The sequence below is a fragment of the Nerophis lumbriciformis genome, linkage group LG20 (assembly GCF_033978685.3).
Source record: "Nerophis lumbriciformis linkage group LG20, RoL_Nlum_v2.1, whole genome shotgun sequence".
Taxonomy (NCBI): Eukaryota; Metazoa; Chordata; class Actinopteri; order Syngnathiformes; family Syngnathidae; genus Nerophis; species Nerophis lumbriciformis.
Window position 1 is genome coordinate 24,023,914 of NC_084567.2, and position 125,487 is coordinate 24,149,400.

Below are 125,487 nucleotides of genomic sequence, written 5' to 3' on the forward strand. Positions count from 1 at the left end.
AGACGTGGCTGCACGACGATGTTTCGGATAGTAATGTCTCTATAAACGGGTTTCAAACGGTGCGCGCTGACCGGGAGCGAACCAACGGCAAGCGGAAAGGATGGGTTGTCGGTGCTTGCCGCTAGTCAGAAAGAATATCGTGAGTGTAGCCTAATGTGTTTTACTGAGACGTGGCTGCACGACGATGTTTCGGATAGTAATGTCTCTATAAACGGGTTTCAAACGGTGCGCGCTGACCGGGAGCGAACCAACGGCAAGCGGAAAGGATGGGGGCTTGCTTTGTTTATTAATAAGAAATATTGTCATCCCGGTCATATCGCAATAAAAGAGCGCCACTGTGACCCGAAAATAGAGATGTTAGCAGTAGGTCTCAGACCATATTATTTGCCCAGGGAGATTCCGCATGTTATCATGATGGCAGTATATATCCCCCCCTCTGCTAACGCTGCAGCTGCCAGTGACGTCATCCACAGCTCGATAGCCAGACTACAAACCAAGCACCCGAAAGCTCTCATCCTCATCTCGGGGGATTTTAACCATGTTACTATGGACAAATCACTACCCAACTTCACTCAGTATGTCAGCTGCCACACCAGAGGAAATAAGATCCTGGACCTGCTGTACGCAAACATCAAGGATGCGTATAGCTCCATACTACTACCAGAGCTGGGCCGGTCAGACCACAACCTTGTTTACCTCAACCCCTGTTATGTGCCTCTGATCAAAAGACAGCCCGTGACCAAAAAAAACAGTGAGAAGGTGGTCAGAAAGAGTCCAAGAGACACTACAGGGCTGTTTTGAGGTAACTGACTGGCAGGTGCTCATGGAGCCTCATGGAGAGGACATTGACGGGCTCACAGAGTGCATCACAGACTATATCAACTTCTGTATTGACTCAAAAGTCCCATCAAGGACGGTCACCTGCTACCCAAACAACAAGCTGTGGGTGACCAAGGACATCAAAGCCCTAATGAATGAGAAGAAGAGGGCATTCAATGCTGGTAACAGGGAGGAGGTGAAAAGAGTTCAGGAGCTGCTGAAGACCAAACTCAGGGAGGCCAAGGAGAACTACAGGAGAAAGCTGGAAGGGAAGATGAAGGACAACAACATGAAGGCGGTTTGGAGAGGTATGCAGACCATCACCGGCCTCAAACCGTCGGGAGGCAGGGGGGTGGACGGAGACAAAGAAAGAGCCAATGAACTAAACCAGTTCTTTAACAGGTTTGACACAGTGGCTCCGTGTGAGGGTCATGTTTTTTGACTTCTCCAGTGCTTTTAATACCATACGGCCTGGGCTACTGGGTGTGAAGTTAGAGACGATGCAGGTGGAGGCCCCCTTGGTGTCCTGGGTTGTTGATTACCTGACTGACAGACCACAGTACGTGCGACTGCAGGACTGTGTCTGACAGGCTGGTCAGCAACACCGGGGCCCCGCAGGGCACAGTTCTCTCCCCCTTCCTCTTCACCATCTACACCACCGATTTCCATTATCACTCAGAGTCCTGCCACCTTCAGAAGTTTTCTGATGACTCTGCGATAGTGGGGTGTATTGAGGAAGGTGATGATGAGGAATACAGGGCACTGGTGGAGGACTTTGTCACATGGTGTGGAAAGAACCACCTCCAGCTTAATGTGACAAAGACCAAGGAGCTTGTTGTGGACCTGGGAAGGAGGAGGAGTACTCCGGTGACCCCTGTTTCCATCAGGGGGGTCGATGTGGACATGGTTGAGGATTATAAATACCTCGGTGTACACATTGACAACAAGCTCAATGGGTCAAAACACGCTGAGGCACTCTATAAGAAGTCTGTACAAAGATGTTGAAGATGTTCTACGAGTCGGTGGTGGCGGGCGCCTTCTTATACGCCGTGGCCTGCCGGGGCAGCGGGCTGAGAGCGAGGGACGCAAACAGACTGGACAAGTTGGTAGAGAAGGCCAGTAACGTGGTGGGAGTGGAGCTATACTCTCTGGCGGTGGTGTCAGAGAGGAGAAGTCTCGCAAAGCTTTTAGCCATTATGGACAACACCTCCCACCCACTACACTCGGACCTTGCAGAGAGAATGAGCACGTTCAGTGGAAGGCTCAGACTCCCAAAATGCAACATGGAACGACACAGGAGGTCCTTCATACCGACAGCCATCAGACTGTATAATGCATATGTTCTTTGACTGCACTTAAATGTAGAGTATATGTAGAATATATTTATATATTATGTATTATATATATATATTATATTATATTATTTAGAATTATTATTGTCTATTGTGAGCGAACTGCGGTGCTTAATTTCCCCCAGGGATCAATAAAGTACTTTCTATTCTATTCTATTCTATTTTTGCTAGTGGTGAAGGATGCTATCTTAAAGCCTGAGATTGTTGTTCCAACAGAATGGGTGACATATCAGGAGAGCCCAGTTTCTACTCCAATGCTGAGGGCTATTGGAAGGACGTTCCGCCTACTGTGGACGGCATGCTTGGAGGCTACGGAAGCATCTCCAGCATCGATATCAATGGATCCAAGGCCTTCCTTCGCAAGTTCCTGGGTGTAAGAAAATGTCACTCGGACAACACATTGACCCTATGAGTGCGGTTGTGCATGCTAGTGTGTTTGTTTGTGCTTCTATTTCTACATGGAAACTTGTGTATCCATTCTTTTTCAGTATACAGTAGAGGCCAAAAATTTGGACACACCGTCTCATTCAATGCATTTTCTTTATTTTCATGACTATTTACATTGTAGATTGTCACTGAAGGCATCACATGTGGAGTTATGTACACAACACAAAAAGGTGAAATAACTGAAAACATGTTTTATATTCTACTTTCTTCAAAATAGCCACCCTTTGCTCTGATTACTTTTTTGCACACTCTTGGCATTCTCTCGATGAGCTTCAAGAGGTAGTCACCTGAAATGGTTTTCACTTCACAGGTGTGTCATAGTTTTAATGCTTTCAGTGACAATAGTCTTGAAAATAAAGAAAACGCATTGAAAAGAGAAGGTGTGTCCAAACTTTTGGCCTTTACTGCAGATTTGTTTATAGTCAACCATTGAGCTCACAATATCAAGAAAGTAGTCGAATGTCAGCCCTGCTAGGATGGTCCTTTGTGTTGGGGCCAGCAGTTTGTCTTGTTCCTCACCAAACCTGTTTGATGTCATTCTGTCAGCGTTTACTTTCTAGGTTTCGCTGATAAAAATCAAGAAGTAGATTAGCACTACTTGGACCTGCTCAGAAATCTTTTGAACTGGATTTATTCCATAGTACAGACCAAGTATATTTAGTCACAGAAGCTATAAAACCATATAAAGCATAAAGAAAAAATGTTTTCCTTTTTTAACTTAATTTATTGGTTTTGAAATAACTAGATTTATGAGATGGCGACTTGTCCACGGCCACTTGAATGCAGCTGAGATAGGCTCCAGCACCCCCCCGCTAACCTGAAAGGGACAAGCGGTAAAATGGATGGATGGACTTGTCCAGGGTGTACCCCGCCTTTCGCCCGAATGCAGCTAGGATAGGCTCCAGCACCCCCGTGACCCCGAACGGGACAAGCGATAGAAAATGGATGGATATATTTATATTCTGATACTGTTTAATATATAGTATTTTTGATTAATTGTATACATGTTTTACATATTAATTTGCATTAAAATTGTTGTTCTATTCTTTGATCCAGGAAAAGTATGTTTTGTGAGTCACAGAGGCTATAAAGTTAAAGTACCAATGATTGTCACACACACACTATATACAGGTATGTGTATACTGTAAATAGAAAAACTTTTTTTTTTAACCTAATTTATTAATGTTAACATATCCGTATTTATATTCTGATGCTGTATACTATATTATTTTTTTAATTAATTGCGTAACATTTTTTAACTATTGCATGTCAATTAAAAATTGTTTTTATTCTTTAGTCCAAAAAAGTATGTTCAATGATTCTGTAAAACCATGTATAGTATAAATTGTTAAATGTTTTAATTATTTTTTAACTAGAGTTTAGAATTAATTTTGTATTTACCATTACATAAACAATTACAATTGATTTATTATTTTATAAATAATGAAGTGAAGTGAACTGAATTGTATTTATATTGTGGTTTTCTCTAGTGACTCAAAGCGCTTTACATAATGAAACCCATTATTTAAGTTACATTTAAACCAGTGTGGGTGTCAGTCCGGGCAGGTGGGTAAAGTATCTTGCCCAAGGACACAACGGCAGTGACTAGGATGGCGGAAGCAGGGATCGAACCTGGAACCTCAAGTTACTGGCATGGCCGCTCTACCAACCGTGCCACGCCGCCGTATTATTTAATTCAGTAATAATTTATTATTGATAAAAACATTTTCTCTAATGTACTGTTTGTGTATCATATATCCAGACAACCTAAGGGAACCCTGTATAATATTAGGAGCCTTGACACATAGGCGCGTATGCATATGTAATTATAAAATCGAATCATTATTTAAAGATTTTTAAATTTAAATGTTTGCAATTATTTAATATAAATAAATAACAATATATAGGTAAGTCTATATTTGTTAATAGTATGATTTATAAACCGTAAAATATATTTTATAATACCGTATTCTTCCGCACTATAAGGCGCACCTTCAATGAATGGCCTATTTTAAAACTTTGGTCATATATAAGGCGCACCGCATTATAAGGCGCATAGAATAGACGCTACAGTAGAGGCCGGGGTTACGTTATGCATCCCGTAGTTGCGAGACCTGTTGTGGCTCAATATTGTCCATATATAAGGCGCACCGGATTATAAGGCGCACTGTCAGCTTATGAGAAAATTGGAGGTTTTTAGGTGCGCCTTATAGTGCGGAAAATACGGTACATATTTTTAAATAAAAAATAATGCATATTTTATTAATTAAATGAAACTTTTATAATGTCTGTATATTATTAACTCTGGAAACTTACATATATCATTTATTATAAATCAATCAATCATGTTTTGATTATATTTATTTTAATATACAGTCGTCCCTTGCCCCATAGCGCTTCAAAGTTTGAGGCTTCTCGCGCAGATGTTTTTTTTTTTAGCATATTCTTCCTATTCTTTGCCTAAATTAAGCACAACACTGGCCAATTGTAATAAAAATATCAATACTACAGTCGTATGGGCCACTGACTGAGAACAAACCAATCTTAATTGTGCAGTTCAGTATTGTAGCCACTGATTGGATCGGCCTCAGGCAGCATTACTATATTGGAGCAAGCTTAAAGGTTACTATTTGGGTGCAATTTTATGTCTCGAGGGATCTCATAACATAAAAACCTTGTTTAGTTGTGAACAATGTTTTTTATGCTGTAGCTATAAAGATACTCTTTTTTTTTTAATATGACAAACGAGGGATGACTGTATAGTAATTAAAAAAGATATATTTCATAATACAAGTAATGATGTCATGAATTTGTTTCTTTATGAATTAATTGTTGATTAAATGACACTCGGTTTTGATTTTGCTAAATGATGGTTGCTGCTGCAGGAAGGCGAGGGAAAGACGAACGCGGGCTGCGCGTTAGACTGCGGCGCCGGCATCGGGAGGATCTCCAAACGTTTGCTGCTGCCTCTCTTCAAGACGGTGGACCTTGTGGACGTGACGCAGGAGTTCCTGGACAAAGCAAAGACATACCTGGGGGAGGACGCCAAGAGAGTGGGCAACTTCTTCTGCATTGGCCTGCAGGACTTCGTACCAGAGAGTGGACGCTACGACGTCATCTGGATACAGTGGGTGATTGGTGAGTCATGTGTGGACACTTTATTAGGGACCTGTGAATGAACTCTGATTCAGTTTTGGGTAACATTGTCAGATTATTGCAACTACAGTACATACAATGTCGAGCTCACTGTGTACAAACAAAACGTGAAATGTGGGCTAATAAACATAATGTGTCACGATTGGTTAAGATTAGGACAAAACATTAGTGACAGGCCAATCAGAGGCAAGCTAGAGCGGGTCATCAAACCAGGAAGGGGAATCACAACAGACATCCCAAATGATGACGAGAGAGGGAATATTCAAGAGGGCGATTTATATATTTAAAAAACTAGTGGAAGATGGCAGAGGGATTCTCTTCCTTCGATTTTTCTCTTAGCGATGGAGACGACGTCCGGGAAACCCACAATGCGTCTACTTGGCCACATTTGGACAAATGTATGCGTCCGGATTAGGGCTGCAACTAACGATTAGTTTGATAATCGATTAATCTGTCGATTATTACTTTGATTAATCGATTAATAATCGGATAAAGGAGACAAACTACAATTCTATCCTTTCCAGTATTTTATTGGAAAAAATAGCATACTGGCACCATACTTATTTTGATTATTGTTTCTCAGCTGTTTGTACATGTTGCAGTTTATAAATAAAGGTTTATTAAAAAAAAATAATAATAAAACTAAGAAAATTTTATAAATAATTGCCTCTGCGCACTGCGATGAGGTGGCGACTTGTCCAGGGTGTACCCCGCCTTCCGCCCGATTGTAGCTGAGATAGGCTCCAGCGCCCCCCGCGACCCCAAAGGGAATAAGCGGTAGAAAATGGATGGATGGATGGATGCCTCTGCGCATGCGCATAGCATAGATCCAACGAATCGATGACTAAATTAATCGCCAACTATTTTTAAAATCGATTTTAATCGATTAGTTGTTGCAGCCCTAGTCTAGAACATGTTTTGCTTTATTTATTATTGATGTGTTTCTTGCTACTTTATGTTGTATATTTTTTACATGAGATTTCCAGTTCAACTTATCATCAATCATTATACCTAGAAATGTGGTTTTATTTACTCTTTCAATTTCTATTTTGTCTATTTGTATTTGTGTTTGACTTTCTCGTCTACTGTTACCAAATAGCATTATTTTAGTCTTACTGAGATTCAACCATAGTCTGTTTTTGTCAAACCATCTTTTTCATTTGTTCATTTCTTCTGTTATTATTTGTATTAGCTTCTGTGTGTTCTCTCCTGAACAAAACGTTGTTGTATCATCCGCAAATAATACTAACTTTAAATCTTTTGTAACTTTACAAATGTCATTTATATAGAGATTGAATAATTTAGGTCCTAGTATTGATCCCTGAGGTACGCCACAGGATATATTTAGCGTTGTAGATGTGTGTTCGCCTAGCTTCACGTATTGTTTCCTGTTTGTTAGATAACTTCTTATCCAGTTTAAGACTAACCCTCTGATGCCGTATCGTTCCAGTTTTTTGATTAAAATATTGTGATTAATTGTGTCAAATGCTTTAGTTAGATTCATAAACACACATTTTTTACTATAAGAAGTGGAGAGGAAGTCGAAGAGACAGAAATTTACTATAAAATCAAAGGCGGACCCCCGGCTTATTTTCAGTCTTTTTCTTTTTCAAAGTTCAAATCCCCTGCCTGATTGTAAAAATACGATTTTGTGACCAAATTTGAGGTGTTTTCTTTAATCGTGATTATTGAAATTCAAGAGTGTAATTATTTGATTAGAACAATTCATCATTTGACAGCCCTACTTTTAATATACTTTTATTTGTCATATATAATATAAAAACAATTGTACAATTGGATGCATTTTCGACTGCTGAAGAAAAGTCACCATTTATGGGCAGATGTTTGATTTGTTCTCACAGGCCACCTGACTGACGACCACCTGGTGGAATTCCTGCGGCGCTGCCAGAAGGCTCTGCGGCCCAATGGGCTCGTCATCATCAAGGACAACGTGTCTTACCAGGGCGTGGTCCCAGACGAGGTGGACAGCAGCGTGTGTCGAGACCTGGGAATAGTCCGCCGCCTGGTGGCCAGTGCGGGCTTGAGCGTGGTCCACGAGGAACAACAAGTGAACTTCCCCAAGGAGATCTACCACGTCCACACTCTGGCCCTCCAATAAGACTCGCTGATATTCATAAACCTTCGTCATCGGACTCCAGGTTTTATTTATTTTCATCACATTTTTTAACCGTCAACTTTATGGAAACAAACTTTTCTGTCTGGAAGTTTAAAAAGGACATTTTTAAACTTGCTGGAAAGGACTTCCTGTTTGTAGTCAAAGCTTAAATGTCACCCAAGTGTATTTTAGGCCGGCCTGAATGTGTTTCACAAGACTGCACCAAGGAGGCGCTACCAGCTCCAATAAAAAGCACACTGACAGTCTGTGCAGGTACTTTTTATCTGCTGCTTGTGTACAGTTTGAATACTACTACCTCAATAATAACATGAAAATGCAAACCCCAAAACCAGTGAAGTTGGCACGTTGTGTAATTCATAAATAAAAACAGAATAACATGATTTGCAAATCTTTTTCAACTTATATTCAATTGAATAAACTGCAAAGACAAGATATTTAATGTTAGAACTGAGAAACTTAACTTTTTTAACTTAGAATTTAATGGCAGCAACACATTGTACAAAAGTTGGCACAGGGGCATTTTTACCACTGTGTTACATGGCCTTTTCTTTTAACAACACTCAGTTAACGTTTGGCAACTGAGGAGACCAATTTTTGAAGCTTCTTCAGGTGGAATTCTTTCCCATTCTTGCTTGATGTACAGCTTAAGTTGTTCAACAGTCCGGGGTCTCCGTTGTGGTATTTTAGGCTTCATATTGCGACACATTTTCAATAGGAGACATGTCTGGACTACAGGCAGGCCAGTCTAGTACCCGCACTCTTTTGCTACGAAGCCACGCTGTTGTAACACGTGGCTTGGCATTGCCTTGCACATTGCATAAGCAGGGGCGTCCATGATAACGTTGCTTGGATGGCAACATATGTTGCTCCAAAACCTGTATGTACCTTTCAGCATTAATGGTGCCTTCACAGATGTGTAAGTTACCCATGTCTTGGGCACTAATACACCCCCATACCATCACAGATGCTGGCTTTTCAACTTTGCGCCTAGAACAGTCTGGATGGTTCTTTTCCTCTTTCTTCCGAAAGGACATGACGTGCACAGTTTCCAAAAACAATTTGAAATGTGGACTCATCAGACCACAGAACACTTTCACACCTTGCATCAGTCCATCTTAGATGAGCTCGGGCCCAGCAAAGCTGGTGGCGTTTCTGGGTGTTGTTGATATATGGCTTTCGCTTTGCATAGTAGAGTTGTAACTTGCACTTACAGATGTAGCGACATACTGTTACTGACAGTGGTTTTCTGAATTGTTCCTGAGCCCATGTGGTGATATCCTTTACACACAGATGTTGCTTTTTGATGCAGTACCGCCTGAGGGATCAAAGGTCTGTAATCTCATTACTTACGTGCAGTGATTTCTCCAGATTCTCTGAACCTTTTGATGATATTACAGACCTCATATGGTGAAATCCCTAAATTCCTTGCAATAGCTCATTGAGAAATGTTGTTCCCAATCAGCCTGTTCACCTGTGGAATGTTCCAAATAAGTGTTTGATGAGCATTCCTCAACTTTCTCAGTCTTTTTTGCCACTTGTGCCAGCTTTTTTGAAACATGTTGCTGGCATCAAATTCCAAATGAGCTAATGTTTGCAAAAACTAAAGTTTCTCAGTTTGTACATTAAGTATCTTGTCTTTATAGTCTATTCAATTAAATATAAGTTGAAAAGGATTTGCAAATCATTGTTTGTTTCATTTACGATTTACACAACGTGCCAACTTCACTGGTTTTGAATTTTGTACATGCATTGGCAATGAGTCCCGACCTGATCCCGTTGGCAAGCTGTGGCATTTAGCGCTGGCGAGGACTGTGCACAGTGGCCCAGTCGATGGTATAAGTCATCAATATAAGATTTTGGTAAAAAAAAAAATAAAGAATGAATCGCTGGCAAACGCAGTCCTGACTAGTTTTAGGCCCTGGGTGATCCCTCCCTTCCCAAGTTGAGGAATTGTCCATCATATTCTTACCAGTGACTTAGCAGGAAATGGCTAGGAAGAAGTTTGCATTAAATTTCCCTGTCGGTGACCACAGATGAGGCACGAGCTGTCCAAAGTCGGTACCCAGGGTGGACCACTCAGTTGGGGACGTCTCTGCGCTGCTGACCTGTCTCCACTCAAGATGATCTCCTGCTGGCCCCACTATGGACTGGACTCTCACTATTATGTTAGATTCACTATGGACTGGACTCTCACAATATTATGCTCGACGTCCATTGCACCGGTCGCCCTATAGGGTTGAGTTTTTTCTTGCCCTGATGTGGGATCTGAGCCAAGGATGTCGTTGTGGCTTGTGCAGCCCTTTGAGACACTAGTGATTTAGGGCTATATAAGTAAACTTTGATTGATTGATTGATCTGTGATGGTATGGGGGTGTATTAGTGCCCAAGACATGGGTAACTTACACATCTGTGAAGGCACCATTAATGCTGAAAGGTACATACAGGTTTTGGAGCAACATAAGTTGCCATTCAAGCAACAACATCATGGACGCCCCTGCTTATTTCAGCAAGACAATGCCAAGCCATATTCTGCATGTGTTATAACAGCGTGGCTTCAAAGTAAAATAATGCGGGTACTAGACTGGCCTGCCTGTAGTCTAGAGTAGACCTGTCTCCCATTGAAAATGTGTTGCGCAATATGAAGCGTAAAATACCACAATGGAGACCCCGGACTGTTGAACAACTTAAGCTGTACATCAAGCAAGAATGGGAAAGAATTCCACCTGAAAAGCTTCAAAAATTGGTCTCCTCAGTTCCCAAACGTTTACTGAGTGTTGTTAAAAGGAAAGGCCATGTAACAGTGGTAAAAATGCCCCTGTGCCAACGTTTTTGCAATGTGTTGCCATTAAATTCTAAGTTAATGATTTGCAAAAAAAAAAGAAGTTTCTCAGTTCGAACATTAAATATCAATCAATCAATCAAAGTTTATTTATATAGTCTTTGCAGTCTATTCAATTGAATATAAGTTTAAAAGGATTTGCAAATCATTGTATTCTGTTTTTATTTACAATTTACACAATGTGCCAACTTCACTGGTTTTAAAGTTCTTGAACCCAAGATCTCAGCCTAGATCCATTACATAACATCACTTATAAAAAACACATTTTTACCAATTCCTTCCACTAAGGACACAGCAAATATAACACAGCAAATAACAGAATACTTTGTAAACTTCTGAAAATTGTAATCTTTAGATTTTTTTCCAAAAGCAAAATTGATCTGTCTATGCAGAATTAAACATAACTTTCTTTTTTGGGCGGTGTACACGGAGAGCTGACCGTTGGGGTCACACGCTCAATAAGCTGACATTGCACACACACTCTGGCACTCCCTTCCTTTTCCTTCATGGCCTTACTCACACTCATCCAATCACCACACATTCGCGACTTTAAAGACAGTCTGAACTTTTTTCAAAAATGTACCCAAATTCTTTGAAGTGTGTACATGGTCCTTGTTTATTGTTGCAGTGCCAGGACTGAAATATTAGTCGATCCTTTCAAATCTTCTGTGCATAGAGTGCATGGATATGATATTGATGATGTCACCAATGTGAAGTCATGTGACCGCTGTCCTTCTTGACTCCCGTCTGATCAGGACCAGGTCTCACTTTGGAACCGACCACACCGTTCCATGACTGTCAGCATCTGTTCGGCGTCCTCGGACGACAGCCCTCCCTGCTGCTCGAACCCCGCTTTGAGTGCGTCACACACACTAGTCGGCATCTGTTTGGCATTTCTGTACAGACGTCAAAGAAATGTTAAGAAGTGTCATCAGAATCCACACCAGTTTGCTCAGAACTTACCCTGCTATGTAGAAGTAGGCGCCTTTATTGCTTATAAGGTCCCAAATGAGTGCAGCATTCTCGCTGACACGCTGTTGTACATAAATCTTCTCTTCCTGGAATGACAAAGTCGGACAAATATTCTTTAATGTATCAAATTAGTAGGCAGTGGTGGAAAATGTTAGGACGCCCCTGTTTGTACTCCTTTTCCACCAACATTATGCATAGAAATCTTTGCCGAAATGGCCCCCATTCTCACTCTGGTTACTTATGGGTTATGACTTTCTGACGTCTGACCAGCCTGACCTTATATACAATTATACAATAAAACACACACATACACATATATTTGCTGAACAAAAATATAAACGCAACACTTTTGTTTTTGCTCCCATTTTTCATGAGTTGAACTAAACGATGTAAAACTTTTTGGCATTCTCTCGATGAGCTTCAAGAGGTAAGTCACCTGAAATGGTTCTCCAGCAGTCTTGAAGGAGTTAGCTCATCGAGAGAATGCCAAGAGTGTGCAAAGCTGTAATCAGAACAAATGGTGACTATTTTGAAGAAACTGGAATATAAAACGTGTTTTCAGTCATTTCACCTTTTTTCGTTAAGTACATAACTCCACATGTGTTCATTCATAGTTTTGATTAGAGATGTCCGATAGTATCGGACTGCCGATATTATCGGCCGAGAAATGCTTTAAAATGTAATATCGGAAATTTATCGGTATCGGTTTCAAAAAGTAAAATGTATGACTTTTTAAAACGCCGCTGTACGGAGTGCTACACGGACGTAGGGAGAAGTACAGAGCAGTTGCGTCTCCCAGTCATACTTGCCAACCCTCACGATTTTCCCGGGAGACTCCCGAATTTCAGTACCCCTCCCGAAAATCTCCCGGGGCAACCATTCTCCCGAATTTCTCCCGATTTCCACCCAGACAACAATATTGGGGGCGTGCCTTATAGGCACTGCATTTGCGTGCCGGCCCAATCACATAATACCTACGGCTTTTCACACACACAAGTGAATGCCCCGCATACTTGGTCAACAGCCATACAGGTCACACTGAGGGTGGCCGTATAAACAACTTTAACACTGTTTATAGTTTATTATTCTTCGGTCAATCGTAAACAAAATAAACAAAAAGTTGTACATTCATAGATTGAAAATGAAAATGTTGCAGACCGAAAGGGTTTAGGCTGAAGTTGAACACTAATTGCGCCTAACCCTATAAACAATGTCAAGTACAAGATGAACTTCCGAAAATTATGAAATGTCCTTTGTACAACATATTATAAATACACATTATACACAACATAAACACAGTTCAATTATATACACAGCAAAGGCATGTGAAATATCCTTGTACACGTGTTAAACCTTTGTACCAATTTATATACTATATACTGTTACAAATATCGGCCACACAGTGAACCCACACCAAACAAGAATGAAAAACACATTTCGGGAGAACATCCGCACCGTGACACAACATAAACACAACAGAACAAATACCCAGAACCCCTTGCAACTTGAGTTGATTTATTTTGGAAAACCTTGTTACATTGTTTAATGCATCCAGCGGAGCATCACAACAAAATTAAGCATAATAATGTGTTAATTCCACGACTGTATATATCGGTATCAGTTGATATCGGAATCCGTAATTAAGAGTTGGACAATATCGGAATATCGGATATCGGCAAAAAAGCTATTATCGGACATCTCTAGTTTTGATGCCTTCAGTGACAATCTACAATAGTCATGAAAATAAAGAAAACGCATTGAATGAGAAGGTGTGTCCAAACTTTTGGCCTGTACTATATATATATATATATTAGAGATGCGCGGTTTGCGGACACAACCGCGGAGTCCGCGGATAATCCGCAGGTCGGGCGGGTGAAATAAAAAAAAATTCGATTTTAAATAGATGCGGGCGGGTTGCGGTTAAACCAATTCAGAAATATATATACATAGTTAAATGTTGTTACCCACATACGAAAAACGAGCAGCACTCTTTGAAACAGTCAATTATTCATCAGGCAACAAGTGGCGCAAGTGAGCGCTCCTTCAGCGCAGCAGGGCGCATTTTAGAGGCCAGGCGCTCTCGCATGAATCCTGGCACTGTAGATGCCATTTTATTCCTGCATAGTGCTAACAAAAAAAAAAGTAAGTAGACATACGGTTGGATATGTTAAACGAATTAGTCTACGTTACCTAGGCTATACCAAATAAGCCCATGTCTAACCTATATTAAGTTCGGTCAGCTGAATAATTTTGATGGTTACGTGTTGTTTGGGCGCACTACAATGCAAAGGAATTAAGGCAATTGCGTTGTTTCTGTGGTGGGCTCTCCTATTTCTGGGGCTGAGGTTGCCGAGGTAGTTAAAAAGCTCCTCGGTGGAAAGGCCCCGGGGGTGGATGAGATCCGCCCGGAGTTCCTTAAGGCTCTGGATGTTGTGGGGCTGTCTTGGTTGACAAGACTCTGCAACATCGCGTGGACATCGGGGGCGGTACCTCTGGATTGGCAGACCGGGGTGGTGGTTCCTCTCTTTAAGAAGGGGAACCGGAGGGTGTGTTCCCACTATCGTGGGATCACACTCCTCAGCCTTCCCGGTAAGGTCTATTCAGGTGTACTGGAGAGGAGGCTACGCCGGATAGTCGAACCTCGGATTCAGGAGGAACAGTGTGGTTTTCGTCCTGGTCGTGGAACTGTGGACCAGCTCTATACTCTCGGCAGGGTCCTTGAGGGTGCATGGGAGTTTGCCCAACCAGTCTACATGTGCTTTGTGGACTTGGAGAAGGCATTCGACCGTGTACCCCGGGAAGTCCTGTGGGGAGTGCTCAGAGAGTATGGGGTAACGGACTGTCTTATTGTGGCGGTTCGCTCCCTGTATAATCGGTGTCAGAGCTTGGTCCGCATTGCCGGCAGTAAGTCGGACACGTTTCCAGTGAGGGTTGGACTCCGCCAGGGCTGCCCTTTGTCACCGATTCTGTTCATAACCTTTATGGACAGAATTTCTAGGCGCAGTCAGGGCGTTGAGGGTATCTGGTTTGGTGGCTGCAGGATTAGGTCTCTGCTTTTTGCAGATGATGTGGTCCTGATGGCTTCATCTGGCCAAGATCTTCAGCTCTCACTGGATCGGTTCGCAGCCGAGTGTGAAGCGACTGGGATGAGAATCAGCACCTCCAAATCCGAGTCCATGGTTCTCGCCCGGAAAAGGGTGGAGTGCCATCTCCGGGTTGGGGAGGAGATCTTGCCCCAAGTGGAGGAGTTCAAGTACCTCGGAGTCTTGTTCACGAGTGAGGGAAGAGTGGATCGTGAGATCGACAGGCGGATCGGTGCGGCATCTTCAGTAATGCGGACGCTGTATCGATCCGTTGTGGTGAAGAAGGAGCTGAGCCAGAAGGCAAAGCTCTCGATTTACCGGTCGATCTACGTTCCCATCCTCACCTATGGTCATGAGCTTTGGGTCATGACCGAAAGGACAAGATCACGGGTACAAGCGGCCGAAATGAGTTTCCTCCGCCGGGTGGCGGGGCTCTCGCTTAGAGATAGGGTGAGAAGCTCTGCCATCCGGGGGGAGCTCAAAGTAAAGCCGCTGCTCCTCCATATCGAGAGGAGCCAGATGAGGTGGTTCGGGCATCTGGTCAGGATGCCACCCGAACGCCTCCCTCGGGAGGTGTTTCGGGCACGTCCGACCGGTAGGAGGCCACGGGGAAGACCCAGGACACGTTGGGAAGACTATGTCTCCCGGCTGGCCTGGGAACGCCTCGGGATCCACCGGGAGGAGCTGGACGAAGTGGCTGGGGAGAGGGAAGTCTGGGCTTCCCTGCTTAGGCTGCTGCCCCCGCGACCCGACCTCGGATAAGCGGAAGAAGATGGATGGATGGATGGATGGCGTTGTTTATTGTGGTTTTTTTCTATTCGAGATATACTACTATGTGTGAATAATTATTTGGCCTCGCTTTCAAGTGAAGCGCATCTTCGATTGGCGACAATGTAAGGTTATTTAGCCTGCTTTGTTTGTCGCGACCGTCTATTTTCATTATAATTCAAGTTTGATGATAAAGTGCAGTCTGATGGGTTTGATTTCCCCCTTCAGCTATTTGCCTTGGCCAATAAGTTGCAGGTAATTTATTATTATTATTTATTTAATTTATTTTTGTTTAAATACAGATGACATACATATGTTATTGTATAATTTAAGTTTGTGCGCGTGATTGACAGCCTAAGGCTTATGAGGCACATTATTTATTTCTTTTTTTATTTCAACTTAAAAACGTATGAGCCTATGCCTACACCATAGGCTATGTGTTTATCTTTATTTTCCTGCCTGTCGTTGACAATGGAGATTGTCTGATATTTTGTCATGGCTGCAGATCAATCAATAAAGGTTAATATTTGTCGCGAAATTGTTCACTGCTTCACTGTGCACCCCGCCCTCGTCCCTATTTGAGCATTATAACGTTAACAAGTTAATATTCATTGAAATAAATTCAGAACATTTTTTTTACCTAACGAAAATATAGGCCTAGTGTTTCTAAAACATTTTTTTAACTTCTTAAAAGCCTCGTTCTGCTTGCTGCAACTGCGCACACAAAGTGTGAGGAACGCACTCCTGATCTGAGGGCATTGGCAACAATAGTCAACACTTTCTTAATGGAAATGACAATAATATTATAATAATGATAAATAATATTATCACGCATTAATATCTCTTAGCCACGAATGCGTGGCCAAGAGATATTAATTTGTGTGTGATGATACTGGGTAAAAGGAGACGGCACTGAGACAGGGAGAGCGTTTGGACTGGGGTGTATTTATTCAAAAGGGAATTATATATATCTCTATATAAATATATATAATAATAATAATAATAATAAATATATATATATATATATATATATATATATGTATAATTCATACAATATACTATCCAATATATTATATGATATTATACTATATATTATATTATATATATCAATAAATATATATATATATATATATATATATATATATATATATATATATATATATATATATATATATTAGATGTGTATGTAACCAAACAGGAAATGGGTGTCAGACTATGTGTGGAATTTAACTGGAGGGTTTTACCGTAAGTGTTGGAGGTGCGTGTTGAGAGGAGCGGTACTGTCAGACAAGGGCGAGGCAGGCAGGGTTTGTCCAGGGGCGAAAGCGTGGTCGGGAGCAGGTGCGCCGAAAAGGGGGGGGGTAAAGGAGACGGATTCTAGGGGCCCATGATGGAGGGGCCCAGAGAGGCCCCTAATGATGATGAAATTATAATACAGAAAAAATAATGACACTGTGTTGGGGGCCCTGTAAAGATTCTTTTCATGGGGCCCAAAATCCCTAGCGGCGCCCCTGGTCGGGAGGTAGGAGGAGGATCTCTGGTGGCGGTTGTTTAAGTAGTCGTCCCTCTCATCAGTGCCGGGTGTGTTGATTGAAGATGGAACGCAGCTGCCAGCAGCTTGAGTGACGCGCGCGCGAGCGTGCTTGGAGGTGCACTCAGCGCGGCTCCCAGATGATTGCGCACTGGTGTGCGTCTGGGCCGTGACAGCGTGGCACGCATTGAATGTCTCTGCTGCATTGGATCAGTCTCCTTTTTTTAACAGGCAAAAGCTTTAAAACCTCAATAATGCCTTGCATCGTCTATATTAGATATATAACAACGGGCGGGTGCGGGCGGGTGCGGTTTTGATAAAATGTTGGTTCGGGTGGATGGCGGATGGTTGACGACTATTGTGATGCGGTTAAGGATGAAATAATTGCCTACCCGCGCATCTCTAATATATATATATATATATATATATATATATATATATATATATACATACGTATATATATACATACATATATATATACTATACATTGTAGCTGAGATAGGCTCCAGCGCCCCCCGCGACCCCAAAGGGAATAAGCGGTAGAAAATGGATGGATGGATGGACATACATATATCCATATATATATATATATATATATATATATATATATATATACATATATGTATACATACACACATACATATTGATTTGCTCAAAAAAGTATCTGCAATGATATAGCAAACTAGGTACAGATGTAAAGTATATTAATGGATAATGTAATAAAGACATCCATAAAAAACATCTGCATTTACTCTTCCTTGGTTTATTTAACCAGTTGTTTAACTAATGTAAGCCACTTTTCATTTTGTTGGCGCAGTTGGACTGGATGTGAGGTGTGTGTTGATGAGAGACGTCACGTGACGGGTGTCAATAAAGAACGTGCCTCAATGGTGGTAGTCTTAGGGTCTGTTGTATTTTTGTCTCTGTACCCGCACCTGTTCTCACCCTCTCTCTCCCCCCCGACAGTGTGGCGTGCAGCTGGCTCGAATCAGCAGGGCACACCTGATCGTAATTAGGGTCGCAGGTGCAGCATTTGGGTGCCAGAGCTTTGTACGGCAGCCAAGTTTTCCTTGATCTCGCTGGAGAGAATTATTGTTTTTTTCATGCCCGGTTTCCCAGGTTTGCCTAGTGTCATTAGTTTTTGTACTTTGGTTTTCTTTTGTTGTATTTTCATGGCGTGTTAGTTTTTTCCGCCATTGCCTTTTGTTTGCTGCCTTTTGTGTCTTTGTCCATGTGATGTCAGATGAAACAAAAATTTAGCTGTTTGGCCACAATACCCAGCAATATGTTTGGAGGAGAAAAGGTGAGGCCTTTAATCCCAGGAACACCATACCTACCGTCAAGCATGGTGGTGGTAGTATTATGCTCTGGGCCTGTTTTGCTGCCAATAGAACTGGTGCTTTACAGAGAGTAAATGGGACAATGAAAAAGGAGGATTACTTCTAAATTCTTCAGGACAACCTAAAATTATCAGCCCGGAGGTTGGGTTTTGGGCGCAGTTGGGTGTTCCAACAGGACAATGACCCCAAACACACATCAAAAGTGGTAAAGGAATGACTAAATCAGGCTAGAATGAAGGTTTTACAATGGCCTTCCCAAAGTCCTGACTTAAACGTGTGGACAATGCTGAAGAAACAAGTCCATGTCAGAAAACCAACAAATTTAGCTGAACTGCACCAATTTTGTCAAGAGGAGTGGTCAACAAATTCAACTAGAAGCTTGTGGATGGCTACCAGAAGCGCCTTATTGCAGTGAAACTTGCCAAGGGACATGTAACCAAATATTAACATTGCTGTATGTACACTTTTGACCCAGCAGATTTGGTCACATTTTCAGTAGACCCATAATACATTTATAAAAGAACCAAACTGGGATGTGTTTTTGTGACAAACAAGTATGTGCTCCAATCACTCTATCACAAAAAAATATGAATTGTAGAAATTATTGGAAACTCAAGACAGCCATGACATTATGTTCTTTACAAGTGTATGTAAACTTTTGACCACGACTGTATGTATATTTATATATCATCCATCATAGTGTCTTAAAAGTGTGCAGTTTTCTACTAAAATAAGAACCTTTGTCAAGGCTCGAGACAATTTTTCATGTTGACATTAATTTTTATGAGAGACTCTGCTTCACTATACAAACTTTTCAGTTTACGAACCACGTTCAAGAACCAATTAAGTTTGTAAATCGAGGTTCCACTGTATAGTGATGCTCCCAATATAAAAGTGCAATTACATTTTTTTTCTGCATTTATAATAAAAAATAAAGATGATCAGAAAAATTATTGTTTCTTCAACTATTTTTTGTAAAACACGCATTAAGGCTATTTAATGTGTTTTATTTGATTACTCGATTAATCGAACAAATTAATCAATAGATTACTCGATTACTAAAGTAACTGATAGCTGCAGGCCGAATGAAAAATAGAGATGTCCGATAATATCGGACTGCCGATATTATCGGCCGATAATGCTTCAAAATGTGATATCGGAAATTATTGGTATCGGTTTCAAAAAGTAAAATTTATGACTTTTTAAAACGGCGCTGTGTACACGGACGTAGGGAGAAGTACAGAGCGCCAATAAACCTTAAAGGCACTGCCTTTGCGTGCCGGCCCAATCACACACAAGTGAATGCAAGGCATACTTGGTCAACAGCCATACAGGTCACACTGAGGGTGTCCGTATAAACAACTTTAACACTGTTACAAATATGCGCCACACTGTGAACCCACACCAAACAAGAATGACAAACACATTTCGGGAGAACATCCGCACCGTAACACTACACAAACACAACAGAACAAATACCCAGAACCCCTTGCAGCACTAACTCTTCCGGGACGCTACAATAAACACCCCCGCTACCCCCACCCCACCTCAACTTCCTCATGCTCTCTCAGGGAGCGCGTGTCCCAAATTCCAAGCTGCTGTTTTGAGGCATGTTAAAAAAAATAATGCACTTTGTGACTTCAATAATAAATATGGCAGTGCCATGTTGGCATTTTTTTCCATAACTTGAGTTGATTTATTTTGAAAAACCTTGTTACTTGTTTAATGCATCCAGCGGGGCATCACAACAAAATTAGGCATAATATTGTGTGTATTCCACGACTGTATATATCGGTATTGGTTGATAACGGAATCGGTAATTAAGAGTTGGACAATATCGGAATATCGGATATCGGCAAAAAAGCCATTATCGGACATCTCTATGCAGGCCGAATGAAAAGTACTACAGTATAAAAATAAAATTTTAATTGAGTGAATAAAAGTTAAAGTACCACTGATAGTCACACACACACACACCAGGTGTGGCGAAATTACCCTCTGCATTTGACCCATCCCCTTGTTCCACCCTCTGCAAGGTGAGGGGAGCAGTGAGCAGCAGCGGTGGCCGCGCTCTGGAATAATTTTGGTGATTTAACCCCCCAATTCCAACCCTTGATGCTGAGTAATTGAGGTGTTTCCAGGTGAGTGCTCTGAAATATAAGTCAAAGGCATCATATTGAGTCATGGGGTGAACCTGGTCTCTGGAGAAGGCAGAAAAGAGCCTCAACTGTCCAACTGCCATCATCTCCTCCCACTCGGACCTGAAGTAGAAGTCTTTGGACTCGGATCGACAGCCAAAGAACAGGACATTGTCTGGACGGTAAATAAGTCAAAGAGGGGAGTCATCTCCATGAGGCCCCACTCAGAGACAAATCACTCTTTGGAGGGGACATACTCACCATGCCTACCCTCAGCCGTCCTCTCTTGTAAAGCTGACCTGAAGGGCGCCACTCCTGTTCCTGGTCCAACCATTATGACAGGGATGTCCTTCTCCGTGGGAAACTTTAGACTTCCCTTCTTCACCCAGAGAGGCACATAAACATCTTCTGCAGAACAAAGTCCAATCACATGAGGAGGGCTGTCTTCTTACCAAAGAAATGAGAAATAACTAAACAGAGCTGAACTGAAATATACAAAACATTTGGAAAGAAGGCGCTACTCTTGTTTTCTGAGTCATCCGTATCAAAAGGACAGATGAAAACCAAATACATCTACCGTAGTCTCTATTTCAGTGTTTTTCAACCACTGTGCTGTGCCGTGGGAAATTATGCAACTTCACCTAATTGGTCACAAAAATATATTGTTTTCAAATCAATAATTATAATCTGCAAATAATGTGCCGTTGCTTAGTATCTGTGCTGTGTAGAGCTCGGCGGGGTAACCACGTAATACTCCATGTCAGTAGGTGGCAGCAGGTAGTTAATTGCTTTGTAAAAGTCGGAATGTGTCGGGTGAGATGAGGATGGTTTGTTGTGATCACAATATGCAGGTAAAAACGTATGTAACGCTTAAACCAAAAATAAGGAAAAGGCAATGAAGCATAGGAATGGCTATGCAAAACACAAGTAAAACTGAACTGGCTACCAAGGAAACAGAAACAGAATGCTGGACGACAGCAAAAACTTACGGCGTCCACAAAGTACATCGGTACATGACATGACAATCAACAATGTCCACACAAAGAAGGATAGCAACAACTTAAATAGCCTTGCTTGCTAACACAAAGCAGGTGCGGGGAATAGCGCTCAAAGGAAGACATGAAACTGCTACAGGAAAACACCAACAAAACAGGAAGGGCCACCAAAATAACAGCGCAAGACTAAACTACACAGGAAAACACCAACAAAACTCAAAATAAGGCACGACGACCTGGTGGAGTTTCATTTTTTAACGTTTTCTGCTGGTGGTGTGCCTCCGGAATTTTTAATGAAAAAAACGTGCCTTGCCTCAAAAAAGGTTGAAAAACACTGCTCTATTTACTCTAAAAGTCACACATTAGTGGTATTTAGGCGTTCAAAGACGTGGATGACCTTTTGTGGGATGGAGGGAGGCTAACCAGGTGGAGCAGAGACCCCTTCGTGGTTTAAACATTTTGGTTTTGTACTGGACCACAGCTACCAGGACCTGCAGCCTGTTAGGGTGAGCCTGCGAGAGGGAGGGAGGGAGGGTGGGGGTTGAACTTACCAAACACTGTTGAGGAAGGTGCATATTTTTGAAGAACAAGTGAATAGCTGTGTTCAAGTGAACTACCTGAAGAGAGGAGGCGATGGAAAAGGACCTCGGTTGGATCTGAGGAAAAAGATCGAGCAAGTAGTCGGCTCTGAGTTGTGCCGTCGTGTGGGGGAAGTCGGCCAAGACCTACAGCAGCAAGAGCACATTTAATTAGCTGATATGCCTCAAAAGTACCTGCTAGTCGTTGAGAAGAGCAATATGCGTTTTTTGGCACCGACCAAATCCCGCCAGTCCTACTAGGCTCCAATTCATGTCAAATCCAACGGTGCCATGTTACGGTACCTGGGTTGCGCGTAACGTTACGTCGAGGTTGCAGACTTAGCCTGGCTCTAACCAGGTGGTAATTATAACTGCAGTGAAAGTCCTGAAGGTTAGTATTACCGTTTAAATCAAAATTAAAAACTAAAACTAAAAACTTTCTCAGTGGCCTTGTGGTTGGAGCACAGGTTTCAAACTCAAGGCCCGGGGGCCAGATCTGGCCCGCCACATCATTTCAAGTGGCCCACAAAAGCCTGGAAAAAATGTCTCAATAAAATGCTTCATTTTTTTTTTTACTAATTTTGACAGAGAAAAAAAATCCATATCTTTTAAACTGTAATAATATCTAATCATGCCAAATATGTGTTTGTTTGTTTTATGTCATTAATTTAATGTCAAAGAAAACCAATCAACATAACATTTAAAATAAATAATGAATGAGAAGGAGCTGAAAGAAATGAAACTTATAATATCCGCCCCGAGACAGTTACATTTGTTGGGGTTGAATATTATATTGTGATATACTGTGTTACAAAAATGTTTGTACAGATAAAAAATAAATAGTTAAATATCTTCTTGTCACCTTTACTTATGATCACAAAGCCAGTTATCCATCAATTTGTACATGAAAATATCTAATAATCAAATGCATCGGCAATTGTGAAATAATATAACGAGGTTTACCCCAAAAGGGACAAGCGGTAGAAAATAGATGCATGGATTATACATTTGATGTCCAATGATATTTTTTTTAAAGTCAGATGCATCACTCACTTTTAATTATTCATGATTAATCACAAGTTATTACGAGCATGCTAAATTAAAATTATTTAAAAAAACGGCCCTCTGAAGTCAGCCATTACTGCCATGTGGCCCTCAACGAAAACAAGTTTGACACCCCTGGGTTAGAGCAGTGCCCCCCAACCACCGGGCCGCACAAGAAATAAAAAAATAAAAAAACATTTATTTTTAATTTTATTAAATCAACATAAAAAACACAATATATACATTAAATGTCAATATATATCAATACAGTCTGCAGGGATACAGTCCGTAAGCACACATGATTGGGGACCACTGGGTTAGAGTGTCCACCCTGAGACTGAAAGGTTGTGAGTTCAAACCCCGGTTGAGTCATACCAAAGACTATAAAAATGGGACCCATTGCCTCCCTGCTTGGCACTCAACATCAAGGGTTGGAATTGGGGGTTGAATCACCAAATGATTCCCGAGCGCGGCCACCGTTGCTGCTCACTGCTCCCCTCACCGCCCAGGGGAACATGGGGATGGGTCAAATGCAGAGGATAATTTCACCACACCTAGTGTGTGTGTGACTATCATTGGGACTTTAACTTTAACTTAAAAAATATTAAAACTCACAGACTGACTGGTGCTATAGCTCGCTAGCTTAAATGCTGCTAACATGAAAACAAGAGACATTAACGTCTTTCCCCGTTAAGAAACAACAAACCTCAATCCAATCCCATTCAAATAAACACATTACTGTCTGAGCAACAAATATATTCAAATGTGCACATTGAACCTACAGGTCGTGCTGTCATGGCACAGAATAATCGATCCAAGATATACAAGACGGTGGTTTCACGGTGCGTTGGGACCGCTGAAAAAAGTAGGGCAACCAAAGAGTAGAACGCCCACCAGAAGTACTAAATATTGATAAGATTTTTTTTGCAACACACTTTTCATTGAAATAAATACTAAAGTCCCGAAATACAAACCAATATTTAAAATAATAAAAGTTTAGCTATAAAAACTGATAAAATACTAAGACTAAAAGTCTTAGTAAAACTAAGTATAAAAAACAAAAATTCAAAATAGTAAGTTTTCTAATAGTGTATGTATTTATTTGAGTTTTTTTGTAATTTATTTTAAACTAGGGATTTCCGTGTGTGTACAGTATAAGTACTTCTTAAGCACATTCAACAAAATTACGATTGTAATAATGGTGCTAATTTTGGTCACAATAACAATGATACACAATTTTCATATGGTTACATTCCTAACTCTAACACTTAGCCATCACACCAGCAGCACTGAGAGCAGACTCAGACTTAGAAATGTAATAATAAAGCAAGATATAACAACTGGACAGAAGTTATCATGATCAGCTCATTTTAAATGTTCCAATAAAAAATTTGACATACAAAAGTACGGAAAATTGGTACTGTTGAGTACCGGTATCGATTCCCAGGTGCCGGGAATTGGTGAAATGTGAAAGGTACACAACCCTAGTCCAAAAAGACTAGAAAGAGCCGCTAGATTGGTTACTACTTCAAAAGTGTCTGAATACTTGCAAAATATTGCGGACGACTGACACAGTATGTTCTGAGATTCTCTCACAAGCCAGATGCATATGAGGTAACAATGCCATCTACTGTACTAGAGATATTCACAGTCCCATTATAATGTGTTTATGACTTAAGACGAACAATAACAAGCCTGTGAATGTATGATGGGAAGTGAAGTGAATTATATTTATATAGCGCTATTTCTCGAGAGACTCGAAGCACTTTACATTGAGACCCATTATTAACATTTTTAAGGTAGATTTAAACAAGTGTGGGTGGTTCACAAAATATAACTATTCCAGTTACACTAAGACATTTAATAGGACATTAGTTAAGCTTTTAAGGTAAAAAAGTTTAAAGAATAAGATGCAAGGCTTGACTTGTCAAGGGTGTACCCCGCCTTCCGCCCGAATGCAGCTGAGATAGGCTCCAGCACCCCCCGCGACCCCAAAAAGGGACAAGCGGTAGAAAATGGATGGATGGATGGGCTTTACTTCCAAACGCATAAAATTAGCTATGTACATTAAGCCATCTACAATGGCTGGATATGAGGCTCTCTTTCGGGGTAATGAGAGGAGTAAAGACCACGGAGGTTGGTCAACATTACGATAGTACAGAAAAAGTAAAGTTACTACTGTCATCACTGCTTCACATGTCTAGTTTTAGATGTTTTAATTAAATAAATAGACTTATATTTACATTTTGAAGTCACGGTTTCCGCGCCGCCATGTTGCAAATATTTTTTCACAGCTGGGCGCGCCAAGGATTTTGGGATATAGAAATATGCGAAGGATATTTGACATGTACACTTGTTGCTAATGGGAGAAAAGGACACATTTGTTGGCCGCATTCGAAGAACACTTAAGAGTTTTTTGATTTGGGACAGCCACGGAATCACTGAATTTCAAATGTTACGCTTCAGCTTTAATGTGAAAAAATAACATTCTGGGAATGATCTTGCTCCTTTACATGTGTTTACCTGATACACTGCCATTTTTGGGAAGCCATATCCTGGGTGATAGTCACATGACAACCATTCCAAAATATTTTGTATATGTCACTTAGGGAATCAATGTGCATCATAACAAAAAGGGTAATACTAAATAAATGGATAGATGTTGATAGTCCAACTCATACTGACTGACTGACACAAGCTATGGTAATGATATCAGTAGAAAAAACTGTAGTTTAGATAATAATGAGTCATATATTGGAATATAGGATCCATTATTTGAATTTGTTTTAACTATTAAAGGAAGCTAAAATATGACTTATTTTATCTTTGTGGAAAATATTGGACTCAATGTGTTTATGAGATGCGATGCAAGTGTAAGCCACTGTGACACTATTGTTCATTGTTTAAATGTTGTTGTTTTGGTTTTTTTATAAATGGCTGTGATGATAATGTCAATGAGGGATTTGTAATCACTGCTATGTTGGAATTCTTATGAATATTTGAAGGTACCAATAATTGTCACACACACACTAGGTGTGGCAAAATTATTCTCTGCATTTGACCCATCACCCTTGATCACCCGCTGGGAGGTGAGGGGAGCAGTGAGCAGCAGCGGTAGCCGCGCCCGGGAATCATTTTTGGTGATTAGACTTAGGCTTCCTTTTTATTGTCATTCAAATTTGAACTTTACAGTACAGATAAGAACAAACTTCCGTTGCATTAGCTCATGGTAGTGCAGGATAAAAAAGCAATAAGGTGCAGATATAAATAAATAGATTACTGTACAGATAAATATATTGCACTTTTGCATATGCATCCACGTTTATGCATGTATGTTATATTGTCTTTATATTCCAGCGAGTGAATCCATTTTTGGGGGGAATTGAGGGGATAATTATGATGCGTTCAAGAGTCTTATGGCCTGATTGATACTGTTGTTGATATTATTCATTTTTATTTGATTTCTTCTGGAATGTTTTGTGTCATGTTTGTGTGTCCTTTCAATTGCTCTGTTGATTGCTATTCTGAATGTTGCTGGGTTGGGTTTGGTCTTGGAATAGTATTATTATGGTATTATTGTGTATAATTTTGTTTGATTGATTATTTAAAAAAAATAAATAAATAAATAAAAATATTACGCTTCAGCTTTAATGTGAAAAAATAACATTCTGGGAATGATCTTGCTCCTTCACATGTGTTTACCTCACACACTGCCATTTTGGGGAAGCCATATCCTGGGACAATTCCAATATCATTTTTCTACACGTCACTTAGGGAATCAATGAGTTCCAGTCAAGTACAAAGCTAAATAGGACTATTTGACCAGATTTGAAGTATAGTCACTGTGGGATATTCGATAAGTCAATTAACCAACGATAAATGAAAATTAAGTCGGTAAATTTTCAAGCGTCAATAAATCGCCATGTGCATGCTTCAAGAGCATTTATGCTTTTTATCACTTTCAGAAGCTGTGCAAGTTTCTGCCATAGCGAAAAGAAAAGGGGGTGAATCATCTTCTTCTTCTTCATTAGGTGTCTTTACGTCTTTGTGCGGAGACGAGGGGCCTCTGGCCCGCTATCATCACGCAATGCAACTGGTTAGTATGTAGCAGCTAACATTGATAAAACTGTCACAAAAGCAAATGCCACTGCACCAGTGTCGGAATATTTCAGTCTAAACCTTTGGAACAAGATGAACATATCAACACCGAGGAGCCAGTTTGCCTGCACTGAGGCGTTCGGTGAACAAGTTAGGTCAGTGTAAAAAAAAAAAACGAAAATGGTGTGCGCTCACAGAAAGTGTGATTAAATACATCGCCAAAGACATGCTGCCATGTAATACTGTTATAAAACTAGCATTTCTAAAAATGCTGCAAATATTTGACACCTAGTTGTCATGTCATGTTGCTTTTTTTTGCATATGACTTGTTAATACATCTGCCTTTACTGTAGTGTTTATATTGCTGCTCTGCACTTTTAAGGAGGTCCCCAGATTGATTGTCAGTGAAGTGTAACTTTGTTTGTCAATACTTTATCTAGCTATTTTATTTATTATTTTGTTTGTGTATATTTGAGGACCAACCCCATATTTTATTGCTTTTTCTTGTGATTTTTATTCAAGTGCAACATTTTGCTAACAAACAAAGTATATTTTATTATCATTTGCGTTATTTAACTTGGAGATTTAAAAGTTAACAATCCAACTACAATGTTACAATATATTAAAAATACAAGTTTATGGCATTTAAAAAGGATATACGTTAGGGATGTCCGATAATATCGGACTGCCGATATTATCGGCCGATAAATGCTTTAAAACGTAATATCGGAAAATATCGGTTTCAAAATTATCGGTATCCGTTTCAAAAAGTAAAATGTATGACTTTTTAACACGCCGCTGTGTACACGGACGTAGGGAGATGCGTGCCGGCCCAGTTACATAATATCTACGGCTTTTCACACACACAAGTGAATGCAAGCATACTTGGTCAACAGCCATACAGGTCACACTGAGGGTGGCCATATAAACAACTTTAACACTGTTACAAATATGCGCCACACTGTGAACCCACACAAAACAAGAATGACAAACACATTTCGGGAGAACATCCGCACCGTAACACAACATAAACACAACAGAACAAATACCCAGAACCCCTTGCAGCACTAACTCTTCCGGGACGCTACAATATACTCCCCCGCTACCCCCTCCCCCACCTCAACCCCGCCCACCTCAACCTCCTCATGCTCTCTCAGGGAGAGCATGTCCCAAATTCCAAGCTGCTGTTTTGAGGCATGTTAGAAAAAATAATGCACTTCTGACTTCAATAATAAATATGGCAGTACCATGTTGGCATTTTTTTCCATAACTTCAGTTGATTTATTTTGGAAAACCTTGTTACATTGTTTAATGCATCCAGCTGGGCATCAAAACAAAATTAGGCATAATAATGTGTTCATTCCACGACTGTATATATCGGTATTGGTTGATATCGGAATCGGTAATTAAGAGTTGGACAAAATCAGAATATCTGATATCGGCAAAAAAGTAATTATCGGACATCTCTAATATACATGCATTATTATTACGGTATGTTAATTTGGTCTAAAAAAAATAATGGCAATACTATCGTCAAGCAAAATGTGTTATCGGCCCAAGCCTAACTGTGGGTTATAATGGGTTAGGCTTAAAATGTAGATGTAAAATGCATTGTAATTATTATCAACCCTCCACTGACTCTGAACGCTAAGCCCCTACCTCCAGACAGGTGCGGCGTGGTCGGTTGCAGTAGCTGTGCAGCTCCTCTTGGCCTTCTGCAGAGCTAAACTCGACCAGCTTCTCAAGCTCCAGCTCGTTGGTGGAGAAGGTGGCGAGCAGCTCAAAGAAGGAGCGTCGAGGCACGGCCGCAATGTCCAAATACCTCTCCACCAGGTAACTCACAGTGCAGGGCTGAGAAAGCCTGCCAGGGACTGAGCACACACGACAGGTTTTGCCTATACCACATCAGGCAGACACAATTGTGCAACATGGTTCCAATACAACCACATTCCTGTTTTTTGTTACATAATACATTTGTTACATGGTCATAATTTGTTTTTAGCCCTACTATAAAGATGTATTTTTTTATTAGGTATTTCTCAAGTGCTGTTAAAGAGAGCAATGCATTTTTAACACAGCTTTTCCAAGCATCCTACTTTCACTTTGGATGCTTCCAATATATTTATTTGCACAGAGGAACAAAGTTATTTCAGAAAAAAACTAACATGCCCAGACTCAAAATTATTAACCCTCTTAAAAACTACCAGCAGTTTGAGAGACAGCAAGTGTTGGAAGCCATGTGGTCTGGTTAATCAAACCTATTTGAAGTCACCAGTAAACCGTGACTGTGTAAAAGGAAGCTGTAGAGCAGTGCGAAAGATTTAATTCATGCTGTATTATTCAAGCGTCACGCTTAAAGCAAAAGCAATCAGTTTAAACTTAAGAAATATAATCAATGATGCACACAAAGCAAGTGATGGATACACAAAGTTAGCACAGTGTTTCCAAGTGTCAAGAACTGGAGTGTGAAGTATGATCAAGAAATTCAAAGACAGTAAGATGGGACAGAACAAGCCGGGCAGAGGTCGGAAAAAACTATTTTTAAAGACTCTGGAAAGAAATCTGGTGAGAGATGTGTCTAAAGACCACAGAGCAACTGTCAAGGCAATACATATATATATATATATATATATATGTATATATATATATATATATATATATATATATATATATATATATATATATATATATATATATATATATATATATATATATATATATACTGTACATACAAAACCCAAAAACTAGTGAAGTTGGCATGTTGTGTAAATTGTAAATAAAAACAGAATACAATGATTTGCAAATTCTTTTCAACTTATATTCAATTGAATAGACTGCAAAGACAAGATATTTAATGTTTGAACAGGCATCAAATTCCAAATGAGCTAACATTTGCAAAAAATAACAAGGTTTTCCAGTTCGAACGTTAAGTATCTCGTCTTTGCAGTCTATTCTAGTCTATTAGGGCGGCATGGCGTAATGGGTAGAGCAACCGTGCCAGAAACCCGAGGGTTGCAGGTTCGCTCCCCGCCTCTTACCATCCAAAAAATCGCTGCCGTTGTGTCCTTGGGCAGGACACTTCACCCTTTGCCACTCACACCGGTGAATTGAATGATGAATGATAGGTGGTGGTCGGAGGGGCCGTTGGCGCAAATTGCAGCCACGCTTCTGTCAGTCTACCCCAGGGCAGCTGTGGCTATGAAAGTAGCTTACCACCACCAGGTGTGAATGATTGATGGGTTCTAGATGTAAAGCGACTTTGGGTACTTAGAAAAGCGCTATGTAAATTTCAGTTATTATTATTATTATTATTATTCAATTAAATATAGGTTGAAAAGGATTTTCACATCATTGTATTTTGTTTTCATTTACAATTTATACAACGTGCCAACTTCACTGGTTTTGGGGTTTGTTTATATATATATATATATATATATATATATATATATATATATATTTATATATGTATAAATACACACACATACATATATACTATATATATATTATTACATACATATATACATAAATATATACATATATACATAATACATATATATATATATATACACACACACATAGTATACAGAAACACATACTGTATATACAGTACAGTATATGGCATTAAAACAGCAGGATATTTCTGTCTAACAGAGGAGAGACTGACTGATGATTGTGTGACAATATTCACCGGTCTTATTCTTTTATTTCTATTTTAATATGACACTGAGTTTGTCTGTGTCTAATTTTTTTGGACAGAATATTTTAACTGTAAAAAGTGTCACGCATTCTGCTGTATGTGTGCTTGGTTCTCTTTTTTAAGGATTACTTTAGGTCTAGGTTGTTCAACATTAGTGAAAGAGATTCCTAAAATGTCGCAGATAAGGGTAAAAGCTAAAAACACAATACACTTACAATATGACTAATGAATGCCAGAAATATGACAGACGACCTCAAAAACTAAATGGAATTGTGCAGCCTTTTTGGTGAATAAAAGAATGTACATGAAAAAAATAATGTGGGATTTGTAATATTAACTATAACCGATAAAACACTGAATATTAAGAACATATGAACGTCTCGCCTCTTTACTTCCCAGACGACCGTGTTGAGATCAATCTTTTTACAATAAAGCAAAATTCAACAAATATGCAACAAACACGGCGAAACATGTACGCAAAGAACAAAAAAGCAGCAGCAGAATGGATTGCTCCTACTAACTGCTTTGATAGCCACCTGGAACGAGACGATTTTAGCAAGTTAGAATGCAAAAAAAAACTAAAACCTTTTGTCTTCTTGCCTCTCCTAAGTATTGTGAACAATAGAGAATATTTAAAAAAAGTGCAGTTCCCCTTTAACCACAGGCCATAATTTGCCCATGGCTGGGCTAAACTTAACTTTTACCATGAATACAGCTTAAACCCTTACCTGCAGAGCCATTTGTGCTTGAAAGAGAGAATCGAGTCTCCGGATCCAATCTCAACAGCTGACAGAATTGCTGAACGTCCTCTGGGGCATTGCAAGGATACATCATCACCACGTCACCTGCAGTAAAACTACCCAAAACAACAGCAGCACTGAGCTGTGGTTTGATTGGTGATGTAAGCCAATACTGTATGAAACAGTGCAGTTCACCGCAATCTGGTTATTATTACAAACAGTGTGGATGCTTGTTAACCTGTGGCTGTTTGGATTGTCATGGAGATTGACCCCATTAATAAGCACTCATAGTTGCACAGTATGTTGTACACGGTAAGCAGTGTTGACTTATATCATACCTGTATGTTATGTAATGTGTTATGTTATGTTATTTGTGGTGTTGTGAGTTATGCTTTTGTTGAATATGTTGTGTAACAACAATATAACATAACAATGTTATAAGTTGTGTTATGTTGTATTTGGTGTTTTGTTATATGCTGTGCTATGTTATATGTTGACACATGCTATATGATGTGCTATTTTACAGTATATGCTGTATTGTGTTATATTATACGCTGTGTTGTGTTAAATGTTGTTTGGCATTATGCTACATGTTGTGTTATATGTTGCGTCGTTTTAGTTTATATGTTGTGTTATGTCATATGTTGTATTGTCTAAGTACACAGACTACATCTAATGCGGCGGTCGGCATTTTCAAAAATGTAGGAAAATGAAAAAAGTTTTTAAAAAATCTATTTGTTTTAATATGGTTTCTGTAGGAGGACAAATATGACACAAACCTTCCTAATTGTTAGAAAGCCCTCTGTTTAACATGTTTGTGTTAATGCTTAACTAATGAAAGTATTTGACTAGCGCTGTTTTATCCTAATTTTGGCAGTCCTTGAACTCACCGTAGTTGTGTGGACTGTGACGCAATAGTTTATTTACATGTATAACTTTCTCAGACGCTGCCACAGAAAAGTGTTTTATTCCCCTCCTTCGTTGTCTAGTTTTCTCCACCAAACGTTTATGATGTGCGTGAATGCACTCTGCAGCATCGCATGGACATCGGGGGCGGTACCTCTGGATTGGGAGACCGGGGTGGTGGTTCCTCTCTTTAAGAAGGGGAACCCAAGGGTGTGTTCTAACTATCGTGGGATTACACTCCTCAGCCTTCCCGGCAAGGTCTATTCAGGTGTACTGGAGAGGAGGCTACGCCGGATAGTCGAACCTCGGATTCAGGAGGAACAGTGTGGTTTTTGTCCTGGTCGTGGAACTGTGGACCAGCTCTATACTCTCGGCAGGGTCCTTGAGCGTGCATGGGAGTTTGCCCAACCAGTCTACAAGTGCTTTGTGGACTTGGAGAAGGCATTCGACTGTGTCCCTCGGGAAGTCCTGTGGGGAGTGCTCAGAGAGTATGGGGTATCGGACTGTCTGATTGTGGCAGTCCGCTCCCTGTATGATCAGTGTCAGAGCTTGGTCCGCATTGCCGGCAGTAAGTCGGAAACGTTTCCAGTGAGGGTTGGACTCCGCCAAGGCTGCCCTTTGTCACCGATTCTGTTCATAACTTTTATGGACAGAATTTCTAGGCGCAGTCAAGGGGTTGAGGGGATCCGGTTTGGTGGCTGCAGGATTAGGTCTCTGCTTTTTGCAGATGATGTGGTCCTGATGGCTTCATCTGGCCAGGATCTTCAGCTCTCACTGGATCGGTTCGCAGCTGAGTGTGAAGCGACTGGGATGAGAATCAGCACCTCCAAGTCCGAGTCCATGGTTCTCGCCTGGAAAAGGGTGGAATACCATCTCCGGGTTGGGGAGGAGACCCTGCCCCAAGTGGAGGAGTTCAAGTACCTCAGAGTCTTGTTCACAAGTGAGGGAAGAGTGGATCGTGAGATCGACAGGCGGATCGGTGCGGCGTCTTCAGTAATGCGGATCCGTTGTGATGAGGAAGGAGCTGAGCCGAAAGGCAAAGCTCTCAATTTACCGGTCGATCTACGTTCCCATCCTCACCTATGGCCATGAGCTTTGGGTTATGACCGAAAGGACAAGGTCACGGGTACAAGCGGCCGAAATGAGTTTCCTCCGCCGGGTGGGGGGGCTCTCCCTTAGAGATAGGGTGAGAAGCTCTGTCATCCGGGAGGAGCTCAAAGTAAAGCCGCTGCTCCTCCACATCGAGAGGAGCCAGATGAGGTGGTTCGGGCATCTGGTCAGGATGCCACCCGAACGCCTCCCTAGGAAGGTGTTTAGGGCACGTCCGACCGGTAGGAGGCCACGGGGAAGACCCAGGACACGTTGGGAAGACTATGTCTCCCGGCTGGCCTGGGAACGCCTCGGGATCCCCCGGGAAGAGCTGGACAAAGTGGCTGGGGAGAGGGAAGTCTGGGCTTCCCTGCTTAGGCTGCTTCCCCCGCGACCCGACCTCGGATAAGCGGAAGAAGTTGGATGGATGGATGGATGAATGCACAAAGGTGAGCTTTGTTGATGTTATTGACTTGTGTGGCGTGCTAATCAGGTTTATGTGGTCAGTGAATGACCGAAAGCTAAGCGATGTAACCATGCTATTTAGGCGAGCTGTATGTACATATGGCATCATTATGCCTTGTATGTAGTAGGCCTGAGCGATATATCGATTTTATCGATATATTCAAGTTTTTTGTTGCAGACGATTAAAACGTTTTTCTCCTTTGGCTCCGTCATACTTTTTGGCCCTCAGGAGCTTGTGTAGCTTGCGCTGTCCCCTTACTTTCTTAGCGGCACACATAGCAAAACATGGCTAATACTAACGCTAATAAGAGCGAGACGTTGGTTTCTAAAAAAAAAAAAAGTGTTGTCAGTACTTTGGTTTTGCGGCAACAGGTGTGGAACAGGAGACTGCACGCTGCAAAGTTTGTTTCTAAAGGCAGCATCACAACAAACTTGTTCCAGCATCTGAAACCAAAGGCTCCAGCCGAGTGCAAGAAATTCAACTCCTTACTAGGCGAACAAGACACAACAACAAACTAACTAAGGGCTAAAAATCCCTATAGTATGGTGCAATCATTTACACATGTTATGATGATGCCATGTATGATGAAAAAGAGGCACAATAGGTAGAGCGATCACTAAAGCAGTTGCTCTGCACACCGTCAAGATGTGGGAATGAAAATTGGCTGTATTTACTTAATCTACTTACTGAAACAAACTATAGTCCCCTCAATGTTTTACTTCATTATTTATCTGGATACAATGTATAATACTACAACTTTATTTACAGAAGTATTTTATTCAAGACAGAAGTTTGAAGTTTCCACTTTATTGAGCTCAATGTTGGAGATTAAAATTGTTTATTGGCATGCAAAATGTGCAATGCTACATTTTCGTTAACAGAAGTATTCTATTTAAGCAGAAGTATTGCTTCCAAAGAGAAGCTCTTAATTCAATTATTTGAAAATGATTCCATAAAAAGTACAGTTTATATCTGGTCTAAAAAGAACCACAATATACAATTTAGAATTTTGCTAAGAGTAAAATGCAGTGTATGCAGAGTAATTTGAAACTATTAGTTTTTTAAATAAATAAATAAAAACAATATTTTGAATTATCTATGTCATTTGTATTCAATGGTTTCTTTAAAAAGTAGGGGGAAAATCCATTTACAGTTTGAATTCTGCCTGGTGACGCAAGATTCAAGTACCCCAGCTTTAATACTAAGAGGAGATTTTAACTGTTGGCTTCACCCCCAGCTTGATTGCTCATCACCCGAAACTACACGATTTCAGTTTTATGAACATGGCGATAAAGCCGGTAAACTGTTAGCTTATCAACTATGCCAGATATCAGTATCCATCCCAATCCGATTCCGGTATAGTTACGAATGATCTTGAAATCAATAATTTAGCATTAGATATATTTTAGTATTCTGTGGGTATTTCATACATTGCTGCAAACAATTGTTCATTGTTTCTGTTAAATACATAAAATATGACAAGAAAAATGTAAGTCAAATACAAGAGAAAGTGTTATTAGTTTACAAATGTTTACCAACTGGAAACAGAATTCCAAAATATGCAGCAATGTGCTGAATAGGGGCGTCCCGATACAGCTTTTTCACTTCCGATACAATACTGATATTGGAGCCTTAACTGAATGCCAATTTTTATCTGATACAATATTATCAGGATTCATACAAACAGTACTTTTATTATTTTGCAGTGGGGAATGTTAGAAAAAGCTTGATCAAGTGAAATTTGCCAAATAGAGAACACTGGTAGGCATGAAAAAGACTAACCTACTTATCTTACTATGGACTGGACTCTTACTATTATGTTGGATCCACTATGGACTGGACTCTCACAATATTATGTCAGACCCACTCGACATCCATTGCATTCGGACTCCCCTAGAGAGGGGGGGGGGGGGGGGGGTCCTCTCCAAGGTTTCTCATAGTCATTCACATCGACGTCCCACTGGGGTGAGTTTTTCCTTGCCCTTATGTGGGCTCTGTACCGAGGATGTCGTTGTGGCTTGTGCAGCCCTTTGAGACACTTGTGATTTAGGGATATTTAAATAAACATTGATTGATTGATTGATTATCATTAACAGTCTGGAATGGACTTAAGCTGTCTTTAATCAAAGGGGTCATATTATGAATTTTCAAACATTTCCTTGTGGCCTACATGACATTAAATGGTGTTGCTTTGGTCAAAATTTTACATACATTTTGCTTTACAGACCCAGTTTCAAGCTTCTGACTGTCTCTCAAAACAGAGGCTTTAGGAGGCTGTTTTTTAGATGCAAATGAATTCCTCGGAATGCCCCGCCCCCTCCTGCTGAGTGTGGCGGTTACGCTTTACTTGCAAATATCAAAGTTCGGAGGATTCTACATGCTAACATATCATTACAAATTGTCATACATCGACTGTTATTGGACTTACTGCTTCATTGTATCCACCGTTGTCATAAAATTTAGTTCCTGACTCGGCAATTAAATATAGTTTTGGTAAATCCTTTTGTATATGTATCTTGCCCTCGGACCCAATAGGGGCACTGTGCTTCGTGGGCCCGCGTTTAAGTGGGTACATTGTCTTTGTCTTGAAGTCAGTTAAGTGAGCTGAGCTGGTAATAAAACCAGTAACAGAGCACTTTAATTTATGGGCTCGCATCTAAACTGAAACTACAACAGACTTGTATCTGTAAATAATATGAACCTATAACTATTTGATACTTGTTTAGATTGACAAATGTGGTGTTTGAGACTGCAATATTGTTCAATTAAGGACACGTATTACAGTACTTGTGTGCTATTATGTGCTTAGCTGTAGCTGGTAGCTCCTAGTAGCCTGTAGACTTGACTAAAATACCAACCTTGTGTGCTTATTAGAGCACATTTAAATTTTAACTGGCTGTCCATCTTTGCGCAAGTAAACACGCTGCAGGACTGCTTGTATAAGAGCGATTGTATCAGAGATTTTAGATGCAAACCAATATAATCCGATACCTGTTTTTTTGTTAATATTGGGCCGATATCAATAATGGAAAAGCTTGAAGAAGACGTACTGTATGTTGGAGCCACTGATGTCAAAGTCAATGTGCCTGACGTCTTGAAAGTGCTGTTGGTCAGTTACCCTCACGTTGGACAGAAGTTTGGCATAGAAGGGATGAGACTGGGAAGGAGCAGCTTGTTGTGTCTGAATTTTCTGACAATCAACGGTCTTCTCTTTTACACCATCCAGGAAATGGAAAGTGTACGACGGAGGAAGTCTGGTGAGAAATTGGCCCAAGGTGAATTCAACAATTCAACATGCAAAAGAGTCAACATCAATATAGACAATTTGCTATTATGTGTTAAATTGAGAGTATACTCACGGCTCATCTTCCCTCAACGGGACCACATCTGTAAGTCTTGGGTACAAGGCAGCCATGTTTTGCCAAAATGATGTAAGCCACACATCAACTATAGCATCAGGCCTGATTTACAAAAACAATTATTATTACAACTGGCATAAAACTAAACAATATTCCATATTCTATTATAACACAGAGCCATTTGTGTCTAAAATAAAATACATGAGTGATCTTTTTTTGTAAAATACTGCCAATTCATGTCAAAAATGGTAATGCAACATACAGGTGAAACTAAACAAAATTGAATATCATGCAAAGGCTCGTTCGTTTATACCGGAGATTAGAGTTACAGGTGAAATTAATATATAAACTCATAACATGCAACTCAAGATATCTTAAAACTTATTTTGATATGATTTTGAAGATTATGGCATACAGCTCATGACAACCTCAAATTCAATTTTTCAGAAGATTTGGTACATTATTGGAAGGTTTTATGAGGGGCCGTTAGGGACATTATTCAGAATTACCTCTTACATACACTACTGAAATGCTCTCACACAAACAACTGAAATCTTTTTCTTTTATACACACTACTGAAACACTCTTATAAACACTACTGAAATGCTCTTACATACACTACTGAAATGCTCTCACATAAACAACTGAAATGTTTTTCTTTTATACACACTACTGAAACACTCTTATAAACACTACTGAAATGCTCTTACATACACTACTGAAATGCTCTTATAAATACTACTGAAACACTCTTATAAACACTACTGAAACACTCTTACATACACTACTGAAACACTCTTATAAACACTACTGAAATGCTCTTACATACACTACTGAAACACTCTTATAAACACTACTGAAATGCTCTTACATACACTACTGAAACACTGTTATAAACACTACTGAAATGCTCTTACATATACTACTGAAACACTCTTATAAACACTACTGAAACATTCTTACATACACTACTGAAACACTCTTATAAACACTACCGAAACATTCTTACATACACTACTGAAACACTCTTATAAACACTACTGAAACACTCTTACATACACTACTGAAACACTCTTATAAACACTACTGAAACATTCTTACATACACTACTGAAACACTCCTATAAACACTATTGAAATGTTTTTGTCTCACGCACACACACACACGCACACACACCTGGAATTATTTTTCACTAGTATGTATAAACGGATTTCACCTGTGTGTGTGTGTGCTTTTTACACGTGCGTGTGAGAGACAACAATTTCAGTAGTATGTGTGCAAAGATTTCAGTTATGTGTATGAGCGCTTCTTACCAGTGTGTATGCAAGCATTTTACCAGTGTGTGTAAGAGCATCTTACCAGTGTGTGTAAGAGCATTTTACCAGTGTGTGTAAGAGCATCTTACTAGTGTGTGTGAGCGATGTTGCATTCCGGTTCCGGTCACCAATAATCCCCGCCCTTTTTCAGACAAGTTTTTTTTTTTTTTTTTTTTTTTTTTTTAAAGCCAAGTTGTTGACAAAATGTCTGCCGACAAGTAGCTTAACAGAGGCGGGAGCTCCACTTCATAATTTGAGGGCTTCAGCGGAGAATATAAGAACACTTTCAATGCAACAAGGGTCAGGCTGCCGCCGTGGGTCGCCCCTGCAGGACGCGGCACCTGAGCGGCCACACAGGTGCCTTTCTCCTCCCGACAGCCAAGCAGCCTGGAGCAAATGTTACCTTGCGAGTTTACACTGCAGCATCATCAAGTGCAACGTTTCAGTTCATGGACATCAAAGCAAGAGGAGGAAAAGGTAATTAGACATTATTTATTTCTAAATGATTGTTGAATCCCTCGAAATGTAAGGCGACATGGCATTGTAGTGCGCTACAATGGTAACATGTCGAAATGTGAGTCACGTCGTGGTACGTCAGTAGCTAATCAAATACTAATGATAATGGATTACAATTATTTAGCGTTTTTCTATCGACTTGATAAGGGGTCCCCAAACTACGGCCCGCGGGCCCGTTACGGTCCACCAAAGTCCAACATCTGGTCCGCTGGAAGAAAAAAAAGTTGTATTATTATTTTCAATCTGTCTTTTCTAATCCATATTTTGGTGTCCCCTAGCCGCTCAGGCAAATCATATTGTCTAAAAATGCATTTCCCTGTATGACTTATATTGTCTTGGCTGTTTTCATGTGATCTGATTGTTACATTCTTATTCCAGAGTCACCACACAGCTGCGTGACCATTTCAACAAGGACAGAATAAACAACCTCTGGATTCATGGAACTTCTCTGCACACAAATATATTAATTGGAATATTCAATCAATTTCACATAGAAACATTGTGATTATTATTTTCAACAGTGTGTTGAAAACAACCTTTTTTGGCTCAGAAAGGTTCCTTATGTCTTATTATTCATATGCTTTCAATACTTGTCGGTGTGTAATTCCAGACATAGATGTAAACATTAATGAGACAACAATGAACATTTTTCAACAAGTGAACCCACTTGAAAATGATGGCAACTATGGAATAGACATTTTCACTTCAATTCTGCACTTTATTCAGTGAACAATATGTGATATATAAGGTTTGTTAAAATGCTTTCTTCTCTTGTGCAGTGTATTCTGCAAATTAACATTTTGTAAAAAATAAATAAAGGAACCTGTTATACAGACATATATGAAGTTGCCCACTTTATTATTGCAAATATCAAAATAACACTGCAATATGTTTGTGCTGTAAACATTTATGTTTCTACCGTTGAGGTTTTTAAGTTATTTTATGTTCTGACGAGTAATGTCATCCAGCCCCCACCATCACACACACTTTGTCAAAATCTCCCCAAACTTGTCCCAAATGTTTGTGCTACACAATTTTTTTGTCTTATGATTATTGTATTTAGGCTAGGTGTAAATATTAACACATTAACTTAAACTATAATTTTAGACAAACAATATATATTGTCTGACTACAAGAAGCATTGAAAAGTATATAAATAATTAGGCAAAACAGGGGCGTCACTAGCTTTTAAGGACAGGGGGGGCTTAGCCCCCAGGAGATGCACAGGATGCGAGCGAACGTAGCGCACGAGCAAAACACTTCACAAACGGCTAACAAAGACTTATAAATAATTCATTGTTATTGTTATTATTTCAGTCGGTTTATTTTCAATCTGTGTTCAGTACAACAACAAACATGGCTTTGCACAGTGATATTTTGTTTACAGCATCAACAAGAAACAATTACTTGCATGATCCTTCAAGATACACTGAAACACAATGAAAGTGGTGGCATTAGCCTTTATGTTATTAATTCACAACATAGAGGCTAATGCCACCACTTTAGCTCACAATACAATAATTGTTTGTTCCCAAATATTTTGAAGTTGCACAGATTACATTTTGGGCACATATGTAATATAATATATATATATATATATATATATATATATATATATATATATATATATATATATATATTATATTTAAGCCAAATTATCCCGATCCAGATATTATTTTAATTCAAGTAACTAAGTAATATTTCCAGGGCTTTAATTTACAACCATTTTAGTCACATATGTGCCCAAAATGTAATCTGTGCAACTTCAAAATATTTGGGAACAAACAATTATTGTATTGTGAGCTAAAGTGGTGGCATTAGCCTCTATGTTGTGAATTAATAACATAAAGGCTAATGCCACCACTTTCATTGTGTTTCAGTGTATCTATATATATATATATATATATATATATATATATATATATATATATATTATGGCAAGCCGTTAAGGAAATTGAATATATATGGAAGTCTGAATAGAAATGAGAAAGGTTTATATATACTGTAAATAAGAAAGACTTAGAGTCCGTCTGCTGATCTGAAAAAGAGCCAAAGCTGTCAAAGAGTTGAGGGATCATCTTCAAAGTGCAATGCTGAAACAAATAATGCAAACAATAAAATGTAACTTCCAGGGCTTGAGATTAACGTAGTCCCGGGGACGGTAAAAAAAATGCACGTGACGAAATGAAATGCTCCCCGGGACAATGGCTTTTAACCATTGTTTTTCTTTTTCTTTTTATGTATTTATTAATTTTACATTTGATATTAAATGTCTTGGTTTTTCCTCCCTCTGAAAATACAATACAATAAAACAAATATATTTAATGATGTTTTTTTCATTATTTTAACAATAGGATAATGTATATTACTTTATATAGACTCTACCAGAAACACAAAACTTAAAAACTAAATTATTTACAATTGCAGACACAAGGTTTCGTGCAGCTTCACTCATTGTAAAGGAAGAAAAGAAAAATGACTACAAAGATGGTGTCTGGGTTTTTCTTATATATATATATATATATATATATATATATATATATATATATATATATATATATATATATATATATATATATATATATATGCAAGGTCGCAAAGAAAATGCGGACTGGATTTTGAGTGATGTGGGCATTTTCTATATGAACAAGTGGAATGTATTGGATACCGACGCACTAAAGGGGCTCTCTACCTTACGCTATGAAGTGAGGGGAAACTGAGTGAATAATGACAGGTTATATAATTATTTATTTAAACTCATATTCGGGCCACTTTATAATGAATATGTCGGCATGTATTTGTAAAAAAAAAAAAAAAAATTGTCCCCAAATTATTTAGGGGGGCTTAAGAATATTTTAGGGGGGCTTGAGCCCCCCTAAAACAGGCCTAACAACGCCAATGAGGCATAAGGAACCTTTTCTGAGCAAAAAAAAAGGATATTTAATATGTTTATGTGAAATTGATTGAATATTCCAATTAATATATTTGTGTGCAGAGAAGTTCCATGAATCCAGAGGTTGTTTATTCTGTCCTTGTTGAAATGGTCACGCAGCTGTGTGGTGACTCTGGAATAAGAATGTAACAATCAGATCACATGAAAACAGCCAAGACAATATAAGTCATACAGGGAAATGCATTTTTAGACAATATGATTTGCCTGAGCGGCTAGGGGACACCAAAAAATGGATTAGAAAAGACAGATTGAAAATAATAATACAACTTTTTTTTTTTCAGCGGACCAGATGTTGGACTTTGGTGGACCGTAACCGGCCCGCGGGCCGTAGTTTGGGGACCCCTTATCAAGTCGATAGAAAAACGCTAAATAATTGTAATCCATTATCATTAGTATTTGATTAGCTACTGACGTACCACGACGTGACTCACATTTCGACATGTTACCATTGTAGCGCACTACAATGCCATGTCGCCTTACATTTCGAGGGATTCAACAATCATTTAGAAATAAATAATGTCTAATTACCTTTTCCTCCTCTTGCTTCGATGTCCATGAACTGAAACGTTGCACTTGATGATGCTGCAGTGCAAACTCGCAAGGTAACATTTGCTCCAGGCTGCTTGGCTGTCGGGAGGAGAAAGGCACCTGTGTGGCCGCTCAGGTGCCGCGTCCTGCAGGGGCGACCCACGGCGGCAGCCCGACCCTTGTTGCATTGAAAGTGTTCTTATATTCTCCGCTGAAGCCCTCAAATTATGAAGTGGAGCTCCCGCCTCTGTTAAGCTACTTGTCGGCAGACATTTTGTCAACAACTTGGCTTTAAAAAAAAAAAAAAAAAACTTGTCTGAAAAAGGGCGGGGATTATTGGTGACCGGAACCGGAATGCAACATCGCTCACACACACTAGTAAGATGCTCTTACACACACTGGTAAGATGCTCTTACACACACTGGTAAAATGCTCGCATACACACTGGTAAAATGCTCTTACACACACTGGTAAAATGCTTGCATACACACTGGTAAGATGCGCTCATACACATAACTGAAATCTTTGCACACATACTACTGAAATTGTTGTCTCTCACACGGACGTGTAAAAAGCACACACACACACAGGTGAAATCCGTTTATACATACTAGTGAAAAATAATTCCAGGTGTGTGTGCGTGTGTGTGTGTGCGTGAGACAAAAACATTTCAGTAGTGTTTATAAGAGTGTTTCAGTAGTGTATGTAAGAATGTTTCAGTAGTGTTTATAAGAGTGTTTCAGTAGTGTATGTAAGAGCATTTCAGTAGTGTTTATAAGAGTGTTTCAGTAGTGTATGTAAGAATGTTTCAGTAGTGTTTATAAGAGTGTTTCAGTAGTGTATGTAAGAGCATTTCAGTAGTGTTTATAAGAGTGTTTCAGTAGTGTATGTAAGAATGTTTCAGTAGTGTTTATAAGAGTGTTTCAGTACTGTATGTAAGAATGTTTCAGTAGTGTTTATAAGAGTGTTTCAGTAGTGTTTATAAGAGTGTTTCAGTAGTGTTTATAAGAGTGTTTCAGTAGTGTTTATAAGAGTGTTTCAGTAGTGTATGTAAGAGCATTTCAGTAGTGTTTATAAGAGTGTTTCAGTAGTGTATGTAAGAGCATTTCAGTAGTGTTTATAAGAGTGTTTCAGTAGTGTATGTAAGAGTGTTTCAGTAGTGTTTATAAGAGTGTTTCAGTAGTATTTAGAAGAGCATTTCAGTAGTGTATGTAAGAGCATTTCAGTAGTGTATGTAAGAGTGTTTCAGTAGTGTTTATAAGAGTGTTTCAGTAGTATTTAGAAGAGCATTTCAGTAGTGTATGTAAGAGCATTTCAGTAGTGTTTATAAGAGTGTTTCAGTAGTATTTAGAAGAGCATTTCAGTAGTGTATGTAAGAGCATTTCAGTAGTGTTTATAAGAGTGTTTCAGTAGTGTGTATAAAAGAAAAACATTTCAGTTGTTTATGTGAGAGCATTTCAGTAGTGTATGTAAGAGCATTTCAGTAGTGTTTATAAGAGTGTTTCAGTAGTGTGTATAAAAGAAAAACATTTCAGTTGTTTATGTGAGAGCATTTCAGTAGTGTATGTAAGAGGTAATTCTGAATAATGTCCCTAACGGCCCCTCATAAGGTTTTGTGTACTTTCAATTGAAGAAAAAAAAACACTTTCTTGTCATATTGGTTTTTTAGACTACCGTATTTCACAAAATTAAAATTGTCAAAATCCCTGTATCCTTTTGATTTTTCAGGATGGGACTCTCCATGGAAAAAGTTTAAACACTCACAGATCAGACCTACAGTATTAGTGCATGTGTGTGTCATGCTATATGGTGGTGCATTAAAGAATTCACGATTCATTTTATTATTTTTTTCTTATTATGCATTTTTAGTATAATCCTATTTTTCCCAATTATTTTTAATTTAAAATGATATAAATCTGTTTAAAACTCTAACACCCTATTACATGGTCTGGTCGTTAAGGGATTGCCTGGTGTGTACACCTAATTATTCAATCCCAAACATCCATAATGCACCTACTATCACTTACCCCAGGTCATGCTGATCGTCAGCGAGGCCGACAGGCAGCAACAAAGTGGCGCCAAGCTGCACGAGACGCTTGTGGAGCTTCTTGGCCACAAAATTGAACCTCCAAATACAGGAGATACTTGATGAAGAGGAGAGTGTGTAAGTGCATTGTAGAGACAGCAACGCATACTTACTTTGGGTAAGAAGAGTCTCCTAGGCCCAGTATGGCACAGTCTAGCCGACACAGAGACCCAACCGGTAACGTTTTTTTAAAGAGAAACCTCCAGAAATTCTTTGGAGAAAAACAAAAGCACAGAGAAGTGACTTCAGCATGGTCTTTTTGTTTGAACTGTAATACCACTTGATTTCCATGTTACCATTCATCAATTACTAGGCTGGGGAAGTTAGTGCATAAATATAGCACTAACTCACAACAGGAGTTAGTGTCTACAGTACGTAAGCTGGGGCATATTTAGTCATTAGGGGCACAAAGCTAACCTAATCATTGGGGCCCTCAAATTAAAAAAACAAACAACATGATAGTTACTTTGTTGTTAGAAACTAGCATGCGAGCAGCATATTAAAGCTTGGCGAGCTGTGCAATGAGTATCACTGATCCCGCTCCTATCAATTACACTTTTACTGTAATTGATAGGAACATTAATCAACATTTGATAATGTGTAAGCCATGTTTCTGAGATTATTATTTTGTTACTGCAGTTGGACCGGATGTGACAAGTAGTGCTATTTTTGTGAAGTGTGTGACTGGTGGGAAAAAGAGATCTCTTGACGGTGGCTGTTTCTGAACAAGAGATAAAAAAGTGCCTCTTTAGTTCCTGCTGAGCTTGCACTACATCTTGCCAGACCCCCGGTTACAATAGTTAACCAAACTGGTGGTTTATTATCTTTAAAATTCACATATTATGAAAACCATCACTCTCCGCTTCACCTTTGCACACTGCACTAACAGCAGCTCTTGCTTTGGTCACATACAGTATGGGACGCGAGTCACATGGTTGTCTTACGTCAACGCCGGAAGTATTAAAATCAGCTGCTCAACAGGCGGGTCTTTCCTCTGTGATAAAAAGAGGATTAACGGAAAAAGTCCCTTAGCTGCCGCATCGTTTTATCATATATTACTTCCTTTGCTTTAGTCAATGATTAGTTTTGTATGCACCATAAATTAACACAAAATCCAGAGCAATGTTCACGGACTCTAGTATTTGTTAGCTTCCTGTCGCAGGCGAGCGACGATGGTCGTGGTTTAAGGAAGAATTGTTTGATTTTGGATGCTAGAAAATATCCAATGCTTTGCAACAATCAGCCTTAATGCATTGTTGCAGCTCTGTGATTTTTGAGCACGTCATTAAATGGCCGTTTGCGAGACAAGTGGGTGTAGTGGGCGGCTTTGCTCAAGGAGGTGTGGCCGCGGTGTCGATAGCCGTGGGATGAGAGCCAGAGGCGTGTGTGCGTGTTCAGGTGTTAAAATGCTTGCCTGATTGCAGGTCTGTTGGTCACTCCCCAGGTGGGGTTGTCACGTACTGATGTCATATTTAAAGCTGGGGTACTAGAATTTTGAAATCAAACTGTAAACCCTGCCCCCGACTCTGCGGAGATGCGCTCCTCATGGATAGTCCCTCCCAGTCTCCTCCCCTATGCAAGTGCATGAAATTGCGCACAAGAACTGGACGTGCACACACACAGGTTGTTGACAGTTGCAACGGAGGGCCCCCTAGTTCGTATTTTGTTCCAGAAAATAAATGACCATCGGTAACACACGTAGTGGATGTTTTTTTGTTTTTTTTATGCATTCTAAATAATAAATAAATGCGATCAAAAGTCCACTTACAATGGTGCCTATGGGAGACACTCTGTTCTGCCTATAAAGCCCTTAAAGAAACATCCAAACACCTCTATTGGGGTTTTATACACATGATGTAAGTATATATGTAATGTAGTAAAAGGCACATTTATTTTAACATTTAAAATGTATGTATTTTAGTCATTCTAAGCATACGCGGCGCTTCAATTTAAAAACGCATTAAAACATTCACTTTTTTCCCCCAACAACATCACTGATTACTACTCACTGCATACTTCATTAGAGCCAAGAAACATAATAAAATATCACTTACTATACAAGGTCTGCTGTCATTAAGATGCCGACTGCTAGGATGTTCATATATTCCCATTCGGATGAAGAATGACTAATAACCCTCTCAAAGTAATGGGGGGTGGAACCAGGCATCTTTTTGTGTCGTTCTCTTCATTCCGGGTCAAAATAGGCTGTAAAATTGTACCAACTTGTCGGATTACATGCTCATCCTTCTACTATCCAGGTGAAAGGCATGATTTACGATCGACAATAAAGTTTGACATGCAAGAAAACAAAGAAGCAGCCGATCAGTCGATGATGTCAACATTGGCACACAAGCTTGTGATCCCGGTGCCGCTATAAATAGTTTATCTGCGTTAGCCCTTATAATAACAATACCACTAATATTAATATGCATTAATATTAATTAAGTCACAAAATGTAAATGGAGTATTGTTAATTCATTTTTGGATGTTTTGTTATTGGGTTTTATTTGCGGAATAGATGGCCTCCCATGGGCTCCACTATAAGCGGCATTTTATTTCCGAGTTAGAATGCTTTAAAAAATATATATCCGTCGTCATGTCTTTCATAATGCTATTGAACGATAGACAAAATTCTCCAAAAAGTGCAGTTCCCCTTTAAGGTCTGGGTCCAATCATACTTAGCCGTTTAAAATCAACACTACCATCGCCCCCTTGTGGTGAAAAGTTAGAACAATCATAACTTCCTTCCATATGCTACGATCTTTCTAAAACTTTTGATGGTGGATCACGGGAATGGGTGGGATGCAACTGCATCACTGCAGTGTGGTGACAATATCGCCACATTGTGGTGGAAAATTATCTGTAATTTTTGGTGGGCTGTGGTGTTGGGTGGGACTCCACTGCCAGACTACTGCGGTGTCCCTTATCGCCCCGTTGTAGCGGAAAACTATAACAGTCATAACTTCCTTACACCTATCTTCCTGAAATGTCATGCGTGCCGGGTCTGCCGGCCAACTCGCGTGAACTCTGTGGTGCAATGGGAGCGAGGACCTGTTCAACAGACTGATAATGTTAAGCATGATGATTTATAACGTGTGGGTGGGCGGATCATGGCGGCGGAGATTCTCCTCTATGGATGTATTATTGTAGCAAAATTATTTGCAAACATGTATTTCAATCTGTGTACGTGTAATCCAATTTGTTTGTGTGCATTCTAATTTGTGTGTCTGTATATCAATCAGTATTGTGTTTGTATTCAGATCTGCGTACGTGTGTTTTAGGTGTTTTAGATCTACGTACATGTGTTTTAGATCCGCATGTGTGTTTTAAACCTGAGTACTTGTGTTCCAAGTTGTATGTCTGTCCCTAATCAGAAAGAACGCTCGATTGGCTTTCTACTTACACATGACTTTGGTGACATTTCTGCTGTTGTAAGATTTCAGAAGCGCGTGCGTGTAATACAATTTGCGCGTGCGTATCTATGATCTGCGAGGAGCAGGAACCCTATATTGTCTGTCTTTTTTTAGGTACACCTCAGATACACACACACAGATTGTATTACACGCACGCACTTCTGAGTGCGCGCACACAAGTTGTATTACACGCTCACAAATCTGGATGTGCGCGCTTAAATCGTATACGTGTTGCAAAAGTCAAGTGTAAAAAAGACAGCCATTTCTCTTGTGGATCAATAACGTTTGTCTAAGTCTATGTTCCTGCTAGGGTTGTACGGTATACCATCATTAGTATAGTACCACGATACTAATTAATCATATTCGGTACTATACTGGAGCACTTAAAAGCAGACACAGTGTGTAGACAGAAAAGGGAGAACGGACGAAGTTTGGCTTAATAACTAAAGATAGAGGTGTAGTATAACACTGAAACGCACTCAGAGGTGTTTTAAGACATGGCTAGCTAGCGGCTAATGTCTATTCGTAGGGTTGTATCTACTTCTAAAACATTAATCCTTGTCTCCATAGCAACAAATATAGTACATTTATTTCAAACATCATCCCTGTAGGATGAGTGATAACTATTCATGCTTCTCTACATACCGCAGCACGCCGGAGTCTCAACATTAGATCAGTTAGAAATGATCTATAGTCGGCAAAGTCAAAACAAGACTTCAACATATCATTAACTATCCATTATCTTTACTTTGAACACCCTACACACAAGTGAATAAAGGGCATACTTAGTCAACAGCCATACATGTCACACCAAGGGTGGCCGTATGAACAACGCCAACACTGTCATAAATATGTGCTATATAGTGAAACTACACTAAACAACAATGACAAACACATTTTGGGAGAATATTTGCCCCGCAACACAACATAAACACTACAGAACAAATTCCCAGAATTCCCTGCAGTACCAACTCTTCCGGGACGCTACAATATAAACAAACACCATTGGTAGATCTACACCTAACATCCACTGTAATGATACCAAGTACAGGAGCTTATCTAGGCGATACTACTATGATTACATCGATATGTTTTAGCATCACAAAATATTATTTCGTTTTTAAAAAATATATATTATGTTTATAAACTCAGGAAATATGTCCCTGGACACATGAGGACTTTGAATATGACTAATGTCTGATGCTGTAACTACTTGGTATCGGATTGATACCCAAATGTGCAGTATCATCCAAAACTAAAGTAAAGTATCAAACAACAGAAGAAACAGTGATTAATACATTTTAACAGAAGTGTAGATAGAACATGTTAAAAATTAAAATAACCAGATATTAACAGTAAATGAAAAAGTAGATTAATAATTCATTTTCTACCACTTGTCCTTAATAATTTTGACAAAATAATAGAATGGAAAATGACACAATATGTTACTGCATATGTCAGCAGCTAAATTAGGAGCCTGTGTTTTCTTACTTACTACTAAAAGACAAGTTGTCTTGTTAGTTCACTATTTTATTTAAGGACAAACTTGCAATAAGAAACATATGCTTAATGTACCGTAAGATTTTTTTGTTAAAATGAAGCCAATAATGAAATTTTTTGTGGTCCCCTTTATTTAGAAAAGTGCCAAAAAGTACCGAAAAGTACAAAAAGTACCAAAATATTGGTATCGGGACAACACTAGTTCCTGCATCTCTCAAATCATAGATACGCACATGCAGATTGCATTACACTCATGCGCTTCTGAACGCCCACGCACGCACAAGTTGTATTACACGCTCACGAATCTGGATGTGCGCACTCAAATCTTACACAGCAGAAGTGTCGCAAAAGTCACGTTTAAGTAAACAGCCTATCAAGGGTTCTTTTTGATTAGGAACAGACAAACAACTTAAAACACACGTACGCGGATCTGAATACACACACTCAAATAGATGTAGACACACAAATTAGTACACACTAGGGCTGCAACTAACGATTAATTTGATAATCGATTAATCTGTCGATTATTACTTCGATTGATCGATTAATAATCGGATAAAAGAGACAAACTACATTTCTATCCTTTCCAGTATTTTATTGAAAAAAAACAGCATACTGGCGGCATGGCATGTTCTTTCAACTTGCCAAATAAAACAAGGAAAATGTTACAAAAATGCACACGTTTGACACCCCTGCTATAGATAATAACAAATTAAATCGATAAATCTATCGATAAAAAGCAGAGCCTGACGACGCATGCGCGTTTATCACAACTCTCTCGTTCTCTCTGTCTCTCCCCCTCCCTCACGAATGCTGCTGCGCACAACTTGTTGTGTTTTTAACCTTCTTAAGCCTGAACGTACATTGAAAATACACGCAACCCTAACTCAAAATGCCGGACATTTGAGGCATTTAAGAAACACCGCCCGACAGCCCCGCAAAAGAGAACATGTACGGTGAAAAGAGGACGTATGGTCAGGACCTAGCCCGGTCGCTGCTAGCATGCTATCACCGGACATGTCCTCTTTTGCTAGCATGCTAGCAGCTAACGGGCTACGATAGACTGACCATAACTCCTCTTTTCACCAGACATGTTTTCTTTTGCGGTAATGTTGTGTCGTTCGAACGAACGAATCTTTTGAGTGAACGTACTGAACCGAATCACTTCATGAACTGATTCGTTCCTTTCTCAGTTCAGTTGAGCTCCGCTGCGACCATGCCGGTATGAGTGGAACTGGCGCATTCTGTGACTCACTGAACCCTCAACGTCGGCGGACGACGCAGCCATCATGGGGTCATCATGGGGGCGGGGGGAGGGACTGAGCGAACGATTCGTTCACCGCGGATTAACGACATGAATCACTCAGTGAACGACAGAATCAGGACTCGCGAACCTACTGACACAGAGAACTGACTGTGTCGCGGAGGAGGACGTCACATCGAGGCTCTCGTTCAGTCACTGTGCACGTCGTTCATTGGCTGCTGAGGGCTTGTGTCGTTCGCGAACTGACACACACCGAGATCTGCCGCTGGGGAAGCTGTTACTGACTGACTCATGATTCGCCGACCTGCACACAGAACTGCTGCTGCAGAAGTGATTCAGGTTCACGTACTGAACTGTGCTGGCTGTGGCGCTGTGTCAGTCACTCACTGCCTGGTGTACTGCATGCACAGAGCTGTGTAGGGACTCGCGTTCACCCTATTTGCTGCTTCTCCCGCGAATGTCTGCACTGTACTGTACTACGCACCCCCCCTCCCCCCCTATTTTTTTTTTGGGGGGGGGGGGGGATTCTTTGAACTAATTTTTTGAACGACTCAATTTAAGGAACTGATTCTAGTGATTCAGTACAGTCAAAAGAACTGCCGATCCCATCACTATTTTGCGGAGCTGTCAGGGCGTAGTTTCTTAAATGCCTCAAATGTCCGGCATTTTGAGTATTGTTTACACAACGTGCAGTACGCTACTTAATACGTCCGTGTGGAAACTCGTTCGGCACACCTCCGCACCGAAACGAAACCCCCGTATCGAAACGGTTCGAAACAAATACACGTACCATTACACGTCTATTATTTTGATTATTGTTTCTCAGCTGTTTGTAAATGTCGCAGTTTATAAATAAAAGTTTAAAAAAATAAAATAATAAAATTTAAAAAACGTAGCCTGTGCGCATGCGCATAGCATAGATCCAACGAATCGATGACTAAATTAATCGCCAACTATTTTTATAATCGATTTTAATCGATTAGTTGTTGCAGCCCTAGTACACACTCACAGGAATTGGATTGCACGCGCACAGATTGAGATACACGTTTTGCAAATAATTTTGCTATGATAACACTTTCATAGTCCTCGCCTTAAAACATCTAACTTCCTTGACTTCACTTAGGATGATTAGAAATTAATCCAGACTTTCAGTTTTCTTGCTAACTATTGATACCAGCGTCTGGTACGGTGTCCTGCTTGCTCGCCGATTCACATGAACTCCAAGGTGCACGAGGGGAGAAGGCCCGTTCAATGCTGCTCGCAGCTTTGATTCTTATTGTTATTTTTAAAGTCTGTTTCTCAGTGGCTCCTCAAACATAGGGACAAAAAGCAGTACTAAGCCTCTCCAGAAAGGGCAGCAATGAATCTTATTCTGACGGAATTACAGGAGGAAGAACTAGCTGGGAAAGAAAACATGGATAACTGTACGTGGATCTTGGCTGAGTGTCAATAGCGTCCTCAATCAAAATTTATTTTACCTTCATGTTGTCAGGAGGGTCTCCTTGACCAGTGGTTGAGCAGACAAAAACAACCAGAGACTCTGAGATCAGGTTGGCCTGTTAAATGAGAAGACACACAACACATGCGAAGCCATCATCTGTACCATGAGTCACAATCCCCACTTTGTCGACAATTGCGAAACAAAACCCACCACATCGTAGTCATCCAGAGGCAACACGCGCACTTGCAGACGTCTTCTCAGCGCCTGCCGAGCAATCCTCTGCGCCGTGTCCTGTGCCGTGCCGGTCTGGCTCCCGTACAGGATGAGCAAAACAGGGATTGGCATTGTGCCTAAAAGACACAAGTGGTAAGGTTCGGAGCGACATGGCCTTCACTCATGTTTTAAGGTGGTTTTAGGAAAAACACCCTACATAGTACATATGATCTTAAGGGCTCTGTTTACACTGGATAACAAATCTGATTTTTTGCCCTCCAGGGACACAAATTGTATATATTTTTTGCAAGTCCAAACGCTTAAAATGCTTCAAATCTGATATTTTCGCATCAGATTTTGACCACATCAGGAGGTAGTCCAACTCTGTTTGGAATTTGATCTTTTCAATTGTGACTGCAGTTCAAATGGCAATGCAACCTGGTTGCGACTTTTATGTCATTTTTTGTTCGAGCAACTTCAGTTTCACTGTTGCAGTTCTCTTTTTCCTTATCCTGCAGTTGTTTTTCCATCCTCTGCCCTTTTTTTCTACACAACAACCACGGTACAAACCCATAACATGCAGATCTGTGACCACCATGTTTTTTCGTGACATAGCGATAAAATAAAAACGGTAAATGGGTTATACTTGTATAGCACTTTTCTACCTTAAGCGCTTTGACACCATTTCCTCATTCACCCATTCACACACACATTCACACACTGATGGCGGGAGCTGCCATGCAAGGCCCTAACCACGACCCATCAGGAGCAAGGGTGAAGTGTCTTGCTCAAGGACACAACGGACGTGACGGGGTTGGTAGAAGGTGAGGATTGTACCAGGAACCCTCAGGTTGCTGGCACGGCCACTCTCCCAACTGCGCCACGCCGTCCCCAAATCCCCAAAGTTCATTTATAAGTTCATCCGGTCAACTTCCTTCGTTTTCATTTTATCAAACTGTGCATGCAAAGTGACATTGAGGCCCCATTGAGGCCACATTGGGTCTCCTGTGCAGGTTTATACTGAAAATCTGATAAAGATCACATTTTACTTGTAAACAAAACAGTCAGCTGAAAAGAAATTACATTTTGACGGACCGTGGTATGGCAAATTTTGAAATTAGTCGCTGATATATGGAGTCAAAAAACTGTTTTGGGATGTAGAATGAGTGGCTGCTGGCCTGCGTTAAATAGGTGGCCGCTGTAGACTAGACTGACCATACGTCCTCTTTTCCCCGGACATGTCCTCTTTTGCGGGGCTGTCGGGCTGTCCGGGCGGAGTTTCTTAAATACCTCAAATGATCAAATCATTTTGAGTTAGGGTTGCGTGTATTTTCAATGTACGTTCAGGGTTAAGAAGGGGTTAAAAACAAAACAAATTGTGAAAGTGTGCGCACGCAGGAGCATTCGTGAGGGAGGGGCAGAGACAGAGAGAGCGAGAGAGTTATGATAAATGTGCATGCGTCGCCAGGCTCTGCTCTTTATGGATAGATTTATCAGATTTAATTTTTTATTATCTATAGCAGGGGTGTCAAAAGTGTGCCCCAGAGGCCATTTGCGGCCCACAGCTAATGTTTTAAAGGCCCACGGCACATTCTAAAAAATACTATTAAAATAAACAAAAACATAAAAAAAGTGAAATAAAAAAGCTTAAAGGTGAAATGCAATTTAGAAAAAGTTGCAATGTTGACTAATAAAACAAAGCTGTTATTTTTTCTTTCAAACTGTCATTGGTCAAAACATAATATTGAATCAAAATCAATGTTATTATGAATTATTGACCTATCCAAGGTTCCGATTACTTCACATCAAATATTCCACTTTGAAAAATATTTTCGGTGGAAGATTTTGCATATTTTGTGTGTTTGCCATTAAAAACATACTTTTGTTTGACAAAAAAGGGCGGAAAACAAACAAACAAAAAACAACATAAAACAAACTAAAACATTTTGAAATGAGGGATAGATCTGAAGTTGATGTAGACTCCAGAGATTTAAGCGTTAAATATAAAATGCATGTACCGGTATGCCCTGGCACACCATTATCATCATTTCATGACCGAAGCAAAACACTTTTTACACTTTTATACTGAAATACACCTACAACTTATTAAATAAAAACATAGAAAAAAATACCAGCAGTGGTAAAGTTCAGATCCATGAAGGAGTGAATGAATGTTTATAACTGAATACATTTACATATGTATACAATTTTTTTGATTTTTTTTAATGAATTAAGTAACGTTTATGACAACCTTTTTCCAAAACACAAAATAGAATGTGAGATATAACAGGATAATGCATACGTTTATAAAAAAAAAATTCAAAACGCTTACAAAAAAGTGGGACCCCAAAAATTGACTGTGGGACCCCATTATGAAAATTCCTAGCGCCAACACTCTTGACAACAGAGGAGAAAAAATGCTTTATTTAAATAAATATATGATTTATAAAGCAAGTTCGAGTATCATTGGCAGATTTTCACCTAGTCCCGGCCTTGGTGTGCTGCCCGCCTTGGCACGCATATATGTGTCCTCTTTTTGGGATTTCAGAATATGGTCAGTCTACTGTACACAAGGTATATCCATCCATCCATTTCCACAGCTTGTCCTTTTTGGGGTCGTATATACCACTACCGGTACTTATTTCTGCGAGAATTTTTTTAGGCCGCTATCAGCAAGTGACCGCCATAGACAGGTGCATGGACACTAACACAGGTTTGACTGTATGCAACAGGTCGATATAATAAAGCGACATGCGGGCCAAAAAAAGACTCCCAGACCTGACTTTGGACACTCCTAGTGCACTGTAGTCATTTCCAGCATGGACCCCAATAAGACTGTAAGAAAATGATCAAAGTTAACACATGTACTAATGTTAATTGGGTATGTCATCTTGTTCTGTCACAGCTAATGTTTAACATTTGTAAGGGGAGGTTCATTACACAATGTTTAATTGTATAAGTGTACCTACTGTTACTTTCAGCCAGCTACCTAAAGACAGACATACTACTGTTAATCATTTTATATTCCGTTTATAAACAATAATGGTTTGGGTAGTTCAAAAGTATTACTATTATTGACATACAAGACTTATCTCATAAGGAACACATGACTATTGCTAAGGACTAGCAGGCTAACAAGACTATGAATCACGGTTCACATATTTATTTATTCTCAATATTAATATATCAATAAGTATGCAAAATTGTCACTTACAGTTATTGTCCCAAATGGCTTAAATATCGTGTAAAAGTGCTTCACAGTGACGCTCAGAGATCACCTATCCGGACATGTTGGTCACACTTTACGGCAGAAAAGTCGCGTCGTGATAGGCCAGTGAAATGAGGGTACGTTCAAAGTTCAGAAGAAAAATAGTATTTTTCAATGTTTTCACTTGCCGTAGTTCAGTTTATTTCGATACATAAAAGCTTTATATAAAGTGAGATTTTTATTTTTATTGTCGGTGATGTAATTCGTTTCTTTATTGTTATTACTTTAAGTACTCACGTTAGAACGAACTATTACGTCTACTCTACAGTATATTTCAAAATAAAATCCATACTTTTACTGCAATACGTTTCCAATGAGCTTTGACGCTACTAATTGCTTCTCGTTTTGTGGCAACAAGAAGCACTGCGATACTACTAACCAATCAATTTTAAAAAAAGTAGACGAAAATGGAATTAGGATTGTTCTCTTTGCGACAATAAACAACGTAGCGCGCGTCAACAGCGAAGAGACGTGATTGGTCGGTTTATTCATTATATCATTTCCTGTATGAAAACCCTTACTTTTTCTTTCCTGAAAAGAACCACTTTCAAACCCGCTAAAAACAAGTTGAGGAGGGTCTCAGCGAAGAAGTTTGTAAAAATGAACCACTTTTCCTCGCCCCTTTCAAGATTGCCAAATATCCTTACATATACCTTAAGGTATATGTACTGTACTGTGCAATCTACTAATAAAAGTCTCAATCAATCAATCAATCAATCCAGTTTATGAAGGGAAATAGCCAAAAAAAAACAGGACTGGATGTGAGCAAGTGTCAAGCAGTGTGGTGACACCCTTTGTGTGGTGTTCGGGTCTGTGGGACCCGTTTTCATTTTTTATTAAAAGAAAAATGATACAATTAATTAATTTTTCAAGCGGAGACTAACTGACTTTGGCTCATTTTCTGTGAAGAACATATATCAGAGTATATATTTAATGACCACACACCATACACCCCCCCTACACATTTCTATTACATATAAGATGTCCGGGTCCACTGGACCCGGGGCTAATAGAAGTGTGTAAATTGATGTTCTGTGTACCACACACACACACACACACACACACACTCACACACTCTCACACACACACACACACACACACACACACACACACACACACACACACACACACACACACACACACACACAGCATGCCTAGACAGGAGGAGGTTAGAGTGTAGGTACACAGAACATCAGAGGGTCAAATGTGCGAGAAAATGAGAGCAGACAGTGTTGACAAACAATGTTGCAACCTTGTCTGGGAACCGCAGGTGCAGAAACACAAAAGAAGAATCCCTGTGGGATGCAGAAACTGGCAGAGAAATTTTCCGTGCAACGTTCATATTGTTGTTACTCAGCCAGCGTTTGTGGGTCTGATGGACCCGTTGCATTTTGTGGCTTTTACTGCCTCACAATCAAACACTTATTTGTTGAAATACTGAACAGATGTTTATTGGGATAAGGTATCAGATGTTTATTGGGATAAGGTAAACATCTGTTCAGTATTTTAACATAAAAGTGTTTGATTGTGAGGCATTAAAAGCCACAAAATGCAACGGGTCTATCAGACCAACAAACGCTGGCTGAGTAACAACAATATGAACATTACACAAGGGTTAAACACATGGAGGACACTGACTCCAACTATGGAATCCAAGTAAAACAACCATTTGTACTATTTGTATTCAAACATTTATGTAGTGTAAGGCGATAACATGGTTGAAATGTATTTAATTAAACTTTGATTGTACTACTTTTTACACTCTCAATAAAGCCCCCATTAGATACAGACTGTGAATGTTATTTCCATGCACAAAAAAATAATCTGATCTTTTCTTTTACCAAACAGCCACCACCACCGTACCAGACTTTGTCCAGCTCACCCGAAGCAGAACATTCATCTGACGAACCCAGCCCCAAATCCCCTCGCCCCCCGCTGCTGACTTGTCTCCACTCAAGATGATCTCCTGCTGGCCCTACTATGGACTGGACTCTCACACTATTAACTAGATCCACTCAACGTCCATTGCACCGATCGCCCAGGTAGGGGGTCTCCACATCTGCAATCCCCTCCAAGGTTTCTCATTGTATCCCATTGGGTTGAGTTTTTTCTTGCCCTGATGTGGATGTGGTATCTGAGCCGAGGATGTCGTTGTGGCTTGTGCAGCCCTCTGAGATACTTGTGATTTAGGGCTATATAAATAAACTTTGATTGATTGATTGATTGATATTTAATGTTCGAACTGAGAAACTTCTTCTTTTTTTTTTTTTGCAAATAATCATTAACTTAGAATTTAATGGCAGCAACACATTGCAAAAAAGTTGGCACAGGGGCATATTTACCACTGTGTTACATGGCCTTTCCTTTTAACAACACTCAGTAACGTTTGGGAACTGAGGAGACCAATTTTTATAGCTTTTCAGGTGGAATAATTTCCCATTCTTGCTTGATGTACAGCTTAAGTTGTACATCAGGTTGTGGTATTTTAGGCTTCATATTGCGCCACACATTTTCAATGGGAGACAGGTCTGGACTACAGGCAGGCCATTCTAGTACACGCACTCTTTAACTATGAAGCCACGCTGTTGTAACACGTGGAAATAAGCAGGGGCGTCCATGATAACATTGCTTGGATGGCAACATATGTTGCTCCAAACCCTGTATGTACCTTTCAGCATTAATGACGACTTCACAGATGTGTAAGTTACCCATGCCTTGGGCTTTAATACACCCCCATACCATCACAGACGCTGGCTTTTGAATCCGGATGGTTCTTTTGCTCTTTGGTCCGGAGGACACGACGTACACAGTTTCCAAAAACAATTTGAAATGTGGACTCATCAGACCACAGAACACTTTTACAATTTGCATCAGTCCATCTTAGATGAGCTCAGGCCCAGCGAAGCCGACAGCGTTTCTGGGTGTTGTTGATAAATGGCTTTCGCTTTGCATAGTAGAGTTTTAACTTGCACTTACAGATGTAGTGACAAACTGTAGTTACTGACAGTGGTTTTCTGATGTGTTCCTGAGCCCATGTGGTGATATCCTTTACACACTGGTGCCTGAGGGATCCAAAGTCCGTAATATCATCGCTTACGTGCAGTGATTTCTCCATATTCTCTGAACCTTTTGATGATAAATGGTGAAATCCCTAAACTCCTTACAATAGCTCGTTAATAAATGTTGTTCTTAAACTGTTCGACAATTTTCTCACGCATTTGTTCACAAAGTGGTGACCCTCGCCCCATCCTTGTTTGTGAATGACTGAGCATTTCATGGAAGATGCTTTTATACCCAATCATGGCACCCACCTGTTCCCAATTAGCCTGTTCACCTGTGGGATGCTCCAAGTATGCGTTTGATGAGCATTCCTCAACTTACTCAGTCTTTTTTGCCACTTGTGCCAGCTTTTTTGAAACATGAAACAGGCATCAAATTTCAAACGAGCTAAAATTTGCTAAAAATTACAAAGTTTTCCAGTTCGAACGTTAAATATCTTGTCTTTGCAGTCTATTCAATTGAATATAGGTTGAAAAGGATTTGCAAATCATTGTGCCAACTTCACTGGTAATCCAAGTGCACTTTGTGAATAATGAATATGTTGTTTGCAGTGATGTGTGATTTGAATTTAAAAAAACAAACTTGCACCAGAAGCTAAAACCCTGCCTCAATGTCACTGCTAGTCTCTGAGCCACACCAGTCGGCATATTGTGTGTGGATTGGTTGAAAATCAATGGTACCAAACATTGGAAAGGACATGTCTAGTGCGGACGCTTCAGCGTAATGGAGCCCTACATTATTTTAAAATTCATCAAGTAGCAGCTGTATTTTGTAATTTATAGTGACCTGTGGCTAAATTATAGGGATGTAACGAATAATTTTAACGGCTCGATTTAGAATGTGTGGTTGCCGATACAATTCAACGAATAAATTATTATTTTAGAATGATCTGAAATGATTTAGTGAGTCCAAATCCATTCAGTAAAAAACAAAAAAAATCAACTAGTGTGACTGTGATATTCTAAATAGTGGATACTGGACACTGCATGTGAAGTTTCATATATTCTTGTTATTTCTTGTAAGGGGATTAGATATAAAAGAATTATGGATACAAAAAGCAAGTAAACAATTAATAGCCAATGCATTCACATCTAACTTGAGTAACGTGCAACCACAACAACTTAGGTTGAATGAACAAGAAGAAACATTTTCTCACTCACTTGTTTTAATGCTACACTCAAAATGGTTGACCATTGTGCAAAATAAGCTACGAAGAAGAAAAAACCCAGCAATTGTTGGTATTTTTGTGCATGTTCATATACAAATAAATGTTAAACTGTTTTTTTTAAAACATTTACCAGTCGATAATGGTAACTGTGAAGTTGTTCTATATTTTTGTTCATACATGCTTGAGTCTCATTTGCAAGTATAAATTAATTTAAGTTAGTTCTTACTAGTCAAGAAGTAGTCTTTGCTATTAAGTTGAACCCTACAAAGTGTTAATACTGTAAGTATTGTACTTATTACATACTAGCTATTTGATTGTATAAATTGAGTTTGTCCTTGCTAGTCAAGAAGTAGTCTTTGCTATTAAGTTGAATGTGTCAGTTTTGTCTTTTGTTGAACCCTACAAAGTGTTAATACTGTGAGCCTTGTAGTTATTACATACTAGCTATTTGATTGTATACATTAATTTCAGAGTGTCTTTGCTAGTATTTGCTATTAAGTTTAATGTGCCAGTTTTGTCTTTTGTTGAACCCTACAAAGTGTTAATACTGTAAGTATTGTACATATTACATACTAGCGATTTGATAGTATATATTAATTTCAGTTTGTCCTTGCTGGTCAAGAAGTAGTCTTTGCTATTAGATTGAACCCTACAAAGTGTTAATACTGTAAGTATTGTACTTATACATACTAGCTATTTGATTGTATAAATTAATTTCAGTTTGTCCTTGCTAGTCAAGAAGTAGTCTTTGCCATTAAGTTGAATGTGTCAGTTTTGTCTTTTGTTGAACCCTACAAAGTGTTAATACGGTGAGTCTTGTAGTTATTACATATTAGCTAATTGATTGTGTAAATTAATTTCAGTTTGTCCTTGCTAGTTTTTGCTATTAAGTTTAATGTGCCAGTTTTGTCTTTTGTTGAACCCTACAAAGTGTTAATACTGTAAGTATTGTACTTATTACATACTAGCTATTTGGTTGTATAAATTCATTTCAGTTTGTCCTTGCTAGTCAAGAAGTAGTATTTGCTATTAAGTTGAATGTGCCAGTTTTGTATTTTGTTGAACCCTACAAAGTGTTAATACTGTAAGTATTGTACTTATGACATACTAGCTATTTGATTGTATACATTAATTTCAGTTTGTCCTTGCTAGTTTTTGCTATTAAGTTGAATGTGCCGGTTTTGTCTTTTGTTGAACCCTACAAAGTGTTAATACTGTAAGTATTGTACTTATTACATACTAGCTATTTGGTTGTATAAATTCATTTCAGTTTGTCCTTGCTAGTCAAGAAGTAGTATTTGCTATTCAGTTGAATGTGCTAGTTTTGTCTTTTGTTGAACCCTACAAAGTGTTAATACTGTAAGTATTGCACTTATTACATACTAGCTATTTGATTGTATAAATTAATTTCAGTTAGTCCTAGATGGTCAAGAAGTAGTCTTTGCTATTAAGTTGAATGTGCCAGTTTGGTCTTTTGTTGAACCCTCCAAATTGTTAATACTGTGAGCCTTGTAGTTATTACATACTAGCTATTTGATTGTATAAATTAATTTGTTTGTCCTTGCTAGTTTTTGCTATTAAGTTGAATGTGCCAGTTGTGTCTTTTGTTGAACCCTACAAAGTGTTAATACTGTAAGTATTGTACTTATTACATACTAGCTATTTGATTGTATACATTAATTTCAGTTTGTCTTTGCTAGTATTTGCTATTAAGTTGAATGTGCCAGTTTTGTCTTTTGTTGAACACTACAAAGTGTTAATACTGTAAGTATTGTACATATTACATACTAGCTATTTGATAGTATATATTAATTTCAGTTTGTCCTTGCTAGTCAAGAAGTAGTCTTTGCTATTAAGTTGAACCCTACAAAGTGTTAATACTGTAAGTATTGTACTTATACATATTAGCTATTTGATTGTATAAATTAATTTCAGTTTGTCCTTGCTAGTCAAGAAGTAGTCTTTGCTATTAAGTTGAACCCTACAAAGTGTTAATACTGTAAGTATTGTACTTATACATACTAGCTATTTGATTGTATAAATTAATTTCAGTTTGTCCTTGCTAGTCAAGAAGTAGTCTTTGCTATTAAGTTGAATGTGTCAGTTTTGTCTTTTGTTGAACCCTACATAGTGTTAATACGGTGAGTCTTGTAGTTATTACATATTAGCTAATTGATTGTGTAAATTAATTTCAGTTTGTCCTTGCTAGTTTTTGCTATTAAGTTTAATGTGCCAGTTTTGTCTTTTGTTGAACCCTACAAAGTGTTAATACTGTAAGTATTGTACTTATTACATACTAGCTATTTGGTTGTATAAATTCATTTCAGTTTGTCCTTGCTAGTCAAGAAGTAGTATTTGCTAGTAAGTTGAATGTGCCAGTTTTGTCTTTTGTTGAACCCTACAAAGTGTTAATACTGTAAGTATCGTACTTATTACATACTAGCTATTTGATTGTATAAATTAATTTCAGTTAGTCCTAGATGGTCAAGAAGTAGTCTTTGCTATTAAGGTGAATGTGCCAGTTTGGTCTTTTGTTGAACCCTCCAAATTGTTAATACTGTGAGCCTTGTAGTTATTACATACTAGCTATTTGATTGTATAAATTAATTTGTTTGTCCTTGCTAGTTTTTGCTATTAAGTTGAATGTGCCAGTTGTGTCTTTTGTTGAACCCTACAAAGTGTTAATACTGCAAGTATTGTACTTATTACATACTAGCTATTTGGTTGTATAAATTAATTTCAGTTTGTTCTCGCTAGTCAAGAAGTAGTCTTTGCTATTAAGTTGAATGTGCCAGTTTGGTCTTTTGTTGAACCCTAAAAAGTGTTAATACTGTAAGTATTGTGCTTATTACATACTAGCTATTTGATTGTAACATACATCTTAGTTGTAGTTTTGATTACCAAATTTGGAGGTATTCAAATCAGCATGTAAAATTGCTAAAGCTAATCAGTAGCATGTACTGTAAATGGAATATCCAAGCAGATTTTGAAAATACTTTTCAAAAATTAAGTCTTACATTTGATTTCTAATATTTGTTAGCATGAAAAATTGCAACATTACGTAGAGGCAGTCCGCTCCAAATTGGCCTGGCCGCAACGTGCTTGAGCCAGTGCCCAGCCTGCAATGAATGTGATGTCACGTGCAGCAAACGTATCATGACATGGTACCATTTGATGTTACGTGAACTGGTACCCGCTAGTACCGTTGGAATTTAGTCGATACATACAGCATATAAAGTACCAAATATTTTTGAGCACATTTTCATAAAAACAAACATGCATAGTATGAGATAACTATTGCATAGCAGTTATTACTCAAACCACACTGCATTTATAGTCTGTAAGAAAACTCCACAAGCCAAGCTGTCTATATATTTAATTTGTGTTACCCGTATATTTTTCAGTATACATTTCCAAAGTAGGAGTGTATTTCCCATGCAACATGAATATTTACACTGAAACAAGATGGTGATGTGTGTTTTATATTTAACTTAAATATCAGGTGTTGACTATATAAGAGCACTTGAGAGAATAGAACTGCATTAGTGATGGTCAAAAAAGGGGGGTTAGACACTATAAATACACCGATACATGAGTGATCAAACAAAACAAAAGGACAAAAGTTATTATCCAGCAAAGCTTGTTGATAATATATATAATAATATATATTTTTGTCTAGGAGGAGACTACATACACTTAAGCACTTAACAGCAGTCATCTTAAAAGCCATCGTTAATCATTTTCAAACGCCTGCTTAAGTATCACATATATATGATTAATGAATAATAGCAATTATTGACTCAGAAATTTTTTGCAGTAGGATATAAGAACAGTTAATATAGGTCAATAAGTCACCTTTTCCAAATAGATTTAAAGAATCGCGATTACAAGCTGATAAAGTGCATTAAAAAAGTCCCAAATTGTGTACATTAGTCAATTTAAAATACTGCATTCCCTTATAGTAGCATTAGAGCTAAATTCACACCGAAACTCATACAGATGGAAGAAAAGGTCAAAACAGGTCCATTTTAAACCCTAATATTGAGTTATGTCATTTTAAAATTACATGAAATATTCTCAGGGCTTTTAATCGATTGCAACTGGACTGTGCAGTTTGTCTTAAAAGATGTTTCGCCTCACATCTGAGCAGGTTTCATCACTTCATGCTCATTAGGGCTGCGAATCTTTGGGTGTCCCACGATTCGATTCAATATTGATTCTTGGGGTCACGATTCCATTCAAAATCGATTTTTTTTTTCGATTCAACGCGATTCTCGATTCAAAAACGATATTTTCCCGATTCAAAAGGATTCTCTATTAATTCAATACATAGGATTTCAACAGGATCTACGCCAGTCTGCTGACATGCAAGCAGAGTAGTAGATTTTTGTAAAAAGCTTTTATTATTGTAAAGGACAATGTTTTATCAACTGATTGCAATAATGTAAATTTGTTTTAACTATTAATTGAACCAAAAATATGACCTATTTTATCTTTGTGAAAATATTGGACACAGTGTGTTGTCAAGATTATGAGATGCGATGCAAGTGTAAGCCACTGTGACACTATTGTTCTTTTTTTTTTTTATATACATGTCTAATGATAATGTCAATGAGGGATTTTTAATCACTGCTATGTTGAAATTGTAACTAATATTGATACTGTTGTTGATAATATTCATTTTTGTTTCACTACTTTTGGATTGTTCTGTGTCGTGTTTGTGACTCCTCTTAATTGCTCTGTTTATTGCAGTTCTGAGTGTTGCTGGGTCGGCAGGTTTGGTTTTGGAATGGATTGCATTGTTATGGTATTGCTGTGCATTGTTTTGTTGGATTGATTAATAAAAAAAGAAGAAAAAAATAGAAATAAAAAAAAACATTTTTTTAAATTGATTTTTTTAAAATGAGAATCGATTCTGAATCGCACAACGTGAGAATCGCGATTCGAATTCGAATCGATTTTTTCCCACACCCCTAATGCTCATAGATTTAGATTGTCAGATCTAGTCTAGATGATGGTGCCAAAGTTCCAACTGTTTATACGCTTAACACAGTGTTTTTCAACCTTTTCTGAACAAAGGCATATTTTTTTCAATGAAAAAATCCTGAGGCACACAACCAGTAGAAATCGTTGAAAAATTAAACTCAGCAGCCGATATTGACAATTAAAAAGTCGTTGTCACAATTGTTGGATATGAATTCAAATCATAACCAACCATGGATCACTATAGCTCTTGTCTCAAGGTAGGTGTACTGTTGCGACCCGTCACATCACGCCGTGACTTAAACTGGTGTTTTCCTGTGTGTTGTGTTTAAGTTCTTGTCTTGCGCTCCTATTTTGGTGGCTTTCCCTGTTTTGTTGGTATTTTCCTGTAGCAGTTTCATGTCTTCCTTGAACATTCACCGCACCTGCTTTGTTTTCACAATCTAATAATAGAAAAGCGCAATATAAAATCTAATCCATTATTATTATTATTATTAATCTGTGGACGCCGTCTGCTCCACACACTGTAAGTCTTTGCTGTCGTCCAGCATTCTGTTTTAGTTTACTTTGCAGCCAGTTCAGTTTTAGTTTCGTTTTGCATAGCCATCCCTTAGCTTCAATGCCTTTTCTTAGCGGCATTTTGTTTATTTTTGGTTTACGCTAGAGATGTCCGATAATGGCTTTTTTGCCGATATCCGATATTGTCCAACTCTTAATTACCGATTCCAATATCAACCGATACCGATACATACAGTCGTGGAATTAACACATTATTATGCCTAATTTTGTTGTGATGCCCCGCTGGATGCATTAAACAATGTCAATCAACTCAAGTTATGGAAAAAAATGTCAACATGGCACTGCCATATTTATTATTGAAGTCACAAAGTGCATTATTTTTTTTAACATGCCTCAAAACAGCAGCTTGGAATTTGGGACATGCTCTCCCTGAGAGAGCATGATGAGGTTGAGGTGGGGGGCGGGGGAGGGTAAGGGGTATAGGGGGGTGTATATCGTAGCGTCGCGGAAGAGTTAGTGCTGCAAGGGGTTCTGGGTATTTGTACTGTTGTGTTTATGTTGTGTTGCGGTGCCTTTAAGGTTTATTGGCGCTCTGTACCTCTCATAAGTCCATGTACACAGCGGCGTTTTAAAAAGTCATACATTTTAATTTTTGAAACTGATACCGATTATTTTGAAACTGATACCGATAATTTCCGATATTACATTTTAAAGCATTTATCGGCCGATAATATCGGCAGTCCGATATTATCGGATATCCCTAGTTTAAGCGTTAGATACCTTTTTACCTGCACGCTGCCTACCGCATATTGTGATCACGACAAACCATGTTCCCGACATCTACAAAGCGATTACCTACCTACTGCCACCTACTGATATGGAAGAATGTTACACGGTTACTCTGCAGAGCTCTAGACAGCACAGACACTCAACGTCACATTATTTGCGTAATATAACTACTGGTTTGCAAAAAATGTTTTTAACCCAATTAGGTGAAACTACATAATCTCCTACGGCACACCAGACTGTATTTCACGGCACAATAGTGTGCCGTGGCACAGTGCTTGAAAAACGCCGCTCTAACAAGAAGAGGGTGTGCACAGGATAGGATGGTTTTGCCTTTGTGAAATTTGTGGGGAAAAAATATGGTGAAAAAACAGTTCGTGGAGGAACAAGAACAAAGTGCATGAGGAAGGAAACAAATGACAGACGTAATACCAATGTCATTCTGTATGTATCAGGTCAATCTGAGAAACTATTTTTTAACCAATACAACGTTCCAGTACACTTCCAACCAGGCAACATTCTGAGACAATGGCCAGACCAGACACCCCACACAATTGTGTGGGGTGTATGCACTAATTTATATATTGGGGACATTACAAGCACGATAGGGTTGCACGATTATTTCTTGAATTGATACATTTTTCAATTAATGTGTCAATTTTATTTCCAACTGTTTTTGGTAAAGTGGTACAACAGATTTTATGGATTAATTCCCCCAAAATAGACCAACAATTTTCTTGTATAGTATGTAGAAAACTTCAAATGCATGTTGTTTGGTACGGGATACAAAAGTAAATCACTTAAAGAGCCGTTTTACTTCTTTCACCAATCTAAAGAATTGTCCATTAATGCCTTTTTAACTGCTGAGGCATTGCAGCGGTGCTGCTGTAAAAAGTAATTTCTCAATTTGCAGATTTACAGAGCGCTTCAAAAGGCTTGTTTTCCTTAGTGGCATCTAGGGGGGTTCTGATTTAGGGTTTTATGTTGACAATTCCAATACCAATCATTAGGGATGGGTACCGCATCTGGTACTTGTTTGGCACCAACCGAATCACGGCGGTCGTACGGGGCACTTATTCACACAAAATCCAATGGTGCCATGTTACGGTACCTGGGTTGCGCGTGACGTCACGCCCAGGTGGTTTTGCCTTTTTGCACTTACGCACTTGGCAATCAATCCAGCAGCACTGAGAGCAGTCTCAGCCAAACCACCTCTAGGTAATGTTGCAATTTTTAATGCCAATAAAGAAATGTCATGAAAAAACCCCTTCATCGTAAGAAAGCCTCCACTTTTCAAAAAATGTGCTAGCGTGATACTAATATACATTGGCTTTGCTATTGACATGCTACTGATTAGCATTAACACTTTTACATGGCGATTTCAACACCTCCAAACTTGTCAATGAAAACTACAACTAAAATGCACGTTACAATCAAACAGCTGGTGCGTAAAAAGTACAATACTTACATTATTAACACTTTTTAGGGCACAAAAAAAGACCAGACAGCAAAGACTGAACTGACTTGCCAACACACCATAAATTATACACTATTGCCATCTAACATCTTGGACTTGCAACTGTAATTGAAACTTAGGAATGTCATCATTAAACAAGATAAAACAACCGTACAGCAGTTACTATAATCAGTTGCAATAAATGTTGCAATAAAAAATTAGATTTTATTATCAAAAATTATTAATATTTATTAACACACACTTAAGTACAGAAAATTGGTACCGTTGAGTACTAGTATCGTTTGCCAGGTACTGGGAATTGGTACCCATCCTTACTGATCCATCATAAGTGAGTTAAGCCAATACGATCATATGTATTAACTGTACATTTTATGACTTATTTGTGGTAAGTGTTATTGACTTTTATGTTCTGAAAAAAAAACTAAATCACTTTACTGTTTGGGAAGTGAACTATAGTAGTGGGTCGTACCATAGATTTGGGCATCGATCCAACACGTTGTAGTTACAGGGGCAATATTGGTCATTTTATTCACAATTATAATCAACAGAAAAACACAGGAAGGCAGTGCAACAATCAACACAATATTTAAACTATTTCATTTCTAAAAGACAATTTTAGCCTCCAACAAAAAACAGGAGATTCAGTAGGAACTTTCTGGTTCAAAGTGTCCTCCTTGTGCCTTTCATACAACTAAATGGAATAACATGGTTTTTTTTCACCACAATAGAGCAAAACCATCCTTGTCTGAGCACGCCCTTCTCTGGTTAGAGCAGGGGTTGGCAACACACGGCGGCTCTTTAGCGCTGCCCGAGTGGCTACCTGGAGCTTTTTCAAAAATGTACGAAAATGGAAAAAGTTTGTTTTAATATGGTTTCTGTAGGAGGACAAACATGACTCAAACCTTTTGAATTGTTAGAAATCCCACTGTTTATATTAAACATGGTTCACCGATCAGAGTATTTGGCGAGCGCCGTTTTGTCCTATTAATTTCCGCGGTCCTTGAACTCACCATTTGTTTACTCTCTCAGACGCTGCCACAGAAAGACGTGTTTTATGCCACTCTTTTGTCTCATCTTGTCCACCAAACGTTTTATGCTGTGCGTGAACGCACAAAAGGTGAGCTTTGTTGATGTTATGGACTTGTGTGGAGTGCTAATCAGACATATTTGGTCACTGCATGACTGCAAGCTAACCCATGCTAACATGCTATGTGGGCTAGAACCATGATGCCTTGTTTGAGCTCATTTAATTTCCTTTACTTATGTCCTCTGTGTATTTAATTTATATTTGCATGTCTCATGGCACATTATCTGTATGTAATATTGGCTGCATTTCTGATAGTTGTTTTTTGTGCCATGTTGTTCCAGACCACAGCAAACGTTACTCAGCTTGCAAAGATTGTAATAAATCCATGTGTTTCCTTTAACTTGGACACAAACATCTATACCTTCGGCCATTCTAAGACAGTCATTTCCAGGAATTATTTCACCCTCTGATAAGTTTTACTTATGTTTTCCAATGTTGTAAAAATGTGTAGAATAAATATTACATTTGAACATTTCTGTCAACAAAGATTTGCAACACATAGTCAGGCTAATATAACTAACTGATGACACGTTTATGCCCACAGTCACAGCACACCTGTTCAAAAGCCACTGGAGGAGGTGCGTCAGGCAGCAATGCCCAGCAGGAATTCCATCACCTGTATCTTGATATAGACACTTACATCATGCGTTGCCTTTATTATAACACTTATTTAAGGCTTTTCATTTTTTGCGGCTCCAGACAGATTTGTTTTTTTTTATTTGTGGTCCAATATGGCTCTTTCAACGACCCCTGGGTTAGAGGATACATAGTTGGGGCTTTGACACCAGCCTTAAGACTAGATCTGACCAATCTAAGTCTATTAGAATGAACTGATGAAGCCTGCCGGATGAGAGTCGAAACGACTTTTAAGACAAACTAAACAGTCCAGTTGCTGTCGATTGAAACCCCTGAGAATACAATGACCGGGATGAATGAGAACATCCATAGACACAACATTGAATACTCACATTTTCATGATTTAACAAACCAACGAAATGCTGAAATGTTTTGCAAAAGTGCAGTGAAGTCCGTTTAAGTCAGTCCTGTATATGTCGACAAACACTTGTGTCCATGTGAGTCTGTGGGGGTGTGGACATAAATATCATAGAAATATTTTTGGTTAGTACAGGAAAACTGCCTCAAGCACGTGTACACAGCAGCATGGCAGTCATGCACAACTAATAAAAGCGGGTTCTAACTGTGGTAGAGGCGTATGCGCTGGGCTAAGGCGCTTCGACACAGAGGGCAGTTCTGCATGGCGCCGCTGCACACCTGACAACAGCAAACATGGCCGCATGGCAAAAAGATGACCTGAGCCTGGAGAGGAAGAGAAAAAAAACATCTCTCATTTGTCCAGCTTTATACAGTTGTGTTCAGAAGTTTACATACATTCATCATTAATTAAATTAAACTGTGATTATGCTGCGGGTCCCTAAAGTCTGGACATATACAGTGGTACCTCAACTTACAAGTACCTTAACTTACGAGTGTTTTCAGATACGAGTAGCTTTAAGTTGCGAGCCACCTTGAGTTACGAGTATTTTTTACCATGAGTTAAAGTAGTATTTGTCACAGGGCCAATAAATAGTTGCTGTTCTTGCTTTCTTATACACAAGAAACAAACGTAAGTTTTAATTCAACAGTTGAAGTGCGCGTGAGCGCCTCCAATCATTAGAACTAAGAAAAAAGAGGAAGCGGAAGACTAAATCAGATTAAAAGACCGTTAAAATATGTCAGGTAACTTGTTTTAGGTTTGCCGCTTGATTTTTTTGTCCAATAACCCTCAGAATCTTTTACGATTGCTGTGTTGCAAGAGGCCTTCAACAATCCTGCGTTATCCAAAGACAGTAAGCCTCTTGCCTTTGCCATTAGAAGGTCATGACAGTGAGAATGAATGACAACTCTGTTGATGTACTTCATCTTCAATCACCAAAAATGATTCCCGGGTGCGGCCACCGCTGCTGCCCACTGCTCCCCTCACCTCCCAGGGGGTGAACAAGGGGATGGGTCAAATGCAGAGGACAAATTTTACCACACCTAGTGTGTGTGTGACAATCATTGGTACTTTAACTTTAAATATCATCAGCATCACAGTTTATTGGTGAGCCTTTGACCCGAGCGATGTGGAATGACAACACGGGACACTTAATGCTAACAAAACGGTCAACTGTTGTAGCTTTGACTGTCAAGTTGACCAACTTTTTGCAGAACTTACGCCTGTGGTTTCAGCACATGGAAGCCCAGTTCTAAATTAAAGGAATTACCCAGGATGTGACAAAGTATTTCCACGTAGAGGTTGTGCTATAGTAGCCAGCGCGTAAAGGATCCTTTGGGATACCGGTGGCTACTGCAATCTACAGTAGACCACAGTCAAAGATACAGCTCGCTATTGAGTGAAACTAGTGTAAAGGTGACTATATGGGTTATTTCCATACTTGCCAACCTTGAGACCTCCGAATTCGGGAGATGGGGTGGGTGGGGGTGTGTGTGTGTGTATGTTGAGGTGGGGTGGGGGGTGTATATGTCTTCAAGTATGTATATATATATATATATATATATATATATATATATATATATATATATATACATATATATATATATATATATATATATATACATATATATATATATATGAATAATTCGTTCATGAATGAGTATATCCGTTCGGCCACCGTGTTCAATGGAGAAGTCTGATCTACAAAATTTGCAGTCAGCATACCCCTTCCCCTTCAAGATGTCCTGGATGAACTGAAATAATTTTTTCCAATCATTTTGGAACTTGCAAGCGTACTTCTTCTTCTTACTCGTCCTCGCCATGTCTCTTCTTCGTTCTTCTGCTTCGTGTCTGTTATGTTTTTGGACATTACTACTTGCCGTAGTTTTGAAGCAATGCATGATGGGAATCCGGATGTTGTGTGTCAGTGTATTAACGTGCCGGCTGGAATATACACACGTTGAGAAATAGCTCCGTGCCTGCCTACTTTATGGGTTATAGATAAACCTATGGATAACGGAGCCGTATATAATAGTCTCCTTTTCAGGTAAGCGAGGACGCTAAAGGCAGTGCCTTTAAGGCATGCCCCCAATATTGTTGTCCGGGTGGAAATCGGGAGAAATTCGGGAGAATGGTTGCCCCGGGAGATTTTCGGGAGTGGCACTGAAATTCGGGAGTCTCCCGGGAAAATCGGGAGGGTTGGCAAGTATGCTTATTTCATGTTTAGAGGGCTCTAATTAGTTAAAAACGTATTTCAAAGGTCAAAAACTGTTTTTTTATGTTCCAACTATGAAAATATTTGATTTATTAATAATAATCCTACTTTGTAGAAATCGTTAACCAAGTTCGTACCAAGTACCAATCTGTTCACCGATAAACAAGGGACGACTGTACCCTAACTCCAACCCAAACTTAACTTCTAACCCAAATTAAAACTGAGATTTGACTGTAATTAGTCAAAGTAACTTTTCCCCAATCATGGGATTCTATTAAGTGGTGTACACTATCCAAACTTCTGACCACAACTGTAAATACTCAAACAAGCATGCCTAATGCTCTTACCGTGGTCTCCATGCAGACCACACACTCTGAGCCCCCTGGTCCTTCCACAGGGCTGGGTGCTGATGGGGTGATAGGGGTACCGGGAGTCAGTGGTGGGCTGGGTGTCATGATGCTAGAGGTGTCGGGAATTGGAGGGAAGAAGAAAGATGGCTCTGACGGGATGACTTCAGTTTCCTCGCTCTGCTCGACCATCTTACAGGCACCTAGACAAGAAGGAGATATAATTTGGATAAAAAATACATTCCAGTACTATTATTACTGTGAAATTGCGTGTATTTTTACTGCGAAAAGCCCCCCCTCTCAGCTATCAAAACAAACCTACTGTAAGTTACAACCTGACCTAACAGAGGACAGCATCTTGTCCAATGTTCACGTTCAATTTAAAATTCAGATGAATGCACAACCTAAATTAGAAAGACATGAAACATGCTTTGACAGTATAGAATGTGCACACCAAATTTTAGTCTTATAGTCTGTTTATGGTGTATTTGTTTTAGACATGTTAATTGTGTAAAATAATTAAACATCTGCACAAGTCTACATATCCAAAAGGGAGTAGGAAAAAACAGAGCAACTCCATTTTGACAATCAATGTGAGGATTCTGACCAATATTTGACTGGAACATCGTTGAACATGATCCAAAAACATCTAAATAATCAAAATTCTAGTTTGAAAAGAAAACAAATGAAAGAGACTTGTCAAAAAAAAACATACCACCCTTGGTTGAGGTGATACATACAGTATACATTTACATAAGTTCATAAATCAATATATTAGGCTTGTCAACAATCACTACAAATACACACAATCATAAACTACCATAATGTAACCCAACCATGAAACCTCTGCCCCCCCAGGGCCAAGCATGCATTTCATGCAGAATATGGATGTTTACTTTTAGGTCAATCTAGTTCTTTAACTTTTACTGCCAAAAACAATTATTATTTTTGATTGTTTTCTCACTATAGGTGGAAAAAAATATTCTCAACCCAGATAGCATTTTTTTTCTTTCTTTAAAATAAAAAAAAACCTAACTCTCCCTGTATAAGATGCCCCTGAATCCAAATTGGTTACCCTGGAGAAGGGGTGTCCAAAGTGTGGCCCGCAGCTTGCTTTATATGGCCCCAGGGGAATATTCCAGACATAAAATAATTTACAGTCTGCTGTGCATCTACCTAGTTTTTTTTCTTTTATATAAATTCTTATGTTACTGGCCTACATTGTAGAAAGGAAATACATTATTTCTTACTTTTTTGCTGTACATAGACAATAAATTAACACAGGATGATTCTGACCACATGAAAAATGAAAAAGCTGGACACACTAATAACATTGAATAGGCTTTCGCGTGTGTAGTAAAAAAAATACAGTAAAAATATACGATAAGAAAAGTTAACAAAAGCGAAGTCAATGTCTCTGTCTGTGGTCTACGGCGGAACAAGTTTGAACACCCGTACCCCAGAGGCAAACGATTAATGTTTCATCCAGGTTAATCGTTCTACTTCCTGCCACAAAATACTACTGTTCTGAATACATGTAAAAGGGTCAGTTATGCCATGTAAATACATTATATTATATCATGTTTTATTATTGTTACAATTACACAAAATGTGTATATTACATGAAAATAACTGATATTTGTTTTATGTTATATCAATATGTGGAAGCTTTGTATCAGTGTTACTCCATTAATTGTTGTGACACATGCCTCTTTATATCTGTTGGAAACACCTTTTTACTTCCCTTTTTGTCCACATTCTCTATGTGAGAGGTAGGCGTCCATGTGACTGAGGGTTGGAATTGGGGGTTAAATCACCAAAAATTATTCCCGGGCACGGCCACGCTGCTGCCCACTGCTCCCCTCACCTCCCAGGGTGTGAACAAGGGGATGGGTCAAATGCAGAGGACAAATTTCACCACACCTAGTGTGTGTGTGACAATCATTGGTACTTTAACTTAACTTGCATTTTGTGTATATATTAGAGATGCGCGGATAGGCAATTATTTCATCCGCAACCGCATCACAAAAGTCGTCATCCACCCGCCATCCACCCGAACTAACATTTTATCAAATCCACACCCGCCTGCCACCCGCCCGTTGTTATATATCTAATATAGACGATGCAAGGCATTAGTGAGGTTAGAAAGCTTTTGCCTGTTAAAGAAAGGAGACTGATCCAATGCAGCAGAGACATTCAATGCGTGCCACGCATTAATATCTCTTGGCCACACATTAGTGGCTAAGAGATATTAATGCGTGATAATATTATTTATCATTATTATAGTATTATTGTCATTTTCATTAAGAAAGTGTTGACTATTGTTGCCAATGCCCTCAGATCAGGAGTGCGTTCCTCACACTTTGTGTGCGCAGTTGCAGCAAGCAGAATGATGCTTTTAAGAAGTTAAAAAAATGTTTTAGAAAGACTAGGCCTATATTTTCGTTAGGTGAAAAAAAATGTTCTGAATTTATTTCAATGAATATGAACTTGTTAACATTATAATGCTCAAATAGGGACGAGGGCGGGGTGCACAGTGAAACAGTGAACAATGTTGCGACAAAGATGAACCTTTATTGATTGATCTGCAGCCATGACAAAATATCAGACAATCTCCATTGTCAACGACAGGCAGGAAAATAAAGATAAACACATAGCCTATGCTGTAGGCATAGGCATAGGCTCATACGTTTTTAAGTTGAAATAAAAAAAATAAATAAAAAATGTGCCTCATAAGCCTTAGGCTGTCAATCACGCGCACAAACTTAAATTATACAATAACATATGTATGTCATCCCTATTTAAACAAAAATAAATTAAATAAATAATAATAATAAATTACCTGCAACCTATTGGCCAAGGCAAATAGCTGGTCTTTTCCCCCCTGGTCTTTAGTATTCCCTTTTTTAGTTTGTCGTGTACCACGTTTGCTGCCGGCGTTGCCATCTTTTTTTTTTTTTTTCCTGTTGTGTTGTGTTGTGGTGTGCTGCAGTGCCTGATGAATAATTGCCTGTTTCAAAGAGTGCTGCTCGTTTTTCGTATGTGGGTAACAACATTTAACTATGTATATATATTTCCGAATTGGTTCAATCGTCACCCGCCCGATCTATTTAAAATCTATTTTTTTCGTCATGTCACCCGCCCGACCCGCGAATTATCCGCGGACTCCGCGGTTGTGTCCGCAAACTGCGCTTCTCTAGTGTATATACAATATATGGCAAAAATATTGACTACAAAATTTTGACTCCATCAGGTACGATATTTTAATTTTACTATTTTATTGCATGTAACACTCTATTTGTCCTTAATAGAGGCACAACATATGGCGAAATGTTACCCACAACATGTTGTATTTTATGTTGAATTCGCCAGATACAAGTGAAGTGCAGATGCACAGCAACCCTGGTGTCGGTCGTGGTCTTAAAACTCATCACACAACGCAAAGAGGAAAATACCACCGGTTACATACAAATGTACAGTATAAACCAAGGCCATCTAAGGTGTGTGTAGAATTTACCTTCAGGCAGGTGTTCCTGGGCCCATTTCAGAAGAGCTTTCTGGATGCCAATTTCATTAATGCCAAGCTAAAAAAACATAACATGGTGAAACAGAGATAACATTCCATGTTTTACAAATGCCCAATGCTTTTAGATTTGTGGTATGTCACAGTTAAATGGCATGAGCGCATACAAGGGCAGGAATTATACAATACGATGTTGATTAACTTGTTGTATCCGACACTAGATAGATAGATATATAGAAGAACACAATTGTTTGTAAGTGATGGTGATGATGGACAGTGTCAAATTTGACTTTAGCTCTAGCTTGACTTTTCTGACCAATAAAGTGAGGTATGACGTCAAGACGTCAACCAATAGGTATATGAAATTGTGTTGTCTACACACCTTCTTTAGGTCAGAGGGGTTCATGTGACGAAGGGCCTCTGTTGTTACACGGTGGTGAGCCATAATGGGCAGATAATGTTGAGCTGACAGTTTACACAGTAGATTTACAAGCTCTTTTTCCACACCTGCTTCCTGCAGTGGACACACATCAGTACAGTTTCTTTCCATATCTTTCAGCAAGTCAGACGTGCTCAGTCCTGCCAAGTACCTGCATGCGTAAAGACAAGGGCTTAGCATCCAGCAATCTCTGGTACTGAATCATCCAGTAGTTCTGCTGGTTGGATTCCGACTTCAGCTCCATTTCCACCTAGAAAACCCAAAGTCAGTGTAATTAAACTACAAGGCAAAAGACTACGCTTTAGGGGCCATATTCTCGCATGTGCGCGTGCTTGCAACAGCGTGGATTCTGGCTGCACAGCATTCTCCCGTCGATTTAAAGGGGGCATTTTTTTTTTCTACATTTAAAACACTTCCATTTTAGTCGACATAACATGTAATGGTAGTTATTTGGTCAACATTTAGCATAGATTATGTTTTACAGAGCGTCTTCAAACCGCTTTCTGACTGTCGTTTTGTGGGCCGTCTTATTTACAGCCACTTCGCCTATGTCTTTTCTGCGCCAGCCATGATCTAATTTTAGCGCTTCCGTACTGACAGATAAAAGCTTGAACTATACGCTACTTTGTATTAGACATGGCAACAGCCCAGGATGCATGTACATGTACAAGCCAGTCTGCCCCAGAACAAGACGATAGAGAAAAATACGGAACTTGACTACAGCAATCACTACAATGGCAGACTTGTGCAAAGCTCTTCGGGTAAATCTCTACCAAATATGGAGATATCCGCTGACGTCACCAATTGGAAAAACGTCATAAGTTGGGCAAATTTCAAACAGCTTGTTAAGAAAAAGTATGCAGGAAGGCAATTTTATAAATATCTCCGCCACAACTCCATGGTTTGATTTCAAATTTTCAAGACTTATGCAGATCCCAAATACACAAAAACAGGTACCAAGAGGTAAGGAAAGTTAAGTTTTGCATAATAGGTGCCCTTTAAGTACTTAACTCTGCAATAGGTTCAGCGCCAAGGAAAGTTAAACGTTATGTTGCATTTGAAGTTTGGATACAGTGTATTAAAATGATAAAAGAAACTCTCAGAAAACTATGAAATGTATTCCGGTTATGTTTTACTAAAACCATCCATTGAGGTGATGATAAAAGCATCATAATTCCACTTTGAATGAACTATAACACATTTAAATGCACATTATTCTGCTCTTGCTTTTTGCTGGTTAGCTTAGCAGATAGCTTACATGATAAAATCCTTGATGAAAAAAAGAGTCCCAAGCGCCTGCAGTGTAGTTTAGGCCTTTTTAGTGAAGGATCAATCGTATATTTTATCTACCACTGGCCTGAGGTGCGGATAATGATGTGCTATTTCTGCTGAGGGGATCTCTGCACGGTCATCGGGCATCCTATCACACTCAATTAATGTTCGCAGTGGGATCTGTACACTGCCATCTATTGACTAATCTATTGAGATTATTTGCGCGTCTTCCTGATGTTTCCATGACCCTTCCGCATGTTTTAAGGGTGTAAGGAGTGGCATATGCTGTCCTCATCGAGGACAGCATATGCTTTAACAGCTTTCTCTCGTTGACTTGCAGGGTATACACGGACCAAGCATATTTTGGAGCATGATTGGGCGCCAATTGCATTCCCGCAAACCTCCGTGCACTTTGACTTGACCTTTGGAGGCTCTTTCTCCTCTTGCTCCCCGCCTTGATCTTCAATGACAGCAGAGCTCTCTGGTTTTCTTACTGCTGGGCCAGGGTGTAAAGCAGTTGGGTGTCTATTACTGTTGCACTCTTTGCACTGCACAGTTCTATCACAGTCCTTGGCAAAGTGTCTTGTTGAGGCGCAACACTTGAAACAGATGTGTTTCTCTTTGAGGTAGGATATCCGCTCCTCTAAGCTCTTGTTGCGGAAGCCATGACATTTTCTTAGGGGATGGGGCTTATTATGTAGAGGACACACTCTGTCTGGATCTTCAACCCTTTTCTCTTTCTTGTTTTGTTTGCCTGCATCTGCTTTGGAAACATCAGTTTTCCTGGGGAACACAGATTGTTTGATTTCTTTCTGTAGTTTATCTGTCCTGTTTGAACCAAGCTCAGCAAAGCTGGGGTCATTTCGTATCTTTGCTTGGTCTTGAATAAACTGTACAAAGACGTGAAAAGGAGGATATTGAACCTGAAAGTCTTCCCTATATTTCGAGCCAAATGAGATCCACTTCTCCAGAAGGTAATAAGGGAGCTTCTGCGCTATAGGATTGACTCCCCGGGGTGTGTTGAGGTAAGAAAGTCCAGGTAGGAATCCATCTCTTCTTGCTGCTTCCAACTCTAGCAATAGATCTCCTAGTTCCTGTAATTTTTGGTTATCCTTATTTGCAATCCTTGGAAATTCCTCTAACCTCTTCAACATAGCATTTTCAATTATTTCAGCTGACCCATAGCATTCCTCCAGCCTCCTCCACAACATTAAGAGTCCTTCTGTAGCGTCATGGATGTGGACTGAACGGATTCGTTTGGCCAACTCTGCAGACTTTGGTCCCAGCCACTTGGACAGTAAATCTAACTCCTCTCTGTGGCTGAGGTTCAAGTCACCAATGGCAGTGATAAAGGAAGCCTTCCATGCCCAGTAGTTCTCAGGTCTATCATCAAACATCATGAGACTAGCGCTAACTATTTCTTTGCGAATGAGGTATTTGGCTAAGTCTGATATAACTGATTGATCACGTGAGGGCATGTAGTTAGTTGCACCTTGGTGGCGACGCTGCTGGTCTTGGGAAGGTGCAAAGTGAAGTTGCTGGGGGAAACATCTTTCTTGGGGGAATATCACAGGACTCCCACGGCTTTGTTGGCTGTGGGTGGTGAGTCTGCTCTGGCGTTCCCCTTGCAATGTGTGCAACGAGTGAAAATAGTTGCTTTTTTCTGCACACCTGCGTACATTTATACCGTGCATTTCCGTATCACCGTTGTCCATGTTCTGCTGGCGCTCTGGTGAATAAACGGCTTCTTGTTTCGGATGCCGGAGTTGTTGCTGACCATGATCCACAGAATGTTGTTGCACATATTCCCTAGTGCGTTGCTGTGAGGAATAGGGAGCCAAACCTGTTACACTTTGCCTTGAAGGTTCTCCAACTTCATCCTCATAAGCTTCTAAGATTTCAGCCTCAGCAGCACTCCGTACCTTAAGCGCGTCAAGGTTAGCTTGTAATTCAGCTGCTCTACATTGCTGTTCCGCTTCAATCTCCGCTTTTTTCTTTGATTGTTCAGCTTCAATCCGTGCCAGCTCTATTAGCATGTCTGCTTGTCTTTGAGCAAATGTAGCCTTGACTCTTGCAGCTTCGGCTTTGGCTCTTGCTCTGACAGCAGAACCGTGTGATGTTCTCTTTTTGATGAAATAACATTAGAGGAACTATTACAGCGTGTAAGTGGGATAAAACAAACAACATGTTTACTTGACCCACTTCCTGGGAAACTTATCAAGGAGCTTTTTGTATTATTAGGTCCATCAGTGCTAAATATTATAAACTTATCACTTTCCTCCGGCACTGTTCCCCTAGCATTCAAGAAAGCGGTTATTCATCCTCTGCTCAAAAGACCTAACCTTGATCCTGACCTCATGGTAAACTACCGACCGGTGTCCCACCTTCCCTTTATTTCGAAAATCCTCGAAAAAATTGTCGCACAGCAGCTAAATGAACACTTAGTGTCTAACAATCTCTGTGAACCTTTTCAATCCGGTTTCAGGGCAAATCACTCTACGGAGACAGCCCTCGCAAAAATGACTAATGATCTACTGCTGACGATGGATTCTGATGCGTCATCTATGTTGCTGCTTCTTGATCTTAGCGCTGCTTTCGATACCGTCGATCATAATATTTTATTAGAGCGTATCAAAACACGTATTGGTATGTCAGACTTAGCCTTGTCGTGGTTTAACTCTTATCTTACTGACAGGATGCAATGCGTCTCCCATAATAATGTGACCTCTGACTATGTTAAGGTAACGTGCGGAGTTCCTCAGGGTTCGGTTCTTGGCCCTGCACTCTTTAGTATTTACATGCTGCCGCTAGGCGACATCATACGCAAATACGGTGTTAGCTTTCATTGCTATGCTGATGACACCCAACTCTACATGCCCCTAAAGCTGACCAACACGCCGGATTGTAGTCAGCTGGAGGCGTGTCTTAATGAAATTAAACATTGGATGTCCGCTAACTTCTTGCAACTCAACGCCAAGAAAACGGAAATGCTGATTATCGGTCCTGCTAAACACCGACATTTATTTAATAATACCACCTTAACATTTGACAACCAAACAATTACACAAGGCGAATCAGTAAAGAATCTGGGTATTATCTTCGACCCAACTCTCTCGTTTGAATCACACATTAAGAGTGTTACTAAAACGGCCTTCTTTCATCTCCGTAATATCGCTAAAATTCGTTCTATTTTATCCACTAGCGACGCTGAGATCATTATTCATGCGTTCGTTACGTCTCGTCTCGACTACTGTAACGTATTATTTTCGGGTCTCCCTATGTCTAGCATTAAAAAATTACAGTTGGTACAAAATGCGGCTGCTAGACTTTTGACAAGAACAAGAAAGTTTGATCATATTACGCCTATACTGGCTCACCTGCACTGGCTTCCTGTGCACTTAAGAAGTGACTTTAAGGTTTTACTACTTACGTATAAAATACTACACGGTCTAGCTCCGTCCTATCTTGTCGATTGTATTGTACCATATGTCCCGGCAAGAAATCTGCGTTCAAAGAACTCCGGCTTATTAGTGATTCCCAGAGCCCAAAAAAAGTCTGCGGGCTATAGAGCGTTTTCTATTCGGGCTCCAGTACTATGGAATGCCCTCCCGGTAACAATTAGAGATGCTACCTCAGTAGAAGCATTTAAGTCCCATCTTAAAACTCATTTGTATACTCTAGCCTTTAAATAGCCCCCCTGTTGGACCAGTTGATCTGCCGTTTCTTTTCTTTTCTCCTCTGCTCCCCTTTTCCTTGAGGGGGGGGGGGGCACAGGTCCGGTGGCCATGGATGAAGTGCTGGCTGTCCAGAGTCGGGACCCGGGGTGGACCGCTCGCCTGGCATCGGCTGGGAACATCTCTACGCTGCTGACCCGTCTCCGCTCGGGATGGTGTCCTGCTGGCCCCACTATGGACTGGACTCTTACTATTATGTTGGATCCACTATGGACTGGACTCTCACAATATTATGTCAGACCCACTCGACATCCATTGCTTTCGGTCTCCCCTAGAGGGGGGGGGTTACCCACATATGCGGTCCTCTCCAAGGTTTCTCATAGTCATTCACATCGACGTCCCACTGGGGTGAGTTTTTCCTTGCCCGTATGTGGGCTTTGTACCGAGGATGTCGTTGTGACTTGTGCAGCCCTTTGAGACACTTGTGATTTAGGGCTATATAAATAAAGATTGATTGATTGATTGATGAATGGCTAGAGCTGCCAGAGTGATTAGTACGACTGGAGCGTTCAGAAGGTGCACCTCGATCTTCAGGTTTAGGGTTTTGATCATCCATGATATATTGTTGAATGTCTTTCTGGTCTGCAGTTGTACTGGCTCACTTTTCGTTGAAGGCAGATTTTACTATTCTGCTCTTGCTTTTTGCTGGTTATCTTAGCAGATAGCTAACATGATATAGTCCTTGATGAAAAAAGTGTCCCAAGCGTCTGGAGTGTAGTTTAGGCCTTTTTAGTGAAGGATCAATCGTATATTTTGTAAAACTGTGAACAAAAACACATAAATAAACATTTTACATTCAGCATATGTCTATATACAACATACATGTGTACATAGCTATATAAACCAATATAGAAGTCTGCTATGTAACCTATTTAGCATCCAAACCAACAAAAATGCTGCCAGTAATTAGCTTTCAACAATAGGCACAAATATCTTACTAAAGCAGTCTTAAACTGAAAATGCTCAAATAATGTGTCACAATATACATATGCATGTTGCATTCACATAAACGTACAGGTTTAGACCGTCAAAGTCTTCAAAGTTGAAAAGAAAGCTTAAAGCCTGCAACAAAAAATGCTGCCAGTAATTAGCTTTCAACAATAGGCACAAATATCTTACTAAAGCAGTCTTAAACTGAAAATGCACAAATAATGTGTCACAATATACATATGCATGTTGCATTCACATAAACTTACAGGTTTAGACCTTCAAAGTCTTCAAAGTTGAAAAGAAAGCTTAAAGCCTGCAATAAATGCTGTTTGTTTGACATCTGTGAAACACACACACACACACACACACACACACTAAGCTGGCTACGGCAAGACAGGAGGGTCAAAATAGAACACAAACTGCAAAACTGATTTCCACCACTAGTGTCTTAGAAAATAACATTGTGGGGCATAACACACATTGTTGTCTCATCTGCTTGAGTTGAAGAGAAGAAAAGAAGAGTGCCAGTGACAGAAAAAAACAGATGTCCATGTTCAAGTCGCTAGTCACGACTTGTTGGCGGCATGTTTTGCAGATTACTGTTGTTTGGTTGGTGTCTGACTTTTTAACCCAAACCAAGGCCAAACAAATGTATTAATCTTCCTTTGGTTGGCACCAATTTATCTTTGGGTTTTGTTGGTTTAGCTTCCATTGTGCTTTCCGTCTCTGCTAGTTGCAGACTGTGATGTTAAAATGCAGTTACATTAGCCGCGGCCCAGACGTTAAAATTACAACAATAGAGAATTATATCGTACGATAAACCTTTCAATGTCGTACTACTTTAAATATTGTTATATTGCACAGCACCATACAGAAGTTGTGTTTGCTTACCAGAACCTGCTGCAGCTCTTGCTCTCTCTGGTGCTTCTGTTTCAGTAGTTGCTGCAGCAAATCACCAAGAGCCGTGCGTTGTTCCACTAGCACCTCCTTCAAGCGCAGACACATAAGCTCATTAACAATGTGCAACGACGCTACAATAATCAAAATCTCAGCACAGTCCAGCAAAGACAAGATATTTAATGTTTGAACTGAGAAACAAAATTTTTTTTTGCAAATAATCATTAACTTTGAATTTAATGGCAGCAACACTGCAAAAAAGTTGGCACAGTGGCATTTTTACCACTGTGTTACATGGCCTTTCCTTTTAACAACACTCAGTAAATGTTTGGGAACTGGGGAGACCAATTTTTTAAGCTTTTCAGGTGGAATTCGTTCCCATTCTTGTTTGATGTACAGCTTAAGTTGTTCAACAGTCCGGGGTCACCGTTGTCGTATTTTACGCTTCATATTGCGCCACACATTTTCAATGGGAGACAAGTCCAGACTACAGGCAGGCCAGTCTAGTACTCGCACTCTTACTATGAAGCTCCGCTGTTGTAACACGTGGCTTGGCATTTCCTTGCTGAAATAAACAGGGGCATCCATGATAACGTTGCTTGGATGGCAGCATATGTTGCTCTAAAACCTGTATTTACATTTCAGCATTAATGGGGCTTTCACAGATGTGTAAGTTATCCATGCCTTGAGTACCAATACACCCCCATACCATCACAGATGCTGGCTTTTGAATTTTGCGCCTAGAACAATCTGGATGGTTCTTTTCCTCTTTGTTCCGGAGGACACGACATCCACAGTTTCCAAAAACAATTTGAAATGTTGACTCGTCAGACCACAGTACACTTTTACACTTTAGATGAGCTCAGGCCCAGTGAAGCTGGCGGCATTTCTGGGTGTTGTTGATAAATGGCTTTCGCTTTGCATAGTAGAGTTTTAACTTGCACTTACAGACCAAATGTAGTTACTGACAGTGGTTTTCTGAAGTGTTCCTGAGCCCATGTGGTGATATCCTTTACACACTGATGTCGGTTTTTGATGCAGTACCGTCTGAGGGATCCAAGGTCACGGGCATTCAATGTTGGTTTTCAGCCTTGCTGCTTACGTGCAGTGATTTCTCCAGATTCTCTGAACATTTTGATGATATTACAGACCTTATATGGTGAAATCCCTAAATTCCTTGCAATAGTACATTGAGAAATTAAGTTCTTAAACAGTTGGACAATTTGCTCACGCATTTGTTCACAAAGTGGTGACCCTCGCCCCATCGTTGTTTGTGAATGACTGAGCATTTCATAGAAGCTGCTTTTATACCCAATCATGGCACCCACCTGTTCCCAATTAGCCGCGGGGCCCTAAGCAAGCGCTTAGTTTGCGTATGCTTTGGGCCAGCTCTGATTCTGCCTCTCATGTCTCCACAACGTGTCTGCTTGTAAGTACACTGTGCGTGTGCACTGTCAAACATGCGACTCTGCTGCAGCAATGTCACGACGTGACGACAGCACGCCGTAATGTTCATAAAAGAAGAAAAAAATTGTACCGGTATTTTTCAGAGGCAGTATAGTACCGTTTTTAATCCATTAGTACCGTGGTACTTTATTAGTACCGGTATACCATACAACCCTAGTTTGGAAAAAAAAAATCTACAGAATAAATGCAAAAAAAATCGATAGATTAACGATTGAAGAAACAGTGTCTCTGTCTAGACTCAAGTGACCCATATGGCTCACTTAAATAGTGTATGTAATATTGGTGGCCCAGCCTAGACAACCCTTGTGTTTTAGTATTAGTGGTGTAAACGTTTCGCTTCAGAGTTGTGTGCAGTGCTTGCATCGAAAACAACATTCTTGCACTTTACTGGGATTTTCATGTCATGTTTTACTATAACCAAGCTAACAAAACATGGAAGTGAAACCTATATAATTCTAAAAGAGTCAAAAGAAAGACAGAAAAATATAAATAAAGAGCGAATAACAGTGAATATATCAAAAGTGCATGACCCCCACCTGCAGGTTTTCAGCATCCAGACTGCGTCTTTTAACCTCCAGTTTTGTCAGCTGCATTAATTCTCCCTCTATGAGCTTGATCTGGAACAGTGGAAAAGCAACATGAAGCTAGCAGGGAGCAGCAGGATGATGTGTAATGCAAAGTTAAGAATCAAAACTTTGGGAGTTCTGAAACAACTGTTTTACTTTCTATATGATACCACTATTGCAGCCTTAGCTATTGTCCAATACTGATATCGATTTGATACCAATAAGCTCAAATAACACATAATTTTACTTCTTGTGTAGTGTGGACTGCTATAAAAGGCTTGATCAAGTAATATGTTGTTGTGAAATTGTGGGCTTTGCATGCTGTATCCTGGCCATGCTGTATAGAAGAAGTAAACTTTTGCGTTTCTGCTAAAAGGCTTGATCAAGTAATATCTTGTTGTGATTTTGTGGGCTTTGCATGCTGTATCCTGGCCATGCTGAATAGAAGAAGTAAACTTTTGAGTTTCATTTGCCAGTACGCATTCATTTCAATTTATCCGAGGTGGTTTGGTGAAGTCAGGCAGTATTTAGTTTAATTTACCGGTTTCGTCTTTTAATGAGGCCTACAAAGTGTTTGCCAGGAAGTACAGTTTTGTACGTGTTATGTGTATGTGTATTTTTGATTACAACATACATCTTAGTTGTTGTTTTGATTGTTAAAATTTTTAGGTGTTGAAATTGCCATCTAAAATCGCTAATGCTAATTATTAGCATGTATACAGCATTTCCAACATAAATTAGCATTGAGCTGGCACATCTGTTTTGATGCATTTCTTTAATTATGAAATGTCACAGTCACAGGTATGTTATTTAGTATCTCATGTATCTCATATATTGACATACTTTATTTCTGTTTGTTTGGTTTTACAGACTTTTGAAGTAAAGACTCTTATCTTTTTGCTCAGCTGGCAAGAAGAGACATTAACAGAAGAAGAACAGATTGCTCATATTACAGTTCTCAAAGCAGAGATTTTCATGCAGGCTGGCCGATATATTCGATACTTGTTTCATTTTTTTTTGTTGATCCATCCATCCATCCATCTTCTTCCGCTTATCCGAGGTCGGGTCGCGGGGGCAGCAGCCTAAGCAGGGAAGCCCAGACTTCCCTCTCCCCAGCCACTTCGTCCAGCTCTTCCTGTGGGACCCCGAGGCGTTCCCAGGCCAGCCGAGAGACATAGTCTTCCCAACGTGTCCTGGGTCTTCCCCGCGGCCTCCTACCGGTCGGACGTGCCCTAAACACCTCCCTAGGGAGGCGTTCGGGTGGCATCCTGACCAGATGCCCGAACCACCTCATCTGGCTCCTCTCGATGTGGAGGAGCAGCGGCTTTACTTTGAGCTCCTCCCGCATGGCAGAGCTTCTCACCCTATCTCTAAGGGAGAGCCCCGCCACCCGGCGGAGGAAACTCATTTCGGCCGCTTGTACCCGTGATCTTGTCCTTTCGGTCATAACCCAAAGCTCATGACCATAGGTGAGGATGGGAACGTAGATCGACCGGTAAATTGAGAGCTTTGCCTTCCGGCTCAGCTCCTTCTTCACCACAACGGATCGATACAGCGTCCGCATTACTGAAGACGCCGCACCGATCCGCCTGTCGATCTCACGATCCACTCTTCCCTCACTCGTGAACAAGACTCCGAGGTACTTGAACTCCTCCACTTGGGGCAAAATCTCCTCCCCAACCCGGAGATGGCACTCCACCCTTTTCCGGGCGAGAACCATGGACTCGGACTTGGAGGTGCTGATTCTCATCCCAGTCGCTTCACACTCAGCTGCGAACCGATCCAGTGAGAGCTGAAGATCCTGGCCAGATGAAGCCATCAGGACCACATCATCTGCAAAAAGCAGAGACCTAATCCTGCAGCCACCAAACCAGATCCCCTCAACGCCTTGACTGCGCCTAGAAATTCTGTCCATAAAAGTTATGAACAGAATCGGTGACAAAGGGCAGCCTTGGCGGAGTCCAACCCTCACTGGAAACGTGTCCGACTTACTACCGGCAATGCGGACCAAGCTCTGGCACTGATCATACAGGGAGCGGACTGCCACAATCAGACAGTCCGATACCCCGTACTCTCTGAGCACTCCCCACAGGACTTCCCGAGGGACACGGTCGAATGCCTTCTCCAAGTCCACAAAACACATGTAGACTGGTTGGGCAAACTCCCGTGCACCCTCAAGGACCCTGCGGAGAGTATAGAGCTGGTCCACAGTTCCACGACCAGGACGAAAACCACACTGTTCCTCCTGAATCCGAGGTTCGACTATCCGGCGTAGCCTCCTCTCCAGTACACCTGAATAGACCTTACCGGGAAGGCTGAGGAGTGTGATCCCACGATAGTTAGAACACACCCTCCGGTTCCCCTTCTTAAAGAGAGGAACCACCACCCCGGTCTGCCAATCCAGTGGCACCGCCCCCGATGTCTACGCGATGCTGCAGAGTCTTGTCAACCAAGACAGCCCCACAGCATCCAGAGCCTTAAGGAACTCCGGGCGGATCTCATCTACCCCCGGGGCCTTGCCACCGAGGAGCTTTTTAACTACCTCAGCAACCTCAGCCCCAGAAATAGGAGAACCCACCACAGACTCCCCAGGCACTGCTTCCTCATAGGAAGACGTGTTGGTGGGATTGAGGAGGTCTTCGAAGTATTCCCTCCACCGATCCACAACATCCGCAGTCGAGGTCAGCAGAACACCATCCTCGCCATTTACGGTGTTGATAGTGCACTGCTTCCCCTTCCTGAGGCGGCGGATGGTGGTCCAGAATTGCTTCGAAGCCGTCCGGAAGTCGTTTTCCATGGCCTCACCGAACTCCTCCCATGTCCGAGTTTTTGCCTCTGCGACCGCTGAAGCCGCACACCGCTTGGCCTGTCGGTACTTGTCCGCTGCCTCAGGAGTCCTATGAGCCAAAAGAACCCGATAGCACTCCTTCTTCAGCTTGACGGCATCCCTCACCGCCGGTGTCGACCAACGGGTTCTAGGATTACCGCCACGACAAGCACCAACTACCTTGCGGCCACAGCTCCAATCAGCCGCCTCGGCAATAGAGGCGCGGAACATGGTCCATTCGGACTCAATGTCCAGCACCTCCCTCGTTTTTGTTGATATCGGACTGATATTAATATTGGATGGGGACACCCCAAAATAAAACAACTAAAATGACATGAGTTTAAATATACCCCATGCAGAACTGCACACGCACAACATAACCGACTGTAATGCGGTTGCTCAACTATAAATACATTTGTGGTGCACGCATGCATCTATACAGCGTGTATGTCTTTGCGAGGGTAAAGTGTGTCTGGTGAACAGCTATACAAAACGTACATGCAAAATGCATACATGCAATAATATAACCTGTGTTGCAATCACTTCTCCACAGTTATTGTATATTTCCCAAACTTTCATAATAGAAAGACTCCATAATCGCAAATCACAATGTCAAAATAAAGATGTGTCATCTAATAAATGTGGTCACTCCCCCACATGCCATACAGAGAGCAGATAATAAGTTGTAAACTTGAGCATGTAGACAGAAATTACATGCTATCATGTAAACAAAATACATGAGATATTTAGTTTAATAAAAGAACAATGTCTAAACCTGATTTATATAAAAGGTATACTTAAATTACCTAATGATCTGTTATAATTAGGAGTGTCAAAAATAAAGTGTTACCTCATGTGATTAGTCACAAAAAACATTGCATTAATCTTGTGTATATGCAAATTAATCCCGAAACTTATTTTTATTGTATATGCTCTTTTCCCTAACCGCAGATGATTATTTGAAAGGCCAAGGTTGTTATACGGTCAGTGATTTAGCATACTTCAGTGCTAAGAGGAGTGAGGAGACTGGTGTGCTTGCTGGAAAATTTCACTTCAAAATACACCATGACGGTACTTTAGATAAAACTAGGGATGTCCGATAATGGCTTTTTGCCGATATCCGATATTCCGATATTGTCCAACTCTTTAATTACCGATACCGATATCAACCGATACCGATATCAACCGATATATACAGTCGTGGAATTAACACATTATTATGCCTAATTTGGACAACCAGGTATGGTGAAGATAAGGTACTTTTGAAAAAAATTAATAAAATGAAATAAGATAAATAAATTAAAAACATTTTCTTGAATAAAAAAGAAAGTAAAACAATATAAAACAGTTACATAGAAACTAGTAATTAATGAAAATTAGTCAAATTAACTGTTAAAGGTTAGTACTATTAGTGGACCAGCAGCACGCACAATCATGTGTGCTTACGGACTGTATCCCTTGCAGACTGTATTGATATATATTGATATATAATGTAGGAACCAGAATATTAATAACAGAAAGAAACAACCTTTTTGTGTGAATGAGTGTGAATGAGTGTAAATGGGGGAGGAAGGTTTTTTGGGTTGGTGCACTAATTGTAAGTGTATCTTGTGTTTTTTATGTTGATATAAAAAAAATAAAAAAAACGATACCGATAATTTACGATATTACATTTTAACACATTTATCGGCTGATAATATCGGCAGGCCGATGTTATCGGACATCTCTAGATAAAACTGTTCCTTAGTTTTAAATGACGTGAATTCAAGTAAAACAAAAAAATTATGTCTTCAAAGACATTCTGACAATAAAATTGCATTTGTGTCTAAATATTTTTTTTAAATTAAAGCAATAAAGCAAGCAATAACCTGTGATTAATCATATGTAATCCACATTTAAAAGTGTGATTAATCTGATTTAAAAAAATAATTATTCGACAGCCCTAGTGATAATACAAATGTAAAGGAAAACACTATACCAGACATACCAAATATCTTGTATGGACAATCTTAGGTAGCACATTAAAATTGTGTTGATCTTAATGTGCAATGACAATAAAAGCCTACTAAAATTAAAGTACAGATACAACTTTTTGCCAAGAACTACTTTACAAAGAATCTGATACACAAAGTATGCAAAAGGGTTCCTAGAATAATGGTAAAACATGGCAAAAAGTTTTTGTGGGTCACGGAGTGATTTTTTCCCCCCACAAATTCCATGAATTACCTTACATACACACCTGGCTGCGGATGTAACCGTGTACAGAGTCTTTCTGTAACTGTAGAGCTTGGAATGCTGCTTTCTGCATCTCTTCCTTTTGTATAAACAGAAGGCATAAAACAACTCACTCAGATTGAAATAATGTAATTTTATCAATTAAAAGCTGCATTTGATTTTATATACCTCCTGTAAAATGTGAGAAATGGCTTTCGATTTGTCTAGAACTTGGAGGGACAACATCCTATCAAACTTTCTCTCCAGATTCTCCATACTGTTACACAAAAGGGAGAAAAGAGCACCTTACATTTCATAACACTTGTTTATTAAAATACAGCAATATTAGTGTGTGTGTGTGCGTACGTTCATGCGCGTGTGTAAGTGTGTGTGTGTGTGTGTGTGTGTGTGTGTGTGTGTGCATTTGAAACCTTCTGTAGGCCTCAGAGACAAGGCTCCGTCTGCGATAGTCACTGGCCTCTTGGAGGAGGCTCACAGCACAGCTGTCTGACAGCATCTTCTGCATGGCCGCTATTAATGACACACACGAAAGGAAGGCTGACTTCCACAAGAAAAGAAAATGCCAAATAATAAAAGGTTTTACTACCATTTTCCTTGTCAAAAACGCAATATATGCTATTCAAAAAGACTGCAGCCCATCCCAATATTACCACATATATATTTAGATAAGTCGCAGCTGCTACAGTATGTCATTCAACATGGTCGGCCCCATAACTACCTGCTCTTACTTACTACTTTATTTAATTTTTTATGTAGTCTTGAGGTAATTACAGCTTATTCTGTTTCCTTTTGCTTCTGCCACGGGACAATGAAGTAGAATGTGAGCTACTTACCGGCCACCTCTCGCTTCCTCAAAGAGTTGGTTTCTTCCTGTGTGATGGCAGTCAAATGTTCCATGCGGATTCTGAACGAAAAAACACAGTTTCAAAGAGCCCCAAAAATATGTGGTACCGGTTTATATAGTAGTTTGTCATACATACAATGCAATACCCCCAAAAAAGTTTAATTAAATAAATATTAATTAAATGAATATTAAACAAATGAATAATCTCTAAATTAAATTGTTAAATAAATAAACATCTACAATGTATTGAATGTCATCATATAATAATATTCAAAATATGTGTTCATACACACGTTTCCGGTGAGGGTTGGACTCCGCCAAGGCTGCCCTTTGTCACCGATTCTGTTCATAACTTTTATGGACAGAATTCCTAGGCGCAGTCAAGGCGTTGAGGGGATTCGGTTCTGTGGCTGCAGGATTAGGTCTCTGTTTTTTGCAGATGATGTGGTCCTGATGGCTTCATCTAGCCAGGATCTTCAGCTCTCACTGGATCGGTTCGCAGCTGAGTGTGAAGCGACTGGGATGAGAATCAGCACCTCCAAGTCCGAGTCCATGGTTCTCCCCCGGAAAAGGGTGGAGTGCCATCAGGCCATCAGGGGAGGAGATCTTGCCCCAAGTGGAGGAGTTCAAGTACTTCGGAGTCTTGTTCACGAGTGAGGGAAGAGTGGATCGTGAGATCGACAGGCGGATCGGTGCGGCGTCTTCAGTAATGCGGACGCTGTATCGATCCGTTGGGGTGAAGAAGGAGCTGAGCCGGAAGGCAAAGCTCTCAATTTACCGGTCGATCTACGTTCCCATCCTCACCTATGGTCATGATCGAAAGGACAAGATCACGGGTACAAGCGGCCGAAATGAGTTTCCTCCGCCGGGTGGCGGGGCTCTCCCTTAGAGATAGGGTGAGAAGCTCTGTCATCCGGGGGGAGCTCAAAGTAAAGCCGCTGCTCCTCCACATCGAGAGGAGCCAGATGAGGTGGTTCGGGCATCTAGTCAGGATGCCACCCGAGCGCCTCCCTAGGGAGGTGTTATGGGCACGTCCGACCGGTAGGAGGCCACGAGGAAGACCCAGGACACGTTGGGAAGACTATGTCTCCCGGCTGGCCTGGGAACGCCTCGGGATCCCCCGGGAGGAGCTGGACGAAGTGGCTGGGGAGAGGGAAGTCTGGGCTTCCCTGCTTAGGCTGCTGCCCCCGCGACCCGACCTCGGATAAGCGGAAGAAGATGGATGGATGGATGGATGTGTTCATACATTGGTACCTTAACTTATGTTTTGAGATAAGAACTGCCTCTTAACTAATTGATATACTTTACACATACAACCTTTAGTATACCAGTATGTGGAATTAAATTATGGAATGGATTAAGCAAAGATGTTAAATAACATACCAATATGATGCAGTTCAAGAAACTGTTGAAACTCAAGAAGTTTACAAAATACAGAGAACAATTCTGATAGACATTTTGAACCTTATTGAAAATGACAATCTTATTCATCTCAGTACATTATTAACAACTTATTTCACTATTATTTTTCTTGAGAACTGTATTATCTATTATTTATAGTTACATTGTGTACAAATTGAGAACGGAAAGTGAACAAATGTGTTAGTAATTGCTATGAAATGAAAAAGGAGTAGGATTAAAAAAAACCTCTGCTTCCCTTTCAGATATTTTGTAAAGAGAAACCGAAAATTGTAATATATCCTGTTGTAATTGTAAGCATGTTCAAAATAACCTTAAACCATGAACCATAAGTTGATGTACTACTGTATTACATCATACATAGTTTATGTTATAAATGTCAATATTATAATATTTTTCATAATTGTATAATTAATTAATTTTTTTAATGTGTCCCGACTTTAGGGACATCCTGTAAATAAATACATATGTAAATAAATAAATACATACTTAAGTAATCCTGTAAGGAAATAGACTGATTATATACAGTATGCCATGTCTAATTGTTTTACTCAAGTCAAAATCCAAGTCAGTTTTTCTTCTATTGTTAAATTAGGGTTCTCTTTCATATAGATGTACGTCTATACATTGTTCTTCTATTAAACTAAATAGGCTTATCTTATCTATATGACAGCATGTCATTTTTGTCTTTGTCAAATAAAAGTTTGTAAAATGTAACTGTAAAGGAGCCATCGCATAACAATTGGTTACGCTTTGTGTGCACAGTTTGCACCCACACACCCACAAAGCTGTAAATTTAGGGGAAACACTGTGTGGATTACAATCATTGCCCCCAACAGATTTCAAAGATGATCTTTTCCACTCACCGATCTTCCTCCAAAGCCTGAAGAAACTCAGCACTCTTTTTCTGCCTGCATAGAAGCAACATTTTTAAAGTATGACCAAGCATTAAAGGAGTGAGAAGCTGTCTTCACGTCCTACCGGTTGTCATCCACCAGTATGTTGCTAATGCGACAGCTGATGTTGTCTTCAGCTTGTCTCACTTTCTCCAACAGCAGCACCCTCTCAGTCTCCTGGGCTCTCTGTTGCATGCTGACCCCTTGCTCCAAGCGCTCCTGCTCCTACACGCAGGCAAAGAGATGATCAGTTTGGTTTCCTTTCAGTTTATAGTTTTGCAAACATTCAAAAGATGAACAAACATTGAGCAGGTTTAAATCTCATGAAGAAAATTGCCACAACAATGACATCAGGGAAGTGCGTACCTGGCGAACAGAGTTGAGGATGTTTACTTTACGAGAGGTGTTCATGAGTAGAAGCTGGGTGTGCTCGTTTTGCTTCTCTTCTCTGTGCCGCTCGAAAGCCAGCTTTTCCCGCTGTTTCTGCAACTGAAGGAGAAACAAAATAGGGCAAATAAGGGAGCGTTTTGTAATTTTTCACCGACAACATGCTGAAAAGCAGAGTTGGCCGTTATGTGTGACCCGAACAGGTGAGGACCAAAAGCTAAACCGTAAAAAAACTACGAAAATATTGTCATGGCTGGTTATACCAGGCTGTGCCTTATTTTGAGTTTGTTAGTGTTCTCCAGTGTTTAGTGTTTTAGTTCTTGTCCTGCGCTCTTATTTTGTGGGCACTTCCTGTTGTTTGTGTTTTTCCGTAACCGCTTCTCATCGTTCTCTGAGCACTGATCCACGCACCTGCTTTCTGTTAGCAATTCGGTCTATTTAAGTTGAGTCTGAGCCACCATTCTTTGTTGGGACATTGTTGATTATTCTTTCTATGCTGAGCTCTTGTACGGATCGGATGTACTTTGTGGACACCGTCTGCTCCCCATTCTTAGTAAATGTGTTTGCTGTGTTGCAGCATTCCACTTTGTTTTCATTTGCGCTTGTCCAGTGTAGTTGTTTTGGTGCATAGCCTTTTCTCTATGCTTTCAGAGCACTTCCTAGCTCTCCCCATTTGTTTGTTCTGTTATTAAATAACATTTTCACCTGCACGCTGCCTCCACGACTGTCTGCATTAAAATCACAACAACCTACGCCGTCTCACACGACGCACCGCCTTGACAGACCACGTGATTCTGCAGACTATTACACCGACCAGAAATATGAGAGGATTTTTTGGGCTAAAATGGAGGCGGAGGCAGAGGCCAACCCCCCCTACCCCTTATTATGTGGAGGCCAGATGGCGGTCTGGTCCCAATAGACTATTTTTGGCCGAGTGCCGAGCTTGCGCGTCGCAGACAAAGGTGGAAGTTGGCGTCGTCACAAAGCGCAGCTCTCCTCTAAGACGCTGGTGGTATATGGAAACCCAAATGGCAAGCTTGCCAAACTTTTAATGTATTGGGCAGCAAAACACTGCAGAGCCAGCCGAACCCGAGTCACCGGCACCCTGAGTGTGCAGGAGAGCACGTCAACCAAGGCATTGGGTCACACCCCCGCAAGGCTGGCATGGAGGTTTTTTTTAAGCTTGAATCAACCAGCTAACCTGCAAGCGTGCACTCGCTCACCTATGTTCCAAGACAGCCCCCCCACCTTCCCAAAGCTGAAGCCCCAGCTGTACCAGTAAAGACCTTCCTCCTCTCACCCGTGACTGTTACTCCCACGGTGGATGACAGCGTCTTGAATCCGCTTCCTGGGGGGTGGGGGGGGCTTGTGCTAGTAGCTGTGCAACTGGGGAGGCACAGCTTCGTCCACCGAGGTCGCCACTTTCGGTGCTTCCTACTGCAAGGCCTCTGCTGCCAGCGACTCGTCCAGCGAGACCAATGCTGTCAACTACCCATCCAGCCAGACTTCCTGCATGGCCTCCGCCGCCAGTCCATCGTTCAGCCAAGCGGCCACCTCCTGCACGACCTCCACCGCCAGTTCATTGTCCAGCCAAGCGGTCCCCTCCTGCACGGCCTGAGTCGCCAGCCTCTTCTCCAGCAGGTCTGTTGCCGCAGCCGCTGCAAGCCTCGTCTCTAGCGGGTCTGCTTCCGCAGCCGTCGCCAGCCTCGTCTCCAGCGGGTCTGTTACCGCAGCCCCCGCCAGCCTTGTCTCCAGCGGGTCTGTTGCCGCAGCCGCTGCCATCCACTCCAGTGAGCCTGCCGCAGTTGCCGCCATCCGCTCCAGTGGGCCTGCCACAGTCGCCGCCATCAGGCGCCGGCACGCAGCCCCCTCCTCGGCCAAGAGTGTGCCCGTTTCATGGACGCCCTCCATACTATCAGCAGCAATGCCCAGCACCTAGGTATGGACTGTAACGGCTACTAATGCGCTGCGGCCGCTCAAGTCCACCTCCTCGTCAGCCATGAATGTAGCCGTTTCGTGGTCGCCCACCCCGCCAGCTGCAGTGGCGGTCTACTCGCGGCCGCCATCTGACTCTTTCCTGCTAGATGCGAGGACACACGGCTAGGCGACCCACCGCCTTGTCCTCCCTCCCGTGACTTTGGACTTTTTATGATTTTTCTAAAACGTCTGGAATCCGTTTTGTTACACCAAGCCTTGCCTTATTTTGAGTTTGTTAGAGTTCTCCTGTGTTTAGTATTTTAGTTCCTGTCCTGCACTCTTATTTTGGTGGCACTTTCGGTTGTGTTTGTGTTTTTCCGTAACCGCTTCACATCTCTCTCTGACCACTGATCAATGCAATTAGCAATTAGGTTTATTTAAGTTGAGTCTGAGCCACCATTCTTTGTCGGCACATTGTTGATTATTCTTTCTATGCTGAGCTCTTGTACGAATGCATTTTGTGGACGCCGTCTGCTTCACATTCTTTGTAAGTGTGTTTGCTGTGTTCCGTTTTGTTTTCGTCTTCGCCTGTCCAGTGCAGTTTTGCTTCCGTGCATAGCTTCCTCTGTACTTTCAAAGCACTTCCTAGCTCTCACCTTTTTTTTTGTTCAGTTAATAAATATTTTTTCCCCTGCACTCTGCCTCCTCGACTGTCTGCTTTAAAATCACAACAAGCTACGCCGTCTCACACGACGCGCCACCCTGACAAATATGTCCTTTATAAGCAAAGACGTTTGAATGGAAGCTGCTGGTAGAAAAAAACAGAGAGTATTACATAAAAAAAAAAAGTGCAGAAATTATTGCATTAAACCGTGAGTGGAACCACAGTAGGAAGTGTGCAAAGTACAGCCCACAGTTCTTTAATTTTTGGGCCCACAGCATATTTTAAAAGCACAACTAAAAAAACAACGGAGAAATTAGAAAAAACATAATAGTTGATAGAATGGTACCTCGGTTTTTATTAGTAATGCCACAAAAACTACATTTTTCTCATAAGAAATAATGTAGTCCATTTCAGACCTCCAAAAATATTAACACAAAACCTATTTTACAGAGAATAATTGTACAATACTCTGTGCCTGATCTTAGAAATTGTTTGAGATAGAGCTGCCTCTTGGCTAATTTTTAGCTAATTTTAAGTTGCGAGCAAAAATGTAGGTTACAAGCTGCACACCGCTGGTTGGCATAGCGAATGCCAGACTGAACACCGTGAGATCCAACCAATAATTTTGTGGTGTCTGACTCGCTGACCAAACTTTCGTTTTCCCAACTATATGAGTGTGATAGACAGTGCTGACTAAAAAGAAGAAGCAGATCATTTGAAAAGAAGAAGCAGATAATATTCATTGAATTAAAGAAAAACAATCATCAAAATAACAAGATGTGCTCATAGCATACTTGGTGAAGCAGTCGAAGCATAGGACTTTACAATCTGCACATATCAAAGAGGAGGTCCATAAAGGCTACAATAAATGCCAGCCAAGGGCGTTACAAATATGTTTTAAATGGCAGACATTTCTGAATGACACTATGGAAAAGCTGATGATGATATTTTGACGGCGAAGTAGCTGTAAGCTAAAGTCCATTAGTAGTAGTACATTATTATTAGATTACTTCATAAAACTACTATAGCTGGGTTGCATATGACGTCATATCCGTTTTTCGTCTCCATGGCTTAATTCACATGATGGTCAAGCAGCTTGAGCGTAGCATTAAAACAAGTGAGAGTGAGTGTAGAGTTTGAGCAGAAAATGCTGTATTGCTGTTCTGTTCTTGGGTGTTCTAGTTGCTCAAATGTAGAGATAGGAAAGAGCTTTCATATAGTCCCGAAAGAAGTGGCTCATAAAGGTAACAAAAAGACAGGAAAAAAACGAAAGTGTGTCGAAGAAAATTACTCTCAAAAATATCACTTTCAACATCTTGTGGAATGCAATTGGACCGCTTGTGTCTGCAGCGATTACTTTGTAAAATGTGTGTTTGAGCATTTGATTTGTTTGAGAAACGTTGTTCTCTATTATATTTATTCTCTACTATATTAGTAGTGTTGGAAAGCAGAACTAAACGTAAGAAAATGATAATCTCATTAGTTTGTATTTTTTTGTGGTTTTATGCCTAAATATAACTTCGAAGACCTGCTTGTGCAAATAAACTAACGTAATGTTAAGTCCTGGTAATAAATATTGTGATTGTCCAATCCACCATATTTTAATGTCATTGTCCATTTTCATAACATAAACTAAAAGCTTAGTTGTTGTTGTGCAGGAGAGCCAAGTGCTTAATTCGACACGGATGACCACATTATTATTGGTGATATTCGTTAGCATCAAGTAAATATATTTAATAATATTAATTAACTGGATGAATAAATCTCTCTTAGGCTCAACAGCATATACTGAATCTTGATATCGGTAGCAAACATTGCTGAACAACAAGGTAATTTATAGCTAAATAATGGGACAAAATATGAACTTCACACCATAAAAACAACTGCAGACATGATCTGTAGATCAGACTAATTATAGTAGCAGGAAATTACCTGCAAACAAACGTATCCTTTTTCCTTATTTGCGTCACGATACAGCAGCACGGCACTCGTTATGTCAATCAAATACGTTACTTAGCGATGCACGAATAATTCCAACTTTGTCTTTCACAGACTAATGTTTATTTTGTGCACCCCTTAGATGTAAAGACATGATGTGCCTCCAATCTTTTCTTCTCTAAATACAGTAAGTGTCAAATGAAGTGAGGTCATATTGAGCAGTAATGTCTTAGCAATGATTAATGGTTTAAATCTTAAAGAAATATATTTTTCTTAAGAGTGTATTAATCCACTCAATCCCATTTGAAATATGTTTTTTATTGTTTATAAATTTGCCTCTAAACCTTTCAAAATATGCCCAAATCTGCACTGATTCAGATAAATAAAAACTAACCTAAACCTGGAATGGCCCGGATGTGCCTCTAGGTCATGTGATTGCCACCTGGCTATACTTGTTTGTGGTACATTTTATAGTATTATTTTTTATAAAATATTCCTTATCCAAAAGCATGCTACATGTTAAAATTTTGATAATTTTGGGGGCACAGCAAGGTTAAAATAGATTTTAATTCATTTCAATGGAAAAAATTTATTTGACATTTACCAGTAATTTAAGTTATGGAGCTCCATCATAGAAACAAATTAAACTCGTAAGCCGAGGCACGACAGTAGGCTGACATGCAGAAAACAACAAATACATATGAATGAGGAATGAAATATATAAATGAACAGTTAACATCATGTTTACCTTGAGTGAATACTAATGTTGGCGATGAGCAGAGAGTGAGGAGGAGCGCGGACAACCATGCAGACGCCACTTTCGTACTTTGCTCCAATTTCCATCTTATATTCACCGTCTTTATAAAAGTGCTGATGCTCGCAACTTTCTTTTGTCAGTAATTATCTATTAGTTGAGGTTGTTCTCATATTTTGTTACATCTGTTTTATGATTTGTGTGGATCACAATCCTCTTTACTCTTGTCTGAGGAGGCTTCAGTGTCTAGCTGTTTGTAATCACTAGGGATGTGCTAATTTAAGTTTTCACTTACGATATGATACCAATATTGGAGCATAGAGTGTTGGCCGATATCTGTATTAATCGGATACGATATCAGCACAAATCATACATAGTTAGATTATTTTGTAGCGTGGAATGTTAGAAAAGGTTTACTCAAGGGAAATTACTCAAACAGAGGACAATGGTAGGTATGAAAAAACACTGACCTATGTGTCTAGCCTTACAGATCACCTTCACATCTTGGTGCGTTATTTTGCAGTTATATTCAATATAAAAAAAGAACAGAGACTGAGTCACCAACATGTGATTTTCTTGTTTGGGGACTCCATTCCGCAGAATGACATGCAGGAAAACGGACTTCTTTGTTACGCGTAATGATTGGTAAAATGACGACGCAGACTGTATACAAAAACTGGGGTCCACTTTTTCGCAAACCTTTTAAAGGTGTAAACAGAACCAGAACAAAAACCAAGATACCACTATACCACTTATCAGCATATTACCGTAGATGATTTTGAGTCATTTTCTAATTTGAAAATACTAAAATGGCACCTGCTTCTTTTGGTTTTTCAGTGAGCGGCTCTGTCTGTCATTTTTCTGTCATTTGGACACTATATACGGCATCATGCATGAAACCACAGGTTCACAGGTTAATTAACGAAACAACCGAGGTAAATACAAATAAATATCTGAACACATACCTTTCTCTTTTCATAATCACTGAATTTAGTCTGCAAAAAAAGTGACAAAGGTTCTAGTAAACAAAATGTGCATATAAAACATGCAATACGGTGTAATGCAAAGTTAGTTTTTTTCTATAGCATGCCGTGGTGTATGTGAGACATCTACCTGCCAGGCCTCATCCATGCTGTCCACACAGTCTGAGTCTTGCTTCCCGCAGTCACTTTCCAGCACTGGCAGGAGATACTGGGATGGAGGGCAATAATCCTCTCCCAGTTCTAGAAAAAAAACATTGATTTATATTTAGCAAAAACTATAAAGCCTGAGGACCAGCATTTTTCGTAAAAATACTATATACAGTATGAACTCTGACCTAGTCTAGTTTAAAAGTCAGTATTATATGCAAGACAAAACCACTGCAGTCATTAAGAGAAGACAAGTTGTCGAAGGTGCAACAATGAAGAGCTTAACAGGTTTCTAACCCATAACAACGTGGCAGAAAAAACAAGGAAACATTTTTTAATTTCTACAGCGAATGGAAGTTATTTTTACAACTGTAAAAGAAACCGGTGTGTGTCTTATTTGGTTGGTAGAGTGGCAGTGCCAGCAACCTGAGGGTTTCTGGTTCAATCCCTGGTTTCCGCCATCCTAGTCACGTCCGTTGTGTCCATTGGCAAGGCACTCCACCCTTGTTCCTGATGGGTCGTGGTTAGGGCCTTGCAAGGCAGCATCCCGCCCTCAGTGTTTGAAAGTGTGTGTGAATGGGTGAATGTGGAAATAGTGTCAAAGCGCTCTGCGTACCTTGAAGGTAGAAAAGCACTTTACAGGTATAACCCATTTTACCATGTATTTGCAAGGCGACTACAGCAAAGAGATTCCATGTGGACAGCCATTTCAGTACCGGTTCATGTCACGAAAGTTATGTTAATAGGGTTGCCAACCACCCATTAAAAACAGAATTGCCCCGTATTTATTCTACAAAAGACACACCATGGGAATTCAAAATAGCTCGGAAAATGTAAATGACAGGGCGCTTTCAGTGAATGATTCCTTGTCATCACTGAGAGAATAAACTAGCATGCTACACCAGACCCATTGTCAATTGCAGTGCTGTAATAGAATCAGACTGATAATCAGCTTCATTGGCCAAGTATGTTTCCACACAAGCAATTTGACTCGGTGCCACGGTGCCATCTTGGTATGAAAACACGAGGGAAAAATTAAAGAAAACAAAGTACATAAAATACAATAAAAGATCGTAGAGCTGTTGTAACTAGTTATTACTTCAACAGCGATATTTCTAGATACAGCTACAAAACTAAAACACAACGAAAAAACAAAAAATTAGCAAATAAAATTGCTTATTGCGCACAAACGACTGCATCAGCCATCACATAAGAAACGGCTAGCTTATCTATTAGCATGTCTGCTCCTGCTTGCTCTTGGTATAACATACAGTTTTTTTTACAGTACAGTGCATCCGGAAAATATTCACAGGGTTTCACTTTTTCCGCATTTTGTTACGTTACAGCTTCATTCCGAAATTGAATACGTCTATTTTGTCGTCAAAATTCAATACACAATACACCTTAATGATATGTGAAACTTTTTTAGCTTTTTGCAAATGAATTAAAAATAATAAAAGAAGAAATCACATGTACATAAGTATCCACAGCCTTTGCTATGATGCTCAAAAGTTAGTTACATGTCCACCAAAGCCATATCATCTGCATATTCTAAAAGAGTCCTTCTTTGTCTGCGGCACCTGATGTTGTTGGTGTATTCAGATAAAGAATGGTGGAAAATAACACATCCTTGGGGAAGTCCAGTGACCAAGAACGTGATGGTCACTCTGTCAGAGCTACATCATTCCTCTGTGGAGAGAGGGGAACCTTCCAGAAGATCAACCATCTCTGCAGAAATCCACCAATCGGACTTTTATGGTAGAGTGGCTGGGCTCAAGCCAATTCCTCGTAAAAGTTTCCCAAAATGCACCTGAATGACTCACAGACCATGAGAAACAAAATTGTCTGCTCTGATAAGACAAAGATTGAACTCTTTAATGTGAATGCCAGGTGTCATGTTTGGAGGAAACCAGGCACCGCTCATCACCAGGCCACTACCATCTCTATAGTGAAGCATGGTGGTGGCAGCATAATGCTGTGGTGATGTTTTTCAGCAGCAGAAACTGGGAGGCTAGTCAGGATAGAGGGAAAGATGAATGCAGCAATGGAGGTGATTATCATTAACTTAAGGAAGCGGCTCCACACTGTATATGGAGATACTCAACTAGCTGCTGTCGGCCGGGAGGCTATAAATAAATACAATACTAGCCAGAGGTTATCGCTGTTTGTGGTCTGCATTGAAAGGCATTAATCGGCAATGGCAATCAAATACTTTTCAAGAAAATCGGTACTAATTGGTGGCCGATTGATCGGCAACTCCTGAATAACAATATGTAATAATAATAATAATAATAATAATAATAATAATAATAATAATAATTGTATTTGTGGCAGGCCGCAACCAATTAAAAAAAAGAACAAAATAAAAAAATATGTGACTGCAAAAACTAGATTAGTCGCTCCTAAACACATTATAACGAGATTTTCGGTCAGTGTACCGTAAATTTCGGACTATAAATCGCTACTTTTTCCGTACGCTTTGAAACCTGCAGCTTTTAAATTACTGCGGCTAATTTATGGATTTTTCTTTGCTAAAAACAATAATCTTTAAAGGGGAACTGCACTTTCTTTTGGAATGTTGCCTATTGTTCGCAATCCTTATGAGAGACAAGACGACACGTCTTTTTGAATTTTTTTAGGATTTTAAAGATGATAAAAAAGCGCTTGAAAGATGTGGCTAATAGGAGTCACCATTGTAGCCTTAAAAGCCTTCCAAAACAAAGTCAAAACCCTTCAGCAACGTTTTATATACATGCTGCAAGTATATATATAATGTAGTAACAGACACGTTCATAACAATATGTAATATGTTCAATATTTACCGTATTTTGTTAATTTTAATCATTTCCGGGATTTATTCCTTCCGCGCATTGATTTGTTTCCATATCAGCCCACGTCTGACTTCTGGCAACAACTGTCCATACCGGTGCGCTCTATAGTCCGTAAAATACTGTAGCTTGTCGTTAGAACTCCGTATAGTTGATGTCATTGTAACTTTGCTCCTTAAAACACCTCATACGCACCTGGTCTGAAAAGCAGAAGCAGGAATCCGTTGGTGTTGCCAAATTAAGGACTTTGACGCTATATTTAGCAAGTGATCAGACCCCCTAAATTGTCTTTTTTTTAAAAATATTTTTTCTGGTCTGGACACTGTTGAGTCTAAAATGAAACGACCCATCACTCTTCTCAACGAGCAGCAGGTCCAGGGACAAAGAGTACGTGCAGATGAGACATGTTAGGGTTACCAAATAAATCCTCACCAGCGCACAAGAAGTTCTGGATGCTCTCCGTACCTTCCATGCACACAGATGCAGGGGGATGGGTCATAGTGGCTGCATCAAGTGTAATGCTCTGTCACAGCCCACACACAGACATACAGACATACATACATACATACATGCACAGAAATGGTTCAGACTTTTTGAAGCTGTATTGTTTGACTTTAAAGGTAAACACATACATACCTCCAGTGTGCGAATATAAGCGAAGGTTTTGGGAAGCTGTATTATGAGGTTGTCACTCACATCAAGGGTACGCAAGCTGCACAGAGAGCTTATAGACGACGGCAGTTCACTAACACAGTTTCCTATGGGATGGGGGGAATACAAATTCAAACACACGCTGATATATTCAATCTATCATTCGGGAAGACCTGCACCTTTTAAATTGAGTGTCTGCAGCAGCTTCAGGTCCCCAATGGAGTCTGGAAGGACTTTCAAACGATTTTTTTCAACATTTAAAACCTGAAAAGACACAAATTGACAACATGGAAACAAATGAGTAAAAACAAAAACATGTCAAGTTCAGCAGTTACTGTGTACATTCATACAGCAGTTACATTCTACCTGCAATGTGGCCAGCTTCCCAATGTCTTCTGGAAGTGAACTAAGCTTATTATCATGCAAATCCAAAACCTTGACAGGAAGCAAGAGAAGCAAAATGTTGGTAAGTGGTCAGTGTTTCCTGCACATTAATTTATTTGAGGCGGGCCACTATGGATACATTTTAACCGTCACAGAAAAGATTTTGGGACTATCTTTGCTTTTTTTTGACAGAATCTGCTTGAAGTTACAACTTTGGACAATAGATGGCATCATTACTCTGTATTCGGACTGTTCAGTTTGTCCTAAAAGACGTTTCGCTGCATGAAAGTAAAACAAATAAGTCAATAAGTTCATGTTTGTTAAATAAGGTTTAAAAACATGCGATAATGTTACACATTTCTAAAAAACAGAATTTGGTGTCAAAGATTCAAAAAGCTCAGTTTTACCTGTCCACACACAAACACTGAGTTTTGTGTCTTAGCCCAGTGGTCTCCAACCACCGGGCCACGGCCCGGTACCGATCCGCGGCCCGGTACCAATCCGCGGACCGATTGGTACCGGGCCGCACAAGAAATTAAAAAAAAAAATAATAATAATTGTTTTATTAAATCAACATAAAAAACACAATATATACATTATATATCAATATAGATCAATACAGTCTGCAGGGATACAGTCCGTAAGCACACATGATTGTATTTCTTCATGGAAAAAAAATAAATAAATAGATAAATAAATACCCCCCCCCGTTCCGTGGGACACATTTTCAAGCGTTGATCGGTCCGCAGCTACAAAAAGGTTGGGGACCACTGTCTTAGCCAACGAAACAAATTAGACGATGGCATATATGTTCTTTGATCATTTTCACGCGGCCTGTAATGATCTGACATGTAGGCCAACATCTGCTTTGTTTTAGCACATTTGATAATATTAATTAAATGTATCAGTGTCAGCCTGCAATGTTGTGTGTCCCTTGTTGGATTAGCTTCAACCTAACTTTACCTTTAGAGTGGCGAGAGAGAGGATATCACTTCCTTTGGGAAGCAGTGACCTAAGCTGGTTGTTGTGTACGATGAGGACCTGGAAGGTAAGCGACACAATTTCTGACTGCTACAGCGTGAACATATTATAGTAGTACCTCGGTGTTCGACAAAACCTTTGCCCGTTTTTTATGGCCAAACGTTACAAACAAGCCTGTTTGCCCGTGCATCATTCAGTGAAAATGAGTATACAAACAAAAAATACCGCGTGTTGTTGACTCAGTCTCTGTGCTTTTTGTAATGAGTACACCTGCAAAATAATCTATCATGGGGCCAAAGAAAGTTGCGAATGGCAGCACTTTGAAAAAGAATGTTGGAAACACTATTTACTTCAAGAGAGAACTTGTAGCAAAGTACAAAGAACCATTTGGCTCTCTGCCACCGATGGAATTTTGATTTCAGAGGTGAGAGGGATACAACTAATAACTGTGCCTAAATACCAAACATATGCAGGCACACAGACAGATTCAAATGTTTAAAGTAAATTAAATCGCTCTTTCTAGCTGTTGTGACCCGGGCCGAACAAACATTAACAACTTACTCCTGGCTACAGTTACCTCTTTAGATCGCCCACAATCTCATTGATTCGCTGTGCCGTTTCTTGCTAACAAACATGTGAGTAGCCGTCCTAAAATGTGTTTTGTGTTCATACTTTTAGATGTCTAGAATGAATTAATTGCAATGCATTACAATATTTCTTTTGGGAAAAAATGCTTCAAATTTCATATGATTTGCTTGTCGTCTGACCTATTGGAGCAAATTACTGACAAAAACCGAGGTACCACTGTACATACAAAAAGTATTCAAGTGGTAAACATGCCATAGAAAATATATTGTGTACATTCTCTTAATTTCTGTGTGGTATTCTTACCTTCTTCTGTACAATCTTGCAAATGGAAATGGCACTTGTAGGAACCTATGTAAGAGCAAAATACACACCAGAGGAGGTCATTTAAAGATACACTTATCATACAACATGTGTAAAAATACGTATTTAATTAAAATGACCTCAATATCCTTGGTCGATTTATCTGATACATTATCATGGCATCTCTGTCTCTACATTAACAGCCGTTTACAATTTCACATCTTTTTTTCTTTATCGTGAGGGAGCAATCCCATTCACTCAAATGACACATTTCTATTTTGACTTATTGGATTATTATGGAGGAGTCATTCTATTGTTTTCTATTCTACTATGAACATTTGTCAAATGTAACTTTGGAGAAGCGATCGCGACACAGTACAGCTATGCTACGTACCTGCATGCATGTGTGTGTTTATTTGAATTGGTTTTGTCCGCCCAAACTCTCCAAACCACACAAACACAGGCACATACCCACGCGAATGTGCGCTCCCCAAATTTCACCGTAGAGGATCGGAGAATACTATGAAGAGATATAATCAACGACCGAGTTTTGCCTCGCCTGGACGCGGGTCACGCGGGCCCTCCTCTGGAGCCAGGCCTGGAGGTGGGGCTCGATGGCGAGCGCCTGGTGACCTGGCCTTCCCCCATGGGGCCCGGCCGGGCACATTCTGAAGAGGCAACGTGGGTCCCCCCTCCAATGTAATCACTACCAATAGGAGGGGCCATAGAAGTTGAGTGCTTTGTGAGCTGGGCAGCAGGCAAAGGCAGGACTCTCAGCAGTCCGATCCTGGCCTGCAGACGCTAGCTCTCGTTCGGGGGGGAAGGATCCTGCACTGCAAAAACTGAAATCTAAGTAAGATTAAATATCTCAAATAAGGGTGATATTTGCTTATTTTCTGTCTGAAAAGATAATTCTTCTCACTCAGCAGATTTTATGTCAGAGTGTTTTACTTGTTTTAGGGTTTTGGTCATAAATTATCACAGTAAAGTATTACAGCTTGTTGCTGAGATTTTATGACCTATATTGAGTAAAACATGCTTGAAACTAGAATATCAACTGTTGCAAAGCTGTGTCATCAACACTCACAAGTATAAAACTACTTTTTTAAAGTAATAATTTCTTATTTCAAGCATGTAAAAAAAAAATCATGACTTTGACACAATTGTGTCTCATATTAAAACAGATGACAGCCAAATGGACTTTGCTGTTTTATTTTCAATGAAACAATAGAAAATACGTAATCATATAGTAGTACAGTTGTTATTAGTGAGAATATACTTATTTTAAGGTATTTTTGGGTTCATTGAGGTTAGCTAATTTTACTTGTTTTGGAAAGTCTTGACAAGCCAAATGTTCTTGTTTTATTGGCAGATAATTTTGCTTAGTTCAAATAAAATACCCCTAATGTTTGTATTTTTTTCTTCTTGTTTTTGAACACTGAGTTTTTGCAGTGTGAGTTGGTGAGCGAGGTGGAGAAGTTCCGGCTGGATCTAGTCGGTCTCACGGACGCACAGCAAGGGCTCTGGAACCAGTCTTCTCGAGAAGGGCTGGACTCTCTTCCACTTTGGCGTTGCCAGCAGTGAAAGGCAACAGGCAGGGGTTGGCTATACTTGTTGCCCCGCGGCTCAGAGCCTTTACGTTGGAGTTTAACCCGGTGGACGAGAGGGTAGTTGTCCTCCGCCTCCGGGTGGGGGGGAAGGGTCCTGACTGTTGTTTGTGCTTACGCACCAAACAGCAGTTCAGAGTACCTGCCTTTTTTGGAGTCTTTTTTTAGGGAGTGCTGGAGAGTGCTCCTTCAGGTGATTCCCTTGTTCTACTGGGGGGACATGCACTTGCGCACAGACATCCACAAACACATTCACACAACTATTGACCAACACATTTTGTGTCGGTTTAAGAGACCCAATCTTCATAACGCACACACACATCCACAAACGCACATGCAACTTCATTAACACACCTGTGCATATTTTTGTTGGTTTCTTCAGCCCAATCTCCTATCAGCCCCCCCCCCCCCCCCCCACATAGACACGCACACACACACATGCATGCAAACACACACACGTGCACTTGTGCACGCCAAAATGTAACTGTAGAGGATCAATCACTTTAGAATTTACTTCCCATGTATGCATGTTTGTGTGTATTTGCAATGGTTTTGTTGGCACAATCTCCCCTACCCAAACACATGTGTGCACCTCAAATGTAGTCCATCCATCCATCCATTTTCTACCGCTTATTCCTTTCGGAGTCGCGGGGGCGCTGGAGCCTATCTCAGCTACAATCAGGCGGGAGGCGGGGTACACCCTGGACAAGTCGCCACATCATCGCAGGGCCAACACAGTCCAATATTACAATATATAGTCGTGGTCAAAAGTTTACTTACACTTGTGAAGGACATAATGTCATGGCTGTCTTGAGTTTCCAATAATTTATACAACTCTTATTTTTTTGTGATAGAGTGATTGGAGCACATACTTGTTTGTCACAAAAAACATTGATGAAGTTTGGTTCTTTTATGAATTTATTATGGGTCTACTGAAAATCTGACCAAATCTGCTGGGTCAAAAGTATACATACAGCAACATTACCAATTTTGGTGATGTAGAAAAGTTACAATCAAATCAAATTAGCTTCATGGCATGGCCTCTTAACTTCATGTGAGTGATTAAGATTGACGACACCTGTTGACTTCTCTGAGACCATTTAAATAGGGATCATGTGACGCAGTCATTAGACTCAGTTACAAATGCAACAATGGGAAAGTCGAAGGAACTCAGCACAGATATGAAAAAACTAATCATTGACTTGAACAAGTCAAGGAAAGTCACTTGGAGCCATTTCAAAGCAGCTGACGGTTCCAAGATCAACTGTGCAAACAATTGTTTTTTGGAAGTATAAAGTGCATCGCACAGTTTTGTCACTGCCACGATCAGGAAGAAAACGCAAGCTATCACCTGCTGCTGAGAGAAAATTGGTCAGGATGATCAAGAGTCAACCGTGAACCACCAAAAAGCAGGTCTGCAATTAATTGGAAGCTGCTGGAACACAGGTGTCAGTCTCCACAGTCAAGCGTGTTTTGCATCGCCATAGACTGAGAGGCTACCATGCAAGAAGGAAGCCCTTGCTCCAGAAGCGACACCTTAAGGCTCGTCTAAAGTTTGCTGCCGATCACATGGACAAAAATAAGACCTTCTGGAGGAAAGTTCTGTGGTCAGATTAAACAAAAATTGAGCTGTTTGGCTACAATACCCAGCAATATGTTTGGAGGAGAAAAGGTGAGGCCTTTAATCCCAGGAACACCACGCCTTCCGTCAAGCATGGTGGTGGTAGTATTATGCTCTGGACCTGTTTTGCTGCCAATGGAACCGGTGCTTTACAGAGAGTAAATGGGACAATGAATAAGGAGGATTACCTCCAAATTCTTTAGGACAACCTAAAATCATCAGCCCGGAGATTGGGTCTTGGGCGCAGTTGGGTGTTCCAACAGGACAATGACCCCAAATGCACGTCAAAATTGGTAAAGGAATGGCTAAATCAGGCTAAAATTAAGGTTTTAGAATGGCCTTCCCAAAGTCCTGCCTTAAACCCCATTGAGAACATGTGGACAATGCTGAAGAAACAAGTCCATGTCAGAAAACCAACAAATTTAGCTGAACTGCACCAATTTTGTCAAGAGGTCTGGTCAGAAATTCAACCAGAAACTTGTGGATGGCTACCAGAAGCATCTTATTGCAGTGAAACTTGCCAAGGGACATGTAACCAAATATTAACATTGCTGTATGTATACTTTTGACCTAGCATATTTGGTCACATTTTCAGTAGAACCATAATACATTCATAAAATAATCAAACTTCATGAATGTTTTTTTGTGACAAACAAGTATGTGCTCCAATCCCTCTATCACAAAAAATAAGAGTAGTAGAAATTATTGGAAACTCAAGACAGCCATGACATTATATTCTTTACAAGTGTATGTAAACTTTTGACCACGACTGTCGGTTACATAGGGAACCAAGACATTTAAGTGGGCACACTTTAAAATATCAAAATTCTCACCTCTGAGAGCTCACAAGCTGAGATATCCAGGATGTCATCGGCTCCTGCCTCTTTAGACTGCAAAATAATAATGGGTTAGATTTATATAGCGCTTTTCTAGACACTCAAAGCGCTTTACAGACTACTCATACACTCCACATTCACACTTTGATTGCGGTAAGCTACATTTTTAACGACAGCTGCCCATGGGTAGCCTGACGGAAGCGTGGCTGCCAATTTGCACCTTCGGCCCCTCCGACCACCACCAAACATTCATACACCAGTGTGAGCAGCACTGAGAGCAAGGTGGGTGAAGTGTCTTGCCCAGGGAAACAACGGCCATGACTAGGATGGTGAAAGCTGGATTCGAACCGGGAACCCTCAAGTTGCTGGATGGCAGCTCTACCATCTGAGACAGTGATTGTGATATTAAGTTAGATCTATGTGCACTTTGTCTAGTTAAAAAAATGAGTGCTGTCAAACGATTAAAATATTTAATTGCAGTGAATCACATTTTGTCCATAGGTAAATTGTAATTAATCGCAGATTGATATAATTTTTTATCCTTAAAAAGTGTACTTTCGACAGATCATTTTACAATTTTTGTTACTATCAACATGGGACTGTACAATGTGTTTGCTTTATGCAAATGTTTGCTTACAGTATTAAACATTGTTTTTTTAATCAGCTCAACATACAATGTGAATAAACACTCTTTGACTGAAAACATGGCAAGACCCTTAGACTTCAACTCAGTGAATAAAGGTGAGTATGGCTTCACGTACCAATTGTGCACATCTCTTGGAAAGGTAGTCCTCTATAGAGCGAAGTGTCGACCATTTTGAGCAGAGTAACAAAATAACTTTAGATGGCGCGAACATGCCTGTTAGCGTTGGGCTGTACTCTGCCCAATAGCCCCGTTAGCATCAGCTCTAAACGGCCTGCTAACATTTTATTTCCAGTCGACGCGAATGGCAAAGATTCTATAGAAAGGCCCAAATACGTTGGATTGGTTTACAAATTGCTATTTCAAACAGGAATGTTTTCGGTGCTGCTTTATTGAATCATTTTTCTGTTTTCCTGTTTCCTTGTCTGTTGGAGCCAAACTAGCTGTTTAGTATGCGGTTGTTTGGGGAAGACTCATAAATGACAGGACAGGATACGCACCGTTATTATGGAAATGATTAGGTTTGAAAACACCCCATATGCTAATGTTGGTCTGTTGAACTCTTATACATCAAGTGTTGTAAATGTTTTGTATACCATTGCTCCTATCAAAGTTAGAATGGCTAAAAGTAGGTAAAAGGTGCCACAGAGAAATGAAGACTCTGTCTGGGCACAGAAGAGGGAGTGCCGCAGAGCTGAATGGAAATGTCGCAAATCAATAACTTCAAGCTCATTATAAGATTTACAAGTAACAACTCTCATATCATGTTTGCTACAGAAAACAGATTAAAAAACCCTCCAGTTTCACTTCCCTTGGAACTCAGTTCTACATCAACCTGCAATGAGTTTGCAATATTCTTTCACGGTAAAGTTAAAGGCATTAAAATGCAATAATTCCTGGAAAACGAATAGCTACTTTGCAGCAAGCTACTTAACTAGAGCTACCACATACAGTACACCAGTCACTGACAAAACAGTTAAGGGGGTCATCCAAAGCCTGAGTCAATCAACATGCTGTCTTGATGAGTTACCCACTAGATTTCTAAAGTCTGTGCTGAGCAGTTTTGTTACCACAATATACTCATCTATTTAACATCTTACTTCAGACTGGAACATTTTCAAAGGCCTTAAAAACTGCTGCTATAAGTCCTTTTTAAAGAAGAGTAGTCTTGATGCCACAGTATTGAACAACTATAAACCTGCGATTTTGGAGCAAAGTCCTGGAAAAAGTTGAATACCAACAGCTTAGGGGATTTCTCCTGTTTAACAATGTGTTTGATACTTTCCAATCAGGCATTAGGGCCCATCACAGCACTGAAATAGCGCTAATCAAGATGACAAATGATATCCGTCTGAACACCGATGTCGGAAAAGTCTCAGTATTGGTTCTGCTGGACCTGAGCGCTGCCTTTGACTCAGTTGACCATACTATTATTTCAAAGGTTATAAAACTGGGTGGGAATATCTGGTTCTGCTCTTAACTGATTCAAGTCCTATCTCAATTACAGGACATGCTTTGTTGAAATTAGTAACAAATGGCTATGACCTGTGGGGTTCCTCAGGGCTCAATTCTGGGACCCTATTATTCAACTTGTACATGCTGCCACAAGATCGGCTAATAAGCAGCTATGATGTGCCCTACCATAACTATGCAGATGACACTGAGATCTATGTGTCACTGATGGAAGGTTAACATCAGCCTGTTGATTTACTTTGTCACAGCATCAAACAGATCAGTGTGCGTATGCAAAACAATTTTCTTCAGCTAAACTGAGACAAAACTGAAATCATTGTCTTTGACCCATAGAAGCAAATAGAAACTATTATTAGTCACCTTGAGACTCTCTCCCTGAAACCTAATCAGGTTAGAAATCTGGGTTAATAATGAAAAGAAGAAAATAAATCAGAGGAATAATGTCCAAAGCAGACTTAGAAAGACTAATCCATGCCTTTGTTTCCAGCAGGTTAGAGTATTGTATACATGCTGTAAAGCAACTGCAGTACATCCAGAATACTGCTGCTTGAGTCCTGACACGAACCAGGAATTATGAGCATATTAGTCCAGTGCTTAGTTGCTGCACCAGCTTCCTGTTGCTCAGAGAATAGACTTTAAAACATATCTGCTTGTGTCCAAGTCTTTTCATGGTCTTTTGCCAAAGTAAATTTCTGACACATTAGAACCCTGTGAACCATCTTGGGCTCTGTGAACATCAGTGAGTGGTCTCCTGCTGGTGCCCAAAGTCAGGACAAAAATGGTGAGACTGCGTTCCAGTTTTATGCTCCTAAAGTCTGAAATAGTCTTCCAGAAGCTGTGAGACCAGCCTCAATGTTGGCAATATTCAATCCAAGCTGAAAACATTTTTAATTGTGCATATGATTTTTTTATCATGATTTTATTTTATGATATGAATATGAGTTAGTAATAGCTTTATGATGATTTTATTTATGCCTTCTTGTAGGTTTCTTTAAAAGCACCTCGTACAAATTGTGCTTGATAAATAAACTTGCCTTGCCTTAAATCAAAAAGGCCTACACATCCTTTGATTTTCCGTATGGTTTATGATGTTGCCTTTACACAACATTATAATGGATTCAAAACAAGGTGTTCAGTTCAGTTTATTTCGAACATGCATATGAAAATATGTATCACATATTTCCAGTTGTTTTATTACCGCACGTCCGAAAAGGAGTAGGAAGAAGCTGATCTTATTTAATCCTACCCCTTTTCATACCGTAGCAATTTTATCCCATTTCCTTGTTCTCTGTAGCAGAACAGTGAATAAATAAATAATATACCATAGTAAGTAAACAAATGTTAAATACATAAATAGTCTTTATTTGAAAAAAAAAAAAAAGGGGTTCAAGATAGTCATCATAATTATTATTTTTACTTTGTGAACACTTGTAATTTGAACAGTCTCTTAAACAGAAATCATATTGATTTCCTTGTGTAATCAATTCCATAATTGTATTCCACATATGGGTATGCTAAAGGTCTTAAGTGTTGTACGTGCATACAAATGTTTTAAATTGGATTTTCCTCTAAAGGTTATATTTCTCCTCTTTTTTTGAGAAAAACTGTTGTACATTTTTGGGTAGCAGATTAAAGTTTGCTTTGTACATAATTTTAGCTGTGTGCAAAAGCAACAAGTCTTTGAATTTCAAAATTTTGGATTCAATAACTGTATGTTCTCTATAGCCAACATTATGTAATATTCTAACTGATCTTTTTTGTAGTTGTTTCCCCATATTTTTAAATAATAACTGAGATATGGTAACACTAGCGAGCAGTAGAGAATATGGAGGGATTTTTGGTCCAGAACATCCATCCATCCATCCAAATTACTTTTTGTCATCAATGTTCCTGTTTTTGTAGTTTCCGTCATAGATTATGAAAACTGGCTGATGATCACTAATGTCGGATTTTAGCAGACAACTGGTGGTATTATTACCAAAATCATTAGTAAAAAATATCAATAGGTGCGGCGCTGTGTCCTGAGAGTCTGCTTGGCCTTGTGATTTTAGGATATAAACTCAGTCTAAACATTGTGTCTATAAAGTCTATAGACACAATGTTGGATCCACTATGGACTGGACTCTCACAATATTATGTCAGACCCACTCGACATCCATTGCATTCGGTCTCCCCTAGAGGGGGGGGGGGGGGGGGGGGGGGGTTACCCACATATGCGGTCCTCTCCAAGGTTTCTCATAGTCATTCACATCGACGTCCCACTGGGGTGAGTTTTTCCTTGCCCTTATGTGGGCTTTGTACCGAGGATGTCGTTGTGGCTTGTGCAGCCCTTTGAGACACTTGTGATTTAGGGCTATATAAATAAACATTGATTGATTGATTGATTGACTATTGTTTGTTAGGGTTCAAGAGGTCAATGTTGAAGTCTCCACATAAGTGTGGTGTGGTAGGTGTGGTTGATTCATATGGACCAAAGTGTACATTTGTGCATATTGTCTCATTTACAAACAGGTTAGAACCATTGACTGTAGACACACACTAATACACTGTACACTAATTAGAATGTTTCATACCCGACACAGCTGATACTCAAGTCTCTTCTGGGATTCATCACTGGGTTTCTTCTTTCTGAAGAACAGAGGCATCTTGTGTCCTGCCTGTACTGCTCCCCGCTGGGCCTACTGGGTTTCACTTTAGTCAGTTCACTTCAACTAGACCCAGTTAAAAGGCAGATGGACAAACTGGAAAACACACAAGACACTTCATACATCATCATACAGTTTACACACATAATATACATACATTCATACAGTCATACCATTTAATAAATAATTAATTGATGAATATATATATATACACTGTATATATACAGTATATATATATATGTATTTTTTTTAAATTGTATTAAATCATTTAAAAGTTTGTGTGTGTGTCCGAATAATACAAAAAACATAAAATTAAAATATATACAGTATATATATAATGATAATATATTATATTATTTATTATATAGATGTATATAAAATGTCAATTGTTTAAATACAGTTACAATAGTATACTACACAATTGCACATTAATCTGAAATTCTTAAATATAATTTAAAAGATTGGGTGTGTGAATGTGAATGTGAGTGTGAATGTTGATAAAAGATTGGTTGTGAGAATGTGAGTGTGAATGTTGTCTGTCTATCTGTGTTGGGCCTGTGATGAGATGGCGACTTGTCCAGGGTGTAATCCGCCTTCCGCCCGAATGCAGCTGAGATAGGCCCCAGCAACCCCCGTGACCCCGAAAAGGACAAGCGGTAGTAAATGGGTGGATGGATGGTTGAAACTATACCTTTAACAATGAAAAAAATTGCATTTTGGTTCAAATCTATGCACGGTCTTGTTATTGAAATAATTTGTATTATATATTATTACAATTTACAACAAAAATGGTTGAATCACTGTAATGTGCTTAGAGTCTACACAATATTACAATAAATTCCATGTGGCTATGTCTCTAAAAACTCATTTCGGTAACTCAAATGACTCATCTTTTGCTTTGGAACAAAAATACAGGTGGAATGGTCACAAAATCCACACTTCGGATCTTATCGCTTAGAATAAAACTCAACTACGAGCAATGTTTCAAGTCTTTATTCAGCACATCTGAAAAATATGTGAAAACTTAAAGTACAGAGTTACACACTCGGCTATGATAAGGAGGTGATGGCGCTGCAGCTTTGTCCTATGTATGTATGCTTGTAAAAAATATGGACTGTCAGAAAAAGAAAATCGGACATATTGTCTATTCAGCAAAAACATTTTATAATTCTATAGCTGCTGGATGACTTTAGGGGCTGATTAAAACATATCCAATTTAAAAATCTCCTACGTGAAAAAAACCTTCTTGCAATATGCATTTTCTTGCATATTCTTCTTCACAATTAGTGCCATCCTCTTCCATGAGCGCACATTCCACACACCTCAATTAATGGGGATGGTGTGGTGAAGTTGGGAGAGTGGCTGTGCCAGCAACCTGAGGGTTCCTGGTTCGATCCCCAGCTTCTACCAACCAAGTCACGTCCGTTGTGTCTTTGAGCAAGACACTTCACCCTTGTGAATGGGTCGTGGTCAGGGCCTTGCCTTCCCGCCATCAGTGTGTGAATGTGTGTGTAAAAGGGAAATAGTGTCAAAGCGCTTTGAGTACCTTGAAGGTAGAAAAGCAAGTAAATAACCCATTTACCATTCAAGGGTCTTTTTTCTGGTCTCGAACATAAATAAAACCTCAGCCATGTTTTTAATGAATACTCAAGCCTACTATGCTACTGTTTTTTAAATGTTGGTGATATTTGGAGAGCCATTTTTTTTCTGAGGTGGCACTTGGTGAAAAAAAGTTTGACAATCACTGCAATATTATTAGGCACAACATTTCAACTTTGTTAAATTTTTGCGTTTGCCTTTTGAGATCTTTTTAATTGTCTTTCTAAAATATGCTGTGGGACAATAAACAATGAGCAATTGGGCCACACTTTGAAAAACCTTTAGCTTTTTGTTTAAGTTTTTTGGCCCTAATCCATGAAATGTATTAGTAAAGAGTGAATGGAATCATATATTATATACCTGTAGTTAGACGTACTATCAAAAAACAAAGACTTGAGTAGATAATTTCATTGCACACAAGAAAGACTAATCTGAGAAAATAATTACTCCAATAAATTCCAAGCAGTCGGATGTTCATTCGTTCATTCGGACCATCACAGAGCCAATGTTTCAACTTCAATGGCTTTAATTGAAATTACAGAAGAAATTACCAATGCAATAGATAGTAAAAAATGTGTGTTTATGGATCTAACTAAAGCATTTGACACAATTAATCACGATATTTTAATCAAAAAACTAGAACGATACGGCATCAGAGGGTTAGTCTTAAACTGGATAAGAAGTTATCTAACAAACAGGAAACAATACGTGAAGCTAGGCGAACACACATCTACAACGCTAAATATATCCTGTGGCGTACCTCAGGGATCAATACTAGGACCTAAATTATTCAATCTCTATATAAATGACATTTGTAAAGTTACAAAAGATTTAAAGTTAGTATTATTTGCGGATGATACAACAGCGTTTTGTTCAGGAGAGAACACACAGAAGATAATACAAATAATAACAGAAGAAATTAACAAATTAAAAAGATGGTTTGACAAAAACAGACTATCGTTGAATCTTAGTAAAACTAAAATAATGCTATTTGGTAACAGTAGAAGAGAAAGTCAAACACAAATACAAATAGACGGAATAGAAATTGAAAGAGTAAATGAAACCAAATGTCTAGGTATAATGATTGATGATAAGTTGAACTGGAAATCTCATGTAAAAAAATATACAACATAAAGTAGCAAGAAACACATCAATAATGAATAAAGCAAAACATGTTCTAGACCAAAAGTCACTTCATATTCTCTACTGCTCGCTAGTGTTACCATATCTGAGTTACTGTGTAGAAATATAAGGAAATAACTACAAAAGTACACTTCATTCATTAACGGTGTTACAAAAAAGATCAGTTAGAATAATACATAATGTTGGATATAGAAAACATATAAATCCTTTATTTATTGAATCAAAAATACTGAAATTCCACGACATAGTGAACCTGCAAACAGCTAAAATTATACATAAAGCAAACCTGCTACCCATGAATATACAACAATTCTTCTCAAAAAAAAGAGGAGAAATATAATCTCAGAGAAAAATGTAATTTAAAACATCTGTATGCACGTACAACACTTAAGACCTTCAGTATATCAGTATGTGGAATTAAATTATGGATTGGATTAAGCAAAGCAATCAAACAATGTACTAATATGATCCACTTCAAGAAACTCTTCAAACTTAAAGTGTTTACAAAGTACAAAGAAGAAGAACCATGATAAACATTCTGGATGTATTCCATCCATCCATTCTTTCATTCTCAAAATAATCTTACTTATCTCATTATATGTAATATGACTTACTTCACCAATTATTATTTATTTTTATTGTGATTAGTAATAGAGTATATTGTGAATAAATTGAGAACAGGAAGTGAACAAAAGTTTTAGCAACTGTTATGTAAAAGAAAAGGGGTAGGATTAAATAAACTCTGCTTCTTTCTACTCTTTTTCGAACATGTTGAAAAGAGAAACTGGAAATTGTGATGTATCATGTGTATGCTTGCATGTTCGAAATAAACTCAAACTCAACTCAACTCATCATTAGTTTACACTTAGTTCCTTGTTTGTATTATTATGTATTGCTTGCGTACTTTACATAAGGTTTCCATCACTAATATGATAATGGTTGGGCGTGTCTAATCTATACTATAAAAGCATACTGTATTACTGTATGCCCGTTTTATTTATGACTGCGTAGGTTGAGCCACATTAACTCACCGTGTATATAAATAATTAGAACATTTAAATTACGTATATGCATTTTTCTATCCTGAACATTTAATTTGATGGGTTTCAGACTTCCGTGTGGGCGTGGTCATGTCGTAGCTAAAGACGCCGCTTCCCGCTAGGTCGAATAAATAACTTAGTCATCCTTCATAGTAACTGCCTCGGAAATAGTCAGTGTTTTAATTCTTTACATGTTAAATTTCACGTGTTTGGCTTTATCGCAATACATACTGTATATTGTCTAATGTCTACATTACACGTTGCCATAACATAGTTAGCTAATGACCACAAACCACAGCAAGACCGTGATGTCTACCACACATGTAAGGTTGAATCGATATTAGTTCAAATATTCTTAATAATCAAGTGTCATACTCACAAGTTTGCTGGATAAATGTTTCTTGGGGGAAAAGTACTGATTCCTATGTTGTCCTAATGTTGGCTAAAAAAAAAAATACCACTTAAATATCGTTTAAACAACAGAGTAGACAAAAGCTGATCATCCACCATTAATTCCTTCAACATTACTCGTCTAATTCACTTCAAACCACCAAAGTATTTCGTTTACATCAAAATACTCTGCAGGCACTCAGGACGCTACTGTCAACACAGACGGGCATCGTTCTTCTTTGTTATGTGTTGTATTGCAGTTTACAATAGTGTGCTGCTCCCTGTTGGTCAGTATGTGTACATGCAGGCAGGTTGGCAAGCAACCGTGTGGTGTGCACCACCCTGATCTGAAATACTTTAAATGCAATGTGATTTATTTCCCACATACAGCCCAAAATGTTATTGTCTTTGTATTGTGAGGCCCATGCACTAATCACTGTGCCACCGTGCTACCCTATATAATTACAGTATATCATATATACTCATTATATTACCATCCCCGTTTCCATATGAGTTGGGAAATTGTGTACATATACATATGTATATGTACTATACACAGCTATGTTCTAGTATTGTATGTCTGGGTGGGGGTCCTGCTCTGGAAATAATTTGTACCCGTTTCAGAGATCACATCGATCCCCTTAAAACATTCACATGTTGCACAATGATGTGCGCTATAAGACACGGGATGAACTGTACATTACTGTAACTTTCTGTCCGTAAAATATATAATTACAGTTTTATTGGCATTTCTGTAATCTAGTAACAGCGTTACATGATTAATATCCATAAATTAACATTCTTAATGAATGACATTAGAATAAGCATACATCTATCTGTTTGGAGAGCGTGGGTGTACATTAGTAGGCATCCGTTGGTCCTGGAGGATCATGGGAGTTGTGCCCTGGATAGTCAGTTGAGAACAGGGTGACAGTCTGCAGTATGCACAGACAAAAACTGATGCTGGTTGGTCTGCTGGTGGTTAGGCCTTTCTCTGTTAGCGCCTGTTTGCCGCTTGTTGCATCAAAACTCCCTCAAAGTGATCGAGCCGAGACCGCACTTTGTGACTCCAGGCAGATCTGTCTTCAGACACTGTCTTCCAGGTGCTGATGTCAATGTCTAGCACCTTTATGTCTTGTTTGCAGATGTCTATAGTGCAGTTGGGGTCTACCAACTGACCTCTTTTCCAGAAAACAGTTCCCCGAAGAGCAGATCCTTTGGGATGCGCCCATCGTCCATGCGAATAATGTGTCCCAGCCAGCGCAGACATTTTTTGGTAATGTTTTTTGGTGTGGTTAGGGCGGACAAACAGTTTTGCTCAAAGTGATCAATGGACTTCCGGTCCTCCTTAAAGTGTCTCGACAGACGTATGTTACAATAAATGAACAGTGTTGACAAACATTGTTTTATCTGTTGTGGCCGCTTGTTGTCACCTGTCACTAACAGAGTTGCAAATCAAAACCGCACAGAATAAATTTGTATGTGTTTTTTTTTTTTAGAGTTTGGTTGGACTCTATTTTGTGCATACATGTGCTGTGTTCACAGAGGATGTGTGAGCGGTGCGCAATTTTACAAAAAAGTTGCAATATTCTGGTTTCTCCTATACCCCTTCTGGTTTTACTAAAAAGTTGCACTGTTTTGTTTTTTTATATACATTGCAAAAAAAGGGCTTACAAAATGTTAGATAAAAAGACTAGATTTTAAGAAAACCTACTAAAAACTAGAGAAATTATCTGTCTACGCAGCTAGTTTATTTTATTCGTTAAGACATCCTACGTTAAGAATTCTTATATATAGACTTTTAAGCTGGAAATAAGTATTTTATTCTAAAAAATAAGAATTATTATACTTGCAATTAAGCATCCTCGGGATGTTGCAGAATCTTTTAACAAGATTTTCTAAGAGGGGAAAACCAAAATATCTTGTTTGAAAAGTTATTTTTGAAATTTTAACATTTCTAAAATAGAATAGGCAAAATATAATATTTAATGCTAAAATTAGGATTATGATGTGAAGTCGATGACTAAAAATACGCGAATAGCTCTTAAAACTAAGGAAACTTCTAGAATGTTTTAAAAAATCTTGGCAAGTGGCAAATAATTTGCACTATTCTGTTTTTTCCTTTGCCCCCACCCCCCAACCCTGTCCCATACACCTTTTACAAAAAAGTTGCACTATTCTGGTTTTGCACTACAGCTTTAGCATGCAGCTAGTAGCCTACAACCCTCACGTTTTAACAAATGTTTATTTACACAATATCTTCTCAGTGAGCGATACTAAAAGTCACACTTGGATATAGTTTAGAGTAGTCAGTTTACGGCCTGTATAAAGATATACTATCCACTTGAAAAGATTTGACAAAGAGCCATAATTGTCTAAATAGCTGACAACACAAGACCAGATGAATGATGGCATGTCTTGTCATGGTCTGAGACTGCACCAGTGCTGCCAGCACTGTGGAACTCTGGTTCATTGAAGGAAACATGAATGATGCTGTAGGTATTGTTGCTCAACTGTTATGTCAACTTTGTATACGCTTTCTTTTTGTAACACTTTTCTAACACTTGTTCAGGGTTGTGGAGACCTGGAGCCTATCTATATTTTTCGGTGACTTGTGGAATATTCTGCATTTTTCAGAGTGGGACAAAGTGTAGGGTAACAGGACTGAGCGAAAACCCATGGACACCACAATGGTGTTCTGTTTTGGGGTTTTTTCAAAGAAAGTACATTTTAAATCAGGGGTGTCAAACTCATTTTAGCTCAGGGGCCGCATGGAGGCAAATCTGTGCACACGCGGGCCAGACTATTAAATCATGGCATTAAAACTAAAAACTAAAGACAACTTCAGATTGTTTTCTTTTTCTTACTTTGGCCAAAAATAAACCAAACACATTCTGAAAATATTACAATAAAAATATTGAAAAAAATACGTGCAGTGGTATCTGAATACATTTACATATGCATAAAAATGGGTTTTCTTTTGTATTTTTTTTTTTTATGAATTAAGTAACGTTTATCACAACCTTTTTCCAAAACACAATATAGAATGTGAGATATAACAGGATAATGCATACATTTATCATTTGTTTTCAAAACGGTTACAAAAAGTGGGACCTCATTTTTATGACTTGATGGGGTCCCTGGGACCTCGTTTTGAAAATTCCTAGCGCCAACACTGATGGGAGTATTGGTGCGTGCAAAAAAGCAGCAGGTGGCTGTGGCCTGCGGGCCGGTCTTATACTAATCAAATATCATCCATAGATAATTCATTCGCGGGCTGGATCTAGCAAGCGGGCCTTGACTTTTGACTCATAGGTTTTAAGTAGTTGTGCTAAGGAGTAACACAAATATGTAAAAAAAAACATTTCTTAAGGATTTAATAATTGTATTAAATTTTTAGGAAGCAGGTACAGGTCTGCTTTGTTTACAGTGTTCAAAGTAGTTTAAATTAATTATTTATTTCAAAATATATATTTTTAAATGTTATGAATAAAATATGCCATCCGTTCAATATGCAGGATACTTTACTTAATAAAGAATGTATTAAACAATTAATTGTATTGCGAATGGCACCGATTCAGTGGAATGGCCTGTATGTTGTTTGACAAAATATGTGGATTATGGGGTCCATCCATCCATTTTTACCGCTTGTCCCTCTCGAGGTCGCGGGGGTGCTTGAGCCTATCTCAGCTGCATTCGGGCGGAAGGCGGGGTACACCCTGAACAAGTCGCTACCTCACAGACAACAGTCACACTTTATGTCAGGGGTCGGCAACGTTGAAAAACGGCAAAACGTTGAAAGAGCCATATTGGACCAAAAATACAGAAAACTAATCTGTCTGGAGCCGCAAAAAATTAAAAGCCATATAAGTATTAAAATGAAGACAACACATGATGTAAGTTAAAGTTAAAGTTAAAGTACCAGTGATTGTCACACACACAAAATAATTCTCTGCATTTGACCCATCACCCTGTCTATATTAGCTATAATAGCCTACTATCAAAATGACTATGTGTCGCAGGCTGAAGCAAATCTTCGTTGACAGAAATGTTGAAATCGAATATTTATTCTACAAATTTTTACAACATTAGAAACCACTAGTAAATCAGAGGCAACTCAGAAGGTGAGATAACTCCTGGAAATTACTGGCTTTTAATGGCCAAAGGTATAGATGTGTGTGTCCAACGGCAGGCTGTCTTCTTTTAATAGATTTATTACAATCTTTGGCAAGCTAGGTAATGTTTGCTGTGGTCTGGAACAACATGGCACACAAACAACTATCAGAAATGCAGCAAATATTACATACAGATAATGTGTCATGAGACATGCAAAACTAAATTATATACAAAGAGGATACAAATAAAGGATATTAAATGAGCTCAAATCTACCTACAAATGAGGCATAATGATGCAATATGTACACACAGCTAGCCTAAATAGCATGCTAACATGAATTAGCTTGCAGTCATGCACTGACCAAATATGCCTAATTAGCACTCCAACAAGTCAATAACATCAACAAAGTGCACCTTTGTGCATTTACGCACAGCATGAAATTTTTGGTGGACAAAATGAGACAAAGAAGGAGCGGAAGAGTTTACATGTAAACAAACTGTTGCGTCACTATGGTGAATTCAAGAACCGCCGAAATTAGTAGGACAAAACATCCATTTTCTACCGCTTATTCTCTTTGGGGTTGCGGGGGGCGCTGGAGCCTATCTCAGCTACAAATGTTCACCAAATACTCTCATCAGTGAAGCATACACACAAACATATTAAACAGTGGGCTTTCTAACAATTGGGAAGGTTTGTGTCATGTTTGTCCTCAAACAAAAAACATACTCAAACAAAAAAAAAAAATTTCCCCCATCTTTTTCTATTTTCAATTATTTTATAAAAATGCTCCAGGGAGCCACTAGGGCAGCACTATAGAGCCGCATGGGCATAGGCGCCGATCCCGAGCACCCACGTGGAATTGATGGCAACGTCCAATCTTTGAAAAAATGTTTGATAAACATTCTTAATATTGGTCATTTGTGACCAACTTAATCCGTTTTACATCTTTTTTAAGTCACACGCCTTATTGACTGAAACTAACATAGCCTAACCAAAGTTACATTAAGCCCGACAATGAATTTATACCACAACCATCTTGATTTGGAACACACTGCACACAAGTGAAGGAATTGCATACTTAATCAACAGCCATACATGTCACACTAAGAGTGGCAGTATGAACAATGCTAACATTGTCATAAATATGCGCCATATAGTGAAACCACACTAAACAACAACGACAAACACATTTTGGAAGAATATTTGCACCGCAACACAACATAAACACTACAGAACAAATTCGCAGAACTCCCTGCAGCACCAACTCGGTACCGTGAATACGCATGCAGCTGCGGCTTCCAAACATTTGATCGCTTGCCCGTACGTGCGTGCCGCTATGTGCATGTCACGTACGTAACTTTGGGGACTTTGGGGAAATATATGTGCTGTATGAACTTTGGGGAGGTGAACGGTACTTTGGGCTGTGGGATTGAGTGTGTTGTGCAGGTGTTTGAGTTGTATTGGCGGGTTGTATGGACGGGAGAGGGGAGGTGTTTGTTATGCGGGATTCATTTGTGGCATATTAAATATAAGCCTGGTTGTGTTGTGGCTAATAGAGTATATATATGTCTTGTGTTTATTTACTGTTTTAGTCATTCCCAGCTGAATATCAGGTCGCACCCGCCTCTCACAGCATCTTCCCTATCTGAATCGCTCCCACTGCCCTCTAGTCCTTCACTCTCACTTTCCTCATCCACAAATCTTTCATCCTCGCTCAAATTAATGGGGAAATCATCGCTTTCTCGGTCCGAATCGCTCTCGCTGCTGGTGGCCATGATTGTAAACAATGTGCAGATGTGAGGAGCTCCACAACCTGTGACGTCACGCGCAAATCGTCTGCTACTTCCGGTACAGGCAAGGCTTTTTTATCAGTGACCATAAGTTGCGAACTTTATCGTCGATGTTCTCTACTAAATCCTTTCAGCAAAAATATGGCAATATCGCGAAATGATCAAGTATGACACATAGAATGGACCTGCTATCCCCGTTTAAATAAGAAAATCTCATTTCAGTAGGCCTTTAAGGACACAATTGCAATAAGAAACACATGTTTAATGTACCGTAATAATTTTTAGTTAAAATAAAGCCAATAATTTTTTTGTTTAGAAAAGTAC

General features: G+C 39.6%; 3 protein-coding genes across 6 annotated transcripts in view; 1 reads left to right on the plus strand and 2 right to left on the minus strand.

The window, feature by feature from the left end:
• Positions 1-8,156, plus strand: part of ntmt1 (N-terminal Xaa-Pro-Lys N-methyltransferase 1) — a 20,208-nt gene extending 12,052 nt beyond the window's left edge. Inside the window, exons 2-4 of the mRNA XM_061980616.1 lie at positions 2,388-2,544; positions 5,504-5,756; positions 7,637-8,156. Of these exons, the coding sequence (XP_061836600.1) occupies positions 2,389-2,544; positions 5,504-5,756; positions 7,637-7,893 (666 nt within the window). The 5' untranslated portion in view covers position 2,388 and the 3' untranslated portion in view covers positions 7,894-8,156. The remainder of the gene's footprint in view (positions 1-2,387; positions 2,545-5,503; positions 5,757-7,636) is intronic.
• Positions 8,157-11,338: 3,182 nt separating this feature from the next.
• On the minus strand, positions 11,339-56,128 carry ndor1 (NADPH dependent diflavin oxidoreductase 1). Of its 3 annotated transcripts, XM_061980613.1 has the most exons (17): positions 55,999-56,128; positions 55,563-55,619; positions 54,000-54,074; positions 52,782-52,921; positions 52,609-52,686; positions 45,067-45,164; positions 44,895-44,993; positions 37,555-37,656; positions 37,246-37,449; positions 31,723-31,850; positions 28,957-29,168; positions 22,195-22,302; positions 21,975-22,089; positions 20,844-20,990; positions 20,639-20,757; positions 11,714-11,808; positions 11,339-11,646 (listed from the first exon to the last, which is right to left on the minus strand). In XM_061980613.1, the coding sequence occupies exons 3-17, from the start codon at positions 54,022-54,024 to the stop codon at positions 11,502-11,504; spliced, it is 1,815 nt and encodes a 604-aa protein (XP_061836597.1). In that variant the 5' UTR covers positions 54,025-54,074; positions 55,563-55,619; positions 55,999-56,128; the 3' UTR covers positions 11,339-11,501. The 3 variants fall into 3 exon arrangements, with proteins under 3 accessions (XP_061836597.1, XP_061836598.1, XP_061836599.1); XM_061980614.1 differs by lacking the exon at positions 54,000-54,074; XM_061980615.2 differs by lacking the exons at positions 54,000-54,074; positions 55,563-55,619 and having other exon boundaries at positions 55,999-56,091.
• Positions 56,129-68,223: 12,095 nt separating this feature from the next.
• On the minus strand, positions 68,224-119,483 carry lrsam1 (leucine rich repeat and sterile alpha motif containing 1). 2 transcript variants are annotated; one of them, XM_061980618.1, is made up of 25 exons: positions 119,246-119,483; positions 115,013-115,180; positions 110,321-110,377; positions 106,263-106,307; positions 105,354-105,431; positions 104,373-104,441; positions 104,186-104,270; positions 103,992-104,113; positions 103,788-103,878; positions 100,511-100,620; positions 100,363-100,392; positions 94,104-94,226; positions 93,823-93,962; positions 93,708-93,752; positions 91,412-91,482; positions 90,989-91,088; positions 90,747-90,834; positions 90,583-90,657; positions 85,487-85,567; positions 83,478-83,573; positions 76,802-76,900; positions 76,594-76,725; positions 76,206-76,272; positions 72,689-72,891; positions 68,224-70,449 (listed from the first exon to the last, which is right to left on the minus strand). In XM_061980618.1, exons 2-25 carry the CDS (start codon positions 115,082-115,084, stop codon positions 70,327-70,329), a joined length of 2,202 nt encoding a protein of 733 aa, XP_061836602.1. In that variant the 5' UTR covers positions 115,085-115,180; positions 119,246-119,483; the 3' UTR covers positions 68,224-70,326. The 2 variants fall into 2 exon arrangements, with proteins under 2 accessions (XP_061836602.1, XP_061836601.1); XM_061980617.1 differs by lacking the exons at positions 83,478-83,573; positions 85,487-85,567; positions 90,583-90,657; ... (15 more) ...; positions 115,013-115,180; positions 119,246-119,483 and adding an exon at positions 78,345-80,006.
• Between the last annotated feature and the right edge of the window lie 6,004 nt (positions 119,484-125,487).

Coding starts and splice junctions, on each gene's coding strand:
- ndor1 (XM_061980613.1), bottom strand. CDS start 54,024: ATGTCCGGGGAAAAGAGGACGTATG. Junction 44,994..45,066: donor GGAGACTCTTCTTACCCAAA/GTAAGTATGCGT, acceptor CTGTATTTGGAG/GTTCAATTTTGTGGCCAAGA. Junction 20,991..21,974: donor CTCCCTCCATCCCACAAAAG/GTCATCCACGTC, acceptor TTTGTTCTGCAG/AAGATGTTTATGTGCCTCTC.
- lrsam1 (XM_061980617.1), bottom strand. CDS start 79,958: ATGCTAATAGAGCTGGCACGGATTGAAGCTGAACAATCAAAGAAAAAA. Junction 76,726..76,801: donor CCTTGTCTTTACGCATGCAG/GTACTTGGCAGG, acceptor TGTCCACTGCAG/GAAGCAGGTGTGGAAAAAGA. Junction 76,273..76,593: donor ACCCCTCTGACCTAAAGAAG/GTGTGTAGACAA, acceptor ATGTTTTTTTAG/CTTGGCATTAATGAAATTGG.